Raw genomic sequence first — 121896 nt, 5'->3', positions numbered from 1 at the left:
AGTCACTTCCCTTCCATCTGCCTGGTGCCACACTTGCAAAACGGGGATCTATAATTCTTGTACTACCCATCTCATAGGGTTGTTGTGAGGAAAGCCTTACTTCAAAAGCCTTAAAGTGCTATAGACATAATGTTGCTACTTGGTTCATTCATTCATTCATTCATTCATTCATTCATTCATTCATTCATTCCTGCATATCCCTAAATGAGTTGTAATTAGGCACTTGTAACATCCCTTTCTGTAAGATCTTATCTGATGCCTAACCCTGGCCCAGCCTAGACCTATCCAGCCTGGGTTTTAACTGCCTTGTAAAGGCAGACACCATACAGTAAGTTCCAAGAGGTGGCTGGAAAGGGGTCTTTTTATGGTGATGAGTTATGTGTCTTTTATCTGAGAACCAGTCTGGCTAAGTGTGGAAAGGCTCATCACCAGAGGGCTGCCCAGTTTGATGTAGATTCTTTTCAGCCACAGCAGCTCAAGGAGATTAAAACTGGGATCTATGACTGTCGCTGATGAAGCTACCGATCTCTGGAGTGTGTGAAAGCTGACCATGGCCAGAAGAGAAGGGGGAGAGAGATAGCTAGACAACCGAGCTGCTTCATTGCTGCTCATGCAGTGTTAAAAGGAGGGCAGAGAAGGCCACTAGTGTGTGTATTAGGTCTGTCTCCAATGGGGGAGCTATGGAAAGGCATGGAGAAGAATTACCTAAGGTAAGCTATGGAAGAGTGCAATTTTTTTTTGTTTTGGGGGGCAATTGTGGTTAAATGATTTGTCTGGGGTCACACAGCTACGGTCTGAGGGTGGATTTGAACTCAGGTTCTCCTGACTCCAGGACCAGTGCTCTATCCACTGAGCCACCCCGCTGCCCCTCAGAGAGTGCCATTTGAATTGCCCTGGTGGAGGGAGAGCCCATAGTGATGAGATCATGGATCACAAAGTCTCTCTCTTCCATTAAGATACAGCTCAGGTATCATCTGTATGAAGCCTTTCCTAACCAGCACTTCCTCCACTCCCTCCGTGCTGGTGCCCTTACTCCCAAACTATTTTATATTGAGCTACTTTGCATATATTTGTAGTTACTTTAAAACTATGCTTGTTGTCTTACCCTTAGAAAAAGGGGGTTCTCATCAATGTTAATTTAAGTCCACTCAAGTATTTAATAAGTTCCTGTCATATGCAAAGCAGTCCTAGATGCTGGAGATACAAGGACAAAAATGAAATCAGCTCGGCCACTAGGGAACTAGTATTCTTCTGGGTGTAGGGATGGGATATGACATGTACACAGGTAAGGAAATGCACTCCAACTTCTGAGTTCAGGGAAGGCTGCATGGAGGACATGGAAACTGAGTTTGGCTTTAAAGGAAGATAAAGATTCTGAGAAGTCCAAATGATAATGGAGTGAATTCCAGACAGATGGTGGGGGAGGGGGAGGTTGTAGTAATGCAAAGAGTTGGGAGAGAGAATGTTGAGTCTGGGGAACAGCCAGTAGGCTGGGTTGGCTGATTTCTGTGAAATAAAGCTAGAGAGATGGATGGAGGTAGACTAGAGGTTCTAAAATACCAGATGGAGGAATTTTTATTTTATTCTAGAGGTAATAGGGAGCCATCAGTAGTAGATAGTTTTAGAGCTGAGAAGGTGCATAGACTGAATAGTACCATGGGAAGCTATGACAACTGTGTGCATTAGAGAGGGGAGAGACTGGAAGTAAGGAGACCAATTATGAGGTGATTACAGTGGTATCAATGAGAGGTGATGAGAACCTGACCTAAGATGGTGGCTGTGTTGGTTTGGGGAAAGAGTTCTTAACCTGGGGTCCATGAATTTGTTTTATGTATGTATGAAATTATTTGTCAATGTAATTGATTTCATTTATAATCTTATGTATTTTATTTTATGATTTGAAAACCTTATTCTGAAAAGGGATCTATAGGCCTAACTAGATTGCCAAAGGGATCCATCATGCAAAAATATTAAGACTCACACCTAGTTTAAGGGAAAAGAATCAGTTCCATTTAATCATTAGACATGAGTTTGAGATGTTGACCGGACATCCCGGTGGAAATATTCAATAGGCAGTTGGTGCTGTGGGACTGGAGCAGGGATGTGATAGACCAGTGCCTTAGGAAGACTGACTTGTCCATTGTATGAAGGATAAGGGGGAAGAAACCGGAAGCAGGAAGACCAGTTACTATAGAAGGCTATTGCAATAGTCCAGGAAAGAGGCTTGAACTTGGGTGGTGTCCATGTCGATGGAGAGAAGAAGACACATCCTAGGAATGTTGTAAAGATATAATTGCCAAAATTTGTCAATTGAATGGAATTGGGGGGAGGGGGGAGGGAGAGTTAAGAGTAAAATATGATCCTGAGGTTATGAACTTGGGTAACTGGCAGGGTGGTGACATCCTCAGTGGAAATATAGACATTTGGAGATGGAACAGGTTTGAGGGAAGATAACACATTCTGTTATGGATACATAGAATGTGAGGTTCTATAGGAATTTAAGGGGAGAGGCCCAAAAAACAATTGTTGATAGAGGGGTGGAGCTCAGGAGAGAAAGTACGACTAGATATATAGACACAGAAGCTATTTACACAGAGATGCTGAGATCAAGGGAGAGAATGTAGGAAGAAAAGAGGTCTAGGACAGGCCTTGGGTGATGTCTGTGTTTAAGGGGGCACAAGATAGAGAATAATCTGGCAAAGGACGGATTCAGTTGTACAGGAAGGAAGAGCACTAGGGGAGAAGAATATCATGGAGGCCAAGGGTGGAAAGAGTTTACAGGAGGATGATAAATGTCAAAAGCTACAAAGGAAAATGAAACTTGAGAAAAGTCCATTGCATTTAGGCCAGAAGATTTGGAGAAACTGGAGAATCTTGGAGGTCAGACACACACTGGTGGTATCAGGAGAGCAAAACAGATGGAGCTGCCCCCTAGTGGCTTTGGGGGGACCAAGCATTAAGGTCCTGAAAGGCAAAGAAAAGGAAGAAAACCTCAGGTAGGATTTGAGAAGCACATTAACGTAGTGGAAAGACCTTGGCTTTTGGATTCAGAAGACCTGTGTTTAGGTCCTAATTTTGACATTTCTTAGTTGTGTGACCTTCGTCAAGTTGCTTCCCTTCCTAAAGCCTTAATATTCTCATCCATAAAATAAGTATAATCCTTGTCCTGCCTCTCCCACAGGGTTGGTGCAAAGAAAGTACTTTGCAAAACTCACGGTAGTTTTAGAAATGTGAGATAAAATTATCATGATTATTATTTAGGCAATTGGGGTTAAGTAACTTGCCCAGGGTCACATAGCTAGTGTCAAGTGTTTGGTCTGAGGCTGGATGTGAACTCAGGTCTTCCTGACTTCAGGGCTGGTGCTCTATCCACTGCGCCACCTCGCTGCCCCAATTATCATTATTATTGAAATAGCTAAATCTACTTCCTGCTTGGTGTTCTATTTTCTTACATATCCTCCATTCCTGACATTTCCATCTTTCTCCAATAGGTCTCCCACACTCCAGATCAAGCCTGAGGTCTATAGGAATTCCAGTACTGCCTTAATCATACTTGGTCTATGGGGCTGCTGTGACTTTTATCTCTCCTGTCTTGACTGTGGCCAAATAGAATGGAATTGCAGGATCTAGGAAATTAGACTCTAGCACATAGAATATTAGAGCTAGGGAGCTATTTAGAGCTGGAAGAGACTTTAGAACATAGAACATTAACATTTAGAGCTGGAAGAGACCCCAGACACTAACTGGTCTAGCTCCTTTATTTTCATAGAGGAAGGAACCAAGGCCCATAGAAGAGAAAACACTCACCCAAGGTCACACATTGAGTTAATCCAATAATTAAAACCTTCTCAACAAAACAGGAGGGGAAATAAGAAACCCATTTGTTTGACTATAGCCCAAGGGAACATCTTTCTGAAAAGCTATTGCTAAGATAATTGTTATAACAACATCTGCTTGTTTCTCCCAGCCACAGAGGCAGGTGGTGAGGGGTAAAGGGAAGTGGGTTGGGAGCCAGAAGCATGAGTTCTAATCTGTGTAACCTTGGGTAAGTCTCTTTCTCTGAGTTTTATTTTATTCATAAAACCAAGGGTTTGGAATGGATCATCACTAAGGTCCCACCAGGTGACGGTATTCTAAGCTATTCTTTGTTCTAACAGTCCATTTTCTATGGGCTAAGATTCTTTCTTTCTCATGTGTTTCATGACTTCTTTCTTTTTCCCAACCCATTTATAGCTATACTATGTTTAGACCATCTTGCCTCTTCCAAAATCCTCCTCCAATGACTCATCATGGTTGGAAGGGCCCTTGGTTTCTCAAACGCTATGCCAGGGGGCACGAGCTCTGGCAGGTCTTACCACACTGTAATGTCTTTGCTTTTGAGCTTTACATGGACTATGTCTCTGTTTTTTTGAGGGCCAGTCTAGTCCCAAGTATGTAGAGGCCTAGTACCGAAGGTTGGCCACCAGGAAATGGAGAGTTTGGCTACAGAAAACTGGGAAACCTCCCTGTTAAGGCATTGGAGGGGTTAAGTCCTTTGCAGTTGGAGGGAACACCCAGCAATAAAAAGGAATCTTTGAAAGTAAGGACGCCTGAAATTAAGCCAGATTGATGGTCTGGTGATGAATTTGTTTTTCTCTACCTGTAGGATGCTGAGTCAGTTCCTTAATGGCCTCTGGGACTTCAGGTTTCTTTTAAAATGCAGTTGGAAGGTCTATTCAATCCAGGACTCCCAGGGGCATTCCCAAGCCTTTAATCCACCTGCATAGTGGACTCAAACCACTCAATTCCCCACTTAGCTTTAGAGTCATAGGATATCGCAACTGGACAGGACTTCAAAGGTCAATTACAAATCCTTAAATTTCTACAATAAGCTCAGAGGGGGGAAATCACTTGCCCAAGGTCACACAGTAAGTTAGTGGCAAAACCAGGACTAGAATCTAAGTCTTTTGAGTGTCATTTAAGGTCCCTTGTCACTAAAATGAGCTATCAAATGCTTCAACATTAGTGCCCAACTTTACCATTATATTGTTGGAGTAGTGTGTTCCCAGTCACTGGGAATCTGGGGGACAACTTGGGATTCTTGCATCAAGTCAATGTTTTGGATTAGGTGGCCTATGACATCCTTTCCTCTTGTAGTATGGTAGAAAGAGTTCCAGACCTGGAATCAGGAGATGAAGTCAGGAACAGATGGGTTGAAATCTCACCTCTGGCACTCACTAGCTGTGTGACTCTGACCAAGCCATTTAACCTCTCTATGCCTCAATTTCTTCATCTGTAAAATGAGAGGGTTTGGATTTGATGACCTCTAAGACCCCTTCCAGCTCTAAATCTATAATTCTGTTATACATAATCCAATGACCTAGGTCCATGCCATGCTTTTATACTTTCTGGTGACTGTGGTTATATCACTTTAACTTTTTGAAACTTATCTTCATCATCTGGAAAATGATGATAATCACGCATGTAGTTTACCTCACAGGGTTGTTGGAAGGCAAGGACCTTGCAAAATTTCAAGTGTCATATGAATATATGTGAACTAATGTTATTATATCTCTATGATTCTCCCCTTGTCTTGAAATGTCTCACAAATTCCCTGACCTTTTGATTCCCCCATACATCCCAGGGGTACCACTTTTCCTCTCTTGTCCAGTCAGAAGTGTAAACCTCCTATCCTTGCTTATCTTCCAATCCCTGAGATTTCTGGACATGAGGGATTTTGGAGCATTCCCAGAACAAGCTGTATAAATTGAGTTCATCAACAAAGAGGGGAGAAAGGAATAAGGATAAGGCCCATGTTTAGGGCCATAATCAGAAGGAAACAAGGGGACATTCATCACACAAGCCAGAGAAGTTAAAAAAAAAAAAGCCCTTATCCTTCACCCTGGGCTGAAATCAGACTTGTGGCTTAGTTGCTGTCCAAGGTCCTGACATCTTGACAGACTGCTCATAGTCATAGACTGTTAGAGCTGGAAGGGATCTTAGTAATGGTCATCTAATCCAACCCCCACTCTCTGACCCCTTTATTCTAGAGAAGAGAGGTGACTTGGCTATGGTCACACAGTTGATTCACAGTAGAACTAAGAAATGAACCCAAATCATACTCTGGCCATCTCCCTACTTGTGCTCTGCTCTTGACTTCAGATCTGGCACTCCAGCTCCCACTCCAGAACTTTAACATCTTATTAGTGAGAATTCACCATATCTAGTGGCACCCAGATCCATCTCACTGCAGAATGGCTATCTTCCTGCCTTGCTTTGGTGTGTGCCCTTATTCCTCTCCTCTGCTTCTTGCTCTGGGAATAATCAAACCAACAATACCATTCCTGGAAAGGATGTGTTGTTGATCAATTGCCATATGATTGCATTCACCATCCCTGTAACTTTCCAGACCAAAATATCCCTCTTTGAGAACCACTCTACTATGTGCTAGGTTCCCTTGTTATAATGTAAAATCCTTAAGAGCAGAAGGTTTCTTGCTTTTTTGTAATTGTGCCTCCAACACTTAGCACAATGCTTGGCACAGAGTAACCTATAGTAACATAGAGGTCTCAACTCCTAATTTTACAGGCAAGGAAAGTGAAGTCTAGAAATGTTCAGTAACTTTTCCAAAATCACATGTTGGGATTTAAACCTAGGTATTCTGACTCTAAATTCTACACTATCCCACCCCCACCCTCCATCTATTCAGTCCACTCAAGAAAGGCTTCCAGGAGAAAATGAAATTTTATTCAGTACAGTGAATAAAATGGAGGACTGAGTTGCAAGATTGTGAGGTTCTTAAGAGCAGAAACCATCTCCTATTTATCTCTGTCCTACACATGCCATTCTTGGCCACTTGAATCCCAGCTCTGTCACTAATTGGCTATGTGATCTTTCTGCCTTCCATTCCCCATCACTTGTGCCATTGAATATACAGTAGGTGCTCAGAAATTTTGTTTTGCATGACTGAGTAGATGAATCAATTGGTAGAGAGTATTTCCTTGGAAAGAACGCAAGACTTGGAGAGGTATGGGTGGGAAATAGGAGGTAGAAGAAATTGGAGTACGGTGAGAGCCAGGGGCTGTAATGATGGACACAGACATTGAGAAGGGAAGGGATGGAGAAAAGGGGGGACACATGTCCAGAAGCTATTGAACCTCGTGGTTTGGAGGCAAGTCCCTTTCCTCTCTGCTGGAGATAGTGAGAGAAACTGCACAGATGATTTCATTTGAATCAGAGACTCACAGCTGGAATCTGAGCTACAGGAGGTCTCAGAGGGCATCTGGTCTTATTCACATTGATTGTTAAAAATTGTCATCCTTTAGTTGACTTAGGATGGCCTCCATTTGATTTTACTTCATGCTACTAGTTCTGTGTTCCAGGAGCAAGCAGAATAAACTAGTATCACCTATCCAAGGGTGGAGAACTTTCAGCCTCGAGGCCCTCTAGGTCCTCAAGTGCTGCCCTTTTGACTGAATCCAGACTTCACAGAACAAATCCCTTTAATAAAAGGATTTGTTCTGTAAAACTTGGATTCAGTCAGAAGGCTGCACCCAAGGACCTAGAAGGTCACGTGTGGCCTCGAGGCTGCAAGTTCCCTGCCCTTGAGTCCTATACCACGACATCCTTTTGATATTTGGAGGCAGCAAGGTGTGGACAGAGCACTCAGCTGAGTTAAAATCCAGCCTCAGATACTGACTAGTTATGTGACCCTAGGCAAGTCACATAATCTCTTTCTGCCTCAGTTTCCTCAACTGTAAAATTGGGAAAATAATAACACTTCCCTCCCAGGGTTATTTGGATGTTAAAACAGTATAATATTTGTAAAGTGCTTTGCAAACCCGAAAGCCATATACAAATGCTAGCAATAATAATTATTTCTACATTAGGCAATTATCATAGTTACATTAGGCAAGTTGGTGTGTCCATCTTGGACATGGAGATAGTTTTAAGAACAGGCTAAAGCTAAAAAGAATTTGTGAACATGGGACCCAGAATGTGACAGCTGAGTGGGACATCACCTAATCCAATTATATCAGTGGCAGAGGAAGAACCCCAGGAACAAGGAGGAGAAAAGGGAATTACTCAGAGTCACTTAGTGAGCTAGTGGTAGTCAAAACAGATCCCACGTCTTCTGCCTTCTAGTTTCTCTTTTTCTAGTAGTACTAATTAGTACATTACCTGTCAATTCAAAGATAACCCAATGAATATGTGAGTCAGTTACACAAGTTGAAAAGAATTGTTTAGTTGACTTGACAGGTGGTTTCTTTAAAAAATTATTTTATTTTTAATTTGTGAAACAAAACAAGCATTTTCATGACATATAATAAAAAGATGATTGCACATCAAACTGCAAAGCTATTATGTATAACTTGCTATTCCTTTTAAATTTATAAGAAGTTGTCATGTAAATTTCTTTTTTCCCCTTTTTTCTTCCTTCCCCCATCCCACCCTAGAGATGCCTACCAATAGACACAAATAGACATATATATACATATATATATATATACACACACACATATACACATATACACACATACACATATACATATACACACATATATGTAAAATTATTTTATATATATATATAATTATTCTGTATATACTTCTATTTATCAGTTCCTTCTCTGGATGCGGATAGCATCTTTCTTCATATGTCCTTTATTTTTAATTTGTGTATTTATGATAGGTGGTTTTAGTGTGTGAACCTGTTACTTGCCTGACTGACCAGTACTGGGGATAGTGGGGGAGGAGGGGAGATTGATCTGTCTGTTCCTGCAATGCTGGTGATCTTGCTGTTTGCTCATACTCCTGCCTTGAACCCTGCCTCCTGTCTTATCCCACAATTCTGGTAATTGATCCTCTGCACCGTTCTTGAATGAAGTCCTCTCTGTCTCATCCTTCTGCTTCCTGGCTCTCAAAATATCTTCCTGTGCTATGGGGAATTCCCCAGATCAGCTTCATGGCAAGCCCCAACCTCAGCCCAACTCCAGATAGCCACCATGACACACCGAACATGAAAATATTTTATTTAGGTTTATAAAGAATTTTGTCATTTGCAAAAGGTATTCAATTGTGTTCAAAGGACTTTCCAGTTTACAAAGAGAATTGTGGTCCTGGGGAGAAGCCTGGATGGCCAGTTTTCATTCCACTTCTGGCTGTGCTTCTGACTTCATGGACTTTAATATCATGCCTCACCCACAGTCTCCCCCTGGAACTTTCCTCAGCATTTGGGGCCCCTTCCCTCTGGAACATCCATCCTTCCCTGGGGCCTTCTCACCCTAGAATACCTTTCTGTCAGGTTAGCTCTCTCCAGTTTGGGGAGAGGCCCAGGTTAGTCAACTTTCATTCCCCTCTTGGGTCTGCTTCTGACTTTCCAGGCTTAAATCCCATGCCTGGGCTTTTGTGACTCTGCCCCTCTCTGCCTTATCTAATTTTTTTAAGCTCCTTTTTGTGTACTGTATTCTTTGTGTGTTGCTGTTTGTCCTTCATTTTTGAAGAGGACCAATGGCATCATGGGATCATGTCTTGACTTTCTCATGAATTGGATTTAAGTGAGGCAGAGTTGCTCAAAGTCATCAGCCTCACTCTCTCTTCCAGTCATTGAGGTCCATTGGTAAGACAAAAGTCAAGATGATCAGTGATGGCCCAGGATGCAGTGGATGACTTTGGCCATAAGCTCCCTGAGGACTGGTACTGGTTTCCTTTTGATTGTATTTACCTCCCCAGGACTTAACATAAGGCTTGGCACATAATAAGCACCTACTGTGGTTGTGAAATCTTCTGAAATTGGATTAAAAGAACTGGGTTCAAGTCTCACATCTATCACTTACTAGCTGTATAGTTTTGGGGTTTTTTTTTGAGAGGCAATTGGGGTTAAGTGACTTGCCTACATTATATAGTTAGAAAGTGTCAAATGTCTGAGGCTGGATTTGAACTCAGGTCCTCCTAACTCCAAGGCCAGAGCTCTATCTACTACACCACCTAGCTGCCCCCTAGCTGTATAGTTTTGAGCAAGTGAATTACTTCCCCTCTCTGATCTTAGAGTTTTTTTTCCTTTCTGGAAAGTGGAGGAGTTTTACTAAATGTTCTCTAAGATTCCTTACTGATTTAACATTCTGTGATTTCAGTAAGTGGATTTTATAATCTACAAAAGAATTTTATCGTTTACAAAGAACCTTCCAGAGTTCAATGTACTTAAAGGTTTGAAAATGCTTTCTTCTTTATTCTCAACAATATCCCAGTGAGATTGACAGGGCAGGAATTATTGTCCCCATTTTACAGATGGAGACACAGAAGACTAGAGAAATGAATTCAATTTATTTTGCCTTTTAAGGCAGAGGATTGTCTTTGAGCTGTCACTGTCTAGTGAAGGAAATATAGCATGTCCAGATGCAACTTAACAGACTGATCCTGTCTTAGAGTATCAGGGTCTTCTTACTGGCAGACAGAGGGGCTGGGAAATGAGGGAAAATCAATAAAAATGTAAATCTTATCAGTTAAAGCCTGACCCAGCCTGAGCTCTGGTTGTGGGGAAAGATAAGACTGTACTGGACAGGAGAGGCTCAGACGAGCCTGGGTTGAGACAGAGTAAGGGATGGAGTTGGAGCTGGTAAAGAGGAGGGAGAGAGAGAAAAAAACATCCTTAAACTAAGGAGACATGAAGGGAGTGGGAAACAATGGAGAAAAGGACGAGAGGGAGAAATGATCAGGAGATTTGAGTTCCCTGGAGGTTTCTCAAGATCAGGGTCTTTGGGGCAGCTAGATGGTACAGTAGACAGAGCTCTGACCTTGGGGTCAAGAGGATCTGAGTTCAAATCGGGCCTCAGATACATGACACTTACTAGTTGTGTGACCCTGGGCAAGTCACTTAACCCTGATTGCCTCATCAAAAAACAAGGGAAAAAAAAGATCAGGGCCTTTCCTCTTTCATATCAGGGGCTCCTTGAAGGGAGGGCCATGTCCTCCCCCCAGAGTGGGAATTCTCAGGGGGCAGAGGCCAATTCTCCTCAATCATGCATGCATGTGTGTGTGCATGCACATGTGTGTTTGTGCTTGTATGTGTGTGTGATTCCCTGAGGTTAGGAGGCTGTAGAGAGATGTAGAGTCTCAGAGCTGGGAAGAACTTCAGAAGGCAGCTAATACGATCTTTACCTGCAGCACCTCCAACGAGTGGCAGTATCCCTCTGCCTGAATACCTCCAGCAATGAGGAGCTTAATACCCTACGATGCAAGCCCTTTAATTTCTAGCAGCTCATATTTTCATGCTCCTACTCCCACTGAACTGAAAGCTTCTTTCCATTGCTCTTGTTACTGCTAGTCCTGACCTCCGGAGTCACAGAAATTTGCTCTCTCTGCTCTGTGATAGCCATTCAGGTACTTGAAGCATCTGTCATGTCCCATCAGACTGGGCCCCTGCTGATTCACTGACAGCATCATCTTTAGGACTTTCCCCATTTTTGTTTCCCCTCTTCTGAAAATGTTCCAGTTCATCAATGTCCTTCCTAACATGTGACCAGAACCGAACACAAAACTATTCAGGGGTTCTTGGGCTTTGTGAACTTGTTTTTAAAAATATTTTGAATGTGATATGAAAATGAAAAATGAAGATGAAAAATGTTTTCAACATCATTAGTTTCCTTTGTAAATTGTATGTATTTTTATCTGTTAAAAACTTTTTTTGAGAGGGTTTTCACCCCACTGACAAAGGGATCTATGAAAGAAGGAAATGAGGACCTACTATGAGCCAGACACTGTGCTACATGCTTTACAAATATCATCTCATTTGATCCTCACAATAGTGCTGGGAGGTTAGGGATAGTATTATCTTTATTTTTATAGTAGAGGAAACTGAGGTAGGCAGAGGTTCAGTGACTTGCCCAAGGTCACACAGCTAGTAAATATCTGAGGTCCCATTTGAACTCACATCTTCCTGACTCCAAGTCCAGTACTCTATTTGTTGCACCACCCAGCTGTATCTTTATGCCATAGAAGGTTAGGAACACCTATTCTAGGTAATCTGATCAGGGCAAAGGATTATCATTTGTCTTTCTAATCACAAAACCTAAGATAGAATTAGCTATTTTTTAGCTACCATTTCACTGTTCAATCATATTGAGCTTGCAGTCCATTAAGACCCTCGAGATCTTTTAAAACAAACCATGTTTTCCCATTTTATACTTGTGAAGTAAACTTTTAAGATTCAAGTATACATGTATCCTCACTAAATTTTATCCTACTAGATCTGGCCTATCATCCTCTTGAAAGTTTTTGAGACCATGGCTCTGTTATATAACTTGTTAGCTACCCAACTCAGTTTTGCTTCATTTGCAAATTAGATAGACATGAATCTATGTCTGCTTCTACAATACTGATAAATATGTTGAATGGTGCAGAGCCAAGGTCAAACCCCTGGAGCACTCCATTAGTGACTATTCTCTAAATTGACTTCCTCATAATGGATCCATTAATGATTACTCTTTGCATTCAGTCATGGAAAGATGTGTCTAGTCTACTCCTATCCATCTTGCTCACAGGGATAATATAGCACTTGTATGTACCCCAAACTTTTACACTAGGTCCCCTAGATAATGCTATCCTAGCTTCAAGGCACTGTGCCAGTCTATATCTACTCAAAAACCAAAGATTTTGAGCCCCCATCAACATGTTTTATTTTTACTAGTCAGCCAGTGGTCACAATGAATTCAAGTGAAAGGTATTTAATGAAAAATAAATAAAAGGAAGAAAAATAGCAATGAAATATTTTCCCTATTAACCTGATGCATACTTTCACAAATATACATATCATCAGTGGGAAGAATGAATAGACTTCAGGAATTTTTATGAGGGACTCACTCATGTAGTCAACATATGCTTGGCCAATATGTTTGGAGGGGAAGCCTCTGGTGCTGTAGGGCTGATGATGTCTTCTGGTGAGGTCATTGCATTATTCCCATCAGCCCTGCTCCAAGAAGATCTTCCAATGCTTTCATTAGCTACTACTCAGCATTGCTTCCCTGGTCCCATCACCAATGCTGACTGTTACCAGGTATGACTCCATGAGCACAAAGTTGTAGAGCCTTTCTTTACTTGTAGATTTGGTAAGAGTGTTATCTCTTTCTCAGAAGGCAGAGTGGACTCTGCCATCATTTTTTGAACTTAAAGCTATTGATTTTCTTATGAAGGGTTTTTGTTTATTTTTGCTTTTGTTTTTTAGAAAAGTATGAACCTTACAACCCAGTTATGATAGTAGGGAAAAGATACTTCACAGCTTTTTTTCCCATAAGGAGGGATTTTCTGTCTCAGAATTTTGATTAGAATGGGTCTTCCTTTCCAGAAGGAGAGTCCTTGCTCTAGATGCCAAACTTGCTGGACTCTAGAATAGAGCTACCCCTAGCAAACCACTGTCTTCAGCCTTAAATTTATTTTATCACTTCTACCTCCTCACCAAAGGCAGACTACACAAAGCAAGAAACATTTTAAAAACACTTACTCTCTGCCAGTCTCTGTGCTAAGCAATGGGGATACAGATTAAAACAAAAAGGAAGATGGCCCATGCCCTCAAGGAGCTTACATTGGAATTGTGGAAAACATCACACAGAAGGAAGCTCAAGAAAGGGTCGAGGAAGGAGGAATGAAGGTACCTGTGTGAGCCATGGTGTTGAAGTCCAGAAAGTCAAAAGCACAGTGAGAAAGGGAATGAAGGTTGGTCATCCTAGGCCATTCCCCAAAATGGAGGGCCCTTGAAGAACTTAACGACGAGAGAAGGGGCTGGAAGGGCATAGAGGTGTTTCTCTGTGACTCAGAGTCCAAAATTTCATGTCACCCCCTGTTTAATTTATGATGGCTAAACTATATCTAACATCCATATTAGATGCTGCCCTCTCTTCCAAAATTGTCAAGGGCTCTCAAGAATTGGGGTCTCCAGTTTCTCAACCTCCAAATTCTTTTCCTCTCCCATAAAAATGAATGGAAGGGGGAAAGGCACAACAAATTAAGCCCAAGGGACAAGGTATCATCTTACTCTTGCCTAACTGCAAAAATGTGAAAGGTTTCCCCCCCAAAAAAATCCCTTGCTGAAAAAAAAGGCATGAAATGTAGATTATTTAGAAGTGACCCATATTTCAAGTAGGGACTGAAACAGGGAACTCCCTTACAATCATGAGCTTCTTCCATTAAGTTTAACAAGGTGAGATGAAGGAAGTTTCTTCTTATTGTTCTTGATATTCTTCTTTTGAATTATCCTTTTTTTCTGGGTGATGGGAAACACTTCAATGGCATGTGATTATTGTTGTTCAGTCATATACAACTCTTCATGACTCCATATGGAGTTTCCTTGGCAAGGTTACTGGAGGGGTTTACCATTTCCTTCTCCAGTGGATTAGACTGAGGTTAAGTGAGTTATTTAGGATCACACAGCTAGTGAGTCTCTGAGGCTGGATTTGAACTCAGGTCTTCCTGATTCCAGGCCTAGTGCTCTATCTACGAAGCTATATAGCTGCCTCAATGGTATGTGATTGATCTCTTTATTCCCATCTTCCCTTGAGACAGTGAGAAGAGGGACAACTAGTTAGCTCAGTGAAAGGATACAGTTTATGTATTTATCTTTGTCAAGAAAACACCAAATGAGGTCATGAAGAGTTGAACACGACTGAAAAACAACTGAACAACAACAAAACCTCATAACTTAGGGTAAGAACAGGTCCGAGGCTTTAGGCTAAGACTGAAAAGTGACTCTTACAACTTTTACGCAGAAGATGTATTCTCATAGGCTGAGAAAACTTGGTTGGTTTGAAGTGTAGTCTCTAGATATCAAGCCATTTGAGAACTGAAGTTATTCTAGAAGGTGGAGCAAGTGTACCATTCCAGCTAAACCCTGTGCTTGGTGAGGGACAGGGTAGTGAAGAGGCTTCTTCTTGATATTAATAGATAACCTCTAGAGCATGACCAAGTTTCCCATACGGGAACACTCTTCCTCAGTAAATTTACCCCAGTTCCAAATACTTTTCACACTTAGTCTAAAGCCTGTTAATTGATTGAAATTTATTCTCATCTCCCTAAGTAGCAGGACATCTTGTCCCTTCCTTTAAGTGGGAATAGAGTGATTCAGTTGAGTTAATCAATCAATCCCATTCTTAATTAAATGGTTGAAATTATAATGCAGGTGGGGCACCAGAAGGTGGCAAGTAATCAGGGAAGGTCCTGATTGGCTAAAAGGGAGCTTGGCCCTGGAAGCCAAACCATTAGCTTTAGGCATTGAGCAGGGGTCTTGAAAAGCTGTGGGCAATCAGTCCATTAGCTAATCTTACCCGTGCCCCCTCTGTGTGCTCAGCCATGTCAATGTGCAAGAGAATGAGGACATTTGGGTGCTGCCCTTGGCAAATTCTTAATCATACTGGGAAAATGGGATTCACAGACGGAAAGCAAAGAAGAAGCTCTCCCTGTTTCTATCTTATTCTTTCTCTTTCTCTTTCACTATGCCCATCTCTATCTTTCTGTCTTTTCCATCTGTGTTCCTAGTCCTACTCACATTTTTGACCTCAATCCCACATTGCTGTGTACTGAACCTGAACATATCTTAACTGTCTCATCAATGTCTCAAACTTATCATGTCCTAAACATCACTGATCATATTTCCAGGGAAACTGGATCCTCCTCCAATTTCCCTCTTTCTCTCAACGGCACCATCCTTCTTCTGGTGATCTAGGTTGGTAAACTTGAAATCTTGGACTTCCCTCCCTCTCCCCCACTACCTGTTCTCCTCTTCTCCCTCCCCCTCCTCTAGATCAGTTGCTAGGTTTTGTTAACTCTACTGACACATCTGTCACATCTATCCCCATTGCCACCACCCTAAACTGAATCTCTTGTGCCCTTTTGCCTGGACTATGGCAACAGCTTTCTAGTTATTTTCCTGGCCTCCAGTCTCTCCCTTCTCTGAACCATCCTCCATACAGCTTCTAAAATAATCTTTCTAAAGCACATTATGGTCTAATTGTGGCACTCCTCTACCCTAGCACTTCTAGTGACTCCTTATTGCCTGGATGATAAAATACATACTCAGTATAACCTGGCTTCATACAACCTTTCCAACTTTATTTCACATTATTCCCCATCACACATTCTATAGTCTAGTCGGACTGGACTACTTTCAGTACCTTGGACTCGACACTTTCTCTCATTTTTTCTTGTACTTACAGACTCTACCTTTTATGCCTGGAATGCATTCCTCCCCCACCCCAATCTCTTTGAATTCTCATCTTCTTTCAAGATTCAGCTCAGGTACCACCAGATGTATTCTATGATCCCCTTTATTGTTAATGCCCTCTTCTCAGTTTGCTTATCTGCAAATATCTTGTATCTCCCCATTATTCTAAGTAGAATGTAAGTTCCTTGAGTGGAGAGAGTTGTTCATCTTTGTTTCCATATCCCCATCACATGATCTCATATGCCTACTTCTCATTTCTCTATCTTTATGAGAATAATGACAGAGGTTATCTTCTATGAAAAGAAAAAAAAACTTTTAAACAAATAATTCTCTATAGCATATCATATCTTTTGAGTCACACAGCTACCAAAAAGGTGCAGAAAATTCTCCTTATTGATTTTTATTATTTGTTGATTACAAAAAAAAACAAACCCCAAACCCAAAACCATTTGATGCAGCAGAGCCAAGCATGGTCCAATGAGGATTCTCTCACACATGGTTTTGAAACAATACAAGCTTCCTTGACAAATACAACCACAGAGAAAACTCTCTGTGGTGACTGTCTACCAAGACTGGTACACATCCTCATTTTACACCTGAGGAAATTGAGGCAAACAGAAGTTAAGTAATTTGCTCAGGGTCACACAGTATCTGAGGTTAAATTTGAGCTCAGGTCTTTCTGACTGTAGGCCCAATACTCTATCCACTGTGCCACCTAGCTGGAGAGTTATAAGGACTTCTTAACCCTATGTCAGATAGGGCTTTCAGCAAGAGACAGTGCCCTTAGTGATCAAGAAGCTGAAGTTAAAAAAGGGTTGACTTAATGCTTGTGAGCACTGCTTAACTTTATGGCAGTTCTATGTTCAAAAGAATTTGGCTTCTTGAAAGAAGTCTCTAATATCTATATTTTATATAATTCCATGTGTACATGCTGTTTCCCCTGGATAGATTGTAGACTTCTTGAGGGCAGTTACTGTTTTCTCTTTTGTCTTTGTATCCCACATGGTTCTTGATGCTTATTAAAATCTTATTTATTGATAGGAGCTTTTCCTGTGGTCTCATAACCTCCCTTGAAGGGGGAGAAAAACAGCTTAGGGTTTGTTCCCCCTAGCCTGATGGCTGGTTTGTGAGGCCCCTGTCTTGCTGAAAGCGATTACTTAAGCCTTTGAATTTTAAGTTAAAAGAGAGATGACAGAGCCCAATGTACTGCAGCCAGAAGCCGGAAGCAGAGAGAAGAAACACCACCTCAAGCTTAGCGGAGTTATGCCAGCCAAGGACCAGAAATGTTATCTATAGCATGTACTCTATCATTGTCTCTGAAAGAAAGGCCAGCAAGAAGCAATGCCCCTCAGAGATGATATGACATGCAAGACCATCAGAGACAGGCCAAGTGGAAGCAGTGTGATGACATGATCAGAAGACTAGCCCTTTGGCATCAGACGTGGAAGGTGTCTTCCACACATGCCCTCAGACTGTATGTTCCCTTATGTATGACTCTTCCTGTGTGTCCCCTTGGCCATATGTGTTCCTTATACATCCTAATTAGTGCACCTACTCTTGCTACCACTGGTGTACATATTTGTGGGACTGTGATTCAGGTTTATGGGGGAAATGTTTTTTGGTACTTTTTAGTTATCTTATTTCATTTCTTTAATTATACCATTTCATTGCTTTGAATTAACTTTTCTCTCTGGTTGACTGCTAAAAGTAAGCATACTTCTAAGCTCTGTCTTTCAGTGGATGAAAGTACATTGAAATAGTCTGACAATCTGATACACATGGTGTGTGTGAGTTCTCTGACCCCTCACCCCTTTAGATATGAAAGTAGCATCAGTGCCTACAATATGGTAGATGCTTAGTAGGTAAGAACTAATTCATTTGGATCCCTACTCTATTCCAATCAGTATTAATCAGTTTGATATTTTACATAAATCATATAGGGACCATTAGATAAGTTAGATTCTTATAGTAGACCTTTATAATAGGCCTCAAGCTTTAATGTAATGTTCACTACTTATTTATCAAGTTATGAGGTTCACTTGCACAACCACAAGAATGATGACAAAGATATCTCCATCTGGTTTTGCTCAAATTCCATGACCAAACCCAGCATGGGTTGGAGGCCTTGATTCTTTGGAAAGTCCCCCAACTTATTTTTTTACCTCCAGATCACTCTCTCACGTGCAACATGAGCAGGCAACCGTCTCATATAACCACTTAGTCAGTGGAGATGCCCCATGCTTCACCCAACCTGGAACCCCCCTGTCATATGTTATTTTTAACCCTCAAAAGTAAGGTCTATCAACCAAGGAGATTCTGTATTTTACCCTACCTCTTTTGTATATGTGTGTATAAACACAAGGTCCTGGGGACCAGGGGCAGCTTGGATCAGGAGGAAGATCTGAGGTCCACTTTATTAGAGGGGGCTGCGGGCCCTTTAATAAAGTGCATTGGCTGAGAGCTCTGCCTCAGTGGTTTTTCTTGCAGATTGGGCAATTCTAATTCCCACAAGTAAATGCTTCTTTGAACATAGTGGGAACTTAAAAGTACATTAAATTGAATTTTTGTCTGTCCTTGTCTTTCATTTGCTTCCCTGTCTTATACATTATGTTCTTCACTTTCTGTCTCTCTGTCCCTTCCTTTTCTCTGTGTCTGTCTTCAGGAGCTCTGGCCAGTCTGATTTTGTTGTAACTACTCTTCCCACCTCCCCTTCTCTTTGCAACCCATCTTTCCTCTCTCCCTCTCATTCTCAAGCCTCCTTCTAGCCTGCCAGGTCCTGCCCCTGAGGGAATGGCAGGGATGTATAGGCTTCAGAGGAAGGAAAGAAGGAATTATCTCTATTGGGGGCTCAGTCATAGGTTTGTTTACACAGACAGATGGGGTCAGTCAGCCAGGAAAGAAGCCCTGCCTTCATGGTCTCAAGGAAATCAGGTGGCTGAACAGAAAAGAAATCAGGCAGTGGGCCAAGAAGTCACCAACTCAAAATCGAAGAACATTAGAATTTGCAAGGCCCTTAGAGGTCCTGTAGTCCAATCCCCACGCTTTACAGAAGGAACAAAGACTCAGAATGGGGAAATGACTTTTCCAAAGGCACAAACCAATCAATGGTAAGGCCTAGTTGCTAAGGACTCAGGTCTGAATCCCAGACCAAGACACTTTCCATTACACTGGGCTGCTGCCTGTCCTGTGTTGTTTTTTTGTTTCCCTGTGTAAGTTTTGTCTCCTTAAAGAGACTGGTCACTCCCCATCACAGGATGGAAAGAAGGTCAAAGTCAGGACTGATTGCTGTACAGGCAGCTCAGATTCAGCCCTACTCTGTTTTCTTTCATCTTCCCCAACTCTCTTTCTCCACCACACAGTCTCCTAAGTGCCCATGACCCAACTGTCTCCTAAATCCCCATTTGCACCTTCTTTCCCCTACGTACAACTCTGAAATCACACTAAGCTGCTGAATCAGTCAGACAGCTGATATTTCAAGAGTGCCTCTGGTTTAATAGATAGTCTGGTTAGTTCCTCACTGGAGCCTTACTAGAGAAACTCTCTGTCTGCTCTCTTAGGCACCTGCATAAGACTGACAAATACCAGGCACTACACAGGACTTGGAATGAGACAGAACTTGTAATGCCACAAATAAGGCATTTCATGGAAAAGGGTGGGAGACTTGGTCCAGATGTGACAATGAAGGACAGATAAAAATAGGATTTTGTCAATGTGGCCATTTGTGAATGTAACCCTTTCCCCCATTTTCTCCTTTGGCCACAAGAGAGACATTGGAGGGACTGGAGGTAGAGTCTGTTCCTGGGATATGCACAGTCTATTTAGACTTCCCCAAGTTGACAGGGATTTCGACTTGGAAGGGATTTCCTTTTGCTGAGGACTCATACACCAAGATACAGAAAAAACATGTTGTTGAAATGGAAGAGAGGGTGGGCTTTCAGTTGTGCCAGTCCCTTATATTTCTCCAAGCATGCTGGCAGAGCATGTGGGTGAGGGATAGGGGGTAGGGGGTGGGATTGGGATTGCTCATTATCTCTGTGACAATAATCATAGGAAACAAATAGAACTGATACTTCATAGCCTCATAGATCATACAGGAAGGTAGGGAAGAGACATAATGGGACAGCATACCAGGGTTGAATCTACTCCACAGACCATTCCCCCACCCCCGTCCCATTTCCTTTGGAACACCACAAGGAAATCTCCAGTTCTTTCCTCCATTCTATCCCTTTACTTTCTATTTCCCTGAGGGTGTGAGATATTCAGCTCCCTTGGCTATAGTCATTATGACCTGCAAGAGGAAGCCTTTTCCTTCAAAAGCTTTTTTCACTCATGATATTTGAAATTGCTATTAAAACAATATGTCCAAATCTCTTAAGTACACAGTTTAAAATGGGAGAGCAAGATAATTCAAAAAGGAGTGGAGATTTTCCTCAGTTCAGGCTGAGGTGGGAGGCAAGTGATTAAAGAAAGATGTGCTTCAGTATTAGTAATGTAGGATATTCACATCCCAGACTACTTGGGAACCCAGATAGAGACTTAATGAGGAAATAAGACAGTAGGTAGTGAAATGAGTCAGTGGGTAGAAATTGGTAGGTTTTTTTAGATTATCATACATTTTTACACACAGAATAGTCAACCCTACCTCCACACATTTTTTTTTTAATGTTGCTTGGTTAAGTAAGTATTCTCAAAGGTTTTTCTTCTTTTTTTTTTTGTGAGGCAATTGGGGCTAAGTGACTTACCCAGAGTCACACAGCTAGTAAGTGTCAAGTGTTTGGTCTGAGACCGGATTTGAACTCAGGTCCTCCTGACTCCAGGGCCGGTGCTCTATCCACTGTGCCACATAGCTGCCCCAAGTTGTTTATATCCAGTGCTTACACTTTTAAAAGAATTTTTTTTTGGCCAGGCAATGGGGTTAAGTGACTTCTCCAGGGTCACACAGCTAGTGAATGTTATGTGTCTGAGGTCCTCTTGACTCTGGGGCCAGTGCTCTATCCACTGAGCCACCTAACCGCCCCTTAAAGGTTTTGAGGAAGATCTTTACCCCTGTCCCTATTGAGAAAATCAGAGGCCATGTCTTCTTGTCCTTCAGACTGGGGTCTTCCTGAAAGCAAAGGCCACGTCTTTTCCTAACAATTAGGACTCACTGTGAGCTGAGTTGGTATCTCATCCCTCACATTGGGGGTTCCCTGAGGAAAAGTAGTCTTCTCCTCAGGTCAGAGGATATCTGGACCCTCAGAGGGAGGGGTCCCTAAGAAAAGGGAATGATTTCCTCCTCTTCCTCTTGACATTTCTCCTCAAAGTTTAGTACAAGGGTGTCTCCTGATTGTGCCTAACCAATGCTAGCTGACTGACCATCCCATTCTTCACTGACTGTCAGTGTCCAGATAGGGGAGACCTTTGTCATAGAATGCAGGTCAGACCTATCCTCCCATCCTCCCTCTGATATTTCCCCCTAATGTTTTTGTTTGGTTTTCTCTTCTGCTATTATTACATCCTGTCTGAATCATGGCTGTTTACGTATTTGTCTAATTTCCCCTATTAAGTTGTAAGCTCCCCAAGAACCATGTCTGAATTATCTTTGTGTCTCCCTGTGACAGACCAGCCTCATAACACTGAACATAGAGTCCTGACTGTGATAATCATAGCTATCTTTTCTGTAGCAGGTTAGGGTTCCTAAAACACTTCTCCCCGCCCCCACAGTACTAAGGGGTAGGTAGTGTAAGGATTATTACCCCATTTTACAGATGAGGTAATTGAGGCTCAGTAAGGTACTGGGATTTACCCAGGGTTGCACAGGTTGGTAAATATCCAAAATGGAATTTGAAACCCATTATTCTAATGCTCAGAATTCAATGTTCTATTGTACCACGCAGGTGCTTAACACATTTGCTGAATTAAATCAAATTGAATATAGTCCAACTCCTTATAAGCAAAGAATGTCTCTTGTGAACTTTGGAGGGGAATAGCCCATGTTTTGGGATGAGAAGTTCATTAGCTAAATTATTACTTTACGCTCTGGGGGAACATTGGCCTCCATGAAAACCTCTATGAAAATAGGAGACTCCCTGATTGGCCAAGAGTGAGCCAGGGATTGGCAGAATGAGCCAATGAGCTCAATACGGTGTGCCAGGTGGACAAGTTACAAAAATTGGTGAGTGTTCTGGAGAAGATAATACCATTCTCCAGGGCCCCAATGACTTGGTGTCGTGGGGCTTATAGCCCAGAGAGAATTATGAATGAGGTTCAGCCTAGGATGCTTTAGTTAAGGACTAGATTAGATAATTAAGGTGCCATTTAGTTTGGGACTAGATCTGCATCTCCAGACATCTGCATATCTAACACTCTATGGGTTGTTATTTCTGGATTTATGTATTCTCTTTTCCCTTGTGAACAAACTCCATGAAATGTACTCATGGAATCAATCTAAAGAGTGAGAAGATGGGATAGGAGGAAAGAGAGATAGAAATGGGTGCACATAGGGTGATAATTAGCAATTCTTATGCTTAAGAGAATTTCACCTGAGTAGAGGGCAGTAGTGACAGCTTGAGCATGGGTACAACTACAACAGAATAGGGTGTGTCCAGTCTCCCAGACAGTCTGACCCTGGCTCCTGTGGGGGTTAGGAGGGAGACTGGGCATTGGAAAAGGAGACACACAGTCATGAACCTTTGTGAGGGGAGACAAGGGCTAGCTAGTAGAAGATGAGGCAGAGGGACAGAGCTTGTTATAGGTGGGAGCTCAGCCCTGGGAGGAGAAGCATAACCCCTTGGATGTCAGCATCCAGGGGGAAAATTCTAGGGTGCCTTATCTTAGTAATGGCTCTGGGTACAAGGACCAGGAAATGAGGCAACAGAGGTAGAAGGGAGAAGGTGACCAGGAATTGGGGCAGTGACAGATATTTGAGGCCAGAAAACCAAACCAAGCTCTCAGGGGTCAGGAAGATCTATTGGATTCAGCGTCATAGGGATCGCAGATTTAGAGCTGGGAGGGACCCTTGAGGTCATTTAGCCCATGGTCATTCTTGAAGTGTTCTCAAGAGGTAGAGAATCAGAACTAAAGCGTATCTGAGAGACCATGACAGATTCATAGACCCAGAGGTAGAAGGGACTCCAGAGGGCACTGGGCAGAACCTCTTCCTTTTAAGATGAGCAAACTTACCTAGGGAGGTTAAGTGGCTTGCCTACCATCACAAACACAGGAAGCATCAGCCATGAGATTTGAACCCAGATTCTCTGATGCCAAAGTCAGTATTCTTTCTGCTGTAACACATCCTACCCATCTGCTGTACCACTACCTCCCATTATTTTACACAAAGCAAACGGGCTCGGGATAAGAAAATGACTTACCCAAGGTGACTCTAAAGATTTAGTAGAGATTATAGGCAACCTTTTCTCATCCAAAAGGTTGGGGGAAATCTCTGCTTTATGTCAGTTCTGGATGAGGGACGTGGGCTTGGGCAGGAATTTGGCAAGAAGAAGCATTTGTTTTGTTAGAAAAGAGGAGGAATACCTTGGATGAAGGCCTGGCCAAAGGTAAAAAGTGACTATCTATAGTTTGTGTAAACAATGGCTTGTGAAAGCAAGGGGAACCATACCTCTGGATAAATGCAATGGTATAATGAAATATCACTGCCCCCAGGCAAATGTGCAAACCTGCCAGGAGCTTAGGCAAAGGAATCTGGGCCTAGTTGTTCTCAGCCTGGGCTCTAAGAATGATCAAAGGGAGAGTATAAAGAATGGAGGCTGAGTATACAAGGGACAGTCAATCTCTTGATGTTAGTGATTGCTGATTCATTCCTGGAGATGAGTGCTCAGCATCCTTGGCACGTATTTCCTCGGCAACAGGTTGAGATGAGGTCCAGGAACACGGAAGCTCCCATATTCATGGTGAGCTTGGAATCCTGTCCCTCCATTTCCCCATGTGTGAATTTATATGGTGACCTTGGGGGTTGGTCCTCTTGTCTCTTTGTTTCTAGGAGAGCTGAGATCACTGGAGAAAAAATCCATTGGTCTCTGTCTGTGGGTAGCAGAGATGAGCCAACCTTGAAAGCAAGCAGGATGGTCAGATCATAATGGAGATTGGCTTTTGGTAATCTCTAGCTCTGTATGGAATAAGGCTCTCTATCTGAGGCTTTCTCACTACAAGAAAATGAGAGTACTGAGAGAGCATCTGACAGTGTCTTCCAGTCCCCAAATGGTTCTTTGGGGACAAGAATCCAGGTGACCAGTCTCCTCTTTCACTTAGACATAGCCCCAACACCATCCCCTTGTAGAGGACTCCAATGAAGACTATATTTGTTACAGATATCATCCCTTCTCCCCATCTTTGGTAGGGTCCTTTGCCCACTCCAGAATGGAGTAGGGAGGCAGACCGGGCCTGAGGCAGCTCTCTCACACTATGGATTCCCCAGATCTCTTCTCTGAGCTGAGGATCAACTTCTCCTCCTGGGAAACAGAGCCATGCTGGGACCTAGAGCGAGCCGCCTCCTTCTCCTGCTGTCGTAGGATGATGAACACCAGGGTGAAGCAGACCAGTGTGCCTAGCTTGTAGAAAAACTGAAGCCCAATGAACCTGGAAGAAGAAGGAATGGGAAAGACCATTGGGCTGTGGTCACAAACTCCACTGAAGTTTCCCTCAATGCATCTTCCTGACTATGATCCCATTTGAGGGGAGGGGTGCACCCCAATGAGGGAAGAGTCTGAGAAAGGCACTTTCATTAAGTCCAGTGACCCTATCTTTGGAAGAAAGGATTATATTCTCCTTAGCCATCCCCATATCCTCAAATTCTCAGGAGCCCTCTGTCACCCTCATCTTCGTCTCTCCAAATCTTAGCTGCACTTCAAGATCAGCTCCATCTCCGTTCCCTCTAAGAGGGTTTCTTTGGCCACTCCAGTTTACACTAATCTTTCCCTTCTCCGAAACTATTAAACTTGAAGTTAGCATTACTAAACTGGATGGATGTTAGGCAATTTCAAACCAGTCACTTCATAGAGGAGGAAACTGGGGCCTAGAAAGTGGAAGTAACTTCTCTAAGACCACACAGTTATTAAGAGACAGATTTGAGAATGAAACCCAGATCTTCTTAATCTTTGGCCAGTGTTCCTTCCACTAAACCATTATTTCAAATATTCTGTACCATTCACAAATTCAGAAAATAATCATTTCTTGGATCATATGTTCTGATTTTGGATTCCCATAAATTAGCATCAAAATGCTCAAAAGTGATCCAGGTCTAGGGCTGGGATTCCAAGGAATGGCTCGAGATTAAGTAGATTGAAATCAACCAGGTTGACCTTGGTGGGATTAAAATTTATTTGAGTCTCTCTTTGGATTCAGAGACAGGCCAGCACCATGATGTTAGAATGGGAAGAGGCCTTAGAACACCAAGCATGGGAAGTTAAAGGGTCATAGAATACAAAGCATAGAATTTGAGAGCTGGCAGGGGCCTTAGAATATAGAACATTGGAGCCGTGTTCTGGGTGACTACTCCTTCAGGAAATATCTCAGTTTCCCAAATTGGAATCCCTGCCATGTACAACTGCCAGACAATTCTTCTCTCCTAAGTCATCGACTATTTCAGAGAATTTCTAGACTTCCTGTGATGTCATGCTTTTTAGTGGTTTCTTTCTGATCCATTCCACACATGGTAACAAGAGTTATCTTTTTGAATAGCTCAAGTCCCTTGGTCCCCTTCTTCTCAAAACCCAGCATTTATTTATAAAATCCACCCTGGGTCCGAATTTGGGATTAAAATCCCTGTTTCTGGACAGCCCGAGTAGGGCTTACTGTGTAGTCTTTCATTCTCCCTCCCTCCCTGACCAATATACAACTTGTGGGACTCACCGATGCCTGAGGCGGGTATGGTCATAGTATCGACAAACGGACCGTGTCCCACAGGTATCAGCCCAGAAGACACAGGCAGTGTCAATAGCAATACCATGGATCACGGGGCTGGGCATCCAGGCTGTGAGAGAAAACGTGGGTTATATAAGCGGGATTCAGACCTATGGGGACCTGCTGCTCCTCTCCAGGGCTGATGGGGGCTATGAGTATACACATTCCAAGCCACTGATCAGAGAGGACAGGGGTGAGATTTCTAGGGTATTATTACAGGATAAGATACCAGACACTGAGGTCCATTATCGAACTAAACTGCCGAGCATTCAAACTCTGCTTCAGAGATTGTAACTCCAATAGGCTGGCCACGTCGTTCGAATGCAAAACATACACTTGCCAAAAAGACTGTTTTATAGAGAACTCACACAGGGCAAGCATTCACAAAGTGGTCAGAAGAAGCGATACAAGGACACTCTCAAGGTCTCTCTTAAGAACTTTGGGATTGATTGTGTGACATAGGAGACTGGCACAGGACCGCCCAGCATGGCATGCCCACATCAGAAAAGGTGCTGTGCTCTATGAGCAAAGCAGAATTGAAATAGCTCAAGAGAAAAGCAAGATGCGCAGACTTAGAGAAGCCGCCCCAGATGTTCACATGGACTATTTGTGCCCGAGCTGTGGTGGAGCATTCTGAGCTCATGTTGGTGTGATCGACCACAGTTGGGTACATTCAAACTTGACTCTAGCACAGTGATGTAATTTTGGTCCTCTTTAAGAATGAAGGCCAACAACCACCAACATTGAGGGAAGGCCTTCTCAGATTTGGGGGGCTCCCTGAAGGCAGGGACTTTGTTCCTCCCTGGAGCCAGGGGCTCCTTGAGTGCAGGGACTGTGTCTCCCCCTCAGACCAGAGGCTCTGTGAGGGCAGGGCCTATGTCTTCCCCTAAGACTAGGAGGCTCTCTAAGGGCTGGGCCTCACTCTAGGCCTACAAGCAGTGATGAGCAAGTATTCTCTGACTCCCTTCAGTAAATGGAAGTCAGTGGGAAGAATTTCAGTTAGATATTATTCCAGTAAGTGTTGGGAGACATTGGATATTTTACCAAGAGACATAGTGTAGATGCCTTCTCTGGAATATATTAAGGAAAGCATCTTTGTGGAATAGAAGCCACCCTGTCTGAGGTAGAGGGTATTTAATAATCATAACTACCCACTTCTACCTATGATTGCAGGTATCCAGAATACCTGGAATACATACTGGGGGCCTATCCCTGCCCAGTTCTCTATGCATTAGGCCTAGAAAGAAGCAGGCTGTGAATGCTGCCCTTCCCTTGTTCCTGCTGGAAGCTGATCTCCATAGGTGAGCCCAGAGTGAAGCAGGCACTGGGGGCTGTTCTCCCATTCAGACTTGCAACCAATCCAGGGACTTGGGGTTATCTTTCATGGGAAAGAGGATGGGAGTCAGGTGGGACACACCAGCATCCAGCCAAAAGGGCAAAAAGTCCTTACCATCTGGCCACTGTGCTCTCCAAACCCTCAGCCATTTCCATATGATCTACCAAGGACCCCCAGGCCCTTCCATCCACCTTGCAGCTGGATTCTCCTATGTATAGTGTTTTTCCCACTTAGAATTCACTGACACCAAGGACTGCCTTGTTTTTCTTTTTCTATCTCTAGCATTCAGCACAGAGCCTGACACCTTGTAAGCACTCAATACTTTCCCCCCCATTCATATTTATAGACGCTTAAGGCTGGAAGGGATCTTAGAGACCACCTCATCTAACCCCTTCCTTAACAGATGATGAGACCATCAGAGGAGCATCATGGATTCAGTGTTGGAATCTCTGAGGTCATGGAGTCCAACCTCCTCATTTTACAGATGAGAAACCTGAGCCCCTGAGAAGTGAAGTGATTTGTTCAAGGTTGCCTAGCTGGCAAATGGCAGAGCTAGGATTTGAACCCAAGACCTTTGTCTTTAAATCCAGTTTCCTTTCCATTGTCCCATACTGCTTGCAACTTGCCTAGGGTCACACAGCAAGCAAGTAGCAGAGATCTGAATCTAGGCTGTGTGATGCCAAATCCAGGCTTTTTCCCATGATACCAGACTTCCTGCCTTCTCTTCCTTGAAGTGTCAGCCACTTCCTCTATGGGGCCACCCATGATCTCTCCTCCCCCAATCCCACCACTGTAGGAAGTGATCATTTCTGTCCCCTCATTACATTCCAATGTAGATCATTCATAGTTGGGCCCATGGTATATTCCCTGAGTAAAATATGAGCTCTTTGAGGGCAGAGTTCACATTATTTTTCTGGTTTGTAGCCTCATTGTCATGAATAGGTGCTTAATAAAGATTTGTTGAATTGAGTTTGCTCTTATTTCTAAGATATCTACCTCTCTGTGAGGTAGCTAGAACAAGTAATAACTAAACTTATTTTATAGATGAGGCAACTGAGGCCAAGAGGAAAGAAATGAGATATTTAGGGTCTTGTAATGAGTGGGTGGCAGGGCCAGGACAAGGATATGGGAATCCTGACTCTCTGGCTATTGTTACATATTGCTACCTTTCTCAATTAGATGAGCTCTTGGGATTCTGAGAAGTCTAGGAGTCTATAACACCTTGGGCCCCCCAAATACTGATTAGAATACTATGTATATGTCTCCCCCTCTACATTGTTCCTCCTTCACTTTCTTTTCCCACTTCTTCTCCTCTCCCTTCCTACTCCATAACCAATCCCACCCCACCCCAGTTTTTATTTTTACCTAAAACTCTCTGCAACATGAACTGCATTCCAACAGCCAAAGACTTATCTTCATTCTTCACCCCCCTACAAACCAAATGCATCAGATGAGTCAGAGGGACTGGGAAGGTTTATCTTGCAGGAGAGAAAACTTAGGGGGAGCATGGTAACTACTTTTAGGTTTTTGAAGGGCTATCACAAAGAAGAGAGATGAAACTTATTCTGCTTGGTCTTGGGGGTGGGGGGAAGAGTAAGAGTAATTGGTGGAAGTTGTAGTGAGGCAGTTTTTAGCTTCATATATGAAAAAAGCTTCATTACAATTAGAGCCATCCAGAAGTGAGAGGTGGTGGCTTTGCCCTCACCAGAGCACTTCTTGAGCACAAGTTGGATGATTGCTAGCATGGGGTAGTTTCAAGGAGGCGCTTGTTTTAGGATGGGCTTGGAGTAGATGCCCTCTAATTCTGAGATTCTATGACCCTCCTACTCGGTCCTGATCATTGGGTGACCCTCTCCCTACCCACCGCTATGGAAAACTTAGGAATTGAGAAACCTACAGATGTAGGATCATAGATCTAGAGCTGGATAGGACCTCAACAGGAAATCTAGTCCTTATTTTATAAATGAGGAAAACGAGGCCCCCATGGAGGCCAAAGTTGTCCAGGAATTTAATTTGTTCACCAGTTCATTCATTAACTCATTCATCAGTTTTTTCATGTAGAGATGCATTCATTGATTCTTCAATTCATCCATCTGATTAAATCATTCATTCATCAATGACTTCATAGATTCATTCATGTGATTTGTGATCTGAATCCTTATTGTGGGCCTCCCATTGCTGGGTAGTAATCAGGAAAGAAATGATGTGCCCATTAACTGATAGCCCATTTCCTTATCTAATATAACAATGTCAGTTTCCATTTCTAGAAAGCTTTAGGGTTTATGAAGTACTTTCCTCAAAGCAACAGGGAGGTAGCAAATGCAAGGATCATTATGCTCTCTTTACAGATAAAGAAACTGAGGCTTTGAGAAGTTAAATGACTTATCCAAGTTCAAATGGCTAGGAAGTATCAAAGTTAGGACTTGAACTCAGATCTTTTACCTCCAGATTCAGACCTCTTCTCACTATACTATATGTTTCATCAAATTCTCTTCCAACAGACATTTCTGTTACCTTAGCTCACGATCTCAAAATGTGGGGTTGCTTCCACTCAATAAGCTATATATCACCCCTTGCATTCATTGTTGCTTTTGTTGTAACATGTGTGACTTCCCCATCACACAGTGTCACATCCCCCCAACCTGAGGGATGCCACAGTCTAACTAGGTGTGTGTGCCATTACCTTAGAATGAGCATGAAGGAGGGTGTGTGAGTGATACTGCCCATGGCCCCTCCAAGACTGATGAAGAGGATGAAGGGAAGCAACAGGTGACTACAGGATGATTCACAGGAACCAGACGTGACAGAACTATCCTTAACTCCCGAAATGAGGCACCTGCAGTTGGTGTAGGTGATCTAGAAAAGAAAAGGAGAGTCCTGGGGATGAGAGAGAGAAAGGTATGGGGGAGTCCTGGTACACCTGGATGAAGGATTCTGCATCGGCCCTCATGCTCTTGCTGTACCACATCAGCTTTACAGGGTACCAGGCCTTCCTTGAAGCTTTTCCATTGGATCTTTTCCTTGGTCCCTTGTACTCCTTACTAAACATCCCAGATCTGTGAATCCCACCCAACCATGACTCCCAGAACCCCCTGGTCATTTTTTTTTGTCCCTGATACTGCTGCACTTAGAGACATGCTTCTCTCCACCCCTCTACCCCATTATCTTGTTCCTTCCTTTGTCACTACTACCATAATTGGATGACTGGCTCCAGGTCCCATTTCCTTCTGTCCCTTCTCTTCACTGTCTCCACATGTACTAAGACTCAAGAGTGGATTTTTTAGAGTTCATTCACAAGGGACAAAGGAATGTTCAATTCAGAAATAATACACCAAGGGGAGGGCAGAAAACAGATGTGGACAAAAGGAAGTTATCTACTTTCAGACCACTTGGTCCTTATATATTCTAACCTAATCCTTAACTCATTCCCATGGAATATAGCCTGACCCATGATCCTTTCCAGGTTAGGAGGTCACAGAATCACAGACTACCCAAGGGTCCTCAGAGGGCATCCACCGCAACCTGAACAAGAATCCTCTACAAGGTCCTTGACAAACAGTCACAGTCCATCAGGTCCAAATCCCTTTTTCAGGTGATAGCCCTTTGCATACTTGAAGGTCCATGTTCAGCTCCCTCTTCACAGCCCAAGACAAGAATAGCCTCTTCCTTCCAAGACGTGCCCAAATGCAAGTTGCATTCAGCTACTCAGCTTCTCTAGATTTAACTCAGGGGTCTAACCTGGGGGTGGGGTTAGGTCCTTTCTAGGTCCTTGGCTGCTTCCATTTGACTGAGTCCAAGTTCTACAGAACAAAACCTTTTATTAAGGGGATTTGTGCTGTGAAGTTTGGATTCATCAAAGGGCTGCACTTGGGGACCCAAAGGGCCACATGTGGCCTCGAGGTTGCAGGTTCCCCACCCCTGGTCTAATCTAAAGTCCTAATTCAACAATTAACTAAGTGATCTGTTGTACCATCTCAGGCTACATCTCTACATCAAGATAACTGGAAGTCCACCAGATTGCAAAGCAGGTTTGTGGTACCCCACTCATAGTATTACATAAGCACTTAACTAATGAGCTATCCCCTCCTCCAACCAAAGTGAGGGAGAGATAAACAGAGCCATTTTGTATCTTCCTGTCTCCAAAATTCAGATTAATTTGATACCATCTCTCCCTACAAAGGCTTAAGACAAATACAGCATTGTTCATCACATCATCCAAAGGCCTCTAGTATCTCATCTCATCTCATCTCATCTCATCTCATCTCATCTCATCTCATCTCATCTCATCTCATCTCATCTCATCTCATCTCATCTCATCTCATCTCATCTCATTTCTCTCTCTCTCTCTCTCTCTCTCTCTCTCTCTCTCTCTCTCTCTCTCTCTCTCTCCTCCCTCCCTCCCTCCAGGCAAAGATTCACCTGAGCAGTAATTTTAACTAAAACATCCATGTCAAGTAGTCACCAAGCCTCTTTTTGAATGCTTCCAGGAATGAGGAGCTCATTACCTTTCAAGGCAGCTCATTCTTTTGAATGGCTCTGATTGATACAGAAACTATTTTTTTTTCTTCCATTGAGCCCAGATCTGCCTCTCTAATATTTCCAGTCCCTCTGGGATTAGCAGAACAAAGCCAATCACTTTTCCACCTGACAGCTCTCTAAATACTTGAAGACAGTATTTTATCCTCAAATTCAAGTACTTGAAGAAAGGAGGCTCGCCCTGCCTCCCTCTTAGTTACTCAGGATGCATCTTTTGCATCAGCTAGGCCAATTTCTTTCCTTACCATCTTCACTCCTTTTCTACAATTTTATCCATTCTTCAAGGCCTAGCTTAAGCTCTAGCTTCTCTTGGAAGCCTTTACTGGCCACTCTTACCTAACTGGTTTCTTCTTCCTCCAGACTTCTATCAATCTATACTCCCACTTTGAGAATCAGATGCTAGGACTCCACATGCCCCTGGGTTAACAAAGGGTGGACCACTGAAATATGAGCCCAAGCAGGTTTTACTATTCTAGGGAGGTTTTAAGTAGTATAGTTCTGCCAATAGATCATCTACTTTCTGACAGTCAGCTTATCTTAATGTCATCAGAGCATAGATTTAGAGCTAGAAGGGACCTTAGAGGCCCCCAACTCCAACTTCCTTATTTTATAGATGAGGAAACTGAGGTACAGAGGTTAAGTGATTTATCCAAGTTCACATAACTAGTAAGTGTCTGCGGTGGGATTTGAACCCAGGGCTTCCTGACTCCAAATCTAGCTCTCTATCCACTATTCCATACTGCCCTTATAGCACGTACAGAGAGGTTCATCACCAGAAGCCTGGCCCATTTGGCAGTGAATTCTGTGTCCATAGAAATTCATGAAACAAAGAAAAATACAAAATGGTCCACAGTCCTTTGTAGCTGCCTTCTTTCTGCAGTGGCAGTAGCAGAACAGAAAAGGATTACTGGATGGCACAGAAGATAGAGGACTGGGCATGAAATCAGGGACACGTCTACTAGCTGTGTGACCCTCATCAAGTCATTTGACCTCTCTCCGCCTCAGTTTCCACATCTGTAAAATGGGGATAATAGCACCTACCTCCCAGGGTTGTTGTAAAGAATCCAGAACTATACTTCTTGAAAGTTTTTAATTTGGTAGAACTAGCCTGGATTTATATTCCAGTGGCACAGCCCTTGTTAATATAGGTAGAACACTCTATAAACCTTAAAGTACTATATATATGCTAGCTTTCATCATCATCATCATCACCGTTGTCGTTGTCATCATCATGATCAAAGAGGGGCATAGAGTGCTAAGAATCACACAATTTTTAGACCATCTCTAAACACCAGCTTATCTATTGGTGTTCCACTAGTGATATTCGTGTCCTTTGGCCAATGAAAAAATGTTCTACTAGAGGAACTGAAGCCTATCAATTTGACATCTTTACTATGATTAAGCCAGAAGACCACAGGAAGTCGCAGCTACAAGGAAGGATGGCTCACAGGTTCTTCTTAGACAAGAAAATAAAGGAATTGGCAGAGCTAGTCTTATTGTTCATCCAAAGGCAAGAAGAAAAACATTTCCAAGAATGCTTGGTCATCTTGTATTGCAGTGACCTTGTCAAATGTTTGTAAAAATGCCACCATGGAGATAATGGCAGCTTCGGTGCCAGCGTCTGTTATAGGGGATGATGGAAGTAGAGAAGCTCTAAGAAGAACTCAATAAGGTCCTCCTTATTAAATCAATTTCTATTTTAACATGTTTAGTGACTTCAGTGGGAAGGATAGACATAAGGGAGAAAAGCAAAAAATATTGGAAAACATGATCCCAATAAAGGGAGATACAAGAGCTGCTAAAGATTTATCAAAGTGATCTCTCTCTCTCTCTCTCTTTCTCTCTCTCTCTCTCTCTCTCTCTCTCTCTCTCTCTCCTTCCCCCTCTCTGCTTTTCTCTTTCCTCCCTTCTTTCTTCTCTCTCTTTCCCATTTCTCTCTCTTTAGAAATATATATATAAATATACACATATATGTATGTATATATATATCTATCTATCTATCTATCTATATATATATATATATATATATATATATATAAGTGCAAACACATACATACACACGTGTGTGTGTCAAATGCAGACTTTATCTAAGAAGAGTTTTGACATATGGGGAAACTAAGACCCAGAGTGGGTAATTGCTTGAAAGAGGTAAATATCAAAACACACACACATACACACACACACACATACACTATCACACACACTAAATGCACAGAATCCTAGAATGTGAGAACTGGAAAGTACCTTACAATGTAGAATGTCTGAGCTAGATGGAACCTAGAATATTGGAGCTGGATTATAAATCTCATAAAGTGCAACCCTGTGATTTTATAAGCCCATTTAACATTGCAACAGGTATCAAAACACAACAGTAATAACCTCTTTCCCTGAGGTGGGAGTTAGCTTTTGCCCTGACTTTGTCCCTTAATTTCTGTGTGACTTTAAATAAGTCTGTAAAATGAAGAAATTGGTTTAGATCAAGGGTTCTTAACCTGGTGTCTGTGAGTTTGTTTTTTAAATACTTTGATAACCATATTTCAATATAATTGGTTTCCTCTGTAATCTTATATATATTTCATTTTATGTGTTAGATAAAAATAATTTTGAGAAAGGGTCCCTGGGCTCCACCAGACTGCCTAAGGGGTTGATACACACACACACACACACACACACACACACACACACACACACACACACACACACACACACACACACGCAGAGTGATGAATAATCCCTAAAGTAGTCAATGTCTCCAGGCTCTCCCTATTCTAAGTCCCATCATCCTTGGATCTTCTCTTGGAGACAAACCAGGAATGACCTCTCCTGGACTGGACAGTATGAGAACCAGTCAAGGTCAGTTCCTGGCTATTCTGAAACACATCCTCGGCAAATTCTGCCTCTCTGTAAACAAAGAAACGGTTTATTGTTCTCTGTCAGAACAATGAAACAGTATATTTCAATCCTGTAATTGCTTACATACAATGTGGCCACCACAACATGAAGAGATTCTAGAGTCTAAAGCCAGAGGGCCCCATCTGGTCCAATCTAGTCCAATTAGTCTTGAGCATAACTAGTCTGATCTCCCTCTTTTTACAGTTGAGGAAGCTGAGGTCAGAAAAGTCACATGATTTGCCCAAAGTAATACAGACAATAAGTGCCAGAGGCTGCATTTGGACCAGTCTTCTGATGCTAAAGTCTATAGTTTTTCCATCCTAACATGCTGCCTCAAGATTCAGATAGAATGTAGCTAAAAATCTCTGAAGAAGTGTCCTAGGTTAACTACAATGCCTCCTGGAGGTTTCCCAGAAGTTAGGCTTAGATACACTATAGCAATTTGAATATTTTAAAAATAGCTATGGTAGAAGGTGAAGATTCTTGCACTTGGGTCCCAGAAATCTGGCTCGGAATTCTGCTCCCAGACTTACTCGCTATGTAACTCTGGACAAATAACTTAATTATTAGACTATGAGCTCCTTGAGGGTGGAGACTGAATTTTCCTTTCTTTGTAAAACCAAAATATCAAAGTATCCCAGCACCTGGCACAGTAGGAGCATTATTCATAAATGTTTATCAACTTTAACATCTTAACTGCAACAAATGGCAAGACTGAAAAGGGCCAAATTCTGTAACCAGAGAAGAAAACAATGTTGCCAATTAAAAAAAAAAGAAAGGAAGTACACAACAGAGTCTGAAAACTATAGGCCAGTCAGTTTGACTTTAATTCATAGAAAAATTCTAGAATGTTTTATATATTAAAAGGATGTTTAGTAAATCTCTAGATCACAAAGAAATAGTACGACTTCATTTGTAATAGATCATGCTAGACTAACCTCTATTTTTTTTCTTCTTTTGACTGAGTTCTCAGGGAATGCCATTGGTATAGTTTACCTAAACTTCAGTACAACATTGGACAAAGCCTCATAAGTTATCCTTGTAGAGAAAATGGAGAGACTTTGGCTATGTGATAACACAATTAGGAGGATTTAGAATGGGTTCCATGACAATATTCAAAGAGCAGTCACTGATAGTTCTATTTAACTTTGGAAAGAGGTCTCTAGTGGAATGCCTCAGGGATCAGTGGTTGCCCCTGTGCTGTTTAACATTTTTATCAATGACTTGGATGCAGACACAAACAGCATACTTATTCAGTTGCCAGATGACACAATCACTGCTGGGGGAGGGGTACCTAGAACTTGATGACAAGTCAGGATCCAAAGAGCTCTCAAAGGGCTAGAAAGTTGGGTAATGAGATGAAATGCAATAGGATTGATTGTAAAGTCATACACTTGGGCTTGGAAAACCAACTTGATAAAATATAAGATGGGGGAGACCTGGCTAGTGAGCATTAGTCTAAAAACAGCTGAGAGTTTTAGTGGATGGCAAGCTTGATGAGAGCCAGCAGCTATATGGAAGCCATGAAAGCTGAGGAGTTCTTGAGTTGCTCTAAGGAGCATAGTGAACTGTGCTAGGGAGATGATGGTCCCTGCTGTCCTCTGCCCTGGCTGGCCAGACCTGCAGTGCTACGTTCAGTTCTGGGGACCACATTTTAGAAAGGGCACTGATAAACTGGAGATAAGCATCCAGAGACGGACAGCAAGGATGGCAAAGGACCTTCAGAGCAGATGTCAGCAAGCCCCTCTATTCATGCCAGCTCTGATCATCATACATGGCTCCGCTGAAAGAACTAAGGATAGTTAACCTGCAGAAGAGGAGTCTTAGGGGGACATGATAGCCGTCTGTAAGTATTTGAAGATCTCAAATATGGAAGAAGAATTAGGTTTGTTCTATCTTGCCTTCTAAGGCAGATCTGGGTGCGGTGGTTGCTGGAAATAGTGGAAGAAGGATCAGCTTTGATATTAGGAATAGCATGAAAAATGAGAGCTGTTCCAAAGTGGACTAGGCCACCTCGACTGGTAGTGGAAGACCCCCAGGATTGGAGGTCTTCAAGAAAAGGTTGGCTGAGCACTTGTCATTCTGTTCAGCTATGTGGTGGACTAGGTGACCTCTGAGGTCTCTCCTAATTCTAAGATTCTGTGAATGAACTCTACTCCCCCACCCCCATCCCAAGGCCTCCCCCTGACTCAGCTGTTAGCATTGAAGGTGAGAATGGAAGAAGGAGAGATCATTAAAGGGACTCACTGAGACTTGACCTGCACCTGGATCCCCCTTCATCCCTGTGCAGCCAGCCTGACAGGGGGTGAGGTACTCAGTGCGGTTCCAGGTGTCACACACAGGGTTGAAGTCACTCTTGGAGCAGGAACACTTCTGGGTACAGTTTAGGAAGTCTTCTTTTTCAAGAAGAGAGCTGGGAAGAAAACAAGGTCACCCAATCAGCTTTTCCCTCATGGTAACTGCTCCCTCCCCTCCCACCAATGTCTTTCTATCTGTCCTAAACCAATCATGATGTTTCCCAAAGAGTAATAACCTCAGGAATCCTGATACTTTTTCTAGACTCAACTATAAAAATGGGGATTCAGTATTCAATTAACGCTGAGAATAATATTATTGGTATTGGCATTGTATTCTGTCAAGTTACTAACAGTTACAGAGTCCTGTGCTTGGAGCCGAAGGAGATGCAACATTTAACTGAGATACAATCACCCCCTTTAGGAAGCAGCCAGAGCAGCCCCCAACTTGGGGAAGGTATCATCATTTTTTAATAATTTTGAATCCTGGATGGCCAAGTGGATCTTTTTGCATGTCCCCCATCAAAATAACTCTCTGCTTAGCTCCATAATTGAAAGCCACTCCTTGCTGAGATGATATGTACCAGCCACGCCGAGCTAGAGCCAGCTACTCTGCAGCTCAAACTGCCATAGCTGCAACAACCTTCTCAGATACAAATTTCTCTAGGGTTTTTACAGATGAAGCAATTGAGGCCCCAAAAGGTTAAATGCCTTTGCCCTGGGTCATAAAATGTCAGAGCTAGAAGGGACCTTAAATGATACTAATTAAATAAGTGACATTTATAAGGGACTTTAAGATTTGCAGAGCATATCATACATACAAGATCTCACTGAATCATCAGAACAGTTTTGTGAGGTAAGTACTTCATATAGTATCTCTATTTTACAGGTAAGGAAACTGAAACTTGAAGATGTTAAGTGACTTGCCCAGGATCATGCAGCCTTGCTAATGTCAAATACAGGAACTGAACCCCAATCTCTCCTGACTCCAAGTCAAGTGTTCTTTCCACTACACCCCAACCCACTGTCTCTTAGAGATGATCTAGTATAAGCCGTTCATTTCATAGGAAGTTAATGACTGAGAGACAATGTCAAGGATGCAGTAGAATTTAAGTCTTTTGAAGTAAATGACTGGTTTAGGGGATCTTGGCAGTGGGTCTTTGTGTGTGGCTAGCACAATACCTGACATACAAGAGATGCTTAATACTTATTGAATTGAGTTGAGGTTTGGCTAGAACTCAGGTCTCCTGACCCCCTGAGGCTCCTGGAAACTCACTGAGGGATCCAGCATGAGGCATAATTAGAGTCTGTATACTGGAGGACCAGGTGAGCCCTTTGTGGGCACAGTTCTAGGGTAGGTACTGTGAGGGAGCAAGGGAGGGAGGAGGCATGTCTCTGCCATCAGGGAATCTCTGGGCTGAGGTGGAAGGCATAGCCCCTGCCCTCAGGGAGCTTCTGGTTTGAAAGACAGATGGGATTTCTGTTTTCAGAGATTCCCTAGTCAGAGATGATGAGATTCTGCCCCCAAAGTAGCTCTGAGTTTGAGAACTGGTGAGAAACAGCCCCTGTCCTCAGTGAATTCCTCATTTGAGTCCAGGATCTGAAGGAGAGGTAAGAACTGCACCCAGGACATGGATGTAAAATAGAAAAAAAATGAAGGAGAGAATACAACATAAATAATCTACAAGCTCTGAAGGAATGCTCAGTGAAGGAATAAGTAAAGCTAGTAAGGTTAATCAAGGAAAACTTCCTGGAGGAGGTGGTTTAGAAGGCAAATACATAGAGGGGCAGAAGAGAAAGGAGGAGTATGTATGTCACTGGGGAATCTGGATGGTAATGAGGGTGGGAGGAAGCCCTGGGGCTGGAGGGAAGGCAGGTAAGCAAAATCTCTATCATAGGGACAGAAGTATAAGGTGGCAGATTTCTGCTTCTTATAAGGAAGAACTTCCTAACATTTAGAATTGTCTCCCAGTGGGACAAGCTCCTTCATAAGGTTTTGAACTTTCTGCCATGGGAGTTATTTAAATACTTTATGAAGCCCCTGTTATAGACTGGCCCCAATGCTCAGGGTCATAGGGAAGGAAGGAGGAGGAGGAGGAGGAAGAGGAAGAGACAAAGAAGGACAAGAAAAAGGAGGAAGAGGAGGAGGTGGAAGAGGAGATACAACCTCTGTCTCTCAAAGGCTTGGTATGGTATTCAAGTACTCAAAGATCAGTCATGATTTAAAGAGTGATTATTCTTGTTCTTCTTGTCCCACAGAGAAGAGCTGGGAACAGTGAGTAGAAGTTACAGGGAAGCACATTCTAGCCCAAGAGAAGGAAAAACTTGTAGTTCAAAACTATAATAGGCTACCTCATGAGGTAGTGTTCAAGCACTGGCTAGGTGACTGGCTGTTGTTGGGGATGTTGCAAAGGAGAGTCATGCTTGAGGTAGGGGTTAGATGAGTTCCTAAGGTGACTTCCAACTCTGAAACTCCCAGAAATTCTGAGGAACTCAAAGAGTTTGGGATGAGGGCTAGGTAGAGGCCAGGTTGGGAAACCCAGATTCTCCAAGATGGCCAGTGATCTGTGGGGTAAAAGAGGGAGGGGGCCAAGCAACAAACAAGTACAGGAAGTTGGGATGATGATGAGGGTGATAATGGATGATGGGCAATGAATGATGATGATTTTTGGCACCTGAGGAAAATTCAGTTGAGCCAAATTGGGAGGTGGAGGCTAAAGATGCCATTCCTAGGTTGAGGTAGAATAGAGACAGAGGTTATGGGAACTGAGAAGGTTGAGGAACCAGGAGGCCAGGGCATCTGAAGAAGGTGGAGACTGGAGAAGAGAAACCATGAGCCAGGTGCTGAACTTGTTGGAGAAGAGAATAGGTAACCTGCAGGTCATAGGCGATGGCTACAAGGTCCCAGACATGACAGCGAGAGCTTTAAAGGAGGAAAGATTTAGAGGGATTGTTGACTGTTGATGGCAGTGGGAGACTCTGGAATGGCAAGTGAGGCTTATGTCAACTCCTCCTCCTGGCCTGGTGTCAGGGGTTTGAAAATGAAAGAGCAGCTAGCTTTGGAGAAGGTGCCAAGAGTGTGGGGGCTTCAGAAGAAGGCTTCAATGAGCACAAGAAGATAGAAGGCATATGAGATGAAGGGGAATTTGTTAACAATAGATGAGAGCTCCAGAAGGCCCAGTGGAAATGGAGAGGAGAGGAAGAGAGAGAGACTGAGGAGGACAGCTGTTGAGGGCTGCCTTCTATACTGTCTTCTCCTCCTCCTGCTCCAGTTCCATGCTGATGGAGGTTATAGGTCCCCAGGCCAGGTAGGGAAGGGGAGGAGTACAATGGCCATGGGACTTCGGGGTGGTGTGAGGGAGCAGGCCAATTGAGTGGGCAGTGGCCCTGACCAGATGTCCAACACCTGGAGCAAACCCTGGCCACCCTCTGTTCATCCCAGTTCTGATCGTATCTCTGATTCCTACAGAACCTCAATGTTCACAAAGTACAGTCATTCTTTGAAAAGTGTCATGCAAGTCTTAGTGTACCCCATTTTCCAGACAAGAAAATAGAGGTTTAGAGATGTTTGTCTAAAGTCACATGGATAAGAAGCAGGAAATCCAGAGATTAAAACCCTGGTTCTGGTCTCCAAATTCAGTGTCTTTTGTCCTTCCCAAGTGACAGGCGTCCTGGGAGGGCAGATGGGGTCAAGCCAGGTCCTGGGGTCAAAGTGGAGGTGAACTACTACCATCCTGTTGTTATGACACTCATATAGGGGAGGAAGTAGGGAAGGTAGAGACCAAAAATCCTAGCACAGAGCCTTCTTTCCCTTGAGAAAAAAACAAAACAAAACAAAAACTGTTGATGTGTCTAAAACTGTCTTGGCATGTCTGACACAAGGGGTGGGAGCAGAGGCTGGAAAAACTTGGCTGCCACTTTCTGTGTAGTGGGACCAGAGCCAGGTGGCATTGGACAAGGGGATGCTGCCCAGCGAAGGGGAGTTTTCCAGAGCAAACTTTGCCAGGGCTTCCAAAAGCGGGGCCAAGGACTTGAGAATCTGGCTTCCAATGAGAGAGGAAGTGCAATGAAATGGGGTGAAACTGGCTTTGGGGCTAGAGGAGTGAGGGTTTTATCTTGGTAATGCTCCCTGTGAACCTAGGCAAATAAATCTCATCTTTTCTCTGGGCCTCAGTTTCCTCTGAAAAATGAGGGGCTTAGACTAAATGATCTATAAAGTATTTTTTTACTTCAAAATTCTCTGATCCGTGGTCATACACATCATCCTTATGGGTTGTGGTAGTCCCTAAGGATATATAGAGTCCAGGATATCCAAAGGCAGGGGAGGAAACTGACACATCCCTGGAGGAGTCTGGGGATAGGTGTCACAGTCAGTCAGTCAACACATGTGGATGGACTGACGTTCTCAGCTTTGGCACCACTGGATACAGAGAGGAAGCCTAATGAACACTATCTTTGCCTGCAGAAGGGATATTTTCTGTGAAAGAGAGGGAAGGGGAAGTCCAGTACTGGTCAATAGAGAAAGAAGAGCCTCTTGGAGGGTTCCAGAAGGGGATGTTGAACAAATATGAAAACTAAAACTTACACAAAATAAGGGAAGACAAAATACTTAACATTTAAAGTAATTTTATGTCCTGTGTCCTCCCTGGGACTGGGGGAGGGAGGCGCAGGGGTGAGAGGGTTGGTCCTCAAGTTCAGAGGCCGTGTTTCTCATCTAAGACTAGAGAATCCTGGAGGGCAAGGGTCATACCTGCCTCCCTCCTCTCAGTCATGAGCACCTCCCACTGGACCAGTATTAGAGAATTGGGCTTAACACACAATAGATCCACAATTAGTCCAAATACTTGACTGGTTAGGGTAGAAGGAGAAAACAGTAGAATGAAGATCCTAAGGGGAAGGAGCCAGGCTGGGGCTTCTATTTCTATGTACAGTACTTTGGGCAGCTAGGTGGAGCAGTGGACAGAATGCTGAGCCTGGAGTCAGGAAGACCTGAGTTCAAATTATGCCTCAGACACTTACTAGCTGTGTGACCCTGGGCAAGTCACTTAATCCTGTTTGTCTCAGTTTCCTCATCTGTAAAATAAGCTGGAGAAGTACATGGCAAACCACACCAGTATCTTTGCCAAGAAGACCCCAAATGGGTGAAAAAGAGTCAGACATGACTGAAAATGAACAACAGTAATTCTATTTTTATCAGGGTTCCAAACTCTTGATTAGGGGCACACTGAAGGGAGGAAGGATGACAGTGGGTGGGGACAGAGCCTGAAAAGCAGCCAGAGAATTGTAAAGGCCAAAGGGGACCATAAGTATGACCTTGGGTCAGTCACTTGCCCTCCTTTCTGTAAAATTAGGCAACTGGACGAGAAGATCCCTGAGGTTATCACTAATTCTCTTTATATGTTCTAACATTCCATGCTCTTCTATAAAACTCCTAGCACTGATAATCTATGTTCTAGGGGTTTTTCAACTCTGACATTTTATGTTCTATATTCCAAGGTCCTTCTTAGCTCTAATATTCTATATTCTATGTTCTAAGGCCTCTTACTGCTTTTATGTTCTGTGTTCCAAGGTTCTTTGAAGTTTTGGCATTCCTTGATTCTAGGGTCAGGGTCAGGGATGTTTGGGAAATTCTGTTCTGATATCAGAGTCAAATGTGAGCCAACAAAGGGGGCCCCCAAGGGATATGGAATCTTTCTGGAGAAGACAGAAATGTTAATAACTTCACCAGCTGTCTCAACAACTTTCAAGTGCCCTAGAAGATATACTGGAGACAAAGTAGTGGGAGGGGAAGGGGAGGAAGGGTGGAAGGGAGGTTGCTGAGGATTAAGTTGCCTGGAAATGGTGAAATAGAAGGGACAACTTGGTCCTCTGTGGTGAAGCAGAAGGCTGGGGTGGGACGGGGGGCTGGCGGTGATCTCTTCCTGCTCCCTTAGGAACAAGAGCCCCTCAGCATGATCAGGCCCAAGGCCTTTAAACTCCGAGTTCTCACTCTGGTACGATTGGAGGGGAGCGTTGAGACCAGTGTCCTGACCCAATCCCCAAATCTAGAATACTACTTCTCCTGCCACACAAAAGCTTTTCTCCTTTTCTAAGTGGGGAGTTTCAGTGGAGATTTCATAGCCCCAAGTGGAGCTGAAGCCCATTTACCTAGGGCTTCCTCTCTGTCAGTCAGCTAGCATTTAAGAGGCTAAAAAAATGCCCCAAATAGTTCCTACTCTCAAGAGGGCTCAGACTAATAGGGGGAGGGGAACCACATGCAAACAGGTACAAACAAGATAGATTCAGGACAAATTGGAAATACTCTCAGAGGGAAGGTGCCAGCATTCAGGGGACCAGGAAAGACTTCTTACAGGGATTTGAAGGAAGCTAGGAGGCAGAGTGCTGAATGCCTCTTCTGCCTATGGCATGTTCTCTGTTCTAACGGTCCACCTTCTCTCTCATTTCTGCCTGTGCCATCACCGTTCACGGATGTGAATGGCCCGTATATGAAATCTTGGGGCTGTTTGTTGTTTTTTGCTTCTCCTCTGTCTCTCAGTCAGCAAGTCCCATTAATTCTACGCTGGCAATTCCTTTTGCATTTGTCCTCTCCTTTTTATTCTGACTCTGCCCCCACCCCCGATCTTGGCCCTGATCAGCCCTTGGACTAATGCAAGAGCCTCTAAGCTCCCCTCTGAACATCCACTCTTTTTTCCCCCCTTTCATGCTACACACACAACCAGACTAATCTTTATGCAGAGATCTGGTTACAGTCACTCCTCTGCTCTTGTGTACCAAGTTACAATCATAAGATCAAGCTTTTGATAAGATAATAAATTTAGAGCTGAAAGGGACCCTGGAGGCTAGTTTGTCCTGTCCCCTCATTTTACAGATGAGGAAACTGAGGCACAAAAAGGTTAAATGACTTGCTTAAACCACACAGGTGGCAGGACTGGAATTCAAACTCAATTCTAATGATGAAATCTAGTATTCATTCAAATCCCTATGGATGGAGGCCTGGGATTCAAGGTCTCCATACTTTAGCTATCTTTCTAGCCTCACGTCTATGTGCTCTGTGCTCTAGTCAAACTGGATGACTTTCTTTGACTCCCATCTTTCCCTCCCTTTCCCCCCACCCCATCCCCATCACCTTCTGGGAGTTCTAGCCTCACTGCCTTCACCCATACTATCTTAGAACACCCTCTCACTATGTATCATCTATCTCTTAAAAATATAACTCACATGTTACCTCCTCCAGGAGGCTTCCCCTGATCACTAGGTTAGTAATGGACTAAACTTTGTATCTCCCTCATACCCAGCACAGGGCTCTGCACACAGTAGGCACTTAATAAATAACAGTTGAATATTATGGTCCCTTCTACCCCTAATATTCTCTAAGTACTGTTTCTTGTACTTTCAGGGCAAGTTCTCTGGATTTTACAAAGTGATCACTCAGTGATATGGATGACAGTGATCCCTGCTAGTATTTGAATAAGAGAGGGATAGAGGAGAGGCCGCCACCACCATCACCAAGGCTCTCTTTCCTTTCCCAGGTAAGGAACACTTGTAAACCTCTACTCACTCTCTCAAAGCTCCCAACCTAGTCAGAATCTGTCATTAGAAGAATAGTATTTGCTTATCTGGTTGTAGCTAATTTTAACTTGTCTCTACCATAACGGTGTAATGGTATTGACAAACATTTACTACCCCTTGGTATATGTTTTCATGGATGCCTTCTGGAGACAATATCCCTTCTTTTATGGCCTAAACTAGGGATTCTCTTGGAGAAGGAAATGACAAATCATTCTAGTATCTTTGCCAAGAAAACCCCAAAATGGGGTCATGAAAAGTTGCATGTGACTGAAATGACTGAACTACAAAAGGGATTCTCTAATTGGAGAAATTTCAGATCTAGTAGAAGGCTAGGACTAGTGGAGAGATTTTGAGGGCAAGTAACATCTTGTGGGGCTCCTCATTTCCTGCTTCATGGATTACCACCTTGGCCTATGCCAAAGATCTCTTTTCTTACTCACCTGGGCCCGTAGACATTGGCGATAGGGTGGGTGGGGCAGCCCATGAAGAAGAGTGGCAGACCAAATACTACACAGATGAGGCCCCCTGTGATACCAACAGCTGCACAGCGTGTGGGGCCCAAGTGGAGGCGATGAACCAGGATTCCCCCGGTCATGATGCCCACTATGGCTGCAGGAATGCTGATACTACCAATGAGCAGGTTGGCGAAGGAGGCTGTGACAGAGAACTGGCGCTCCAGGAACTTAGGCAGAAAGGTGGCCATCCCAGCCACCATGGAGGACATGTTGACCTGGGCCAGGACCACAAGGAGGAAGATGGGGTGGCGCAGATTCCGTAGTAGCACTTGGGGGAAGACTGTCAGGGAGAGAAAGAGAAGATCAGATCAGAGTCATTCCTGCATGGACAGTATGAGGAAGGGACGTCAGAAAATAGATGAGCAGTATTAGAAGGGACTTAAGAACAAATAATCTTACAGCCAGAAGGAACTTTAGAATGTGGAACACAAGACATCCCTACTAGAAGAAAAAAGAATGTTGGAACTAAAACTAAAAGGGTCTTTAGAACATGGGATTCATCCACTTCTTTGACAAACATTGGTAAGTATTAGGGCCTAAAGTACCATACTGGGCATTCAACTGAGACACAAAAGTTTAGATTGGAGTCTAGTAGGAGGATAAGGAAGAAAAATAGATGTTAGAACTGGGGGGAATCTTAGAAAATGCCATAGAATGGTAGGGGTGGAAGGGCCCTTAGAACATATATTCATTCACTAAGCAAATATGTATTAAGTACCTATTACAAAGACACTAGGGATACACAGTTTAGACAGAATTCTGTGTTCTAAGGTCCCTTCCAACTCTCAGTCAGACAGTACCTGAGGGGAGCCTTAGGAGAAGCCAAGGGTTCTGATTGGAAGAGGCGAGAAGTGAGTGCATTCCAGGATACAAAGACAGGAAGTAGAACGTCCAGCTCAAAGAATAGCACACCTGCCAGTTATGCTGGAATGTCAGGAGCATGAAGGGGAATAATGTATAATGTCTGGAAGGGTCAGCTGGAGGCAAATGCTCTCTCTCTCTTTCCTCTGATTTGCTTCCTCTAATTCCATTCATCCTTCAAGGCCTAGCTCCAGCCTGCTATCCACTAAGAAGCCTTCTCTGATTCCAGCCTACCTCCATTCCTACTTCCTCTAGCCCTTATTGCTTGGGCTCATCATTCGGCGTCTACCATGAACTATTCCCTAGTCCCTACAAGGACACTCTAAAGGTCTCTCTGAAGAACTTCGGAATCAATTGTGAGACATTGGAGACACTGGCACAGGACCACCCAGTATGGTGTGCCTGCATTAAAGAAGGCACTGTGCCCTAAGAGTGAAGCAGAATTACAGTAGCTCAAAAGAAACGTGAGGTACGCAAACTTAGAGACATCTCTACCCCAAATGGTAGAGCCTTCAGAGCTTGTATTGGTCTGATCAGCCACTGTTCGTTGACCTCACCCTTGTGATGTTGTTTTGGTCCTCTTCAAGGATGAAGGACAGCTATTCCCTAGTGTTATTTAGAAGATAGAACATCGACTGTAAGAGCTGGAAGGGAAGTCAGAAAATAGATGAGCAGTACTAGAAGGGACTTAAGAACAAATAATCTTACAGCCAGAAGGAACTTTAGAATGTGGAACACAAGACATCCCTACTAGAAGAAAAAAGAATGTTGGAACTAAAACTAAAAGGGTCTTTAGAACATGGGATTCATCCACTTCTTTGACAAACATTGGTAAGTATTAGGGCCTAAAGTACCATACTGGGCATTCAACTGAGACACAAAAGTTTAGATTGGAGTCTAGTAGGAGGATAAGGAAGAAAAATAGATGTTAGAACTGGGAGGAATCTTAGAAAATGCCATAGAATGGTAGGGGTGGAAGGGCCCTTAGAACATATATTCATTCACTAAGCAAATATGTATTAAGTACCTATTACAAAGACACTAGGGATACACAGTTTAGACAGAATTCTGTGTTCTAAGGTCCCTTCCAACTCTCAGTCAGACAGTATGCATTTGTTGAGCAACTACTGTGTGCAAAGCACTGTGCTAAATGCTAAGGATACAAAGAAAGGCAGAGGGCAAAAGGGAATCCCTGTCCTCAAGAAGTTCAGTCCAAGGGGCAGTTAGGTGGTTCAGTGGCTACAAAACCAGCCCTGAAGTCAGGAGGACCTGAGTTTGAATCTGACCTCAGACCAAACACTTGCCACTTACTAGCTGTGTGACCCTGGGCGAGTCACTTAACCCCAATTGCCTAAAAATTAAAAAAAAAGTTTAGTCCAACGGGGGAGGCAACATACTGATATTCTTTGTTCTATTGTGCCTTTGAGATCTGATATTTTATGTTCTGTGGTTCAGAAAAATAGAATCTCAGAGCTGCGTGGGACCTCAGAGGTCATCTAGTCCCACCTGCGCCTGTACATAAACCCTCTCTGTGACATCCCCAGTGAGTGGTCATTCAACCACCACTTGAAGACCTAGAGTGAAGAGGCATGCCTAGATCCCAAGGCAGCTCATTTCACTGTTAGCTCTAATTGCTAGAGTTTTTCCTTAGGCAGAACTTCATTTCTCCTAGTTCTTTTCTCTTGGGTCAAGCAGAACAACTTTAATCCTTTTAAGATTTAAGCCACAATTCTAGCTTATCTATATTTCTTCAGGTGCTGACTCTTTTATCCTATGTGTAAACTATCCCTCAAAGCTTTGTTTCATCTGCGAATCATGCAAGCATATTATCTATGCCTCTATCCAAATCCTTGGTCAAAATGTTGAACACCCAGGGCTGAGGGTTTGAGAATAGACCATAGAAAATCTCTCTCTCTCTTCCCTTCCTTTTCCCTCCCCTCCCCTCCCCTCTCCTTATCTCTCCTCTCCTCTTTTCTCCTCTCCTTACCTCTCCTCTCCTTACCTCTCCTCTCCTTACCTCTCCTCTCCTCACCTTTCCTCTCCTCTCCTGTTTCTCTCATTCTGTTTCTTTCTCTTTCTCTCATTCTCTATCTCTGTTGCTCTCTCTTTCTCTCTTCACTCCAACTCATTAGAGGCTAGAAAGAACACTATATTTAGAATCAGGGCACTTTGGCACTTCCTACCTGTGTGACCTTAAGCAAATCCTTTAACTTCTCCAGACCTTAGGAACCTCGCCTGTAAAATGAGGGGGAGGATGGATGAAATGAATTTGGAGGTACTTTCTGGCTCTAAAGCTATGGTCCTCTGCCTACTTCTAGGGTCTGGTTATTCAGTCAGTTATGAATACATCTAACTGTACTACTGTCTAGCCCATGCCTTATCTTGTCCAGAAGGATAGTATGAGAACCTTTGTCAACTGCTTTGTTGAATTTGGGATATTTGGTGAATCTGTTTTAAGTTGCCAATTTCTCGCCTAGTGCTAAGATTCTATGTCCTATTTTTTAAGGTTCCTCCTAGCTCTGACATCCTCTACCCTATGATCTGAGGTCCCTTACAGCCCTGGCATTACATGGTTCCATGATGGCAGAACATGAAGTACTTGGCTCTGTCTGCAACAAGATTTACTTCACATGTGTCAATTCCGGGTTGTTCAGCTCTGAAGAGAGTGACTGAATTATGCTGGGAAATGGTGTTTTCTAGAGAAGCTCTGCAAGGGTGAAGCAGCTGGGATGGTTTGAAGCTGATGACAAGTGAAGGCAGGAATATGGACCATGACCATTAATAGGACCCTGGTAGAATGAGGGAAGGTTACCTTCTTCCCACAGCTAAGGACATGTGATGTTCTCTAAGTGAGTCTGACCTAGTCTCCCACTGCCTCCACCATGAATTACCATCATCAGAAGAGAATACTACTCCAACTGGAAGACCATATGGCCTGCCTCTAAGTGACCAGCCAGGAAGTCAGGCCAGGGAGTTGTCTCCCATGGAGCCAAGAAAATAAATACAAACAGTCCCCTATTATAAAGTAGATGGATGAGTATGGAATTCCCCCCCTCAGTGTTCCTCATCCCAAACACTCTGTCCCTTCCTGGCCTTACACCCTTAGCCGTACAAACAGACAGCACAGTTGTAAATAGTCAGAACTGGGAGGGAACTTGGAGATCATCTGTAACATTCTTGTCTCACAAATTGGAATAGCTGAGGGGGAGGGGTGGCACGAAACATCAGAGCAAGAAGAAACTTTAGCACATAAAATGTTAGCACATAGAAAGCAAGCTGGAAGGGGCCTCCTATACAGCATTAATCACTAACTTCCTCATTTGCCGGAAGGAAACTAAAGGGCAGAGCAGGGAAATGACCTAACCAAGCTCATGAGGCAAGCTGCCTAGAAATGCTTCATGCAACAGAGAGAACTTGTGACAGAGTTGAGCTTAGAACCCAGGGCTCCTGACACTCAGGACTGAGTCTTTTCCCTGCACATGGGAGTCTGCAAAGCAACTGGCTAAGTTTTCCAAAGTCACCTTCTCCAAGAAGCCTCTTGGATTAACCCTACCTTGTTCAGATCCCTTCCCTTCTTTTCACTGTAGACTCAGTCTTCCCTATGAGATTTGAATCCGTACTTAATTGGAATCATATTGTAAGTAATCTTACAAAATGTATGTGCATGGCAGATCCCAAGTAGACTTGTAGGTTATCTGGGTTCAGGGGCTATATCTCCCCACCAGACTAGAGCATATCTGAGGTCAGGGATTGTATGTTCCCCCCATCCTAGACTGAGGGCTCATTGAGGTTATGAGCTGGGCCTCACCCTCACACCAGGAGTCCTTAACAGTAGTAGGCACATGTTTTCCTCAGACTAGAGGCTGCCTGAGGGCAGAGTCAGGTCTTCCTCCTCCATCTATCTCCCCAGTCCATAGAAGGGGTGCTCAAGGCCCCTGAGACTCAGCTGAAGCCTAGAGTCAATGGTAACACTGGTCCACTGGACAAAAGACCTTGTGGTCAGGGATACTTTGGCCTCCATGACTTGCATGTGGAAAGAGAAACCACAAAACACAATTTGGCTGAGGGCATTGGCTCAAAGAACCAATTTCAGCTACTGACCCCAGCTTCTCTCTGGCTTTTTGCCCCTGTTGTGATTAATAAGCGTGTTATTGTTTCAAAGTAATCATTTCTTCTGGTCATCAAGATTCCTATGGTCTCCAAGGTCCAGCAATGCATCCTTTTGCTTCTAAGCACCATTCCATATGTAGCCTCATAGGCGTCCATCTGCTAGCATTTACACATCATTTTAGGTTGGCAGAGTGCTTTACAAGTGTTATTTCATATGACCTTCACAGCAATCCTGTGGTTTAGGTGCTATTTTTATTCCTATTTTATGGATGAGGAAACTGAGTCTGAAAGAAGTGACTTGCCCAGAGTCTCACAGGTAAAAAGTATCTGAGGTCACATTTGAACTCAAGTCTTCCTGACTCAAAGGTCAACACTCAACCGTACCATCTACATAATACCATCCTCAGATTACAGTGTATACATAGCCTGGCATTGGTTTCAACTAGCCTCTGATGGTTTCTTATATCTAAGTTTTAACTACTCCCAAACTGGGAGCCACTTGAAATCAGGAACTCTAGAATATAGACATGTCAGAGCCAGAAGGGGACTCAAGAACATGGCACATATAAGAGCTAGGAGAAAACAGAATAAATAACACAATGTCTGAGCTGCGTGTGGCCTTAAAACATAGCTGTGTTGTGCCCCATTGTTGGGGCAGCTAGGTGGCACAGTGGATAGAGCACCAGCCCTGGAGTCAGGAGGACCTGTGTTCAAATCTGGCCTCAGACACTTGATACTTACTAGCTGTGGGACTCAGGGCAAGTCACTTAACCCCAACTGCCTCACACACCAAAAAAGAACATAGAATGTTGGCACCCAAGGAGGCCTCATAACCAACACAAGTCACAGAAAATCAAAGCTAGAAGGATCTTCTGGGGAATTTGAAAGGTAGACTATAGAACAAAGAGCATCAGAGCTGGAAGGGCCCTAATAGGAACCATCCAATCCAGTTCTCTCACTTACAGGGGAGGAAACTGAAGGCCAAAAAGGGAAGATGAATTGGCCAAGTCCATAGGGCAAGTTACTGGCTAAGGAAGAGCTGGAACCTCAGTCTTCCATATCTTTTCATTAAACCACCTTGCCTTACCATTTTCCCCTATATCCTTCACAGAGTCCAGCACAAGGCTGCGCATAGCTAACTCTCCATTCAACAGTCTGTATCTTATCCTTGGGGCAATGAGAAGCCAATGAAGGTTATTGAGCAAGGGAATGGAATTATTTAGACCTGTTCCATAGAAAGATTATTTTGTCAGCAGTTTGAAGGATGGGTTGGAGAAAGGAGACACTGGAGGTAGAGAGACTAGTGGGGGAGCTCTTACAGTAGCCCAGATGAAGTGGTTGGCAACAGGGAGGGCAAACGAGGAGAGAGATTTGAGAGATATTGTGGATGTCAGATAGATAGGACTTTGCAATGCACTGGACATGGAGGATCAGGGAGAAGGAAGAGGTAAAGATGTAGGACATGGACCTTTGGGGGTCAGGGAGGTATTACAAAGGGGCCATGAAAACAGAAGTAAACAAACATCACTATGTCTTACACATATGTTTTTTTTAAATCACCTTTTAAAAGTTTTCTTTCTTATTCTCCCAGGGTGCAATGAATAGAGTGCTGAGCATGGAGTCAGGAAGTTCTGAGTTCAAATCCAGCCTCAGACACTAGCTGCATGACCCTGGGCAAGCCAACCTCTGCTTACCTCAGTTTCTTCATGTGTAAAATGGAGGTAATAATAGCACCTACCTCCCCATGGTTGTTGTGAGGATCAAATAAGAAAATAATTATAAAATGAGCTTAGCACAATGCCTGACACATAATAGGTGCTATATAAATGTTAGTTATTATTGGGCCACAAAAGACTTGTCCAACTGAATTATTACTACTCACTTCTGGTGAGTCATGGTAAAATGATTCTTCCAGTATAGAGGCAGCATTGTACAGTGGACAAAATGATGAATTTCAAGAGAGAGACAGAGACAGAAAGAGAGAGAGAAACATTTCCATTTACAAAGTAGAATAGAAAAAGCGGGTTATATGTGAAATCATGAATCTCCTTTATATATCGGTTGCTTTACCAAAAAAAAAGTATGCAATAAATTCAACATACTGTTGTGTATTACTCTTTTTAAAAGATATCTAGATGTTCTTGTGAGGAAGATAAAAGGACAGTTCTTTCCAAAGCATGGCTTTATATCATCGTGAACTTTTGTGATCACTAGATGCACCAACAGAGCCACTCTTACCATGTGAGGCTCTGCCAGATCTGGCTTTCAGAATGATGTCTCATATTGGAAAAGGTTGGGAGCCACCACTCTTTAGAATCAATGGTTTGATTGGCTACTGCCCATTTGTTCTTTGTTTTTGTGACTGTGTTCCCCACCTCTTCCCATTCCACCATTCTATGTTGTCCAGTCATCTCTATTTCCCTTTGCCAGAGCTGGCATCTGAATCTGACTGATCCCTGATGGGCAAAAGGGATACTTACTTTTTAAAAAAATTAATAAATTTATTTTTAGTTTTCAACATTCGCTTTAATGAGATTTTGAGTTTAAAATTTTCCCCCCTCCCTCCCCCTTCTCCAAGACAGCATGCAATCTGATATAGGCTATACATGTACAGTTATATTAGACATATTTCCACATTAGTCATGTTGTGAAAGAAGAATCAGAACCAAAGGGAAAAACCACGAGAAAGAAAAACCAACAACAAAAAAGAAAATAGTCTGTTTTGCTCTGCATTCAGACTCCACAGCTCTTTCTCTGGGTGTGGATGGCATTTTCCATCCTGAGTCTTTTGGAATTGTCTTGGATCATTGCAGGGATACTTACTTTTGATGAACTGTATCACAGTAAGGTCTGGGGCAATCTGAGCCTCTCCATCCTTTTCTTTCTCTGGGGAGTTCCTTGTCCCCTGCTTGTTGAGAGAGCTCTCTCCCTATAAAGAAGCATAAAGGGATTGTCAAGGGGAGTGCCGGGTACTTTTCCTTTAGCATTCTCCATCTGGGGCTGGCCATGTTTTCAAAGGGGATGGAGCATGAGGGAATGGAAGGGATGGTGCAAATGGGACGGTAACAACAAGGACAGGCAGCAAACTTTTCATCATCTCCTGTGGCACTGCTTTCATTCTAAGGTGGTTATAGCACATTCATCATCACCACCACCACCACCCCACACCACCACCACCACCACCATCGTTAAGGCCTTGATTGTCCCATCACTATTCTCAGTAAGCCAGGACCATGCAGCTCCCACCAGAGAATGGTCCTATTCAGAGGTGTTGTGAGACTCAAATGAGACAATGAATGAAAGCACTTTGAAGCTATAAAGTGCTACAGAAATGCCAGTTATTATTATCATTAGTCATCAGGCCTCCAGTCTGGTGATGACTTTCATTCCCTGAGCTTTCTACTGCACTTCAGCTAAGGTTAAGTCTAAAGAGAAACACAGGGTGTGTTGGCAAATGTTTAACAACTGGGGCTGGGGTGATGAGGAAATATGCACACCAACTTTTAAGTCTAACCTTCATTATTAATACTTTCGTAAGTTGAGACAATCAATGAAGTAATAAATCAAGCCATGACCGAAAACTTAACAATCAGCTCTCCCAAGCTAGTTAGAGCTGGTTCCAGCACACCCTTGGATCTGTCCCAGAACACTACCCTGTTCATTTGGGATTCAATCACCTGAGTGTACTGGAGAAGGCTCATTTGCTCCGTCTATGATCCAGTCCCATTCTCAGCCAATCAGAAAGCCTTCTGATAGTAGGGCAGGTATTCAACTATCCCCTCACCCAAATCAGGACAAAGAAGAGGAAATTCAAATTGGTATTCAGCACCTTAAAAACCAAAATAATTCAACCTGGAATAGGCTACTTAGGGCAGCTAGGTGACACAGTAGATAAAGTACTGGACCTGAAGTTAGGAAGACTCATCTTCTAGAGTTCAAATCCAGCCTCAGACACTTACTGTTTGTGTGATCCTGAATAAATAAGTCACTTAACCCTCTTTGCCTCAGTTACTTCATCTGTAAAATGAGCTGGAGAAGGAAATGGCAAACCACTCCAGTATTTTTGTCAAGAAAACCACAAATAGGGTCATGAAAAGTCAAACATGACTGAAACAATGGAAAAACATGACCCCTTTCCTTATATCAGAGGCTTCAGGGGTTGCTACCTCAATTTCTCAAAAGCTTGGAAAAGTAAAGGAACCTTCTAAAGGTTAAACTGTGGTCAAACTGGGCAATCCTTTTGACCTGGTTTTGGTCTGAGTCTACTTCTGGCTTCTGTAGGGTATGGTTGTGTATAAGATGGAACAGGAGAAGGCTTTGAGATGAAGAATGAGAGGAAGGGACTATGAATGTGAAGCAGAGGACTTGGGAGCTGTGAAGGATCCCAGTGTTAATATTTGAGGAGGGAAAATTTGGAAGGACTGAGAAACTGAAGGACAAGGAGAAAGATTTAAATTAAAAGAGGAGGTAAAGGTAGGTCACAAGGCAAATTGATAAGACAAGGTTAGTAACAGAAGAGAAAGGAGGATGGGTGAAGCTGCCAAGGTGCTGTTTAAGGTTAAAAGGAGAATGAAAAACAAGGCCCCGAAGCACTTTTTTCATTATATAATTTCAGTTGTTGTTATTCAGTCATCTTTGAATTGTCTGACTCTTTTCGGCCCCATTTGTTTTCTTTTTTCATTTTGTTTGTTTGTTTTTTTGCTTTTTGGTGAGGCAATCGGGGTTAAGTGACTTGCCCAGGGTCACACAGCTAGTAAGTGTCAAGTGTCTGAGGTTAGATTTCAATTCAGGCCCTCTTGACTCCAAGGCTGGAGCTCTACCCACTGAGCCACCTAGCTGCCCCTCCATTTAGGGTTTTCTTGACAAAAATACTGGAGTGGCTTGCCATTTCCTTCTCCAGCTCATTTTACAGATGAGAAAACTGAAGAAAACAGGGTTAAGGGACTTGCCCAGGGTCATACAGCTAGTATGTGTTTGAGGCTGGATTTGAATTCAGGTCTTTCTGACACTAGGCCTGGTGCTTTATCCACTGTGCCACCTAGCTGGCATTTTCTTTGTCAAAATTTAAACAGTTGATAAATTTGTAACTTGCTTCAATGAAATCATTATTCAAAATATTAAGGAAGAGACCAGAGGAGCTGCTCTCTCAGACCTGGTCCTGAACAATAAGGAGGAACTAAATGCTGAAGTGGGAAAGACAGGAACCCTCAGGGGCAAGTGATTTTTCCATTATAGAGTTCATTATCAAGAAAATGAAAGTGGTGCCTACTCTGACATGCACCATAGATTTTTGGAAAGCAGATTTCAGAGAGCTCAGAGAAGGCATAGGAAGAGGCCGGTGGTTTCTTATTTTGTAGAAACTAGACCAAGAAGGGTGGGAAGTTCTTAAGCAGAAACAATTCAAATAAGGAGAAGAGAAGGGAGCTGCCGATTAAAACTGATCTGAATGCAAAGAGACCTTATGACAAAGTCACATTTTTAAAACCTATCTCCAGAAGATGGAAGCAAAGATAAATGACCGGGGATGAATTTTTATTCAGTCATGTCCAACTTTCTGTGACCCCATTTGGGGCTTTCTTGGCAAGGACATTGGAGTGGTTTGGCATTTCCTTCTCCAGCTCATTTTACAGATGAGGAAACTGAGGCAAACAGGGTTAAGTGACTTGCCCAGGGTCACACAGTTATTACGTATATGAGGCCAGATTTGAACTCGGGAAGATGAGTCTTCCTAACTTCAGGTCCAGCACTCTGTTATCCACTGCACTCCCTAGCTGCCCCCTCATCATATCCCAGTGCCTCCCACGGCATGTATCCTGGATATGACAGAACCACAAAAGACTTGACAAACTGATGATTACTGTGTATTTCTAGGGGCTCATGGGAGTAAAAATAAGAATGCTAATAGGGAGGTGGCATTATTCAGTGAGAAGGGGGATGAATTTGGAGTAGGAGAATCGAAATTTGAATCCTAGCTCTGTCATTCATAATGTGTGATCACGGGAAAATCACTGAACCTCGCTGAACTTCAGCCTCCTCATTTGCAAAATGAAGGAGTTGAATCAGATGACCTCTAAGATCTCTTCTAGCTAAAGTTCTCTGATCCTATGAAACTATCCAAAATTGCTAAAGATTATGAAGTTTTGGGGAAGCAACTCAAACCTTTGGGGACACAAGCGGCATTTTCAGCCTTGCTCTGGATGAAAGGCAAGGGCTTCAGAAGAGGAAGGAAAACTTAGGAGATAAACAATTGGTTAAGAAAACAGAGTCTGGGAATGAGAATTGTATTTCTGGACAGTAGCCTAAAATACAGGCATGACAGGCTGCTGGCCAGCAACTGAGTACCCCTAATAAGAGCTGGCAAAAATGCGTTTGCCTAGAGAAAGCTAATAAATAGATCATTACGATGAAGATGGAGGGAGAAGGAAGAGGGAGATGGAGAGGGAGAGAGAGAAGTAGAACATTTGTTCAGTCTTCGCTATGTGCCAGGCACTGTGCTAAGTGCCAGGGTTACAAACACAAGTAACAAGCGAGCAGGTTTCTGCCTTCACAGAGTATGCATTCTAATGGGTCTCTCTAGGGTAATTGGTGAGGAAGGGGAAAAGAAGTAGAGAGGGTGTAGCTGGGCAGAGGGAGAAGACAACCTGTGGAGTACCACCAAACTAGTTAGCATAAAAAGAAGCCGCAACATAGAAAAAACAGCAGTAGGGATACCCAGAAATTCAAAAAAGGAGCCAATAACAAAAAACATATGGCCTTAGATATCTATACAAAAATGCACAAAGTATGGGTGAACTAGAGATCCTACTTCAAGGAGAAAATATGATCTCAGAGGTCAAAATATCTATCTATCCAATACATTGTGGGAGGAGATCCAAGACCGGAATATGACACTGGATGACTATACTGTATTCAAAAGGCACAGGATAAGCAAAAGGCTGGGGAGGGAGCGCAGATGGCAGAGTAACCTTATATATTAAAATGGTGAGGAATTTCAGGAACCAAAGCTGGGAGGCTGGGGGAAAGGGGAGGAAGTGCTGCAAAGAACATCTGGATGAAAGGATGCAACGGCACAGTATCAGGGTGTGCTGCAGAAAGGTTCTTGGCCAGGTATGGGTTGGACTGCCTCTGAGGCTGCTCCCAACTCAGATTTAGTGATTCCAGCTCTGACATTCTTGTCTCTGTTCTACATCTGTAATTTCCTTATTCTCTTGATGTTCACGCCCTCAGTTCTGGATCACCGGCACCATTTGCTTTGTCCGCTACTATTTCCCTAGACACAGACGCTGCCAGAGGAAGACATGAAATCTTTTAGGCTTTAACCACTATAAATTCAAATCATCTAATTTCAACTGGGCCCTCAGCACTCCTCAGCAGTTCTTTTATTTATTACTGACTCTATGTCACATTCCCTACAGTTTCTATTTCAAATATCGTCCCTGAGCTCCCACCTTCACCTCCCCCCACCCATTTCTCAGCAGGTGCCTTTGCGCCCCACTTTGCTTGACTCTCCATTGTATCATATTTATCTCTGTAAATGTCTTACACCTCATGCCCTCAGCAGACTACAAACTCCTTGAGATTAGGGACTGTGTCATTTTGTTTAACCTTTGTATCCCCAGTGCCTTGTACCTAGAAGGCATGAAATAAATGCTTATTGAATTGGACTGGATTTAACTTTGGGATCCCTTCTACCCTTGCCACTTCATGATCCACTAATGTGCAATGAACCTAGTTGTCTCTCCATTCTATTTCTGAGGCTTCTGGCTAATAGAACTGGAAACAGGAAAGATTGCACCATTGCTTCTACCAGGCTTCCAGCATCCCCATCTGGGCCCGGTTTGCCTAGGTCAGCAGGACTAGGGAAGTTAATTAGTGCTTCCTCTCCAGAGACGTGATGCTGACAGATGCAGGACTGGGCCAGGGGTGAGGAAAACCATGATTTCCCGTATACTTCCTCATTTCAAAGGCTAGACTTAAGAAGGCATAAAGTGAAGAATCCTAGAACATAGACTTTCTGAGGTGAATGGACCCTTAGAACATTGAATATTAATGCCCAAAGGGCCAATGGAATGTAGAACACAAAATGTCAGACCTAAATAGCATTTTAGAGCATAGAATGTTGGACTTGGAAGGGAGGGGGTAGAATAAAGAACACAGAGCTGGATGGTACCACAGAACATAGAGCATCAGAGTAGGAAGAGATCTTCTGTTACAGATGAGAAAATCGAGGCCCAGAATGGGAAAGTGTTATGCCTAAGGTGACTCAGTAATTTAGTGGTAGCTCTGTCTTTAATACTCTAGGGAGTCCTTTTAATACTCCTAGGAATTTCAGGGATTTGTCTCCTGCTTTGTCTCCTCCAGGATCCTGAGTAGCTAACCACTGGATGTGGCAGCCTAACCCCCAATGTAAGCCTAGGCTGCATTAATTCTAGACTTCAGAAGCCTACAATCCACAGGGAAGATGACAGTCTCACTGTCCTAATTTGACCCAGTCTGGAATGCTGTCTTTAGCTTGGGTACCACATTTTGCGAAGAATAATGAGAAGCTGGAGTTTATCCAGAGGAGGATAATCACCAGTGTAACTACTGACACATTGGCTCACCTCTCTGGCCTCAGTTCTTCCTCTGTAAAATGAGTGTTTCACTATATGACCCTTAAGGTCCCATGCACTTCCTATGTTATAGGGGCACCCCAAGGGACATACAGGACCTGTGCCAGACAGGTCAAACAACCACTATCCCTTTAGCCACCATCTCCCTGAAGACCCTAAGAGATAGCATCGGACACTGAGCCCGAGAGTCTTGGGAATAGCAGTGTCCCCCAAACCACTGGACCTGCTTCCAGTCCAGCCTCCTCTGACATTACTGAGAGGGAAAATCATTGTGGAGGAGGGGCCCTCCTTCCTTATCACTGCTAGTAACAACTGCTGATCAGCTGCCACCAACAGGCAGAAAAACATTGGAGCTCAGGGAGAGTCTGTCCTTCTCGGGCCATCTGTCCTGCTTCTAGCTAATTCTCACAGTCATTATCCAGGGAAGCAACCCTGATGGAGATGCAGCCTGGCAACTGCTCCTTCAGAAGTCACAGTCACACCTACTGAAGACCCAGAAAAGAAGGCTCTTGTCACCAACACTGTCAGATGGTTCAACATCAGAAATGCAGGATTTCAGCTGTAGAAATGCCACTAAAGATGAGGCCTATTTTGCTGCCTTACCCTAAGGACTATAGGATCATTCTATCTGACTTGCAGCTGAAACCTGCTATATGTGTTGTCTTCCCCATTAGAAGGTGAGCTCCTGGAGAACAGCATTTCTATCTGCATCTCCAGCATTTAGCATGGGGCTTTCTCAAAGTAAGCACTTAATAAATGCTTCATTCATTCATTCATTCATTCATTCATTCATTCATTCTTTCATATGAAGTTTAGAATTAAGGATGTTCAGCCAGAAGAGAAGAACTGGATATTTCAGCAAAGCATTGAGTGAAGTTTCGTATGTTGGCCTCACACTTGCTAAAGCCCAGGCCTCCATGTTGCTTCCTGGTCATTTTCTTACTATGGCCTTATTCTCCAACCATCTCCATCTCATTGGAAATCCTTACTTAGGCAAATTTTCCCAGTATCTCACCTGAGCCTAAGTTTCTGGGACTTTTCCTGGCCCATTTCTTCACCCTGCCCCCAGGGAGATATTGTCCTCTTTCCCTTTCCCCATCTTCCCTCCTTTCTAGATCCCCTGTATGCATGGTCTTCCCCCCACAGTATATAAGATGTTTGAGGTGTTGGGCATGTCTTGGTTGTTTTTTGTACCCTTACTGATAAGCACTATGTATCACAGTGCTGGATACATGGTAAGTAGTTAATAAATGCCTTATCATCCATCCATCCATCTATCTATCCATCTATCTATCTATCTATCTATCTATCTATCTATCTATCTATCTATCTATCTATCTATCATCATTCTATCTATCTATCTATCTATCTATCTATCTATCTATCTATCTATCTATCTATCTATCCATCTATCTGTTTACCCCTCCATCCACCCATCTATCTGTCCTTCTATCCATCCACCCATCTGTCCATTCATCCATCCATTCATCTGTCTGTCCACCCATCTATCCATCTGTCTATCCATCTATCCATCCATCTATCTACCTATCTATTTGTCTGTCTGTTTATTAATCAACCACACAATAAGGGGGACACAGAATTAGTTGAATGACAACACCCAAATAATAGCCATTGATGAAATAGATGTTACCGGGAGAGGTTTGTCTCCAATGGAGTATCTCAGTGGTCTGGCCCTGGCCCCATTCTATTTAGCATATATGTGTGTGTGTGTGTGTGTGTGTGTGTGTGTGTGTGTGTGTAATTTGCATGCTCTTCAAGCAGAGGCTGGACAAGTGCTTTCTGAGAATATTGTGGAAGGGATCCCTGTTCAGGAGTAGGTGGGGTTAAACAGTCACTGAACCTCCTTCCCACTCAAAGGTTGCATGATTCTCTGGTTTAGGGGCAGGCAGGTCCCAGCCCTCATGTCCGCCCACTCAATTGTCAGTGCATTCTTCCTAGGCAGATCTTGTATTTACTTTCTTTGTGCAAGTTGTTCCCCTCCAAGTAGAACATAAACTCTCTGAGGGCAGGGACTGCTTTCAGTTTTGTCTTTGTATCTCCACTGCCCAACACAGAGCCTGGCAGACAGTTTTACCCAGGGTCACATAGCTAAGAAGAGTCTTCCTGACTTCAGGGCTGGCACTCTACCTGCTGCCTAGCTGCCCCTGCATACGTGGCATACAGTTGGCATTTAGTAAATATTTATTGGATTGAATTAAATTGAATGATATAACCTACTATTAGGAGCTAAAGCAGTTAAGCCTTAGTCTTGCCAGCTTTAGCTGATTCTAACCATATCACCTCCCCCTCCATAGTCAATAATTGGCTCCCTATTACCTCCGGGATCAAATATGAAAGCCTTGATTTGGCTTCTAAAAAGTCCACTGTGGCCTGGCCCCTTCCTACTTTTCTAGTCTTCTGTACCTTCCTCTCCCCACACCCCTCATGTACTTTTCTATCCTCTGACACTGACTTCCTTGCTATTCCTAGAACAAGACATTCCATATCCCAAGTCTTGAGTGTTTCACTGGTTGTGTCTATTCCTGCAACACTCTCTTTCCTCCTTTCTGTCTCCTAGCATTCTTCAAGCCTCGGTTAAAATCCCACCAGTCCTCCTTAATCTTAGCACCTTCCCTTCAACACTACCCTCAATTTATCCTGTTTATATCTTGTTTGTATATTTGTACATAGTTGCATGTATGTTATGTTATCTGTCCCATTAGACTGTGAGTGTCAGAGATTATGGGGTTGGGTTTTTTTTTTTGCCTTTTTTTTTGGTATGCCTGGTGCTTAGAACGGTGCCTGGCACATAGCAGACACTTAATAAATGCTAGTTGACTGATTCTGTGATTTTTTTTTTATTCTCAGATTCTTTGTTGTTGTTTAGTCATTTTTCAGTTGGGTCTGATTCTTCATGACCCCATCTTCTGGGGTTTTCTTGGCAAAGATACTGGAGGGGTTTGCCATTTCCTTTTCTGGTTTTTTACAGATGAGGAAACAGAGGCAAACAGAGTGAAGTGACTTGCCCAGGGTCGCCCAGCTAGTATGTATCTGAGGCTGGACTTGATATCAGGTCTTCCTGACTCTAGGCCTGGCACTTTTACCCACTGTGCCACCTACCTGCCCCTTTCTCAGATTCTATTTTCTATGAATCTAAGGTCTGAAAATTCCGTGATCTAGCATTCTGTGATTCTCCATATACAGGAGCCCTAATCTTCCTCCAGGTTGTGCTGCTCTCCCTGCTCCCCAAGGTGAAGATTTCATTCCCAGGGACCTCCCTGATTTCCAGCTCCTGATTCCATCAGGTCTCCTTCTCTCGCTCTGCCAGGGCCATCCATCTGATTCACGATCAGCAGCTGGAGAAGGGAGGGAAGGAGGTAGGGCCAGGGCAGGCAGGAGATAATGAAAACATAGCCAGCCAAGTCAGCACTCAGGCGAAGCTGAGGAACAATTCCACCCACATCAATATTTATTGCAGGAGAGAGATGGAAGCAGAGCTCCATGTTCTCTACGGCCATTCTGGGGTTTTCAAACTGCTAACAGGATGAAGCCAGGAACTGGGAAAGCTTGGCAGCAAAGAAACTATATTGTTCAAAGAACCTTTGACTCAGAGTTTTAGATATGCTGAGTCACAGCATTTGAGAAACATTGCCATAGAAACTTCGAGTCATATAACATAGAGTAACACATCAGCTATGCTTAGCACACCAGCTGGAGGTGGGGTTGGTCGCGGTGTTTTCAAATTTACTGAGTGCTCTAACAACAACCGAGAATGGCAGGGGGTGCTAGTATTACTATACCCATTTTACTGAGGTCCAGAAAGGGTAAGTGACTTGTCTGAAGTCACACAGCCATCAAACGTTGCTAGAAACAAAGACTGGAACCTGGTTTGGGGACTCCAGAGTCAGGAAGACTCATCTTTATGAATTCAAATACAGCCTCAGACACTTACTAGCTATGAGACCCTGGGCAAGTCACTTAACTCTGTTTGCCTCAGTTTCCTCATCTGTAAAATGAGCTGGAGAAGAAAATGGCAAACCTCTCCAGTATCTTTGCCAAGAAAACTCCAGATGGAGTCAGGAGGAGTCAGGCAAGACTGGAAAAATGACCAAGCAACAACAACAGCAAAAGACCAGCATTAAAAGAGCAAAGTGAGTAGGGGTGTTGGAGATCGCCTCCTCCAATCCTCCCACTTTACAGATGAGGACACTGAAGCCCAGAGGAGGCTAAGCCAGGCCCAAGGTCACACGACTAGTCTGACAGAGGTAGGACTTTCTCCAGGCCAGCGCTCTTTCTGCCGTCCCTCAGCCCCATAATGTACTTGGGTATTAAATGTGGAGTCTTTGGTCCAGGCTCTGCCTCAGACACATAAGCTGCACGTGACCCCGGGCACGTCACTTCACTTTTCTTTGTCCCAGTTTCCTCATCTGTTAAATGGGAGGTGGCTGAACTCAATGGTCTCTGCAGTCTCTTCTAGCTATAAACCTGCTCTTCACTGAGAGGCACTGAATGAGGGACATAGACGGGGTGGGCTGGAGAAGGCAAAGTGAGCTTGCTGTTGATTACATTACAATGCGGGTAGAACATTGTCTGTTCCCTCAGTCTGCTCTACCATTATGCCATCAAGCTTTTTAGTTGGCCAGCGGTGAGCCTGGCATTGTGAGATGTGCAAATGAATCTTGTAGTTCTCTGAACCCAGAAGAGAAGCAGGCTCAGGGCCCCCCAGGGGGAGTCTGAAGATCCAACTGGAAGTTTAGAATATACGCTAGAGAAGAGCAAGAGCCCCATGGCCAGTCCCAAGGAGCTGGAGCTCCAGGAATTTGACATGCTTTACTGAGGGCTAGGCTGGATTTGTCCCAAAGGGACACACCGACCGCTCAATTGCTGGGTTCAGGGCTGTGCCAACACATCAAAGAACTAGAAAAACAGGAATTGAATGCTATTCTTTTTTTAATTTCTGTCCTCCAATCTCTTGTGGGTTAGGCCAGAAGGAGGGCCATCTAAAATCGGAGGTATCTGGGGGATTATCCCAAGACGATTACCCTCCCTCAAGCCTACCCCACCCTTAGGAGCCCTCTCCCCGCTGTCCAGAAATAGAGACACACAGAAGAAGAATATGTTGGATCTGACTTGCCTGCTGCTCCTCAAATCAAGTTCTTCCCTCACAAAAATAGCTCCTCTCCCTTCTCCCTATTTCCCATTTCTCATTACTTGTGGCAATCTCTAGAAGATGTCTTGGATCTATCTGCTTCCTCTTCACTCACCCTAGTTCAAGCCCTCTTGTGCAGACCATTGCAGTTCTCTGGCTCTGTAATTACTGGTCCCCCTTTCTCCAGTTTTCTCCTTTTGTGATCATGGGCAGGATACCTACCCTCTCTGGTCTTCAGTCCCACCCCAATCCCACATTAAATAAGGGCAAGGGGTTTGCAGTGGCATCAAACTGAAATGGAAATGGATTCTGCATACTGACATAGAAAACCACAAACTAATGCTAACTATTTTGCATTGTATTTATATATTCATTGTCAAATACCTTTCGATTCCATTTTAATCTGGTTCAGGCACACTCCAGAGCACTGAGGCATGGGCCTGGAGTTGGACATCTCTGACCTAGATGATCTTAAAGGTCTCCCCAAGTTCTAATCCCATGACCCTATGATCCCTCTGCAATTTGTCAGGGGCCTGTGACATCCGACACAGGCCTAGAAGGATAGGAAAGGGTTCTGAATGTTAGAACTTGGAGAATGTTTAACTTCATTAAACATAACCCTGCCTCCATCTCCAAATAAAATTATGCCATGTATACCAAAAGTCCAACGGAAGTAAGTGAGACCCCAGGGAAATATAATTAATTAGAAGTGGGAAAGGGTAAAGAGCGGGCACTGTTTTGTCTGCTACAGCCCTCTGTTTTCCTTCCTCTCCCTTCACAGCCAGAGTTTCATGAACAACAAAAATGACTTGTTTTTCCTTTTAGCTTTGTTTAGGAGTAAGATGTCTTCAGTGAAATGCCACAGAGCTCCATCCTTGACCCTGATCTTGGCCTTGAAAGAGGACCTTACACACGGGAACAGAAGAGATGTAGGGGGATAGTGTCCCTACCACCAGGGGCCCTTACGTTGTCATCGAGCGAAGGCGAGATATGTTTCCGGAAACTAAGCTCCTGCTTCTCCTTTGGCATCTCCCGGGGAAAGAAGAAATAAGGGAGGGCAGTCAAAGTCACAGCACCAGCAGAGACCAAGAATCCCAGCCACCAGGCACCCACCCAGCGTGGGTCCTTTGGAGTCAGGGAGGTGCCTCCTGGAAAAGAAAGCAGAGCCAACTGAGTACATGGGGACGCTGTGGTGAAAGGAGAGGGGATCCATTTGGAGCCAGAGGACTTGGATTTGAAGCCTCATTGCCATTTACATAAGTCACGCATGAGTCATTCATCCCCTTTCTCTGGACCTGACTTTTCTCCTCTGACAACAATGAGGTCGGACTAAACAAATCCATTCTCTTCCTACTCTGGATGCTCGAATCCCACGAATACCCCCTGCTTTCAACACCACTTTTGACGTTCCCTCTTAGAGACCTTGCAGCTGACTGCATAACCTTGGGCAAATCCTCTCATATTAGGGCTCAGCTTCCTTTTCTTTAAATTAGGGATGACCGCCTCTCCTGCTTCATAGTGGGGAGTGGGGGTTGGGGTGTGGCCGATGAGAATATGGATGGAAAAGTTGTGTGGAAATAGCGCTAGATCAACAACCAGGAGACGTAGGTTAAAAGGCCAACCTCCCTCTTACTAGCTCCATATCCTCCGACAAATCACTTCCCCCTAGGCTTGTGTTGCTTCATGTTTAAATAACAGGGCTGGACTATGAGCTTTCATGTCACTTCCCACTCCAGCTTTCCACGTGCTAAGATCTTTGGGGCCGCCATCTTGGTTCTGCCATCAACTTACCCATGGGACCTTGGATAAATCACTTAACCTCTCTATGCCTCCGTTTTCTCACCTGAATACTGAGGGGTTTGGCCTAGATATCTCTTCTAGCTTTAAATCTATGATTGCGTGATGTTCTGTGTTCCAAGCATCCTGCCAGCTGTGGCATTCTGTGCTCTAGGCTCCCTTTCCAGATCAGACATTTTGTGTTCTAAGGTCCCTCTAAGCTCTAAAAAATCTAAAGCATTATATAAATGCTAATAGCAGCTATTTATTATTATTATTTCTAATAGTCCCTGTCACCTTGGACCTTCTATATTCTAAAACCTATTATTGTTTTTGTTCAATCGTAACTGACTCTTCATGACTCCATTTTCTTGGGTTTTCTCAGCAGAGATGCTGGAGTGATTTGCCATTTCCTTCTCTAGTTCATTTTACTGATGAGGAGACTGAGGTAAACAAGGTTATAGTGACGTGTCCAGGGTCACACAACTAGTAAATGTCTGAGGCCAGATTTGAACTCAGGTCTTCCTGACTCCAGGCCCTGTGCTCTAACCACTGCTCCACCCAGCCGCCCAAAAAAGTCTATTAGAAGAGCCTATGTTCTACTATGGAAAAGGAAAAGAAAAATGGAGAGACAGGAGTGATAAATGAAAATCATTGTGGCACTGTGTACCACAGAAGACCTGGCTGGGGTTAGGGGGAGGGGAGGGTCCTGTCTGATGATTTCCAGAAGCACATAACAACCGGCCTGGAGATGGCATATAGTAGTGCGAGGGGCCTCCGGCTATCCAGGCACCATCCACCAGAGCTCTATGCTAAAAGCAGACCAGCTGATAAATTCTTGATTGGCCTCAATTATAATTTCTTCCTTCAGAAGGAAGATGCAGCAGTGAGGGGAAGTGCTATTCTTAACCTGAGCCTGACCAGCAAGGAGGAAGTGGCTGCTGGGGTAGAAACTGGGGGAACCCTGGGAGACAGTGACCACTCATCCAGGAGACAGCTAAGGAGGGGGAAGTGTGGCATGCCCTGACACATAGCCCCAAGCTTTTGAGAGCAGACTTTAATGGTCAGAGAAAAGACAGGTAGGCTCAGAACCCCTGGTTTAATGACTTGCAGGGGAAGTTGGTCTCTGAAGGATGGAAACTTCTCAAGGGTAAAATTTAAAATGTGTAAGCATAAATTATATTAATGAAGAAGGGGGGGAGGTACCCTAAGATGTGAATGCATAGGAAACTGATGGAGAGGCAGTGGTGTGATGCCTGGCTTTGGAGTCAGAGGACCTGGGTTGGAATCCTCGCTCTGCTCCTTACTGGCTGTGTGACCTTGGGCAAGTAATTTGAGCTCTCTGAGCAGCCGTCTCCTCATTTATAAAAGATGAGGGGGTTGGAATTGATAATCGCTCCAAATCCCATGACCCACTTAGATTTTTAAAAGTCATTCAGAGAGGATGTAAGTAAGAAACCCAAGGATGAATAGAAAAGGGCAGAGTTCTAGAGAATCAAGCTAGGAATGTAAGCATCCAGAAGGATCCCGGGCTTGTTGGGATGAGGGCCAATGACAACAAAAAGAACTATTAAAACTATTCTGGAGGCAATAAACCTCTAGGGGAATATCACAAGGCTCTGTCCTTGGCTCTGTTCTGTTCAGCATTTTTATCAACGATTTGGATGAATGCAGAGATGGCATTGGAACTTAAAGATGACATAAAGCTGGGAGGGACAAATGATATACTAGGTGACAGAATCAGGACCTCAGAAGTTTTGAAACAGCTTGGAACAACGGACTGACTCCTCAACATCCTTTCATGTGGCATAGTGGAAAGAACATTGGATTTGGACTCCAAAGACTTGTTTTTGAGTTCCAGCTCTGCTGCCTGTCAGCTGCTGGACCTTGGACACATCAGTTAGTCTTTCTGAACCTCAGTTTCCTCATCTGTAAAATGGAGGTACTAGTACTTTCACACCTTACAGGGCTATTGTAAGGCAATTGCTTCATACAACTTAAAGCACTTAAGACACACTTTTGTATTTTCAGTACTGAATTCAATGATGACATATAATAGTGATAAATGTAAAGTCCAGGTTTTGGATTAAAAAAACAACAATCCCAGAGTAGAGGAGGGGATGGTTATGTGGGGATTAAAATCGTGCAGTCTACAATAAAAGAAACTGAGGCCAACTCTGAGCCGATAGCACCTTATTAAAGGGTCCATGGTCCCCTCTAATGAAGTGGACCTCAGACTTTCCTCATGATTTCCATGACCCCTTCTTTCGGAACCTTGTTTTTATAGGGTTTGATACCCAAATATGCAGAAGAGGCATGGTAAAATACAGAATCTCATTGATTGATAGACCTTGCTCTTGTGGGCCAAAAATGACGTATTAGCAGAGGGGGTCACAAACTGGGTGAAATATGGGGCATCTCCACTGACTAAATGGTCATAAGATGGTCACCTGCTGGTGTTGGGCAAGAAAAAATGGTCTGGAGGTACAAAAATAAATTGGAGAACTTTCCATGTATTTGAGTTACCTCTGCCACACTGGGCTTGGTCACCATGACAAGGAAAAACAAGGCAGGAGGGCCTCTAGTTGGCTTGCTATGATTAAGCAAATGAATTTACAATTTGCAGTTCACAGCTCTGAGGCTTGATATACAGAACATATAATCACTACCCCCTATGGAATCATATCAAACTGACTAATACCAATTGGAATAGAGCAGGGGTCCAGACGGATGATTTCTCATAGCAAGACAGCAAACAGTTCATACGATAAAAGATCTGGGGCTTTTGGAAGACTTGCAAATTTAATACGAGTTCATTGTATGAAAGTCAAGTGGTCGAAGAAGGTAACTCAATTTTAGGTCCCATTGACACAAGTGTGGGGTTCAGAAAGAGAGAGATAACATCTTGCTGTTCTCTTCCCTGGTTAGAACATATCTGGAATATTTTGTTCAGTTCTGGGCATCATACTTTAAGAAGGACATTGAGATACTGGTGTGAATTCAGGAGATGGTACCCAGGATGATGAGAGGACTGGATGCCATACAGAAGTCTAGTAAAGGAACTAGGGATATTTAGTCTGGAGTACATAAGGCTTTGGGGCAATGAGGTGGTGCAGTGGATAGAGAACCAGGCCTGGAGTCAGGAAGACCTGAGTTCAAATCTGGCCTCAGATACTTATTAGATGTGTAACTCTGGTCAAGTCACTTCACCCTGTTTGCCTCAGTTTGCTCATCTGTCAAATGAGCTGGAAAAGGAAATGGCAAACCACTCCAGTATTTTTGCCGAGAAAACCCCAAATGGGGTTACGAAGAGTCAGACATGATTGATATGACTGAACAACACACATGATTTTTGGGGAAAAAATGAGAGCTATTCAATTATTTAAAAGGCCATCACATGAAAGAAGGATTAGACTGAAAGCAGAATCAATCGATTAACCAATATTTATTAAACATCTCCCATATTCCAGGCCTGTGCCAGGTGCTGGGGATACAAAAGTGAGACAGTCTTTGTTCTCAAGGAATTTACATTTTACCAGGACTATGAGCAAAGGTTGGAAATTGCAAAGAGGAAAGTTTTAAGCTGATAACAAGAAAGATCTTCCCTTGATTCTGTGATTCTAAGGTCCTTTCCAGCTCTGACATTCATTCTTTGATAGCATCAAAGAGTCTCAGAGTTGGAAGGGACCTCAAATGGCACCCACAATCCACACCAAGTCCAGTTGCAGATTCCCTAAGAGTAATCATCCAGGCTTTGCTTTAAGATTTTCGTACCAGAGGCAGGTAGGTGGTGTAGTGGATAGAGCATCAGCCCTGAAGTTAGGAGGAACAGAGTTCATTCACCTCCAGCCTCAGACACAACACTTTCTAGCTGTGTGGCCCTGGGCAAGTCCTTTAACCTCAATTGCCTCACAAAAAGAAAAAAAAAAGACTTCAGTATCAAGGAGCCCATTACAGCCTGAGAGAGCCTTTTCCAGCCTGGGATCAGGGGACAGCTTATGAAGAGTGCTGGATTTAGAGCTAGAGGGCCTGAATCCAGATCTTGCCTCTTTCACCACCTGTGGGAATTTCCTCATCTGGAAAATGAAGCAGTTTTGCAAGATGACCTGAAGTCTTTTCCTGCTCTAAAACTAAGATCCTATTATTAGAAAGTCCTTTCTTGTACAGAACTGAAATCTGTTTCCCGGTAACTTCCCTTCCATTCTTCTTGGTTCTACCCTTGAGGGGCCAAGTAGAACAATCCTAATCTCTTCCTCCAAGACAATCTTTCAAACGCTTGAAGATAGCTATCATTCTTCTCTTAAGTCTTCTCTTGTCTGGATAAAATATCACCAGTTTCTTCAACTGATGCTCATATGGCAAAATTTCCATTCCCCTTCCTAGCCTGGTCGCCCTTCTCTGGGATCATGCCAGCTTTTCCCTGTCTTTCCTCTCTTGTGGCATCAGAACTGAACATAGTACTCCTGGTGAGGTCTGACCTGGGCAGAGGACAGGGAGCTCCATTGATGATTGTTCTAACTTAGAAGGAATAATTTTGTGGTAGCTTTCATACCATACACCACGCGAAAGCTTTGGGAGTCTTCTATAACGTACAGAGCATTTGGAAAGGGTTTTACAAGATTTTTTCAGAGATTAGGAAACTGAAGCCTAGAGAGGGAAAGTGAATTGTCTGTCAAAGGTCATACAGCTGGGAAATAGCTGCCAAATTGAGAGCTCTTTCTACTATCCCCTGATTCCTTTTCATAAGCATCATTATTCTGTTCCTCTCAATATGGGATCCAGAAAAAGTAGCCTTATACTAATTCATGTCTTTGTAAGGAATTTGTTGTTGTTTGGTTGTGTCTGACTCTTTGTGACCCCATTCGGAATTTTCTTGGCAAAGACACTGGAATGGTTTGGCATTTCCCTCTCCAGCTCATTTTATAGATGAGGAGACTGAGGCAAACAGGGTTAAATGACTTGCCCAGGGTCACACAGCTGAAGTGTCTGAGGCCAGATTTGAATTTGGGTCTTCCTGACCCCAGACCCAGCACTCCATCCACTGCACCACCTAGCTGCCTTAAGGGAGTAGAGAAGTATGAGTAGCCTCATTTTACAGATGAGGGAAAAAGAGAGAAATAAAGGGGCTTGCTAAAAGTCACACAGTCAGTCAGTGAAAGAGCCAGCATTTGAGCTCAGGTATTCTGATAGTAAATCTTATACTCTGAATACCCCTTTTGTTATGATAGACTAATATATTTACTACTACATAGTTGAGCTGGGCAGAAATCTTTCATGCACACAGTACAGTGGATTTAGAGTCAGAAGGTCTGGATTCAAGTCCAGATTCCAACGGTTCCAGCTGCATGACCTAAGCCATCAGGTCTCTTAATCTCTCTGAGCCTCTGTTTTCTTATCTGTGAAATGAGAGGGTAGGGTCAGATGCTGTCTGAAGTTCCTTACAGTTCCAATAACCTATGATTCTATATAGATATCTCATTCCCTGCCCCTGGTGTATTATTTCTAAATTTATGTATTCTCCTTTCCTTTGTAAATAAGATCCCTAGGATGTGGTAAGTAAAGGGTAGGGGGAGGTGCTAGGCATTGGTATTCTGTTGCAGTGACAGAAAGAGCAGAAGGGGAAAAGACATTGTCATGCCGGACCAGGGGCTGTGCATCCCTGAGACCAGGGAGTCGGCTGAACCCAGGGACCAGGTAGGTCAGGACATTAGTGAGGCTCAACTAGGACTTCAGAAATTAATAAGGGAGGAAGCATCAGGCCCAAATGTAAAGGGCTCCTGGACCAGTAGGTATGGAAAGCAAAAATCCTCAGGAAGCTGACGCTGTGCAGCAAAGCTTAAAGCCCAGGGCTGGATACTGTGTACGCCCTCCTCCCTTCCAGTGATAGGAGGGCTCCAAAAACAGAATGGGCAGGAGGTCACATGACCCTCCAGCCTTGCTGGAGGACCACTTCTTAGGGCTGTGTGTTTTTTTTTTCCCCAAATCTATCCGGAGGGGGCCAGAGAAAAACAAGCAGAGGGTGGTGTCATTTGCTGACCCCTGTTCTAGCTGGACTTCACTCTCAACCAATAAGGACGCTTCCTTGTCAATGTCAGTCTCCCACCCTGTGTTCTGGGAGGGGTTGGAATAGATATCCTCTAACTTCCAGCCCACAGACTCAGTCTGACTCCTCTTTTTAGTTTTCTCTCTGTTCCAAATGATGCAGAAAGACACAAGGTTAAAATTTTTTTAACAATATCTTTTGTTTTTAAATCCCCTAAACTTCCACTTGTATCCATCCAATGAGCCTTGGGAATAGCAGTGTTTCCAGCCCAGCACCCTCAGCCATCATCGTGGGAAGCAAACTCCATGAAGATGCAGTCTGGCAACCGCTCCTGCAGAGGCTACTGCCCCAGCTTCTCAAGACCCAGAAAGGAAAGTTCTTGCCACCAAAGGCCTTGGCACTGTCAGATGGCTCCACATCAGAAAAGGAAGTGATTTTATCAGTAGAATTGATACCAAAGAAGACACATTACTATCTGTTTTGCCCCTGCACCCTAAGGACCATGGGATTTTTCCATCTCACTTGCAGCTGAAACTGTCCATATGTATTATCTCTCCCCATTAGAGCATGAGCTCCTTGAGAATAGGGACCGTCCTATTTTTCTATGTGTATTCCCACAGTGCTTTGCACATGATAAATGCTTAATAAATATTTCATTCATTCCTTAATTCCCTTCCCCTTCTCTTAAAACAAAAATTTTAAAAAGAGGAAATGAGAAAGAAATCAGCAAACCAATCAGTGCATCAAAAAATAAAATCTGATAACATATTCAACATTCTACATGCAAAGACCTTCCTCTCTGCTCCCTTCCCCAAAATCTACAGAGGAGGGGCAGCTAGGTGGCATAGTGGATGGAGCACAGGCCCTGGAATCAGGAGGACCTGAGTTCAAATCTGGCCTCAGACACATAATACTTACTAGCTGTGTGACCCTGGGCAAGTCACATAACCCCAACTGCCTCACAAAAATAAAATAAAATAAAATAAAATAAAATAAAAATCAGATACCAGGAATTGGGAAAGAATGAGGGTGAAACAAACAACCAAAGAATGACATTGACAAAGACATTTGCTTACTGGTTGAGAGTGAGCCTAATCCTATAAAACGCCCAATGAGTTTGGGCTAGAGAAACAAAATGGTCCAATGACAATTAATAGTTCTGGGATGCAAGGACACTTTTCTGGGCCAGGAAGGGAAGCAGGCAGATATTTGTGGTGAGGGGCTTCCAGGCCAGAGAACTTCATGAGCACTGAATTAAGCATAAGAAAACTAAGTTAAAGAATAAATTATAAAGTTTATATGCCAGCTCATCTAGACCTGACAACTGGCTTAGAAGCAAGTCTTCAGACCTTGTTCTGCCACTTAATAGCTTATATGACCTTAAATAAGTAAGTCCCTTCTCTCTGAACCTCTTTCTTCATCTGTAAAATGAGGGTCATTTTAGACCCTCCAGCTCTAAAGCTATGATCTTATGATCAGAAGGCTCTTGGGAATGGATGTGCATTTTGCAAACTTAAAATGACATGCAAATATATGGAAGAGGAAGATGAGAAAGAAATCAGCAGAATCAATCAGTATATTAAAAAAAATAATCAGATACTATGTTCAACATTCCACACACATAGACCTCCCCCCAAAATCTGCAGAGAAGTTAGGGGAGGTATCTTATCATAAGAGATAATCATAAGAATGTAAATGAAATTCAAGGCAGCAAGCCAGAGACTTGTACGTCTGTGCATGTACACATACATGCATATATACATATACAATATGCACAATGCATATATATGGCATGCATATGTATATATGTATATGTATGTATGTGTATACGTATAGTGTGTATGTATGTCTCTAAATGTATATGCATATACACACATACACAAGTACACATATATACACATATGTATGTGTGATATATGTGTGTGATTGCTATATATCAACATATAAATCACACAATACATATATGTATGTGATTGACATATATCAATATATCATATGTGTATATGTGTATGTATATATATGTGTATTGTGTATATACACATATGTATATATAGACTTGTGTATACGTGTGTATGTGTGATTACTGGAAAAAAGTAGAGAAAGTACTGGGTTCAGAGTCAGTAGGCCTGGGTTTAAATCCCACCTCTGCTCATTAGACTCTAAGCTCCTCAAGGGCTGGGACTGTTTTCTTGTTTTATTTTGTATCTTCTCTGCCCTATCCCCCTTCCTGCTTATTTTTAAAAAAATTTTTATTTTACTGTGTGCCTGGCACATCATAAGCACTAATAAAGTGTCATTGATGGACTGACTCCTACTTGCACCTGTGGGACCTCGCTTCACTTGCTTCTGCCCTCCCCCTCCCCAAAGGGCTCATTATCCTCTGCGAAGTGAAGGGATTGGACTAACTGATACCCATGGCCCTTTCCCAGGCCTAAATCCTATGCAATTGGTGAATCTTAGGAACTGCTGTGAGTCTCAGTTTTCTTATCTGTACAGTGGCAGTAAGACCACCTTCCTCCCTTAAATGTGGAAAGTGCTTTGAAAATTTCAAGTGATACAGAAATAGGAGCCATTGTCTCTGAATGTGCATAGTCTTTTTTTTTCCTTTGTAAGGGGAAACATAAATAAATCTTGAAAATATGAGCTTGTGGTCCAGAGTGGGAGTGCGGATGAAGCCAGAGTAAATGTACTTGAGGGCAGATACTGGTTCAGTCATACACCTCTGCAGCTCCAGAGGTTGGCATTGTTCCTTTGACACTGTGGGCACTTTCTGAAGTGAAGGGAAAATAGGGAGCAGATGCTCTAATCCAGGCCCTGTAATGGTGGCAGCAGTGGGGGAAGGAAGGAAGGTAACTAGGGGAGGTGGTAGCAGCTCTCTGAACCTAGGGAGCAGAGCAAATTAAAGGGCTAGGAAAGACATCCCTAGGAGTTTTACATTAGGCTTTAAAATGAGATCAAGCAAGGCTGAGAGATTGGGTCCTGGGGCCCAAAGTTTGGAGGAGGCTTGAGGAAAGGGCAAGACAAAGGTGAAGATGAGTGGACCCTGACAGCTTGTTTATAATCTAATAGGGAGTGTATTGGGGTGGAATGGGAGTGAGGGTTTGGAGAGTGATACAAGAATTACATAAATAACTAGGATCCAAGGTGGAATATGAAAAGGGGAAAGGAGAGATCCAGGAAAGGAGCCCAAAAGAAACATGAGGAAAGAAAGAGATGGAAATTCAGTGAAGACTTCCTGGAAATCAGGACATCTAAGCTGGGAGCCCGGAGTTTCTGACAGATAGAAATGAGGAGAGGCTGTGTCCTAGGCCTAGGGGACTGTTTGCATAAATGTGAGTGAGGAAGGGGCAGGACTAGGTTGGGAAACGTCGAGTCAAACGATTTGCCGGTAACAGAATATATGAAGGGGAATAATGTGAAATCAGGCCGAGGCCCGAGAGGACTGATAACAAAGCAAGCTTCCCATCACCTGACAAAGAGACAGGTGATGGACTCAGGATGCAGAATGAAACATATATTTTTAGACCTGGCCAATGTGGGAATTCGTTTGGCTTGACTGTGTTTTTTGTTATAAGAATTTTGTTTTTTTCTTTTTTTTTTTCAAAATGAAAGGGGGAGGTAGGAGGGAGAGAAAATAAATACTTATCAATTGAAAAGTTAAAAAAAAACCCAGAAGGGAAGGCTGCAGCCCTCATTGCCCCTTCCTTTCCCTGAGAATCCTTGTAAATCCCAGCGTGGTGGTGGTGGTGGTGAGGAGGGTGGTAGTGGCCCCCCGGGTGGCTTCCCAGAAGCCAAGACTCACTGAAGCGCTAAGCCTCTGGTTTTAGGAAGTTGCCACCACAGACCAGAGACGGTCTGGGCAGCTCAAAAACTGAGTGAGGCTTCCCTGTACTGCACTGTTCTCTCCTCACTGCTCTACCCTAACCCTTTCCTGACTCCAGGAGGGCCTAGGGATTAGTATCTGGGCATCCTGTTCCCCCTCTGGAAGATCCAGAGTCATCTTCCTGATGCTTTGAACTAAAAAAATAATAACAGCGGGACCCTTTCTCCTACATTGTTTTAAGATGTATAAACCACTCTTTCTGCAAGCCTAGGCCACTGCTAGAGGCTCAACCCTCCCCGCCTGCACTTCCCCAAATGAAATCAGTCTCTGTCTCTGTCTCTCTGTCTCTGTCTGTCTGTCTGTCTGTCTGTCTGTCTCTCTCTCTCTCCTCAAATTTTCTTAAATCAGTCAACAAGCATTATTAAGCACCTATTATGTACCAGGCAGTGAGCTAAGCATTAAGGATACCAGTACAAAAAAAGAAACTTTAGGATAAGGATTACATTTCCTTTTGTCTTCCCCCGTGGTACCTAGCACAGGGTTGGGCCTTCAGAGTAGATAAAATTTGCTGCAATAACACCGGTTGTAATGCCCCACTAATCTAGTTCCATGTTGTCTCTGGATCTGTGGGATTATCACACCCTCCCTTCTCTTCCCTCCTCCCCTCCATTTCTACTGGTGGAAGGATGCTGAGGATGGGGAGAATTAGGGAAAGGGAACTCACCTTCAGGCATCCGGTCAATATCCACATAAAATCTCAGCATGAGGCTTCCAAGCCCATAGGCCAACCCTGGTCCAATGAGAGTCACAGCAAACAGGATCCCTGTTCATGGCATAGAATCTTGGGGTCAAGGCATAGCCCAGGATTTCTCATCCAAAGCCCTGACACATACTTCTCATTCTCTCAAAGCTTCACAGAATCTCTGAGTTGGAAGAGAGATCTCAGATGGCCCTTGTTCTAGCCTGTACCCAAACAGGAATTCCTTCTAAAAGTGTCCTTGATCCTCTGCTTGAAGACCTCCAATAATTGGGAATTCACAATTTCCTGAGATAGCCTAGTCCATCTTGAGACAGCTCAATACGCAGATCCAAGCCAAGCAACCCAAATGCTCTTCCACACTTTCTAATAAGCCACTTCTTTCATTACAAAAAAAAAATTAATTTTATTATTTTCAATGAATAAATCACCCTCCCACTTCCCTCATTGGGGAAAAAAACCTAAGAAAAATAAAATGCTTGTTACAAATATGTGGAATCAAACAAAAGAAATTTCTACATTGGCCATGTCCAAAAATGTGTACATTTCTCATTCTGCACCTTGAGTTTATCACCTTACTGTCAGGAGGTGGGATTCAGCGTAAGAACATGTCCCTACCACCTCCAGAAAAGTTTGATCAGAGAAAAGCTACGGGTCACCTCCCTCTATACCCATTGTCTGGACAAGGAAAGCTTTTAGATGCTCTCTTAGCCCTAAACTCAAGGTATCCTTTAACCAGTAGTAAGACTAATTGAAACCCCAGTTTTGAGCCCAGTCCCAATCTCATTCCAAACACAGCCACAAACCCTACCCTTGTTCCAACCCTAACTGCAACCCAAAGCTGAATCCTAAAATTTATTTCCAATCTTAGTCCCAATCCCCGCTCACCTCAACCTCAATGGTAAATAATAACAGCTACAACCAGCATTTATATAGTACTTTAAGATTTGCAAGTCACTTTGCAAATATTATTTCATTTTATCCTCATAACAACTCTGGTAATATCTCCATTTTATAGATGAGGAAATTGAGGCAGACAGAGGTTAAGTGACTTGCCCAGGGTCACACAGCTAGTAATTGTCTCAGGATGGATTTTTACTCAATGCCTTTCCTACTATATATATCCACTGTGTAACCTAGCTGCCTCCCCAATTGAAAATCCAGTCTTAACACCTAACCCTAATTTCAATACCACTCCAGCCATACTTAAGAACCTAATTCCAAAATGAACCCAATACAGTTCTAACATTAACACCACTTTTTAACCCTAAACCTAACCCTTAACCCCCAACTGCCCTGCTAACCCTAACCCCAACTCTAAGCCAGCCCCAAGTCAAACCTCAACCTCGGTCCAAATCCTTTCGCCTAGCCCCAATCCTAAATGTATCTTTAACTCTACTTCCAAATCTAAACCCTGTCTGAATATTGGATCTGAATTCTAATCCAGCCCTAACAAACGCAATTTAAAACCCATCCTCTCCCTTACCTTTAACCCCAATGCTAACTCTAACACCAGCTTCATCCACAATCTCATTTGCAAGCTTCACTCTAGTCTCAATCCTTAAATCCCCCTCCCAGCTCTCCAGGGTCCTGGCTAAGGATAGCATGTCTGATTCTTACCTAAGTAGAGGGGAGAATTGCTGGGGTGGGCAAAGTCATCGATGTAGGAGATTCCAAAGGGCTGGATGGGCACAGCACCTATACCAAGCAAGGTCTGTGCCAGGAACATGATCCCCACCACTGCTACCTGCCGTGCCTCCGAGTACAAGGCACAGCTGCTGTTGCTTCGGTTTTTGAGTCCAACAGAGACCACAACCACTGCTGAGGGGGGCTTGGTCAACACTGGGGGAGGGGTGGGTAGCGCTGGAGGGGACGTGGGCAGCGCTGGGGGGGACGTGGGCAGTGCTGGGGGGGGCGTGGGCAGCGCTGGGGGGGGAGTGGGCAGCACGCATAAGGAAGAAGCAGAGTCCTGAGGCAAGTCTGTGAAAACAGGTGGAACGAGTAAATGGATATGTAGGGGAAATCACCAGAGAGACCAGTCACACTCCGTTCTTTCATTACCCATCCTCTCCACCCACGTACCCCAGGGTCAGCCCCTCTTCTCTTTCTGGGCCTCTGCCCCCACCTCCTTCCCACCTTCATGGTATAGAGAGGAAAGAGCACTGACCTAAACAGCAGGAGCACTGAATTAAGAACCAGAACACCGGGGTTCTAATCTCACTTCTACTGTTTACTGCTTGTGTGCCCTTAGACAAATTCTCTCCCCTCTCTGGGCCTTAAAATGAGGAAGCTGGACCAGAATCAGGAATTCTTTACCTGAGGGCCATGAACTTGCTTTTTAAAAATGTTTTGACAACTACTTTGATATAATTGGTCACCTTTGTAAATCCTATGTATTTTTATTTTATGCATTTAAAAACATTATTCTGGAGAAGGGGTTCAGAGGCTTCCCCAGATTCCTGGAAAAGGGATCTGTGGCATAAAAAAGGTTAAAAATTCCTGGACTAGATCATCTCTAAGGTCCCTTCAGCTCTGACCGAGTGGGTCACTAACTTCCTACATAGCCCCATGCTTTAGTTTCCTCCTCCAACAAAAAGGCAGAGCTTGACTTAACAGTGTCTGAGGTCCCTTTCAAACTTCAATAATTCCTAAACTACTGGATTAGATTGCTTTTCCCCCCTTGAGTTCAAATTTATACCCTTTACCTTAATTTTGGGGTTTATTTAGAGTTTATTCCAGGACACATCTTCCCTGTGTAATAAAAGCACACCCTCAATGAAGACAGACAATAATATTTGCTCCCCTCACATGAGCTGCAAATATTTGGCGAACAAACTTTGTAAAAATCTTGTTAACACACACACACATGCAATATGCATATTTGAGTATTTGTGCAGATACTCTCTCTTTCTCTCTAAAATCAGGCCATTTATTTCAGGGCGACCATGTTGATAATAGAGATATTGAATTTCAATTATTGAATTTGGGTTCAAATCCCAGCTCTGTTATTACTTGTGTATGACCTTCCTTCATCTCCTGGGGCTTTAGTTTCCTCCTCTAAAAAAATATGGGTCTAGATTAAATGAGAGCTCTAAGGCTCCAGCTTCCAGCTCTGAAATTCTGTGGCCTCTGTCCCAAGATCCCTTCCAGTTCTGATATACTATGCAGTGTTCCAGCTAGAATATTCTGTGTTCCATGTGCTTGCCAGGATGCACTGTGGAAGAGTAGAAAGAGAGCTGGATTGAAGCCAGAGGAGCAATATTCAAATCTTGACCCTGCTACTCACTTCCCTATGACTTTGGGCGAGCTCCTTAATGTCCCCTCCAACTTTCTTTGGGCTGTAGAATGAGGGTGTTGGACTAAATGGCCTCTAAGGTCCCTCCCAGCTCTGACCTTCTATTGTTCTAGGGTCTTTCCAGCTCTACAATCATATTTATGTATTTTTTCTGTTTACCTTGTAGAATCATAACCTTTTCAAGGCTCTGTCCTGGGCCCTCTTCTTTTCTCCTTTCATGCTATTTCCTTTGGCTATTTCATCAGCTCCCATGGAATCAATTACAGTTCTATGCAGATGATTCTCAGATTGACATGTCTAGTCCATGTTCAGACCTAACCTCTTTCCTGACTCCTGGTCCTGCATCTCCATTGTCTATTGGACAGCTCGAATTGGAAATCTAGCCGATTTCTTAAACTCAATATGTCCAAAACTGAACTTATTCTCTTTTTCCCCAAACCTGCCCCTCTTCCTAACTTCATTATTATTGTTGAGGGTACAACTATCCTTCCAGTCACCCAGCCTCACAACCTAGGCATCATCCTTAAACTTCTCACTCTCTCACTCTTCTATACCCAATCAGGTGCCAAAGCTCTATGTATCGTATAGGAAACACCTTTTGTATACACTTCCTTCTCGCCTCTGATACTGCCACCTGGTGCAGGTCTTCATCACCTCACACCTGCAATATTGCAATAGCCTTCCAGTTGGCCTTCCTGCATCAACTCTAGAACACCTTCCAGTCAGCTCTCAAATTGATCTTCCTAAAGCTCAAGGCTAAGTCACAACCCCTCTTCAATAGACTCCTTATTACTTCCGGGATCAAATAGGGAAGTCTTTTAAAGCCTTTCATAACCTGGCTCTTCCTACCTTTCCAATCTTCTTACACCTTCCACCCTCTCCCTCCCGTGTTCTTGGCAATCCAGTGGCAATAGTCTCCTTGTCATTCCTTAAACTTGATGATCCATTTCCCAACTCTAGGCATTTTCACTGGCTGTTCTCCATTTCCAAAATACTTTCCCTCTTCAGTGCTACTTCCAGGATTCCCTGGCTTCCTTCAAGTCTCAGCTAAAATCTCATCTGCTGCAAAAAGTTTTTCTCAGTCTTCCTTAATCTTAGTGCTTTCCCTCTGAGATTACCTCCCATTTTATCTGTATATAACTTGTATATACATAGTTGTTTGCATGTTATCTCTTCCATTACTGATCCCTCTTTGAGGGAAAGGTCATTTATCCATCCATTTATTCACCTATGCATTCTTGCATCCATCTATCCATCTATCTATCTATCTATCTATCTATCTATCTATCTATCTATCTATCTATCTACCTATCTTTGCTGTTCTTTGTATCCCTACCACTTAGCGTGGCATCTGATACATACTAAGTCCTTGATACGTGCCTGTTGACTTGACTTTCTTTCTAAGGGTAATATTTGGAGCTGATGTCCAAGACTTTGCATAATGGACCCTTACTGAGAAGATCCAAATTATACAAACTTCCTCAGCTCCCCTTTTCTATGCCTCAAAATTTCTCTATGTCCTCACCTAGTTGTCTACTGTCCTCCAGTCTCAAAAGATGAAATGCCATTTTTTTTCATTGTAGTACCATTAGATCTGAAGACACTGGTTCTCAGCTCTGCCCCTAACTTTCTGTGTGACTTTGGATAAGTCACTTGTCTTTGGATTTCAATTTTCTCATGTGAAAAAGGTACCAGAAGACATTGGACTAGATATCCCTTCCAGCTTTAAATTTTTAAAAATTCTTTAAATTTTTGATCTCATCTCCTTTAGGACCATGCCCCAGTGATCATCCCCTCTTTCTCATGAATTTTTAATTTCTCTCTCTCTCTCTCTCTCTCTCTCTCTCTCTCTCTCTCTCTCTTCTCTCTCCTGGCTCCTTTCCCTTTGCTTGTAGGCATCTTTTCACTGAATTAAAAATACCCTTTCTTCAATATTTCAATGCCAATTCTTCAATACTTCAAATACCCTTTCTGCTACTACCACCAAGCTGCCAACACTTCCTTCTTCTTCCTTTCACCACCAAAGCTGTAGAAAGCATCATCTATACTTGGCCCTCCTCACTCCTCAATCCGCTGTACTCTGGTGTTAGACTGCACTACTCTATAGAAACATCCTGATCTTGGTCCCCAGTGGGCTCCTAGTTATCCAATGCAATAGCCTTTGATCAGTCCTTAGCCTCATGGGAGTTCCCTGAAGCATTTTATGCTTCCTAGGCTATTGCGGTGGCCTTTTGGTTGACCCCTCTTTTTCAGATCCTTTCCAGTCAGATCCATCTCTTCTCAAAGAAGATGCAGGTACAAAGCTGGTTGTTATATCACTAATACCGTTCCATGCTGTCTCGGGGCCTCAGGCCTACACTCAGCTATCAGTCTGATCCTCCTAAAGCCCAGGTCTGACCATGGCACATTCCCTACTTAATAGACTCCAGTGGCATCTCATCACCTTCAGAATCAAATAGAACATCCTCAGTTTGGCCAAGACCACTAACTCCATAGCTCCAGTTTCACATGTCAGTTGCCTGTTGCACCCTTTCAGGGGTTCCAATGGCCACTCACTCTTAACGGGTTCCTAGAACTTATTCATCTTTCCTTCTAAACCTTCTTCCAACTTCCTTATGTTTGCCAATGGCACCACCATCCTCCTAGACACCCAGACTCCAACTCTTAGAATTGTCTTTGACTCTCTCCTTTCCTTCCTCTCCCTTTCTTCACCCAGTCACTTTCCAAATACTGTTGATTCTGCCTCCAAAACATCTCTCATCTCAGTCCCTTCCACTCCACTCATACTGATAATTCAGTCTAATTCAGGATCTCATAATCTCTTATCTGGCCTGCTAACTAGTCTATCTTCCTCCAATCTCTTCTCTCTCTAATCCATCCTTCAAACACTGGCCAAAATAATCTTCCAAAAAGATAAGTCTGCCCTCATTACTAGCTTGTTCCAGAATATTTAGTAACCCCCCATTACCTAAAGAATTCATTAGCTTGACATTCAAAGCTCACTAGAATTTAATATTTCTCCATTTTTCCAGGCTTCTTTCTCACTGCTCCTCATAAGAACTTTATATTCCATCAACTGAGTGAGATCTCCCCACAGACTCCCAATGGTCTGTCTCTAGGCTCTCTCTCACCAAGGTCAACGTGGTCAAAACGATAGGGTTCAGCAATGAAGTGGGGAAGGCTCATGAGGAGCCCTGCCAGTGCGACTAGGACAGCTCCCAGGCCAATCAGACGGGGCCGGTGGACCCGGCTCCCAAAGTAGCTCACGAAGACGATGAGGGTCGTGTTCCCCACCTGCAAGGGAGAAGAGTCAGGAAAGGGTAAAAGGCTGACAAGCTGACTTCCTCTCTATGGGCCACTGTGCAGTGGACTGGGAACAGCCCTGGATTTGGAGTAAGAAACCTGAGATTGAATGCCAGCTCCAATACCTGCCAGCTGTGTGTGGCCATGCACAAGTTCCTTTACTCCTCTGAACCTCAGTTTACTCCTCTATAAAATAGGGATAATATAATAATCCTTGTACTAGCTACCTTAGGAGGTGGTATGAAATAGTTGTTAATAGAGAGCTGACCATGACATATTCTTGAGAAAGAGCATGGATTGACATAGGAATGTTCATACTTCTGTACTATCGAAGTGAGAGCTGTAGCACTGAGAAGCCCCAACCCCCAACAGTTTATCTGAAAACCAAATCTTTCTTGCCTATGGTCCTTACCTAGCAACGTGGAAGTGGGGTGAAGGTCTTGATGTTGTGGAAATTTACAAGACTTGAGACTAATCCAAGATACCGTTTGCTTACTGTCAGACTCCTGAGACTCTAAGAATGAAGGAAAGTGCACTGGACATGGAGTCAGAAGACCTCGCTTTGACTCCTGGCTCTGCCACTGACCCTAAGTGCGACTTCAGGAAAGGGACTGAACTTCTCTGGGCTGCAGTTTGTATCCCTGTAAAGTACAGAGTTAAGCTAGATGAGCTCTAAAATTCTCCCTCTAGCTCCCAAAGCCTCTGTATCCCTTCCCCCTAGACCCCAAGCTAACTTGATGCTGAGAATGGACATAACCCATTAGATCTTATCTCTACAGATTGGGGTCACCTCATCCATTCACCTGTCTCCAAATACCTTGTTCTAAGAGGCCTCCTGCCATGCTTCACCCCCATCCCCACAGCTCATACTCTCATACTCATGCCCACCTTGTTGTTGTTCAGTTGTGTCCAACTTTGTGATCCCATTTGGGTTTGTGGTTTTGGGATTTTTTTTTGGTAAAGATACTGGAGTGGTTTGCCATTTTCTTTTCCAGCTCATTTTTTTTTTTACAGATGAGGAAATTGAGGCAAAAAGGGTTAAGTGACTTGCCCAGGATCATACAGGCAGGAACTATCTGAGGCTGGATTTGAACTCAGGAAGATGAGTCTTCCTGATTCCAGGCCTGATGCTTTACGCACTGGGCCACCTAGCTGCCCTCACGCCCATCTAGCAGTCCTCAAAAAGAGAGGCTCCCAACTCCAGACCCTCATCAAGCCAGGGGATGGAGGGGGGAAGTGTACTCACTGCTATAGATATAGGGGGATTCTGGGGAGAACCACTGAATTTAAAAGCTGGAAGGGACCTAAGGGCCATGGTCTAGGAGTCATGAGACCTTGGACACAACTTCTCTTTGACCACCTTGTGATGTGATCTTGAGCAAATGACTTAACCTTCATGGCTTCATCTCCCTCCTCTGTGGGCTGAAAAGGTTGAACTAAATAATCTTTTTTTTTTTGCTTTTTTTTAGGCAATTGGGGTTAAGTGACTTGCCCAGGGTCACACAGCTAGTAAGTGTCAAGTGTTTGGTCTGAAGCCAGATTTGAACTCAGGTCCTTCTGACTCCAAGACCAGTGCTGTATCCCATGTGCCACCTAGCTGCTCCTGAACTAAATAATCTTTGAAGTCCTTTCTGACCCTAACATCTATGAGTTCACGAGTCACGTGACCCGGGGTGACTGATTTCCCTTTCCCAAGTCTCAATTTTCTTCTATGTGAGATAACTGGGTGCTCCCCAGCTCCCTGATTCTGCAATTAGCCCTTTCAGCCACTCTATTCTAACACTTTTATTTTATAGAGGAGGAAACAGGCTCAGAAAGGGGGGCCACTTGCCTAAAGTTGCACAGCGATTGAAAAATCTCCACTTTCCATTTTCAGGCTCCAGAGGCCAGGAGGAGTGGTGGCAATGGTGATAAATATTCAGTGACTTTGACCAACTGTACTGTGTGGCGGGGATGAAAGACAACCCCAATTCTCCTTAAAGGAGTCTGTCTGGCCAGTTCCAGCCTTCCCCAAACAAATCCAGGGTAGGAGTTTACTAATTGTTCATACACTAACAATGTCAGAGTTGGAAAGGACCTTAGAACAGAATATTGAACACAGACATTCAGGGGGAAGAAAAGGTAGAAAACAGAACTGAGGCTCTAGGAGAGACCTTAGAACATAGAACATTAGAACTAAAAGGAACCTTTAGAACATAGAATGTTAGAGCTGGGGGGGCCTGGAAAGGCTATTTAATCTAATCCTTTATTTCTATAGAGGCACATTCCCCCTGAGAAGGGATGGGACTTGTTGATGGTCACAGGATGTTAGAGGAAGTTGAAGTCCAGGAGTCTTCCCACTACATGGTGTTGCCTCTTGGAGAGTCAACTGTTAGTTTTGAAGACCCAGAGGGAGTCCCTGAAGGCCTGGATACAGGGGAGTATCACTGGGGAGTCCAACTGTAGCTAAAGGTGAACGGTCCTGGACACAGGCAGCAGGAGAGAACTGAGAAGAGGCAGCAATGGGAGCGAGAAAGAAGACACCTTCACTCGCTCCCCAGGGTGCCAGGATAGCCTGGTGCGCAGCAGGGCTGGGGGATTGGACATACCTCATTGAAGGCAGCCAGGAGCCCCGAGGTCTGACTGGACAGGCCAAAGCGTTTCTCTATGGTAGAGATGGAGCTCTTCAGGTAGCCTGAGATCATGAGCTGGGCCAGCTGAAGCAGGCTGTGGCACAGTACAAAGACCTGCAGAGACGCAGAAGGGGAAAGGAGGAGAGTGAGAATGGAGAAGGGAGACACAGAAACAGAAGACAGGGAGAGGAGGGAGAGACAGAGACAGAAGAGAGGGAGAGGAGGGAGAGACAGAGACAGAAGAGAGGGAGAGACAGAAGAGAGGGAGAGACAAAGGAGAGAGAGAGGGAAGGAGGGAGAGACAGAGACAGAAGGGGGAAGAGACAAAAGAGGGGGAGAGAAGGAGGGAGAGACAGCAGGGGGTGGGGAAGATACAAAAGGACAGAGGGAGGGAGAGACAAAAGAGAGGGAGAGAAGGAGGGAAAGATAGAGGAGAAAGAAGAACAGATGGAAGAGAGGGAGAAAGGGAAGGAGAGACAGAGACAGAAGACAAAAGAGAGGGAGAGACAAAGGAGAGAGAGAGGAGAAGAAAGAACAGATAAAAGAGGGAGAAAGGGAGGGAGAGACAGAAGAGGGAAAGACATAGAAGAAAAGGAAAGAGGGAATGATAGAAGAAAGGGAGGGAGAGAGAGGAGAGAAGAAGAGAAAGACCAAAGAGAGGGAGTAGAGGGGAGACATGATTTATATGAGAAGGAGGGTGTGGGGAGAGAGGAAGAAGATACTTATTAATTCCTCTCAAGCTTCTGAAGCAGGACCTCCAAGAGCTGGGGAGGGATGAGGAGAGAGACAGATCCCAGGGGAGTCTCTTGGGGAGCTGGTGGGGCCAACAGTACTAGAGGTGCAGAACTCCAAAAAACTGTTCGTTGGTTGCGACTTAAGTTTGTGGGCTGTGAATTCTTCTCTACTTCCTAGATCCCCTCTTCCAGCCCTCTCCACATTGCCAGGACTACATCGGTGGGTTGCTGTGGTTGGAAAGGGTAGGGGAGCTCCCAGAGGAGAGTGTAGGGGTGAGTGGGTAGAGCTTTGGGAGCCCTATCTGGCCTTTCAACCCCTATTCTGGAGTTGGATTAGGAAATGTCTTTCCTCACCCCACTCACCATGTTCTGTCCTTTATGTCTCAGTTATAGGCCCTTTCACCCAGGAAGTCTCCTAGGATTGACTCAGCATAATCGACCTTATCCTTCTCCCACTTCTCCATCCTATCCCTAAGGACACCTCTAATTGTATTTTAGAATTTGAGGTCAATTCCAACTTATTCACAGTTCAGGACAAATCCCCGGCCATTCTGTTATCACCCTGTCCCCTACCCCCCAACTCCCACCCCATTCTCTTGGGACTCTCCCTCCTTTCCAGCCAGAGCTCTGGGGCTATGGGGGGGGGAGACAGAGAGAGAGAGAGAGAGAGAGAGAGAGAGAGAGAGACAGACAGACAGACAGACAGAGACAGACTGACACAGTCAGAGACACAGAGAAAGACAGAGAACTAGGGAAGAAAGTGAGTACAGAATATACCTCATTTGATTCATGGTCAAATAAAAATAACTTTTGGGATAATAGTCATTTGGCCCAAACTGCTTCTTTAGGGTAGAGAATCAACAGTTGATTCTTTAGTATTGTTAGATTTTTCTTATTCCACTTGTATATAATCTGTCTCCCCTTCTCTGATTGGGGACTCCTTAGATTCTACCTTCGAGGATCCTGGTAACCAAGCCACAAGCCAGACCGTCTTCTAAATTTCCCTGTTCCCAGGGCCATGCACCTAGGATTTCCCTGAACCTGTCTTCTCCAGGATCAGCCCTTTCTCTCCCAAGGTGCTCTGGTGTGAGATTTGGTACCTTGATGCTGAGAAATAAGTTGGAACAGAGCCTCTTCTGGACTGGCTCAGTTTGGCTTTTAGATTCAGGCTTACTGCTCATCTTGATCTCAGTTTCTGAATCCGACATTTCAGTCCTCTGCTGGGCTGGTCCTATAAAGACATGTTTCCCACCATGGGGTGGAAAGAGATCAGGTCAGGGTTCTTTCAGGAGGTCAGTCTCCTCTCCTGGAAACCTGCCCAATTAATTAGCACATAGGTGAGATCTGGCCAGTTCCCCCAGAACTGGACATCCTTAGATGGCCATTAAGACACTCTTGGTATTTTCTGCCTTTTCTCCTCTTCAACCACTCAATTAAGGTACGTATTTATAATTTATACCACATAGAGGTGTGCCATATAGTGTGCCATAGAGGGCTGGGCTGAGAGTTTACCAATTGCTCTCACACATCATCTCATCTAATCCTCTCCATAACCCCAACAAAAATCTGTTCTGGCTTTGGTCTCTACATTGGAATAGGGAAAGGTCTATGGCTGTTCATGAGACTTAAGCCTGAACCAAGAGACTGCTGAATATCTGACTCCCAAGAGTCCAGAAATGGAGGCCCTGGAACTTGAAGCCAGGAGCCTTTGGTCTGATTTCTTGCTCTGGAGCTCACTCACTGTGTGACTTTGGGAAAACTGTTTAACTTTTCTGGGCCTCAGTTTTTCGTTGTTCAGTAGTCGTGTCAGATTCTTCATGGCCCCATTTGGGATTTTCTTGATAAAGATACTTAAGTGGTTTGCTATTTCCTTTTCCAGCTCATTTTGTAGATGATGAAACAGGCACACAGGGTTAAGTGACTTGGCTAGAGTCACACAGCTAGTATGTGTCTGAGGCCAGATCTGAACTCAGGAAGATGAGTCTTCCTGCCTCTATGCCTGGCGCTCTATGTACTACGGTCCCCCTGGCAGCCCCAAAGGCCTCACTTTATTTCCTTCCAGCTCTAGCATTTATGAATTTTAAACTTTGTAGCTTTCCTTCAGAGCATCCCTTTCTGCAAGATGAAATCAACTGGTAAACTCCCACCTCCTTAGCACCCCCTACCCCAGGCACCCCACTTTCCTTGGAGAGCATGAGAGGTGGACATCTGGGAGCTCCTCCCTCCCTGAGCCTCCTCCTTCTAAGGCTGACACTCAGGGAATTCTTAGACTTCATCATCTCCAGAAACTCATTCTTCTGCAAGACAAAACCAACTTAGAAGCTCCCGCCTCCTCAGATCATTGCCCACCCCAACTACATGAGGTCATGGAAACACACACCTGAGCCTGGGGAACCCCTCCCCCCATCCCCTGCTTTCAGTTTCTTTCTTGTGTTGTTTCCCCCGTTAGACTGTGAGCTCCTTGAGGCCAAGGATTGTCTTTGCACCCCCAGTGCTTAACACAGTCCCTGGCACACAGTAGGTACTTAATAAATGCTTATCTACTCTGACTCAACCTCTTTATTCCCCCCCCCCCAGTTTGGTGATAAAATGGGTAGTATATCCTCTTGGATTGTTATATCCACGGATTAGGGGCACTTTATCCAACCCTCTATCTCCAAATAGGGTCAAATGTTACTATTTCTATTTTATGGGGAAAAAAAACCCAACCTAAGGCCTAGAGAGGATCAGTTAACTTCCCCAGGTTACACAGCTAGTTAGCACAGCTGGAACTTGAACACACATCTACTAACTTGCAAGTTCCTTTCTCTACCTACTACTGTCCTTTAAGACCTAAACCAGGTGTCACCTCCTCTATGAAGTCTTCCCTGATTCTCCTAGCTAACAAGGGATTCCTCCTGCCTAGAGTCATTTGGACCTTTCTGAACTCTGCTATGTACTTAATCATTTTCTAACTTTTATTTATTTGTTCACCTATGAGCTCTTACCTACAGGGAAGAGGGCCAGGGACTGGACCTGGGATTTCATTGATTAAAGGGAACTCCCAGGTAAGGAAAATTCCTCTACCAATACAGGTCACCACCCTTTCTGCAACTTAGACTCTTATTGAGTTACCTGAGAAGTTAAGGGACGTGCCCAGGGCCAAACAGCTTTTCTTGCCTTTGAGGCCAGCTCTCTATCTACTGCTCTGGACAGCCTCTCACTAGAAATGACTAGATTAAGAAATTTAAAAATCTAGCATTTTCTCTCTCCTCTAGTTTTCCTAGGGCATCTACATCCTCTGGATCTCTCCTTTGGCCTCTCCCATTCATCCTGTCATTATTCTTATGGATGTATTATATATATATATATATACACACATACATACATACATACATACATACATACACATACATACATACACACACATATGGCATATATAAATACATTGTGTGTATATATGTGTGTGCATGCATATACACACATACCTATCTATATAAATATGTACCTGTCTGTCTGTCTGTCTTTCTATCCATTTATCTATCTAAATAGCTATCTATCTAAATATCTATCTATCTATCTATCTATCTATCTATCTACCTACCTATCTATCTATCAATCATATTCTCCTGGGACAACAGAAGCTCCCTGTGATTTTCATCACAGATTCAGAGCCAGAAGGCATCTTAGAGGTGACTTAGCTCAGCCCCCTCTCATTTTCCAGATGAGATCACCAAGGCCAGTAGAGATCAATTGATTTGCCCAAGATCATGCAGCTGGTTGGTAGCAGAGGCAGGATTTCAACCCAGGTCCTCTGACTCTAAAATCAATACTTTGCATCACCAGCATTTTGGATCTCCCAAGATCCTGTCCGTGGTAGGTCCTTAATAAATGTGCAGAATTGAACTGGGGATGTGCAGAACTGCTCCAGGGGCCCCGACTCCCAGTTCATGTTTGCAGAAGTGTTAAAGCATAAAACCAGAGGCCATGAAGGATTCAAGATCTGAGTTCCTGACTTATTTTTCTTTTTTTTTCAATTCTATATCTAATATTCCACAAATGTAAAAATTCTGATACATGAAGGACAAAAGAAAGAGGCTTGCTTATGAAATGGCCAATGTCTTGTGTACTGTTTCCAGTTAGATTTTCCATAACTCCCTTCCTTGCCTGCTGTATTCCAACCAAGCTAGCCTTTCTGCCTTTCTCCATACTGGGTATTTTGTATAAACTCTGCCTTTTTTTTTCTAGCTCCAGCATTCTGTGATTCGAAGTTTGTAAGTGTCTTCCAAAGCCTATCCTGCTCTGTCCCCTTGCCCCTTCCCACTTCGCCCCCCTGCCCCTCCCTACTTCACGCTGAGAATGAATAGCACCTCCGCTGAAATTGCTGTCTCTTGCAAGAACCCTGCTTGAAGCCTTGACAGCTGGGCAGGACCCGCTGAACTCTGCTGGAGCGTCATCCTAGAGTCTGAGAAGTTTCTTTCCACATGCTTTCCTAGGATTTCCTGAGGCAGTGAGCTGGGAGATCCCAGAGCAGATCCCTGGAAGAGCTCAGATTTTAAAACCAGAAGCAATTTTAAGAGAGCACTTAATTTGATCCTTTAGTTTTACAGAGGAGGAAACTGGACTCAGGGCATATGACTGCCCTAAGACCACAAAGGCAGGGGGAAGTGGCAGGTGTCCTGAATCCAAACCTAGTGTCTTTGGGGCTATTTCCCATGCAATTGGGGAAACCGAGGCAACCTTGTAACTGAGGAGACATCCCCAACTCCTTTATTTTGTTTTCCCCCAAAAGTCCTGAATCATCCTGGACTGAGTCAGCTGCAGGCCAGCATATCTGGAGGTGAGGGGGGTAAGGTTTTACAAGATGACCCCAGGACCCCAGGCTTAGATAGGGAGGCTCACTGAGGTCAAAGTGATGGTACCTGCTGGGAATACTATTCTCCTGGTCTCCCTGGGAAGCCCAGTGAACAGGCTGGCAAAGACTTCCTCCAAGCCCTACCTGGAAACCCCCTCTGGCTGCCTCCTTTCTCCTGCTCCCTATAAGGAATAACTAACTCTAGATTCGGTATTCTTCCTGACTCACCAGCCTGCTTCTCTGTTTTCTGATTAGTCCTTCCTGATTTCCACATATTTATTTTAAAATATGCTTACCAGTTGTGTAACCCGGAGCACTTAACTCCATTTGCCTCAGTTTCCTCATCTGTACAATGAACAGAAGAAGGAAATGGCAAACCACTCTACTTTTCCTGCCAGGGCTCATTTTCCTAGAGAGGCAGCATGGGGTCAGGGGAAAAGTATCTAACCTGGAGTCAGGAGACAGGGGTTCAAAGCCTGCCCCAACTTCTAGTTGTGTGACCTTGGGTAAATCACCTCCCTTTTCTGGGACTCTGTTTTTCAGCATTGTAAAGACCCATGTATTTAGTTCAACCTCTTCTTTCAAAGTATATGTATTCATTGACTGATTACAGACACTTGGAGGGAGTGGGATCTTTATTTTTTTTTCTGATTTCAGGGAATTATACCTATTTTCTCTCCCCCTCCCAATTCAGAAAGCCCCTAATCTTTTCTCCAATTAAAAATCAGATTCCTTAATCTTGTGTCTTGGTTTTTGTTGTTAAACAGTTCAGTTGTATTTGACTCTCTATAACCCCATGGGGTTTTCTTGGCAAAGATACTGGAGTCATTTGCCATTCCCTTCTCCAGTGTGTTCCCATTTTACAGATGAGGAACTGAGGTAGGTGGGGTTAAGTGACTTGCCCAAGGTTACATAGCTAGTAAATATCTGATACTAGATTTGACTCAAGTCTTCCACATTCCAAGCCTAGTGCTCTATCTACTGCGCCAACTAGCGGCCCTATATCCTAGTTTATATCCTGTCAATTGCTTTTCTAGTGCATAAAAATCTGTCTACCCCTGTAATGAAGGTCCAATGCCTAGCTGAGGCCTGGTCCCAATTTGTCATGCAATTGGCATGCATTACTTAATACATCAATATGCTTGGAAGCTCAAACCTTTGTTTCCTCAGATGTTTCAGATCCTTCCTTCCTTCCTTCCTTCCTTCCTTCCTTCCTTCCTTCCTTCCTTCCTTCCTTCCTTCCTTCCTTCCTTCCTTCCTTCCTTCCTTCCTTCCTTCCTTCCTTTCATAAAATAGGAATGATGCTCTTTGAACAACCAACCTCATGGAGCTGTTGTAGGGACAATGCTGTGTGCAGCTTAAAGTGCTCTCAGAATGAGCTGTTTCTATTATTATTGTTGTTGTTGTTATCATTATTATTATTATTATTGTCAGGACTGATGATTTCATCCATGTGGGACACTTCCAGTGTGAAAGTGCCCTCCACCAATGCAGATGACCTCATCTACTTCTCTGCATCCTCACAGAGTTGTCTGGGGGTTACGTGACTTTCTCATGATCACTGTACCAGTTAATGAGAGGCAGACATGGGGCTTCCTGACTTTGAGGCTCGTGCTCTACCTATTATGCCATGACATTTCTCATCAATTATTATCATTAAAATGCAATCAGACTGCTTTTGAGCTGGTAGCACCTGCCTACCTGTTGCCTTGGGTCAATCTGACACAGGGTATGAGGGCAGAAGGCGGAGTCAAATCCATGGAACTCACAGGACTCTGAGCTTGGGGTTCCCGGGCCTAGAGCATAAGCCAGCCATCAGGGATGGAGAGAAGAAGGAGCCCTAATGGGGATGGGAGGATGGAGCTTTTAATCAATGGGAAATTCTCATGGCTCAGAAAGACACCATGTCCCAGGGTGAGGGTGGGGGCAACAAGGGCCAGACCTTAGTGAGCCCTCAAGGTTGAAACTGGCACAGCAAACAGCTCAGGCCAAAACCACTGCCTGCCCTCTGGAGACTGGACCTAGGGGAAGTGCCCCTTTTCCAATGTCTGCCCATCAGTTTCTCATTTTCCCAGCTCTCATCCCCCCCAACTCCCGCCCCACCCCAAGCCCTCTAGTCATTGGTCAGTGTCTTCCACTGTGGTCTTCTGTCCTTTGCCTGACTTAATTAAAAATCTCCAATGTGACCTGGAACTAATCTAATAGATTACTTGTATGGCCTTTTCCTAGGGGATAGATTCCAGGGTCTGAGAGTACAGGAAGATGAAAGGGAAAAGATAGAATTTTGCTCTGGGCCACAAGAGCTGTCAGTTAGCGAGCCCATAGTTTGATCAATTGAAAAGTCAATCAGTCATTCATTCATCCAGTCAATCAATAAGTTAATTAGTCATCAATGGTCAGTTATCTGGTCCATCCAGCAGTTTGTCCCTAATACTTTCAGTGTGCCAAATTCTTTAGTATGGGGATGGAGGAATCATGGGTAAGAGTTTGCTGCCAAGAAAGCCAGAACACTCAAAAGTCTCCCAGGTCCGGCCTCCTGGGCCCAGAATCATCTGACCCAGGGCTCCTAGGAGGGAGCATCTCCAGCAATGAGTTAGTGCCTTGCTCCCTACCTTTTTTCTCCATCTGGAAAGCCCCAGACTCTTTGCCAAGTGTATTTGATCTGGCTTTCACGGCTTCTCAGCAGAACAACCTGTGAGGCCTCATGCACTAAGAGACTTCCAAAGGAAGGGCACCTTATATATCCCAGCAAGTTGCCAGGTAGCCATCCTCTCAGTCTATCAGTCAATCATAAGTCAACAAGTCTTTATTAAGGGCTTACCACATGCCAAGGGTCACTGTGCCAAGCCCTGGGGACACAAAGAAAGTCAAAAACAATCCCTGCTTTCCAGAAGCTCACAATCTATTGGGAAAGACAATTAATAAACAATTATGTATAATCAAGCTACATATAAGATAAACCAGAGACAATCAACAGAGGGAAGACGCTAACATTAAGGGGATAAGAAAAGGCTTGTAGAAAATGGGAATTTATCTGTGACTTGAGGAAAGCCAGTGAAGGCAGGAGAGAAGAAGAGGAAGAGCATTCTAGGGTGACATGGCATTCCAAAAGGAATGGAGTTGGGAGATGGAGCATCTAGGTTGATGACCAGGAAGAAGGCCAATGTCACTGGATCAAATAATATGTGGAAGGAAGTATAAGATGGAAGAAGGCTGGAAAGGCAGAAAGAGCTTTAAAAGCTAAACGGAGGGGTTTTACATTCGATTCTGGAGGCAGTAGGGAGCCACTAGAGTTTATTGAGTCACTGGAGGTGACATGGTCAGACCTGGATTTAGGAAGATCACTTTGATAGCTGAGTAGAGAATGGGTTGGAGTGTGGAGAGACTTAAAGGTCTTTTTCCACTCCACAGAAGAGGACAAGGCTGAGGTTTCCTGATTCTTTCAGAAAGAATGGATCAAAGGATGCCATTAACAGAATGACAAAAAGAAAGGGAAAATTCTTGAAACTGGGAATGAGCAAATGGTGAAAGGTCTTTGGGCTGGTCTGGGTTGAGTTGGTGGGTTGGCACTGGGGATTCAAATTTGGAGAGGGAGGGGAAGAATCTGCCTTATGCTAATGATCAAGAAGAATTGGGTAGCTTGGTGATTGAATAATGGAAACCTTGTGAATGGCAGGAATGCCCTCCTCCCCAGCTAGGTGGCACAGTGGACAGAGCTTGGGACTTGGAGTTAGGAAAATCCATGTTCAAATTCTGTCTCAGACACTTGAAAGCTATGGGACCCTGGGCAACTCACTTGGTCTCTCTGTGCCTCGGTTTTCTCATTTGTAAAAGTAGAGATAATAATAGTACCTAACTCACAGTACTGTTGTGAGAATCAAACGGGGTGACATACATAAAATACTTTGCAAGTCTTAAAGTGCTATGTAAATGCTAGCTATTATTACTACCATTTTTATTATTACACATTATAAGAGTGTAGCATAGTGGAAACAGCCTTAAAATTGGAGACAGAGGACCTGAGTTTGAATCCTGCCACTACTGCTTACTGCCTATGTAATTCTGAGTATTTGTCTCATCTGTGAAAATTAAAGAGTTGGACTTGAAAGTCTCCTGCAGTTTTGATGTTCTATAAGACCAAAGCTGAGGTCCAGAGAAGGGAAGCAATTTACCAGCCATCATATAGACAGATGGAACTTTAGCCCAAGTCTCTTGATTCCTAGCCCTGGGCTGATTCCACAAGCTCCACGGCTTGAAAATACCATAAGTGACTGTAAGTGCTATTTTTAAAAAATAGTCTTCCCCTTCTACCCACCCTCCCTTTCTGTGCCAACCACTTCTCAAGAATAAGATCAAGTTGGGCTGGGGGAGGAGAGGGATAAGGAAGATTTATGGTGTAGGCTATGGGATTTGGGGAACTTTTAAGAGAAGCATCAAATGCTGATACCTTCTGGATCCTTCCCACCCCCAAGGGCCAACTTCATTTAAGCCATGCCCCTGCCTTTCTTTTGTCCACTTCATCTGCCTCCTTACCCTGGTACTTAGCTCAAATTTCAGGTACAAGGGTGGAAAGAAGACCTGGCGTCTCTTTCTGCTGTGTGTGTATGTGTACTTGTGTGTGTGCGTGTGTGGATGGGTGTGGTGTAAAGCCACATCTTTCCTGTTCCTCATCCTCACCTTAGCATTTACTTAGGAAGTGCTCTTTAGCAGGGAAGCCAGTTTCTCTGGTTCTGGGTTAGCAGCTTGACCACTGAGGAGGGGGCTGGAAGCATCTAAGTAATGTGCTTAGGGTCTGACTAGGGTGTGGAGATGATGTGAATCCTGATCCAATGGACTCTCAGCTAATGAAGCCGATCTGAATCCTACAATGGGAAGAGTATTAGGCTAGGAGTCAGGCTTGAGCTGTAGTCCTAGATCTGCCACTGACTTGACAGGTTTCCTCTTCTCCTCTACCTCATCTGTTCTCCTTTTCTACTCTGTCTCCTCTTGTACTCTTCCCTTTTCCCTCCTAGTCTCACCTCTTTTTTCTTCTTCCTCCCTTTCAATTTCCACTCCTGTTTAACCTAAGACAAATCACTTAATCTTTTTTGTCTCAGTTTCCTCATTTGTAAATGGCAAATGACTCCAGTATCTTTGCCAAGAAAACTCCAAATGGGGTCATAAAGAGGCAGACATGACTGAAAATAACAATTTTTCTTGACATAGCTAGATGACTCAGTGGATAAAGCACTAGGCCTGGAGTCAGGAAGACATGAATTCAAATCTGGCCTCACACAGTTACTAGCTGTGTGACCGTGGATAAGTCACTTAACCCTTTTTGCCTCAGTTCCTCATCTGTAAAATGAACTGGAGAAGGTAATAGCAAACTACTCTGGTATCTTTGCCAAGAAAACCCCATGGACAGTACTGGTGTGCTTACAGGGTCACGAGGAGTCAGACACAACTGAATGACTAAACAACAATAAATATTGGACTAGATGGTCTCTGAGATCCTTTCTAGGTTTAAAGCCCACGGACCTAACAGCCAATGTGATCTTGGACAAGTCACTTCCCTTCCCTTTCCTGCTGAGCCCCAGTTTCCTCTTCTATAAAGCCAGAGGTTGCTCTCTTCCCATTAGGACCTTCCATCAATTCTACCTGAGCAACATCCCTCACATCAGCCTCTTCCCTCTTCTCCCTGATCATACAAGTTCTCATTATCACCTGCCTAGACTCTTGAAACAGCCTTCCTCTGGAGAGATCATCCTGCCTCCACCAACTCCCACCTCCACTTTAGCTTTGATTCTCTATGGCAGAATAAAATGCTGGAGCAGAGATCTCATCATGTCACACTTTAGTGGCTCCCTATTGCCTACTAAATAAAGTTTAAACTCCTTTGTCTGGCATTCAAGTCTCTCCATAGCTGGTACCATCCTACCTTTGCAACCCTGTTTGATATGAGTCCCCTCTACACGCTTTATTCAGTGGCTTTACTGGACAATGCTCCAGCCTCTGCAATGTACTGTCTCTTTCCATCAGCTCATTTAGTTCCTTGTGCCATGGAAAATCCTCCCTCTTACTCTTCATCGATTGGATTCCTCTTTGTTGAAGACACAACTGAAAAACCTTTGGGAAGCCTTCCATGATATGCCCCTGGTCAGCAACAACCTTTCCCCCTAGGCCCTCAGAAACACTTTATTCACACCTCTTTAATGTACTTATCCTGTGATACTGATATTAGTAATCTGTGTTCTGCCTCCTCCCCCACTCAACTGTAAGCTCCACGAGGTCCTGGATAATGTTATCTAAATTCTGTGTCTTTCCCATCCTAGAGCACAGTATTCTGTATACTGGATGCTTACTAAAAGTTTTGAACAAATGTTCTATTTTCTAAGGTCCTTTTCAGATCTAACATTCTATATCCTATGCTCTAAGAGTCCTTGTCCCTACAAGCTCTAATAGTTTACATTCTATGTTCTAAGGGTCCTTTCATCTCTAATGTTCTATGCTCTATATTCTAAGGGTTCTTGTCCCTTTCAGCTCTATTTATGTTCTGTGTTCTAAGGGCCTTTTAATCTCTAACATTGTATATCTTGTGGTGTAAGGGTCTTTGTCCCTTCAAGCTCTAACAGTCTGTGTTCTGTATTCTAATGGTCCTTTCAGCTCTAGGATTCTACATTCCAAGGATTGTGCTAATGCCAAACTGAAATGGGTGACATTTGTCTTCTTCACCTTTCCTTCCCTCCATTCAGCTCCTCAAGTGACTGAGCTCCTCTCTACCCAGAGGACCCTCTTCAGAGTTTCTGCTTTTGCTTTCCCCAAGCCTTCCTCTCAGACTGGCCAACATGATAGCTAGTTCCCATGAGCCACTAGTCCCAGCTTGGGTTAATTTGTATCTATAAATATTTATTGAGGACCTACTCTGTAGAGTGTTTGTGTTGGGTCAAGCTGATAAAGATACAGAGAATGATAAGTCAATCTCTGCCATTCAGATATCTCACATTTGAATGGGGGAAATGGTATGTGCACACACACAAGCCAGCATGGCATAGTACAAATATTGCTGTATCTAGAGTCAGAAGATCTAAGTTTTGCCCATGAAACCATGTGACCTTGTGCAATTCAATTAGCCTCCTAGACCTTCAGTTTCCTCATCTATAAAATGAAGGTAATAGTACTTATCTATTGTCAAACCATTATGTGCAGATGAATAGACAATCCAAATATTGATCCACCAAAACATATATACAAGCTGGACTCTGAACTTGGGCAATAAAGTGGGTCCAGAATTGGACAGGAGGAAGAAAAGAAGGTAGGTTAAAGGCACTAGATTATAGTGAAAAGAAGATTGGCTCTGGAGTCTGAGGACTTGAGTTCAAATCCCACATCTGATGCTGACTACCTTTATGACCTTGGACAAGTCACTGTTGGACTAGATCACCTCTGAGGTCCTTTTATGATTATCATTAGGAAATTCAAAAATTACATTAAAATATGATTTTAATGACTCTAAGCTATGTCCTAAATCAAAAGCCCATCTTTTTAACAACAACAAACTTATGGTAATATTATGGGACTTCAATTCATGGAATACTGAGATTGGCCTCCCAAGAATTGAAGTTGAGAGTGAACCAAAAAGCAACAGTGTATGCATGTGTGCATGTGTGCACACACATGGTGGGCATAAATAGCTAACCACATTAATAGCTAAGAATTGCATAAGAGAAGGGATGTCAAAGATGTCAATGACCAGAAAGGAAAGGGGTGGTGGTGGTAATATGTCATGAGCAAAGGATAACTCATGGGCAGCTTCTGTGTGCCACTAGTCTCTCTGCAATATGAAGAGAACTAGAGGAAGGCCCTTTCATCTTGGGTAGAAACATATATGTCTCATTTACCCTCATAATACAGGCACTCAGGAGCAGATGCCACAGGCTGCTTGAATACTTTCAGAAGGACCTCTTTCACTCCCATGGCTTTAATTATTTCCTCTCTACTAATGACTCTAAAATCCTTTTCTAGTTTCTCTCCCTCCCCTGAATTCAAGTTCCCCACATCCAATTTGTCTGCCAGACATCTGGATGTCCCAAAGCCCCCTCAAACTCCACATGTCCAAAGCCAAACTCATCATCTTTCTCACTCAACCTTCCTCTCCTCCCCATGTTCCTATTTCTGTTCATGGCATTACTGTCTTCCAAGTTCCACAGACTAGAGATTTCAGTCACCTTTTACTCTTCCCTTTTTCTGAGCCCCAACATCCAATCATTTGCAAAATATGGTCCATTCTATCTCCATGATACCTTTCATATCCATCCCCTCCTCCACCCTCCATTAATACTACCCTAATGCAACATCTTATCACTTCTTGCCTGGACTACTTGCCTCAACTCATTTCCTTGCCTCCAATCTCTTCCTTCCAATCTGTCTTCCACAGATACCAGTTACATAACTTCCCTGGGCCTCAGTTTCCTCATTTATAAAATGAAGGGGTTAGACCGAATGGCCTGTGAAGTCCCTTCCAGCTCAATACCCATGACTCTATGACTGTCTGTGGGAAATTATACATTATCTTAAATGACTGAAAACTCCTCCCTGAAACAAACTCTTCATCTTCCTGCCTTCTCCTATTTCCATATATTTGCATTTTCATCTTGGAGCCTAGCACCTACTCTAATCTTCCTCCTCACTTTAATTTTTTTTCCTCTTTCTAAGCCTCAGCTTATGTCCCCCTATACTGTGGACTTTCTGATCTCCCCAGTTAGAAGTAATATCTCCCCCTCAAATGTCTCAGGCCACTCTGTGACAGCTTGGGACCACAGAATCTCAGAGCTGGAGGGACCTCAGTCCAACCCATCCATGAAAGGAATGCCCATGAAAATAGAGCTGAAGAGTGGTCATTCAGGTTCTGCTCGAAGACCTCAAGTGAGAAGGAACTCACTGCCTCCTGAGGCTGCTCATTCCACTTTTGTACAGCCCCAGTGATCGGCAGTTTCCTCTCCTGTCAAGCTCAGATTGGTCTATCTGCAGCTTCTGTTGTTTGCTCCTTATCTTATCCTCTGGAGCTAAACTGAACAAGCCTGATTCCTCTTCTGTAGGACAGACCTTCAAATATATGGACGTGGCCATCACGCCCAAGGCTCACAGCATAATGGATTTAGAGCTAGAAAGCACCTTCAAAGTCATCTAATCCAACCCCCTCAGTTTAGAAGGTCAGAGAGGTTCAATAACTTTAACAGTCACACAGCGAGTAAATGGCAGAGCCAGGATTTGAACTCAGGCCCTGTGACTCCAAATCTTGCATTCCAAAGTTGGGGTGCTTGGGTGCTTATGTTTGGGTGCTTGTACTCGGACCCCAATTTCTCCCTAGCCTCAGAAACACTGTCTCTTGATAATCATTTGGGATCAATTAGGCCCCAATAAGGGCCAAAAACCTAAATTAATCTTTTTCTCTCTGAGTGAACTAAAAACACCCCTTCCTGTGTCAGCAAATTCCAGGACCAGATAGAGCTGATCAGTATTCTTCCGGTTGGTTATCACTGGGCCCAGGATGTCTGGAACCAGATACTCCCTTGAATAATGGGACTTTTCTTATCTTGAGTTTCACTCCTTAACCACTCCCTAATCCTACCCTGAATCCCGTAGTTAGCATATTTGACATATGTTTTATTGCATTTTATTCTATATAAACTTTACCTGTACCTCTCTAAGGTTGCAGGATCCTTTAAGAATCCTTGCCCGCTGAAAAGCATAACAATAAATCTTTGCCACCTTGGATTAAAGAATGCTTGAGTCTGTGAATTCATTCCAGACGACCCGTCCTGTACTCCGGTCTTTGAGGGGTCACAACCTCTCAACCTCTCAGCCCACAACACCTCTATGTGGTTAAGAAAAATATTCTTTGGACTGGAAAGGAGAAGACAAAATATGGCTACCATTGAGTTAAAATTCAAGGAGGTAATAAGAAAGAACCTAGCTGCTTCTGGTAAATTAAAATTATTGGACCCTGACAAATTACATCCATGGAAAAACAAATGAGTCTGCTTGCTGAGCCACTAAGAATGGCTCATCATCAAATGGTGGAGAACAGAGGCCTTACAGAACTGAAGAAGGGCAAACGTTGTTTTGATTTTCAACAGGGGAAGAGAGTGGAGTTTGTGTGAGCCACAGGCCACTCAGTGGCTTCACAGTCCAAATCCTCTTTCTTGTTTTATTTTGTTTTCCATTAAACTTCTTAACCAGAATCTGTTCTTTCATGAAAATAATTTTGTCATTTTTGTCTCATTCTATGAAGCACATGGTTGGTGTTTTGAGACCCCTGAGTTTTTTCTTCACTTTTACTTTCTTTCTCCAGTGGTGCTGATGGGGTTATGGCACCTGGACCATGTCTCTCGAAAGGAAAAAAAAACATGTCTCTAGAAACAACCCAATTCCTGAATTCTCCCATACATTCCAGCAGCTCAGATCACTGGTGTCTCTGCCCAGGCAACTAGCCCAGCCCAGCCCACCTAAATCATCTAATTAGCTTCCTTGATATTCCTTTCCCACCCCAGGCTATCACTCTTTAATCCTATCCAAATCCTTTCACTATCCTTTTTGTATAAAAGCATCAGTCTCACCCCCATCAAGTTGCAGGTTCACTAGGAACCTTGCCTGCTTCTACTAGTCTTACAATAAACTTTGCCACTGACTGGAAGATGCTTTGAGTGCATGAATTCATTCCAGGTGGATGCTGCCCTGTACCCTCACATTTTGGGGTTCTCAGCATCCCAAACCACCTCAGTGTCACCATACGGCATGGTCTCTGGTTCCTTCACCATCCTGGTTGCCCTTGTTTGGACGCTCTCCAGCTTCCTAAACTATGGCACCAAAAACTGAACATATCACTCCATGTGTGATCTGACCAGGGCAGAGAACAGAGTTATTACTCCCCAAGTCCTGACACCCTATCTATCAGTCATAATACAATCTAACATTGCTTTAGATTTCTTGGCTGTCACACCAGACCTCTGACTGATATTGTACCTACAATTCACTAAAATTCCCAGATCTTTTTAAAGATGAGTATCTATGTAGTCAAACCTCCCCATCCTGTACTGTGAAGATGATTGTTTGAACCTAAGCATGACTCTACATTTATTTCTAGTAAGTTTCATTTTATTAGATTTTCTTGTGCACTTACTCACTGAGATTCCAATTCAAGTCATTAAGTCTGAAATTTCCCTTTTCATAACTCATACTTTGGGGGAAGTTAATTTAAATGCTAAATTGGCTTCGGTAGGGATTAATACACAGACTACTTTAAACTCCTCTGGAAGACATTCAAAAGTCAGGCCCTGCCCCTATTTAACTCTTTAATAGGCACCCAGCAGATGGAGATCTTAGAGACAGAAGAGACATTAGAACAGAAAGTCAAAGTTGAAAGGGAACTTAGAAAATAGGATGTCAGAGCTGGGAGGGATCTTCTATCTAGACTTTGTTGTTAGTCAGTTGTTTTCAGTCATGTGCAACTCTTCATGACCCCATTTGGGGATTTCTTGGCAAAGATACTGGAGTAGTTTGCCATTTCTTTCTCCAACTCAATTTTACATATGAGGAAACTGAGGCAAACAGGGTGAAGTGACTTGCCCAGGGTAACACAGCTAGTAAGTGTCTGAGGCCAGATTTGAACTCAGGAAGCGGAGTCTTCCTGATTCTAAGCCCAGCACTCTATCTACTATACCACCTCACTGCCCCTCTATCTAGATTGGAGGTTCTTAGTTTTTCTTGTGTCATGGAGACCTTTGGCAATCTACAGAAGCTTGTGAATACCTCACATTGTAGTCTCTGAAAAATTCATAATTAAAGACAATATAAAATTTTAGCTAACTGGTATTGAAAATAAAGATGTGACTTTTTTCCAGTTCAAGTTCATGGATACCTGACCATAAACCCTGGGTTAAGAACCTTATATGTCAAAGTATCTTAAAGATATTATCTAGTTCTGATTCTACTTAAAATTTTTTTATGGTCAATTCCAGCTCTGACATTTAGGTTTCCTCTAAAGAGTACTTGTCTCAAGATTCTATTAGATAGATAGATAAATAGATGGATAGACAAATAGAGGAATAGATGATAGATGGTAGACGGATAGATGAAGGAGTGGGTGGATAGACAAATGATAGATAAATGGATAAAGAGACAGCTCTAACACTTGTCTCAAACTTAACATGTCCAAAATAGGACTCAGTACCTTTCCTTCAAACCCATGCCTCTTCCAAACTTTCCTATTTCTCTTGAGGATGCCATCATCATCCCAGTCACCTAGTTTCATAGCCTCAATTTTGACAACTGACTCTCCTTCACTCTATGCATCCAATCCGTTAGTTTCCCATCTAGTCATTTCTATCTGCACAACATCTGTCATACAATCTCTTCTCTCCACTCACACAGCCACTGCCCTAGTTCAGGAATTAATATTCCATTACATTCAAATACCACAATTTGTACAGCCACTCCCCAGTTGATGGGCACACACTTTGTTTCCAGGTTGTTTTTTTTTAACTACCACAAAAACACTGCTAAAAATATTTTTGTGCATACAAGATCTTTTCCTCTGTCTTTGACCTCCTTGTGGTATATGCCCCGTAGTGGTATTACTGAGAGTGGACAGTTTAGCCTCTCTCAGACCACACATCCAACCATTTGCCACACCTCACCACTTACACCTCTACAGAATCTCTCTTCTACAATCCCTCTCTCTGTCCACAGTTACCTGAGTTCAAGCCTTCATCACTGTTCACCTGGACTATTCCAAAAGCTTTCTGGTTGGGCTCCCTGCCCCAAGGTCCTCCTCATTCTAATCCATCTTCCACACTCCTGCTGAAGTGACCTTAAATCAAAGAAGTGACCTTGTCACCCACCCACTCCACAAACTCCAGTGGCTCTCTAGTGACCTGTAGGATCCGACATAAACTCCTCTGCTGTGCATTTAAAGCACTTCACAATCTGACTCCAGCCCACCTTTCAAGCCTTGTTCACATGCTCTCCGGTCCAGCCAAACGGTCCTCCTACACAGCCCTTCCGTGGCCTGGTCTTCGCACCATCAGTCCCCCTTGTCTGGAAGGCACTGCCTCCTCTCCTCCACCTCCTAGATGCCTCAGTTTCCTCCCAAGACTCAACCTAAGCACCGACTTCTACAGGAACCCTTTGCTGATCCCCTGATTTGCTAAAGTCCAGCTTTCTCCCCATCACTTTGTCTTGATTCTGTTTGTATCTATGCACACATCTTCTCAGGGGCAGCCAGCTGGTGCCATAGTACACAGAGCCCTGGGCCTGGAGTCAGGAAGACCTGAGTTCAAATTTTACCTCAGACACTTATTATGTGCTCCTGAGCAAGTCACTTAACCTCTATTTGCCTTTGTTTCCTCAGTTGTAAAATGGGGATAATAAGAGCACCTACCTCACTGGGTTGTGGTGAGGATCAAATGAGATAATAATTGCAAAGTGCTTTGCACAGTGCCTGGCACACAGTAGGCATTTAAATACTTAAATGGTTAAATGCTTTTTTCCTTCTTTTCTTTCCTTCCTTCCTTCCTTTCTTTCCTTTCTACCCTTCCTTCTTGCCTCCAAATGATTACAAATTCCTTGAGGGCAAGGACTTTCATTTTTGTTTATATAACCCTAGCATGGGGCTGGCACACAGCAGGTGCTTAACAAATGCTTGTGGATTAACATCTCATGTTTCTATAATGTTTTACAACTTAGAAAGCATTTCCTGAACATTAATCCTATGTGGTAGGTGGGGCAAGTTTTTTCCCTTTCGTTTTTATTTACAGATTTATGATTGTATCATGAGCATAGCTTTATTATTATTTACAGAAGTGGAAGCTGTCCCTGAGAGAGAAAGTGATCTGCATGATGCCACGTAGCAGGTCAGTGACAGAGCTAGGACTCCCCTAAATGCAAGCCCATCCCCTTCCATTAAGAGGAACACCAAAGTCTGGAGCAAGGCCAAAGCTCATCTACTCACTCCCTCTGTTACACAAAAGACCCCAGTTGGGGGTGGAAGTAGGAATAAGGGGGAGGCCTGGAAACTCGGTCCATTCTGCAGCAGCTGTTAGGGGAAAGGAAGGAGGGGCTGGGGACATCAGGGAAATTTCTTTTCAGTAGACCCACTGGGTGGTCCCACAGGAAGAGCAATGACCTCACTGAAGTCCTGCTGTCATGCTGTTTCCAGCTGTTGCTACTTGACCTAAAGTGGCTTTGGCAGGTTGTGGGGTCTGGGGAGAAATCATACATGTTTTGGTAGTTTCCAGGAAAGGTCAGGAAGCTGAGATCCCTGGGGCAGGAGGGGATTTTTACTCCTCTGAACCCCATCCCAAACTCAACCATTCACTTCCTGACCCATCTTTCCTTCCACAAAACTTAACAAATCTGAGGAGTGAGGGGAGGGTAGAGAGAAGCATTCTAGCCTCTAACTTTGGGAGGATTTTGGATTATTTTATCTTTTGGATAATCTGCTTTTTTTTAAGGGATCTGTTTGGGGCTTATCTCAGGGAACTGATCTATAGCCCATAGCTTCACACATCCCCTCCCATGCATCCCCAATCCTTACAAGACCCATCCTCAAACTCACAAGACTTATCTTCTGAGGGCCCTGATAAACGAAAACATTGGCTGACTGTTTTTCCTCTTTGGGGGGGATCATACGTGTTTCTCGAGTTTGTGATTTCCTTTGTTAACAGGTCAAGGAACAGTCTTTCTTTCTAGGTCTTATTGAGTCTGCCTCCATGACATCTCTTGAATCTGTTGCCTTCTCTCCACTCACAGATCCACCATCTTGGTTAAGGCCCCTATCACTTCTCATCTGTGCCACTGAAATGGCTGGCCTCCTATGCAGTCTCTCTGCCTTAAGCCTTTCCCTTCTTCAATCCATGCTATGACAAACGGGCAAAGGGAAATTCCTAAAACACAAATCTGATCATGTCATTCTTCTGCTCACATATTTTCAGTGGCTCCCACCTCTCCCTCCCTCTGTTTAGCACTGAAAGCTTCTCGCCGGCTGGCTCCTGGCTCCTATCTTCCTTCCTAGGCTCGCTATACACTATTCCTCTTCTCATACGGTAGAGTCCAGTCAAATTAGTCTGTTTGCTATTTCTCACACACCATATCCCAGCATCCACATCTGTACAGGTTGGCCCCTATCCTGAGTCTCTCCCACATAGTCCTCCCCTTTCTTCCCCCAACTCTGAATCCTACTCTTCCTTTAAGGACAGCTCAGCTCAAGTCCAAGAAGTCAGGAAGGAAGGAAATAAATGTTTATTAAGCATTTACTATGTGCCAGGTACTGTATAAGCACTTTATCCATATTAACTCAGTTGGTCTACACAATAACTCTGTGAGGTAGGTGCTATTATTATCCCAATTTTACAGATGAGGAAACTGAGGCAAATAAGGTTAAATGACTTGTCCAGGGTCACACAGCTAGTAAGCACCTGAGGTCAGATTTGAACTGTGTCTTTCTGCTCCAGGCTCAGTGCTGTAGCCACTGTGCTACCTAGCTGCCCTCAATACAACATAGAAAATGTTAATTTGTGGTTTTCTAAGTCGAATTTGCATCCTACAGGGATTCCTTTCTTTGGAGTTTGACACCACTGCCTTAGAGCACTGAAGATGCTAATGGGAAGGAACCTTAAAAGTCATCTAGTTTGACAGCTTAATTTGACTGAAGGTAAAACTGAGGCACCAACGGGGCTGTGCTCTCAGATGCCCCCGGGTTTGAACTAACTTTTGGCCAGCTCTCTTCTCACTGCTTTGCAACTGTCCTTGCTCTGTTCTAACAGAAAGTGTGAACGCAACACTGTCTTGCTTTGTCTCTACAGTGTTGGATTGGATTCTCTCAGACCCCCAGCCACACTATGAGGAAAGGGCAATGGTTTGTACCAGCTGATCTGTCCAATTATCTGCCCTCTTGTCAGTGGCAGAGAGAAAGAACAGAGAGGTGCAGGGACTCCTACCATGTCACACAGCATAAAGGCCACTGAGAGAATGAAAAGAACCCTAGATGACTTTACAAAGCATTTTTACACCCATGATATTCACAGGACTTGTGAGGAAGTCACTTTGCAAACTGTAAAGTGCCATGGATATTATAAACGGGAATATAACTCTTCACAGTTAAAAAGTGTTTCTTTTATAGAAAGGTAGCTAGGTAGCACAGGGAATAGAGTGCTAGACTTGAAGTCAGCAAGATCTGAGTTCAAATACTGCCTTAGATGTTGTTCTTCCATTATTTTTCAGGAGTATCTGACTCCTCATGTTCCCATTTGGGGTTTTCTTGGCAGATACTGGAGTGGGTTGCCATTTCCTTCACCAGATCATTTCACAGATGAGGAAACTGAGGCAAACAGGGTCAAGTGAGATCTTTTAAACTGCAGCAAGAGGTCACAGAGTCACAGAGCTGGTAAATGTCTAAGGCCAGATTTGAACTCAGGAGGAAGAGTCTTCCTGACTACAGCCTGGCACTCTATCCACTGTGCCACCTAGCTGCCTTAGATCCTTTGAATCTGGGCAACTCATTTAGTCTAACCCTGGTTTTCTCCTCTGGAAATAGGGATGACAATAGAGGGCTGGATTAAATGAGATAATATAGGCAAAAAACTTTACAATCTTTACAATGCTAGCTAAAATTATTATTACTGTCCCAGGGAAGGAGGCAGGGCAGGAATTATTATACCTATTTTACAGAGGAGGAAACTGAGGCCTGGAGGGGCACTGACTTAGCCCAGGTCACACATTGAGTAAGTGACAGAGTTGGGACCAGAAGCCATAACAACAGCTGTAATAACCCTTCACATCTGTATATCACTCTTCAGCTAGCTATTAACAGAGCTGAGATTTGAACCCTGGGTCACCAAACTGCTAAGGAGGCCAAGGTTATTTCCAGTGTAGAATAAGTTGCCTCTAAGTGTGGGAGATATATAATACACTCCCTTACGTGATGGCTTCAGGGAAGCATCTGAGCCTGAATCAGGAAGGGTGAAGGCGGAGAGGAAGCATTTCTCCCCAGGGGGACATTTCTGCTCAGCCACTGACTTTCACTGTCTGAGAGAGGAGAGACTAACCCCCGCCTGGGGCCTGAGAAGAGGGAAACACCAGGTGTCTGAATTGGAGGAAAAGGGTAGGCTGCCAGGAAGAGAAGAATGGGAAAAAACTCATTGACCAAGCATTTCCTGAGCCCCAAGCATGTCCAGGGTGGCGATGTGGGGAGGAGAAATGGAGAACACCCAAAGCCCTGACCTCAGGAGCTGCTCACCTGGAGCACAATGCACAAAGTCACAATACCAAGCAGAATGTGTATCATAAGAGACGGACAGACTCAGGGATGGGGAAAGTCAGGGAATGAAGGGATCTTGGAACTGGAAGGCATAATAACCAATATTAAGGTTTACATAGAGTTTTATGGTTCGCAAAACATTTAAGAAATATTATCTCCTTTATACTTCACAACAACCCTGGGAGGCCGATGCTATTATTACCCCCATTTTATAGATGAGGAAACTGAGGCAAGAGAAGTCAAGTGACTTTCCCAGGGTCACACAGCTAATATCTGAAGCAAGACCCAAACTCAGGTCTTCCTGGTCTCAGGTCCAGTGCTCTCGTTATTATGCTACTCAGCTGCATCCCACATACTTGAACATGGTCAAGTATGACCTTGTTGGTGTCCCCTCAAAATAGCGATCTAGCCCTGTCTGCAGACCTGCAGTGATGGGAACCTCATTATTATCTTCCTTCTACCATCTACCTACCTCCCACCTCCTCCCCAGGCAGATAATTCCAGTTTTAGAGAGCTCCATTCTGCTGGTGAAGTGGATAGAGTGTTGGGTCTGAAGTCAAGAAGACCTGAGTTCAAATCCAGCCTCAGACACTTACAAACTGTGTGACCCTGGGCAAGTCACTTTACCCTGTTTGCCTCAGTTTCCTCATCTGTAAAATGAGCTGGAGAAAGAACTGGCTAAACCACTCCGGGATCTCTGCCAAGAAAACCCCCAATGGGGACACGGAGAGTGTGACACGACTAAACAGCAACAATCATAAGGAAGTGTGGAATTCCTAAACGCAGCTTTCCCCCATCATGCCTGGCTCCGTCTTCTGGGGCCAGGCAGAACAAGCCTGTTCCCTTCGCCTTATGTATCACTACGAAGTTTCCATTCATTATCCCATCTGATGCTCACAACACACCTGTGAGGTAGGTACTATAATATACAAGGATAATGCATCTCCTTTCACAGAGGCAGAAAGGGCAGGTCTCTGAGAGGATCACTGCCTTGGCCAGCCTGACACAGCCTTCATAACATGTGAAGACAGTTCTCACGTGCACTGTACGCCTTTTATGCTCTGGGTTCAGATGGCTACGGTTCTGTCCACTGATGAAGCGAGGCAAGATGAACCTCTGCTCACCCGGAATCATTAGGGAGCAATCATGACTCTAGCCCTGCTTTGTGACCTTAGGCAAGTCATTTGACCCATCCGGGGCTCATATGTAAAATGCAGGCGATTTCTAAGGTTCCCTCTGGCTCTGATTACCGTGCTCTCTGGTCAGTGGGCCAAATGAGAAATTCAGATTCTGTCTGTTACTTCCTAGCTGTGTATCTTTGAACAAGTCATTTCCTGCCTTACTTAGCCTCAATTTGATCCCTGCACTTGTGCAACCTTGATATGGCTCCTACTATCATGAATACTGAGATTCCTGAAGACCTCTGGGGAGGAAAGCGGCACCAGTCTGTCCTCAATCTCCCACACGGGCAAAGTCTTCCCTCAAGTCTTGCTTGAGTGTCTCTTGCTGCAGTTTAAAAGCAGGATTTTCCAATGCTGCTTCTCCCCGTTTCTTTTTTCCTGGCCCTGCAACGCTCTACAAATCCCGGGCAGAAAGCCCTCCCCTCTAGCTGCGGGAGGCAAGCCGGGCCCTGCCCTTGCTAAAGTGGTTACAAGCTGCCGGTGGAAAGGTGACTCCTAGCCAAGGTGTAAGTTGAGCAATATAACCTCAAGGCTGACTGCTTGGTTACCTTGGCCTCAGAGCCTTGTCACTTTCTGAGAAGCCTCTGTTCTTCCACCATCCACCCTCCCCCGGCCCAGGCTCCACCCAGGCTCTCCCTTCCCCTCCTCTTTTCCCATGAGTCCAAGAACCAGTGACCTCTGGCATTATCTCTGAATTTTCTGTCCTGTTCTTCATTTCAGTCACAACATCACACCAATTTCTCTCTTTATGCGTTTGGTTCACGCTGTTACCCCTCCCCCCACCCCATGCTCTGTCTCTTTCTCTGTCTCCGTCTCTCTCTCTCCCTGTCTCTATCTCTTTCTTATGCTATAGGGGAAATAGCATTGAATGTAGAGAATCAGGAGGTTGGCAAATCACTCCCCATTTCTAAGCCTCAGTTTCCCTCTTCTGTTAAAATGCACTAACCACTTCGCTAGGTTTTGACCAAAGCCCTCTGTATGCTACAGAATTGTCTCCCTTTCTAAACTCTGTCTCTCCTGTCCCTTTCCTCTGTTTTTAATCCACTTCTGTCTTTCCTCTGTCTCTGCCTGTTTCTATCTCTCTGTGTCTCCTGTTTCTATCTCTCTGTGTCTCCTCTCTCTGTCTCTATCTTTTCTGTGCACGAGGGCACCTCAACAGTGAAGCAGGGATCAGTGTCCACTCTCCACCCACTCGTCATGCCCACTCCCATCCTGGTGCCTTCCCTCGCCGACATCCCCGTGTTCCACCTCCAGCCACCCAGGTCCTGCATTCTCCCCTCTCTTTCAACACTTACCAGAGCTTCGTCTTATGCTGTTGGTGCTGATCTGAACCTGCTAGGCTGCTCTGGGGTTACCTCTAGGGGAACGGGTTTCACATTTACCTTACCACCTTTTAAAAGTCAAAAGTTGTGGGAAGGAAAGTGAAACTCTAATGGTAGGATTTCAGGCAGGGAGACAAGTATCTGTCGGATAGCACAAAGGTAGACAGGCACCTAGGTATCCCCCCCCACCACTCACTAGTAAGAGCAGCCTTGCTCACTCAACTCTTTTTCACTAACCTCTGTCGCTGCCCCCTTTAGCTTCCACTTTGTCCGTCTGTCACTGTAACTCCCTCTCCTCTTCTTTCTGTCTTTTTTTCTTTCCCTGTATCTTTCTGTTTCACTCTAGTTTCTGTGTCTCTCTCCTTCCTTCTCTCTCTCCTTCTCCTTTCCTCTGTTTCTCAATCTCCCTCTGCTTCCCGAAGTTGGTGCTTCTCTCATCCCCCTCCCTCTGTTTCTGGCTGGGACAAACCTCAAGCAGCTCCGTGGAGAAGGCGGGCTTGTAGTTGGGATGGTCCCATTGAGCAGCGGCCACACCCTAGGGGCCGGCCCTCTCCACTCCAGCTCTCTTAGGCTCCCTCTCCTGCTCTCTGTCCCCCTGCACTTGAGCTCTCTCCTGTGAGCCAGGCAATGGAGAGGATGACCCAGGATGACACCCCAGGATCTGGGGGGACCATGAAAGGCCTTCAATGGGAGGCCAGGTGAGGTTAGCAGATAGAGATACTGCTCTCTCCTGGTAAACAGGGGGGTTATAAGTCTCTGGGTATCAGGTTCTTTTTAGCCTTGAGAAGGTACCTCCATGTCCTACTCACTGAGCCAACATCTTCCTCACCAAGCTCTTATAGCCATACTGAACCCTCATTAAATCACTGAACTTCACCCCCACACTCCATTTCCATTTTCATATCTGAGACACTATTCTCATTGATCTCCCACTTCGCCAACATTCTGCTTGCTGAGACCTCCATCACTGCCCTTGCTGACATCCCTTCTCTCTCAATGAGCCCCTATCTCTTACTGAAACTCCAACCCCATAATGGACCCTCATAGATATCACTGAGGACCCACCACCATTCCCACACGGAACCCTTAAACCCCCTACTGAGCCCCCAATATGAATCTGAGTCCCATTCCCTTTATTAAGACCCCATTCTTTATGGGAACCTTTATATCTCTCACTTGCTTCTCATCCCTTCATGAAGACCTCATGTATATCACTGAACCTCACCCCCCCTTACTCAATGCTTATCCACTTACTGAGCCCCCATCCCATCACTGAGACCTAACGGGATTTACCAATCCTCGGAGAACCTTTTTGTTCCTTATTGAGACATCACCCCTCTTCCTGAGACTCCATCCTTTCTCTGAGCTCTGATTCTCTTAATAAACTTTCATCCCTTCATCCCCCTTCCTTAGCCCTCATTCTCCTTACTAGGATCCCTTCTTATCTGCTGGCCCCATCTTCTCAGCCCTAATCTCCTCACTGAGGCTCCATTCCCACCATTGAACCATCAGCCCACTCAGTACGGACCCATTTTTCTGAGACCTCTTCTGCTCAGTGGGTCTGCATCTCCTCACTAAGTCCCCATGTTACTGAAATCCCATCTTGTCACTGAGCTGCTATTCTTTTCACTGACCTTCCATCATACCACTTAGCCATCCTCCTCTTTAAGTGCCATTACCCTCAGTGAACCCCCAAATTCTCACAAATCCATTTATTTGACTGAGCTCCAATTCTATCACTAAATCACCCTTCACTGGTTATCTATCACAACCCTTAGCCATCACCCTGCTCATTGAAACCCTTATTCCCTTCACTGAGTTTCCTTCCCCTCCACACTTAGTTACACCCCTCTTTGAGTCCCCATCTTTCTGAAATGCATTCCTTCACCCAGCTACGGTCAGCCTCTTGGGCAATATTTATTCCTTTACTAAGCCTCCGTTCCTTTTTGTGAGACCTCAATCCCTAAGTTCCCAACCTCTCCTAGAAGCTCTGATCCCTTTGATGAATCCCAATCCTCTTCACTGAGCTCTCATTTCCTCTATGAGTCCTCATTCCCCTCATTGAGACTGAGTCCTTTCACAGGGCTCCCATCTTCTCACAAAGCCCCTTCAGGCTTGCTGAACCCTCAACCCCCTTTTCAAGTCCACATCCCTGAGTCCTTTATTGAGACCCATTTCCTTCATCAACCCCATGTTCTTTTACTGAGGCTCCAATTCCCCTTACTCATCCCACATTCCACCATTGAGTCCCCATTCCCCTTATTGAAACTTATTCCCTTTACTGAGTCTCCATACTAAGCCCACATTCATTTGACAATATCAATAAACTGGTCCATAGAGGAAGAAGGACTTATTTAGCATAGAACCTGGAACATAATAGCCACTTAATGAATGTTTATTGACTGGTTGCACAACTATCTCAAGACTATATTTCCAGGCAGGAACCAGAACCAAATTGAAAGTGGCAAAGGTCTTAGACTGGGTCCTAGCTTTCAGTTTCAGATGTGTCTCTATCACGTGTGACCTTGGGTAAGTCATTTTCCTTTCTGGGCCTTACTTTCATCGCCTGTAAAACAAGGCAGTTGGACTAAATGATATATCTGGGGAATCTTAGAAGTGGAAGAAGATTGACTGTATCTCATTTTACAGATCTTCTGTGAGGATAAGAACATCACCTGGTCAGCATGCAGAAGAGTGAATGGACAATCCCAGAAGATAAAGCGTGCAGGTATTATTATCCCATATTGCCATTGTTATTCAGTCACTGCAGTCTGTCTGACTCTTTGTGACCTCGTTTGGGGTTTTCTTGGCAGAGATATTGGAGTGGCTTGCCACTTCCTTCTCCAGCTCTTTTTACAGATGAGGAAACTGAGGCAAACAGGGTTCAGTGACTTGCCCAGGGTAACACAGCTAGTAAGTGTCTGAAGCTAGATTTGAACTCAGGAAGATGAGTCCTCCTGACTCCAGGCCCAGCACTCTATGCACTATGGCACCACCTAGCTTTCCTATTTTATTTATATATTATCCCATATTATAGATGAGAGAACTGAATCTTAGACAGTGATCATAGGATTCCAAACCAGAAAGTTCCCTAGAGATCATTTTGTCCAATTCCCTCATTTTACAGATGGGAAAAGAAAAACCAAAACAACTGAGGTTTTAGTTTGTTACTAAGTGACTTTTCCAAGATGACCCAGGTAGAAATAGGCAGAGCCAGAATTCAAACCCAGATCCACTGATGAAAATCCTGTATTCTTTTTGCCACAGGAGACCACTTGCCCACAGTGACATAGCCGATAAGAGTCTAAGCCAGGAGCCAAGGAGTCACCCTCTGGTTATAAAGCAACTTGGCAACACAGTGGGAAGAGATAGTTAGGGGGCAAGGGTAGGAACAAGAGACAAAGGTCCAGAGACTCTCTTATTGTTTCCAGTTCTAAACAGCACCATCAGCACCTCTATTCTCCGTTCTGCTTCTGGTAAGGAGGAAGAGAAACCCAAAATAAACCCAGCTCAAAACTTATACATAGGCACATGTGATTGTGAAGAACAGAGCCTCCATGATTCACCCCCACATTCATTCCATCAGCTCCTCAGCCCTGCCATCCCAGTCCTCCCAGGCCTCCTCCTCTTCGCCCCCCCCACCCCAACATATCTAGAACAAGGATGGGAAACCAGCGGCCTTGAGATCCTTCTAGATCCTTAAGTGTGGCCTTTTGACTGACTCTAAATTTTACAGAACAAATCCTATCCAGAAAATAGCCCTTGACTCAGGGTAAGGGACCTTAGTTCTAATTTCCTAGAATAATTTCCATTTGCAGAGGAAGGAATTGAGGCCCAGAGACCAAGGCCACAGGGCAAGTCTGTGGCAGAGAGACAACAAAGCACTTCCGTTCCACATGCCTCAGTTTACTCCTCTGTAAAATGATGGGGTTGGACAAGAGTCTCAGGGACTCTGGAGAGAGCCTTAAGTCAATCAGAAGAGGAAAAACATGAGTTTGTGTCTTCAATATAATGGAGGAGACGGAAGTTCTCTGATCCTAGGGCACCAAATAATTAATAACCCACATGAATTTAGCACTTTTAAGGCTCACAAAGCACTTTTACATATATTATCTCACTTAATCCTTGTGACAGTCCTTTGAAGTAGTTATTATCATCCCCAGAAACTGAGGCCCAGGGTCACAGGATTAGTGCCCTAGAGTTAGAAAAAACCTTGGATGACATCTACCTGATGCCCCTCTTTCCACAGACGAAGAACCAAGGCCCAGAGAGATTGTGAGCTGGTCAAAGTCACACAGATAGTAAGAAAGTAGTAGAACCAAGATTCAAACCCAGGTCCTCTGACTTTCAAGCCAGCATGCTTCTTGTGCCATGCCATGCCCTCTCCCAAAGGTACTACCCATGGTTACATGGCTATTAGATGCCAATGATAGGATTAGAAACCACTCTCTCCTTACTGAGTCGAATGCTCAGCCCACTAAAGCACTCTGACTGGAAGGAGCAGGGGAGGGGTCACTCTTTGGGGATCATCTGATCATTTTACAGAGGAGGAAACTGAGGCTCAGAGAGGAGACAGGACTTATCCAAGGTCATACAAGTCAGTGACAGAGCTGGGACTAGAATCCAGGTCTTCTGACTCCCTCCAGCCCAGATTTCTTTCTGCTGTAGTATTCTAATCCCCATAAGACATTGTTCTCAAAGTGACTGTGCAGGCTGTCTAGTCCTAGCCCCTCATTTTAAAGGAATCCCAGAGGCAGGAAGGGATTTCTTTATTTCCCAGCTGTGTACACTTGAGCGAGTCACTTTCTCTCTCTGAGCTTCAGTTTCCTCATCTGTAAAATGGAAATAATATTATCTGCCTTATTCTCCCTCTTTCTTTCTTTATCTGGGTCTAGGTCATTCTCAAAGAGCAAGGGCTTGACTGCTAATAAGACTTTCTGCAATCAACATCTCTGCAATCAGGACTTTGTCCTCTGAGAACCTTAGCCCTTCCTCTTTTTACTTCTCTCCAACATGCTCTTCCCACTTCCACTCCCATTTCCAGGATGTTGCTGCCTGCTCATTAGCGTGAAGAATGGACTTCCGGCCATTCCTGGAAATGGACACAGTGGAAGGGTTAGTCAATTTCTGTGCAAGAGTAGGTGAAAGGGCTGTAGGAATAAATTTCTACTCTCTAGGTTATTGGGGAGATTGGAATGTTCCTAGAAAGAATGGAAGCAATTCGTCAAGGAAAGAAACAAGAAAGAAAAAGAATTGGAAGAGACAGAGCCTGTTATCAGGGAAGCAGAAGAATGTAACACAATGTACTTTCGTACCTTTGAAGCTATCAGTGCATGATTGGATGGATGGATGAGAAGACATGCATTAGGCATCTATTATGTACCAGACACAGGGGAGGCAAACACAAAGCCAAGAGGAGCCTTGCTCTCCTGTAAGGAGATTACATTTTAATGGGGGATCCAATACATATAAGACAATGGGAGCCATGGAAGGGAATTCCAGGGTTGGTGAGTTGATCCATAGGGCAGCCAATTGCCATGCCCTTTCTGGGAGCAATAATAGCACTGATTTAATTTCTGTACTCAGAGCAAGAGGTAGAAGGCCAGGAAAAGTAACATTTGGAGACAGAGTGGAAGGCAAGATGGCCAGTATACACAGCTGGATAGAATAAGAAACACGAGCTGATCTGGGGCTAGCTAGATATAGTGGGCTGGTTTAGTTTTGTTCAGTCAGAAAGCTCAATCCCATGGCAGTATATATCATTTATCATAGATGAGGAAGTTGGATATCGTTAGGAAGTAATAGTAGTAGTAGTAGTAGTAGTTGTAGTTAGCATTTATGTATATTATCTCATTTAATCCTCACAACAACTTGGGGGGCAGGTGCTAATATTATGTTCATTTTATGGATAATAAAATTAAAGCTGAAAAAGGTTCAGAGACTCAGTGCCATAAAACTAGTAAGTATCTAAGAGAGGATTTGAACTCAAGTCTTCCTGGTTCTAGGTCTAGTGATCTAACTATTGCACCACCTGGCTACCTAGGAAGCAAGTTATTGTATTCCCAGGAATGATGATGAGGACCTATAGGTACCATCAGGAGATAGCATTCATTAATCATTAAAGGAAGAAAAGAGAAGTACTCATAGTTGGGAACTTTCTATTAAGAGGTCCTGGGGTAGCCATGTCAATGTGACATGAACAATAGATAGCCCTATTCTTCCCAACATACGTATTCAGGATGTGAGAGACTAATGGCCATTGTCTGCTCTTAAAGATTCACCTGGGGACAAAAGATATCATCAGAAAGCATTTTTACAGATGATAAAGCCCAGAGCAAGAAATTGAAGATTCAGAGATGCACATGATGTTGTTATCTCCATTGCTAACAGAAGGTAGGAGCTTCTGAAGAGAAAGGAAGCCTTGGGAAATGAACAGCTGGCTAAAAAAGATGATGTCTGAAGATGAGATTTGGATTTCAGGATCATGACTTAAATGTATGCAAATGATGGACTCCTGACCAGGGATGGTATATACCTATTGAGGGCAAAGAAAAATTTTGTTTTGTGAATTATATCAAGATTTATTTAATTATAAGAAGGGAGGTAGGGAGAAAACCACCAACAAACCTGCCAAACCATATACCATTATGGTACATATCTGTTATAAAGAGGAATAATAGTAGTGAGGACTGGTTATTTAAAAGAGAAAATAAGTGAAACAAACCCACAGTCTTCAATGTCTATGCACAAATATATGCAATATATGAAATAAATATGGTGAACTGGAGATCTTAACACCAAGAACTCATTGGATGGAACATGACTATGACTGAACTATGGCTCTGTATTCAGAAGGCACAGAGTAGATAAAAGTGTGGGTAGGATAGCATTATACATTAAGAAGATATGGTCATGTGAAGAAATTATAAAATCACATACTGGAAGCTTGGTGAAGAATGTTTGTAGTTGAAAGTCAATGGAGTGAGAAACAGAAGCAATGATGTAGGGGGAGTATACTGAATAGATGAAGAGTTTGTGAAACAAATCATAAACCCAGAGGCATATATTTCTCTCTCTCTCTCTCTCTCTCTCTCTCTCTCTCTCTCTCTCTCTCTCTCTTTTACAAAAGCAGAGTAACTGATATGTGTTTTTAACTTACTTTACTTATACTTACTTACTTTACTTATAATATTTTTCAAAAAGTAAAGGAAGTGAAAAGAGGAATAAGTATTCTGGATCTGATTCTGATGAATGAGGGGAAACTAGTTGTTAAAATGTAAGTGATGGGGATCTTGGGAGGAAGTGACCTCTTTGCCCTGGAATTCCCAATGGACAAGGAAGGAAAGTAGAATATAATTTAACAGGCTATTTAGATTAAAGAAAAGATTTCAAAGAATTCAGAGAAAGACTTAAAATAGTGTAGTGGAGGTTGTCTCAAGAGGAATGGGAAGCTCTCAAGAAAAAAACCGCATACAAGAACAAGAACATCCTCTCCAAATCCCAAGCCCCATCAAAACATGACTCCTAGGAAGAAAAGGCAGTAGAATGTTGTCTAAAGAGACCCATGTGGATGCAGGGAGAACTCCTCAACTAAGCTGGATTTCTTAAAGACAAGTGCAGAAGCAAGGGCAGGTAAAAGGATGCATACCAAAGAGTGGATTGTTCCTTGGTTTTAGGGAGAAGTTTAGGGTCATAAAATCACTACGTAATTTCTCAAAGGTAATACAATCTGCTTTCTTCCTTTTCAGTTCTGGTCTCAGTTCATTTACCATGTTGTTCAGTCATTTTTCAGTCAAGTCTTACTCTCTGTGACCCCATTTCGGGTTTTCTTGGCAAAGATACTGTAGTGATTTGCCATTTCCTTCTCTGGCTCGTTTTATGAGGAAACGGAGGCAAACAGGTTTGAGTGACCTGCCCAGGCTCACACAGCCAGCAATCACCTGAGGCCAGATTTGAACTCAGGAAGATGAGACTTCCTGGCTCCAAACCTGGGGCTCTATTCACTATGCCACCTGGCTATGGTGTCTATGTAGCGTCTATCAGCTTCATAGATTGTCCATCCAATTTCATATTATGATTAGGACAATAAACTTTCTTTATCTGCTTGATTTTTCCTGAACTCTTTTGAGCAATAATGGATGTCATTCAAGTTGTTCTGAAGTGTCTCATGGCTTGATGAAATCAGAACAAAGTTATCTTGCAACCAGTAGCATGTGAAAAACTTCTTTCTAGGGAATCCTTCTTCTATTGAACTCTATGTTGCAAATCCTCCCAATCCACCCCATCCTACCTTCTTGCCTGCCACCGGACAGCCTTTACCAGAGATGACGTCCTGGAGGGCTTAAACCTTTCAGATAAATAGATAAGAGTATTTCTTAGGTACTTACTTTGTGTCAGCCATTCTCACATACTTGTGAAATTTTAACACTCCATCTTTTACTGAAAAACAATAATCATTAGCACAAACTTTGGGCACCTCAGTTTAAATGAACATTATGTTTTCAGTTGTCCAAAGAAGAACAAACATGGAAATGAATAAACTGGGATGAATGGTATTTTTTTCTAAAGTAATTGTATTCACAGAATCACAGAGCCTCAGAACTGGAAGAGAAATTTTCTCTGCTATATACCCGGCAAGTGACTCTTCAGCCTTTGCTCCAGGGACAGGGAGATCTACTATTTCCTAAAGCAGTCCATTCCACTTTAGGACAGCTGTAATGGTTAAGAAGTGTCAGCCACTGTGCTGAGCTTGCAAGTAAGTCAGACCATCTTTGCCCTGCAAGAATTTACATTCTGATGAGGGAAGACAACAAATAAAGGGGGGGCCATTTGGGAAGCATTTTTGGAAGCCTTATTCCAGGCAAGATAAAATAGGACCTCCTGTAGAACCGAGGGCATAGTGCACGGTGCAGAGATGGCTGGGAATTTTAGCTCCAGAACTCTTGTTCTGCCTGCCTTGCCATTCCTGCCCCTAGGTCCTGATTGGTGAAGCCTATTATACTTGGCTAGCTGCTCCATTCACACCTCATTTCTTCCTTAATAGTATTTTTTCTAATTACACATGAAGAGAATTTTCAACATTCATTTTTATAAAATTTTGATTTCCAACTTTTTCTCCCTCCTTCCCGCCCTTCCTCTCCCCGCTCCAAGACAGCAAGCAATCTGATATAGGTTATACATGTACAATCATGTTAAACATATTTCCATATTAGTCATGTTGTGAAAGATGAATCAGAACAAATGGGAAAAACCACAAGAAGAAAAAACCAAAAAACCAAAAATAAAAAAATTGAAAATAGCATGCTTCGATGTGAATTCAGACTCCATAGTTCTTTCTCTGGATATGGTTAGCATTTTCCACCAGGAGTCTTTTCGAATTGTCTTGGATCATTCATCGTATTGATGATAAGAGTTAAGTCGATCCTAGTTAATCATCATACAATGTTATTGTTACGGTGCACAATGTTGTCCTAGTTCTACTCACTTCACTCAGCGTCAGTTCATGTAAGTCTTTCCAGGTTTTTCTGAAATCTACCTGCTCATCATTTCTTATAGCACAATAGTAATCCATTACATTCATATACCACTACTTATTCAGCTATTCCCTGATGGGCATCCCCTTAATTTCCAATTCTTTGCCACCACAAAAAGAATTGTTACAAATGTTTTTGTACATATGGGTCCTTTTCCCTTTTTTATGATCTCTTTGGGATACAAACCTAGTAGTGGTATTGTTGGATCAAAAGGTATGCACAGTTTGGTTGCCCTTTGGGCATAGTTCCAAATTGCTCTCCACAATGGTTGGATAGTTCACAACTCCACCAACAATGCATTAGTGTTACAATTTTCCCACATATTCTCTAACATTTATCATTTTCCTGTTTCATCATGTTAGTCAATCTGACAGGTGTGAGATGCATTCACATCTTATTTTACTCCCCTCTCCTCACCCTATTTTCTCACCATCCCCTCTTCTCTTACCCCTTTTTTAGTTCTGGAACCATGATCAAAGCCACATTGCCACTGCTACTGGAAAGGATGTGTCAATCTACTTCCACTCTGGCTCCACTCATAGTCCCTCTCATTTTCTGAACCAAAATATTCCTTCCCTCCATGTATGGTTTCCCATGATTAGAATGTGAGCTCCTTGAGGACAAAAATTGTCTTTGCTTTGGTTTCTGTAGTCTCAGTGTTTATAGTACCTGGCACGTAATAAGCATTTACTAAATGCTTATTAATGAATTCATTCATTCATTCTTTATCCATGTCTCGTTTGGTACTAATGATCAGAGCATCACTTAAAAAGTTGTATCTGTGGTCTTTCTAAGAATCTTATATAATTTTAATACAGGAAAGGGAGCTAGCTTGTTGGAGGAGAGCCAGTGAGTCTGCAGTTTGCTCTACGGAATGCTTTTTTGTAGCCAACAAACAACCAATGGGTGCGATCCTACTTATCTACCTTTCAGACAGTTGTCTTCCTTCCTTCTAAGGTTATTTTGCATTTTATTTGCAATCTATTTACACATTGTTACTCCCCACTAGAATGTAAGTTCCTCAAGGGGTGAGACTATTTGACTTCTGTCTTTGTGTTCCCAATGCTTAGCCTAGTGCTTGGCATATAGTAAGTGCTTAAAAAATGCTTATTCATTAATTAGATAATTGACTGTAAAGATGTTATCTGTTGTAGAATGTCCTTTGTACAAGTCTACTGTTCCCTTCTCACGTCTTCATCAAGAATGTATTCAATGCACTTATAGAGTACTCATAAAAATTACGTAGAGACAGTTAAATATGGCTTAGCTCTGGGTCACCTTTTTGGTTTTTGGTAACAATAAAGACTGAGTTCCTCCTCCCCCTGCCCAAGCATTTGGTATTCTCTTCTATTTCACATTCTGAGAGCCAATCAACCTCAAGTTCAGTAGATCTTATTCCCTAGTAGCAGGGACTATAGATACATATCACCATGTGT

At 43.6% G+C, this 121896-nt stretch overlaps 1 protein-coding gene across 6 annotated transcripts; it reads right to left on the bottom strand.

Moving 5' to 3' along the window:
* Positions 1-16567: 16567 nt before the first annotated feature.
* SLCO2B1 (solute carrier organic anion transporter family member 2B1) lies at positions 16568-111418 on the bottom strand. 6 transcript variants are annotated; one of them, XM_078156914.1, is made up of 15 exons: positions 111165-111390; positions 110901-110995; positions 87398-87528; positions 85540-85677; positions 82780-82942; positions 77974-78333; positions 76321-76419; positions 64921-65102; positions 53017-53122; positions 45148-45502; positions 37092-37257; positions 30100-30272; positions 28782-28846; positions 26030-26150; positions 16568-24757 (listed from the first exon to the last, which is right to left on the bottom strand). In XM_078156914.1, exons 3-15 carry the CDS (start codon positions 87503-87505, stop codon positions 24577-24579), a joined length of 2217 nt encoding a protein of 738 aa, XP_078013040.1. In that variant the 5' UTR covers positions 87506-87528; positions 110901-110995; positions 111165-111390; the 3' UTR covers positions 16568-24576. The 6 variants fall into 6 exon arrangements, with proteins under 6 accessions (XP_078013040.1, XP_020845213.1, XP_020845214.1 ...); XM_020989554.2 differs by lacking the exon at positions 110901-110995 and adding an exon at positions 92833-92971; XM_020989555.2 differs by lacking the exons at positions 110901-110995; positions 111165-111390 and adding an exon at positions 111397-111418.
* Between the last annotated feature and the right edge of the window lie 10478 nt (positions 111419-121896).

The sequence above is a fragment of the Phascolarctos cinereus genome, unplaced genomic scaffold (genome assembly GCF_003287225.1).
Source record: "Phascolarctos cinereus isolate Bilbo 61053 unplaced genomic scaffold, phaCin_HiC Scaffold_726;HRSCAF=1367, whole genome shotgun sequence".
In the NCBI taxonomy this organism is placed as follows: domain Eukaryota; kingdom Metazoa; phylum Chordata; class Mammalia; order Diprotodontia; family Phascolarctidae; genus Phascolarctos; species Phascolarctos cinereus.
This window is presented reverse-complemented; position numbering and strand designations above follow the sequence as displayed.

Bases quoted from the DNA above. Each gene is read 5' to 3' on its own strand.
- SLCO2B1 (XM_020989555.2), bottom strand. From the start codon at position 87,505: ATGTCGGATTCAGAAACTGAGATCAAGATGAGCAGTAAGCCTGAATCT. The intron at 76,420-77,973 runs GTAAGAATCAGA...TGCCATGAACAG, and splicing joins CAATTCTCCCCTCTACTTAG to GGATCCTGTTTGCTGTGACT. The intron at 53,123-64,920 runs GTAAGGGCCCCT...GCTTCTTTATAG, and splicing joins CGCCTTCGCTCGATGACAAC to GGAGAGAGCTCTCTCAACAA.